At 47.5% G+C, this 144,179-nt stretch overlaps 1 protein-coding gene and 2 long non-coding RNA genes across 4 annotated transcripts; 1 reads left to right on the forward strand and 2 right to left on the reverse strand.

Moving 5' to 3' along the window:
- The first annotated feature begins 3,541 nt into the window (after positions 1–3,541).
- On the forward strand, positions 3,542–79,785 carry LOC144941132 (zinc finger protein GLIS3-like). Its single transcript, XM_078867658.1, has 11 exons — positions 3,542–3,595; positions 6,330–6,696; positions 41,739–41,955; positions 42,456–43,416; positions 49,266–49,427; positions 57,325–57,435; positions 59,892–60,033; positions 66,445–66,613; positions 67,460–67,782; positions 71,884–72,039; positions 74,953–79,785. Exons 2-11 carry the CDS (start codon positions 6,408–6,410, stop codon positions 75,093–75,095), a joined length of 2,673 nt encoding a protein of 890 aa, XP_078723784.1. The 5' UTR covers positions 3,542–3,595; positions 6,330–6,407; the 3' UTR covers positions 75,096–79,785.
- Positions 79,786–102,457: 22,672 nt separating this feature from the next.
- Positions 102,458–103,973, reverse strand: LOC144941243 (uncharacterized). Its single transcript, XR_013639234.1, has 3 exons — positions 103,848–103,973; positions 103,134–103,220; positions 102,458–102,867 (listed from the first exon to the last, which is right to left on the reverse strand). It is a non-coding gene; the product is annotated as an uncharacterized LOC144941243 (long non-coding RNA).
- Positions 103,974–105,120: 1,147 nt separating this feature from the next.
- Positions 105,121–112,147, reverse strand: LOC144941244 (uncharacterized). Of its 2 annotated transcripts, none has more exons than XR_013639236.1 (6): positions 112,127–112,147; positions 111,716–111,832; positions 110,881–110,934; positions 108,921–108,946; positions 107,537–107,653; positions 105,121–105,160 (listed from the first exon to the last, which is right to left on the reverse strand). It is a non-coding gene; the product is annotated as an uncharacterized LOC144941244 (long non-coding RNA). The 2 variants fall into 2 exon arrangements; XR_013639235.1 differs by lacking the exon at positions 105,121–105,160 and adding an exon at positions 105,735–105,942.
- Between the last annotated feature and the right edge of the window lie 32,032 nt (positions 112,148–144,179).

Genomic DNA, 144,179 nt, shown 5'->3' on the forward strand with positions numbered 1-144,179 from the left:
CCCGCAGGGGATTATTGTGTCCATCGTGCAGGGAGGAGCTGGGTGGGGAGGGTGGGGAGGGGCTGGGTGGGGAGGGATGGGCTGGGTGGGGAGGGGCTGGGTGGGGAAGGGCTGGGTGGGGAGGGGCTGGGTGGGGGGTGGGAGGGGTGGGGCTGGGTGGGGAGGGGCTGGTCACCCCGTGGTGCCCTTATAAAACTCAACGTTTAACCTACTCACGCCGGCTTGTGCCCGCCCTCACAGTCGGGCATATTTGCGGAATACACCACGCCGCCGTTGACCCTGGCCATTGACCGAGCAACCCAACGTTCCTAGCAGCTCCCTCCGCAGGACAATGTGTTTACACTCTCACGGGACAATCACCAATAGTCGTTTTGCTGCTCTCCTGATGTGCAATTGGGCAAGGGTGCCATCAGGGTTGATCACGTGATAATTCTGCCATCTAGCGACCGATCTGAAAAGCAGAGGGACAAGTACAGTACCTCGATTATTCCCCGTTCACTACGCAATTTTAATTTGTTTTAATGAACACCGCATTTATAAAGGTTACTAAAAATATAAAGTCTTCACTTATTGAAACAACCACGTATATACGTACCATTTATGTCTTAACAATGGCTCAACCAATGTGTCAATAAAACTGCCGTAAATATTTATTTTGAATAATAATAATAAGCGACTTTTCAGGCAATGACCCCTTTGATATCAGGGAGACGATCAGCTACCGTATCATGTTTCGTCTTTAGCGCAGCGCTGTTGGCGAATGCGCTTACCTTGCGTTATTAGTGTCTTGTGCACGAATGTCGGAGCGATAAGACGGGGGTGGGGGGGGTTGGTTTAATATTCATATTCTTTGGTTTTTTCGGTAAAGTCACGTAGGTAAAAAATTAAAATTAATAAAAGTAAAATAAAATAAAAATCACGACGTTTCGGAGGCAATACAAGCTTCCGTCTTCAGGTGGAACCGTCACAGCCACGACAGCTGTATCAAGTAAATGAGAGATTACAAGAGCTACCACTCCGTATATATAATGGTTGAAGAGGGGAAGGGCCAAGTACGGCACACTTTTTATTAATATGGTTGGTTTAACTTTATCAGTTGCAGGGGAGTGCGTGCGTGCCGATAGCACGGTGGCTGGAGCTGCGTTTGCAAAGTCTCGCGTCTGCGATTACAATTGAGCACGCGGCGAGAGCCAGAAGAGACGGAGACTTGTGTTGCCTCCGAAACGTCGTGATTTTTGTTTTTATTTTATTTTTTGTTTTTATTTTATTTTACTTTCTACGTGACTTTACCGAAAAAACCTAAGAAGAAGAAGAAGAGATGAGATGGAACGATTTCACCCGCGTCCATTAGTGATGGTAATAATGTTGATAATGTGACTTTGTTTAAACATATAAACACACACACTTATAAATATATGTATATATATCCCGGTCGTTAACCTTGCACAGTAAATAGACATTTAGGAAAATCACTTGGAATTCTATTGGAATGAGCGTTGCACGAGGATTTTAATTTGTTACGATTATGTAGGTGTTATTTTACAAGTATAGACCATTCATACTCACAATGGCAAATGCTCCAGTTGATTATTAATCGGTATACTGCAGCAGTCTCAAACCAGAAATGCCACGGACTAACATTAAGGGCCGACGGCTCTTCAGCTGGAAGAGAAAAACAATCCCAAAAGTCTCGTTTGGTTTTGCACAAAGATGTAACTTTCTGTGTGGGCCGTAGCTGACAGTGGTTCAAATTCAAACCTGTGAATACATATTCAAGCCATATAAGAATAGGTTTTAACCCTTTCTGGCAATAAAACAGTGGGTGTTAAGATGTTAATACACCAAGCTGAAACCTTTTGCAAGGAATTATGTCTGCAGTAACCACACATATACTTGTGGCGAACGTGCAAACAAAAACACATGCTCTGGTAGTATTTGTATTGTCTTTGGAACTCGTTGGGCCACACCAGAGACAGCTTTCTTTACCAGAGAATGACTATTTTTTTGCATGTTCACCACAAGTACGTGTGGTTGATGCAGACATGATTCCTTGCAAAAGGTTTCAGTTCGGTGTTTTAACACCTTAACACAACTGTTTTAGTGCCAGAAAGGGTAAAACCTCTTTTTATATTTTGATACTGGCAAGAAACGTCCCATGACCTGTTCATACCGTACATTCAAAGGCGATCACACGGTTTAAAACATGGGAGGCTTTCGCGACCAATATCATCCATAATACAGGTTTTTTGGGTTAGATCGCGTAAATATATAAATGTGTCGTTAAACCCGCCACCACCCGCCACCACCGACACAGCCAATTAGGAAGGTTTGTCACGTAAACAGAACGTGCCAATTCGTAACTAGTACAGCAACACGATATTGTAAAGGCGCTTTGAAATTTATATACAGTACTGTTAATGCGAGATAAGTAATTATAATTGTTACGTTTGTGTCAACATTATTTAAAGTGTTTGAGGTCTCCACGATGTACCGTTGATATATGTGCTCTGAAGAAGGACCATGTGCTTAAAACACCAGCCCGTTTTATCCAGCGTGATCCATTTATAGATACCCATTACTATAGCAGGGGGATTTGATGTAGAAAGCAACGTTTTATTTCAATGCCTCAATATGTCCCCCACCAATCTCAACATACGCGTTAGACATTTGACCATGTTCCTCTGCAAAATATGGACCCATCACTTTCACCGTATTCAAATATCTTTTGAGAGGGGGGGGGACATTTTATTTAGAATCAGTGGGGTATCTATGAATGGATCAACCCGCAACGCTGCTAGGGCTGGATTGGAGGATGGGTAATCGGCGTAAGGCACTACCACGAGAGTACACGGCGCGCCTCTACACAATCTGATTTATTGGAACACATTTATAGAAATATATTTATATTAAAGTCACAAAAAACGAGGCCAGAGTAAGGTGAGAATAACGCGACTTCGCCAAGCCTTTCGGACTATTTCGACTGAAGTTCACGGATCACCGACTCTGCAGATATTTATTTTTGCACAGCGACGTGAGTGACAAAAACGCGCCGAGCCCATTGCAATGCCACCACCACCACCACCACAGCTGTGCCCGGAGCAGCGACCGTCTGTCTGCTGCCGTGCAGCACCCCTCCCTCTCCGTGGGTCCGGCAGCTCCCGTTACCCCCCATCCCTCGTCTCTCGCTCTCTCTCTCTTGGCGGCACTAAGCCCGCCAAAGCACGGAGCGCCTCGCGTCCCCTCGCTCCGACCTCCCCTCCCTAGCGACCCCTCTCCCCGTCGGTGCAGATCGCCCTCCTCCCTCTCCTCCTCCTCCCCCTCATCCCCGCTCGCTCGCTCTCTCTCTCTCGCCGGAGCAACCAGCGAACACGGCTCCCCCCCTCCCCACCAACACCGCCTCCTCCCTCACCTCCCTCCCTCCCTCCCTCAAAGCTCTGCTCCCCAACCGTAAACTCCGGAGCCACATGCCACACTCCGCAGCGGCGGCAGCGGCTGTAGCGGCGTGCGTTGCAAGGCACGGCTCATCGGGGTTGCGAGGTCAGCCTCCGGCGAGACGGGAGCGCCGAGATTCGCCGATCTGAAGACCGACTCGCTGGTAGGTGTCGACTCATGACAAGCTTAGCCCTCCTCTGTCTGTCTGTCTGTCCGTTCAGTCAATGTGTCTGTCTGTCTGTACGTTCAGTCAATGTGTCTGTCTGTCCATCCGTGCGTTCATCTGGCAGCCTGCGTGCATCTTCGTCCTAGTTTCTACCTGTGTATATTATCCTGTTCGGTTATCCATCCGTCCGTCCATCTGCGTATGCGTCTGCCTACCCGTTCATACATCAGCCCGTCTGTCCGTCTATCTGTCCGCATGTCCATCTATCCCCCCGTCTCCCCGTCATGCCCGCTCGTCGCGATGCAGGCGCATCATCCCGCGTGTTACATTGCGTCGTTTCATTCCGTCCGATCCCCCCCCACCCCCCTTCCTTCAACACCGCGAAACGCGCCCCGTGTCATCATCTGACTCTTTGAGACGATGGGATATGGGGGCCGCTCTGGGCTGGATGTCTTTGCGCAGGAACGAGCCCCGGATTAACGTCGGGAGAAGTTCCAGGCAGGTGGCGTTAGCGTCGCCGTTACTTGTAGACGGACAACCTCTCACCTCGCTCGCGCACGAGAAATTGCACTCAATGCCTTATCTGTACGTTTGTTAAATCTGCTCATGACGATAGAGAGAAAAAAAACATTAATATCATCATTAACAACAACAGCATCATCATAACAGATGAATAGTGCAGTTCGGGAATCCGTAACAGCAACGTATAGAAGACGTGCACCTAAACATTCCGTCTAGGTGCATTCGTGCAGACAAAAACTAAAAAAAATAAGTCCTAAAGAAAATCTCGATTAAAAAGAAATTTCTTTAGAACCGCTTTTTTGTTGTGTTTAGTTTGTTGTCCTTCCCCGCGCCTCCGATTAGCGCGGTTGGCTACGTACGGTGCGAAAGAAGTTCAGTATAAAATCCACAGCAATGTTTCTTGCTGTGGATTTCACACCTGATGACGATTGCTTGTGTTGCAGTCGAAACGTCGTGATAATTTTTATTATTTTTATTATTTTATTATTTCCCTTCTACATGACTTTACCGAAAGAACCAAGAATATAAGTTCAGTATACATACGTACAAGTACTCTATATTGTGGTCCTCCTTGTCTCAGTTCACCGTCATAAAAAAAATCGCGAGACGTGATAGGCGACTGTGGGGCGTTGTGTGAATATCCGTTGACGCTAACTCAACTCGCTTCTTCTTGTCGCCTGCATCTCTTCTCCCCTGCTGTTTCCTCACGACCCCTCCACACATACCTACATACCCTACCTACCATACAAAGATAAAGATTACCCGTATAGCCTGAGCAGACTGTAGGGGCAAGTGCTATTTGCAAGCACCCACTAAGGCCGGCACAGCACACGAGGGGGTGGGTGGCCGACAACACGCCCAGCCGCCTTTGTCTCCCAGTGGCGATGTTTACACACCACACACTCATTTGAGGCTGAATCGACCTGGGGGAGGCCCAGGACCGGGTCAGATAATCGTCACTGGCATTGACCGTGAGCGGGAATTGAACTCGCGTCGCCGGGTTCATAGCGCAGCACGCTACCGCACCTACCCTACCTACCGAACCTACCTCGCATGCACCCTCACTTATTTGCTCAGCCGTGGCAGCTGATGAGTGTTAAAAATCACTAAACCTGTCTCTCCCTGTTATGAAATGACCAGTGGCATAAATGTTAACATCGGAGGCGTGACCACGGCTGCAAAGTCGTAACTTTTATTGTGCTCGTTAATGGATTTCGTGTTTCGTTATCCGCGCCTCCGATCATCGCGGTTGGCTACGTACGGTGCGAAAGAAACTCAACATACGTGCATGCGTAGCCGAGGCGGATACACGCCCGTGTGTGCACAAGTCGTAAACGTTGACGGAAGCAGAACAAACAACTAAACTATGTTAATTGAGCGACAAAATGCTACGTGGAAATTATACGATTTGACAAACCCCATGATGATGAGGATGATGCAGTGTCTATGCTTTACGAAAATACAATACTAAATGCATCGATGTACCGTCCGTTGTCAATCTACTGCTGGATGAATGTCTTCTTTGTAGTAGCACGGTATGACTCAGCTACGGAGCAGCCTGCATCGGGCTTGGACAGCTTTTTATCGGCTTTAGCGTCACACATTCACGGGAGTGGAATATCCTGGTTCACTGATGATGATGATGGTGATGCGGCTAGGATATGCGTGTTCACCACGAAACGATGTCGAACTTGTGAGTTTTCATTTCGCCATCAATGAAACCAATTAACCTGCAAACCGTATGTGCATCGTGACAAACAATGTTTTAATTGGTATCAAGAATGGTTTTCGTTGTACCCGTATACACGACTGTGTGTGTGATATGGCCCTTCATTAGGATATCTTTAGAATTCATACCATTCGCTCAGTCACCAAATATAAGGTGACATTGACGATTGTGATGATGATAACACCCATTACCATTGACGGTTACAGTGCATTTCGTGCATACACATTCAATGAAAAAAAACTTTCAGCTGAATAAAAAAAATATGCTTAACATCATAAATATGGCACCGATAAGAAAACACAACGATGACTCTGTCTCTGAGAATGATGACGGTGATAACGATTCGGACAGCACGATGGTAATGATCGTGATGATAGGGCGTTGGGTGTAAATTACACCCCACGGCCACGCATCACGCACACATCGCACCCCACCCCCATAGCAACCCCACCAATGTCTCGTGCTTCTTGTCCTCGGCAGGTCCTCCCTCCTCCGATCGCCACAACCGCCCCGTCCAACCCGCGCCGTCTCCCTCAATGAAGCCGTAGGCGCCCGGCAATGATGATGAAGAGAGCTCTGAGTGATGGCTTCGGCCGCGGCGCCCTGACGGGTACCCCAGCGGGGACCCCAGCGGGGACCCCAACGGGGACCCCAACGGGGACCCCAGCCGGGACGCTGAGCGCGGGGGGCGGCGTGGAGGCGCGGGTGCACCACGCGCAGCGACGCGAGTCGTGGTCCCAGTCCCCCGCGGAGGGGATGAGGCCCCCCCCGGGCTACGTCGTCCACAGGAGCCCCCAGGCCGGGAGAGTTCGAAAACCAGAGGAGGCGATGCACGGCTCATCGAAAGGTAGGAGGGAGGGAGGGGTGGTGGTGGTGGTGGTACATATTCACGGTGGCGAGATGTTAACTACCTTCCCTGGTATGCAAGAGGTCGTGGGTTCGATCCCGACCCTGACGCCTGCTGCTGTGTATTTTGGAGTGTCTCTCCCCGTGACCGCGTGGGTATTTCTCCGAGTTATCCGGCTTGTTCCTTCCACATTTAGAAGCAACATCGTTCGTTTAGAGTGTTGGGCTGCTATAGATTTACACGCGATGAGCTGCTTCGTTGAGTGATTATTTGTGGCCAGGTCGCTTCTGAAAAAAAGAGCGATAGAAGCTCAGCGGGCCTTACCTGGTAAAATAAAAACAGTTTAGGTTACTTGTATTCATTACGGTACTCAATGGGGGGCCCTACCCATGGTTCCATGTTAGCTGAATCGATTACCCAAAAATAGAATCCACGCCCGGTCGCACAGCATCTCGCTACGGCTGTGGCTGTTGTCACGTGCACCTCTGGAGCGGGCGTATCCTGACAACATCAACAACAACAGTTTAACACGGAGGCTTTCGCGACCAATATTATTCATAATAAACGTTTTTGGGTTAGATCGCGTTATTTATAAATGTGTTGTAACCATCCACCACCCGACACGGCCAATAAGTAAAAAAGTGTCACGTTGACAAAAGACAAATAGTTCACTACTTTAGCCCACCGGTGGGCTTGGTAGGCCGTGTCGGGTGGTGGAGGGTTACGACACATTTATAAATAACGCGATCTAACCCAAAACCCTTTATTATAAATCATCAACAACAACAATATCATCATCAGCCATGGTAAATCAACTGCGGGAAGAAGAAGACCTTTCCAAACCGCCTGCCATATCTCTCAATCCTACGGTATATTAAATACAACTTACGATGATTTTTCGGCGAGTGATAAAATCTCCCAGAATGTGCAATCATTCCGGTATTCTTACTCGTTTCAGTAATATTCCTATGAGACGTTAAACTCGTCCCAACAGCCATCTAAGCAAACCTCACATTCGTCAACGCCACATTGGCCTTAAAAGTAAAACAATATATAAATACTCGTTGCTTCTTTCGGTAAAGTCACGTAGATAGAAAAAATATATATAAATCGCCGACGTTCCTGGCTAGGACCCTTCTTCATAGCACCTCCGCTTAGCGCGGTTGGCTACGTACGGTGCGAAAGAAGTTCAACGTACATACATACATACACAGCAAATAAAGGTCTCCGCTGCCGTGTAGATGGATAATCGACAGCACCTTCAATAATCTTCCCCGCGCACGCATTTGTTTACAGACGACACGGCGCGTGCCGCGCGAGCCCTCGACGGCTGATTAAACAGAGCCATGCTGCGCAAAGCAAACGGAACGAGCCGCTTTCAAACTGCTCACGAGTGCGCGTTGTGTGCTCAGATAAAGATTAAAAAACAAAAATATATCTCCCCCCCCTCCGCCCCGCTTTTTGTTCTCCGGGAACACGGGCGGAGGTGAATGGGCTCAGGTGGTCCGATCTTAGCGATGGGGCGGGGGGGGCGGCTCCTCTCGTCGACTGGTGGAAGGGAATTAGAACATCCTCACTCGGTCAGCTGAACAAAATGCTTACACGAGCCGCGAAAACCACCTTCCACTCGTTATCATCAGAGCGGTGCCGTGTCGATCCGCGCGGGGCTGCGATACTCGAGGCGGCGCGCGCGTGTGTGTGTGTCTGTGTGCTCGCTAACAGCACTTGCCCCTACAGTCTGTTAAGGCTATACAGGGGATCTTTGTCTGTGTGTGTCTGGGAGCGATAGTGCAGCGGTTAGCGCGCTGCGCTATGAACCCGGCGACACGAGTTCGATTCCCACTCACGGCCAACACCAGTGACGATTATATGAACCGGTCCCGGGCCTCCCCTAGGTCGACTCAGCCTCAAATGAGTACCTGGTGCGGTATGTAAACATTGCCACTAGGGAGACAAAGGCGGTCGGGCGTGGTGCTGGCCACCCACCCCCTCGTGTATCGTTCCGGCCTTCATAGGTGCTCGCTAACAGCACTTGCCCCAACAGTCTGTTAAAGGCTATACGGGGGTTCTTTGTTCTTTGTGTGTGTGTCTGTGTGTGTGTCTGTGTGTGTGTCTGTGTGTGTGTCTGTGTGTGTCTGTGTGTGTCTGTGTGTGTCTGTGTGTGTCTGTGTGTGTCTGTGTGTGTCTGTGTGTGTCTGTGTGTGTCTGTGTGTGTCTTGTGGGGAGCGGTAGTGTAGCGGTTAGCGCGCTGCGCTATGAACCTGGCGACCTGGGTTCGATGTTCCATCTGTGCATTTCCGATTAGCACGGCTGGCTTACGTACGGTGCGAAAAAAGTTCAACGTATATACGTGCAACCCGTGTTTTTGTCTTCTTGTTGTTGCGATGTACTTGATTCACCTTGTGTGAATGCACCTTTATGTTTGCATCCTTGCCCCTAGTTGCAGCGTCTCGTGATGTATCGACTCTTTCGACACGCTGTATATACACCGACGGTATCGTAATTTGTATAGGATACGGTAGCTCAGGTTAAGACTCGGGGGGTCATATATTATTGGGAACTACTTAACTCTATGAGATCTCTTTTACCAGTGGCAAAATAGAGTAGTAGGTTTTTACCCTTTTAAACTGGTACAAAACTGACACCTTTATTCAAGGCATCAAGTTTGCAATAACCACAACACACCTTTATTCAAGGCATCAAGTTTGCAATAACCACAACACAATACTTGTGGTGTGTTGTGGTTATTGCAAACTTGATGCCGTCAGTTTTGTACCAGTTTAAAAGGGTAAAAACCTACTACCTACTTAACTGTTATCAGACTCGGCCAGGCTTTTAAGTCACATTATAGTATTTTTAAATGTAAGATAATGATGCAAAACACGGCGATTTGTGTTCAGAACGACTTGAAAATGCATCCATTAGCCCCGTGTACTCCACGAAACTCTGTAATGAAGAAATAATCTCCTGCAGAAGAAGTAGAAACCCAGTCGGCTGAAACGCGATTGTTCATACCTATCAGTGAAGGTTTAAAACAAACGCCTGTAATTATCTTTAATCAACCTTTTTGTATGGTTCAAGCTCACCGAATAGTATAACGTTGTTAATAATAGTCTACACGATTGTATTGAAACATGCGGGAAAGTGCGCACACAACATCCAGGCTAAGTGGAGGTGACATCACCACGGCGCTTGTGCCAGGCTAAGTGCACTTTAAGGCCACATGAAGTGCTGGCAGGTCACGGCACAGAACCAGATGCCATTGGTTGAATGTCTGAGATGACCGGCAGATGCACCACCTGTGCCTCCCTACGATGCCAACTTGCGGTGTTTTTAGCCGCCCGGCGCTCCGCTCGTTGTTACGAGCGTCGCTCCTTTGCCCTCCGTTGTTGTTGAAGGTGCGACTACCTCCCCAATGCCCAGCAGCAGCAACAGCGTTCTTTACGAGCCTCCTCCACAGTGAGGACACACACACACACGTCCCGCTACACGCGTTGCGAAGTGTGAAACGCTTGATACTGACATTAACATTCATCATACGGTGACGAGGCACATCTGATGCCTGCTCTCCGTGAGAACCCCTACGCAGTATTTAATGTCCTGTAATTGCGAGCAGACGTTACACAATTGTCTGCACTGATTATATCTCATTTCGTAACGTGTAATCGACAACTGACATTTCGATTTAAAGCTTTCGTGACTGCAGGGATTCATATTCTTGGTTCTTTCGGTAAAGTCACGTCGAAGGGAAATAATAAAATAAAAAGAGTTTTTATTGTTTTTATTTTTTTATTCCCTTCTACGTGGCTTTACCGAAAGAACCAAGAATATAGACATCTGACAGTGGAGGGGGGCGGGGATACTGACCATTATACTAACGAGGAGTGTGATAGACTTCGACAGTGATGCCTCTGAAGAGACCGCGAGCTGGTGTCAAAAAGTCGAAAATCACCGTGAATTCGCCCGCACTCGTTAAATGTCTGAAGCTCAGCAGGGATCTTCAGCCTGGTGAATGCTGCTCGGACGCACCGCTACCTTAGGGAGAGAGAAAAACACCACGTGCGTTGTTTTCTTAGGCTGTGAGGTGGCCACGTGATGGCAGTATAGCAATGGATTCAATCCATCTGTGCGGATATTTTCCTCGTATAGGTAGGTGGGGGCGGGAGTCAGGGGGGGGGGGGGTCCTTGTACATATTCCCGATTTTCCCCAACGTGCCATTGATGGAATCGGTGGAATAGGTACAAGAATTCCCAAGCAGGATCCTCCTGAAATACATGCCTTGAATAACAAAGCACATTATCACGATGGTGGTGATGATGATGATGATAACCCTGAATCTGAGCCCATAACCCTTAAGTACATCAAAGCGTGTCTCATTAAACATCAATGCCCCGTGGTCGTGGGGAACGAGGCACCAAACACTGCGCTTAAACCAACACGCGCCTGCGAGCAGCGTGACGCGCCGACTCGTATACCTGCATGCACCTGTCACCTATGTGTACATGTGTGTACCTGTGTGTACCTCTCACCTGTGTGTACATGTCACCTGTGTTTATTTGTAACCTGCGTGCGCCAGTCACCGGCGTATAATCGGTCAGCATCTGTCACCTGCGTTCAATTCTCTCCTGCGTGTACCTTTCTCCTGTGCATACCTGTCACCGTTGTATATGTACCTATCACCTGTGTGTGTACCTGTGTGGGTGTGTATGTATCTGTTATCCGTACGTGCATCCCCTATGCAATTTCAGCCACCTTCGTGAGTCGCGGTATGTGTGTACTCGTTGTGTACTCATGTTGGATGGATGTTGTGTGCCGCACAATCTGATAACTGTGTTAGATTCATACTGTACGCAGGAAAATAACCTTTATCGATTAATAAGCTCAATTAAATAAAATAATTCGCAGTCCTTTATCCATTGACTGCTGGATAAACGTCTCCCAAAGTCCATACTTCACCACCCTTGCCAATGCCGATTGGTGAAGGCGGACCCAGGACCGGCTCGGATATCCGCACCTCCGCTTGGCACGGTTGCATACGTACGGCGCGTAAGAAGTTCAACGTACACACGTACAGATATCGCTCGCCACTGATGGTAGCAGTGACTTGGAATTCAATTCCGGTCACACCAAGATCACGGCGTGACTGCTCCACGCACTCTACGCGATATGCGAAGGTTGACTGGCGTCACTCGTAGGCTCGGCTGAGCCTCATGCTCCTGGTTGCTTTGGGTCTCGTGCTTAACACGTAAACCGGTGTTCTTCATTGCAAGGCCAGCGAACCAATGGCTTTAGTGGGGCCTCCGACAATAGAACAACACGTGACACCCCCCCCCCCATCATAACCATCGTGCTGCTTTCAACCCCCCCAATGGTTTCGCAGTGTGTGGCGGCCTTCACACTAATGATGTCTTATCGGCGAAAGTGTCCTCCTCTGAAAATGTGTGAAGAACACTGACATACACAGTCGCCATCATCAGTGAACCGAGTCATTCACTTTTCCTGGAGTGTGACTTTAAAGCCAATAGAAAGTTGGTGATGCCAGTATTTGTGTGTGTACATATACACACGTGGGGAGCGGTCGTGTAGTAGTTAGCGCGCTGCGCTATGAACCGGGCGACCCCGAGTTCGATTCCCGTTCACGGTCAACACCAGTGACGATTATTTGAACCGATCCTGGGCCTCCCCTAGGTCGACTCAGCCTCGAATGAATACCGAGTGCGGTGTGTCGTAAACATCGCCACTAGGGAGACAAAGGCGGTCGGGCATGGTGCTCGCCACACACCCCCCCCCCCCCCTCGTGTGCCCTTTCGGCATTCATAGGTGCAACTCGCTAACAGCACTTGCCCTAACAGTCTGTGAAGGCTATATGGGAGATCTTTGTCTATATATATATAATCCGAATCTTTGTTTGTATTGCACCACTCATCCCCTGCGCGCGAATTTGTTTTTTAAACATTTGAACACTCGTGCGTTTTAACCACGGGCGTTTTTCAAGAGCCACTTCTCTCGCTGATCGTCGCTGTTATTTCTCTCTCTCTCTCCAAAAGAACGAGCCGTGACCCTTTAACAACTTCGCAGCCGCTGCAATAAATCCGTCGTACCTTCGTACAGCAGCGGCAGTGGCGGCAGTAACAACCCTGTGTGCCCGCACTCCCTCATTGGGGTTTTTCATCATCTCCGAATCTCGCTCGCTCTGACTCTCTCACGGCTCAGCAATGCACTAATGGGACATTCCTGAAATGTAAGTGACATTAACGTAGGGGCACCGTGTGCCCACTGTGCCAGGCGGAATGTCACTTTACTTGGTTAACAATTAACGCGCCCAATCAAATGAAAGTGCTGCGGTCCCTTCTAATCGCAAAATCAGAGCTCAGGGCGAAGGTGGCCGGGAGTGACTCTGGGGCGAGGGGGGTTAGCGCTGTGTAACAACAGCACAGAGCCAGCACTGATGAGAGCCCGAGTCAGAATCTGGGGTTTCAACCACCAGTGATTGAACCGAGTTCACAAGCGTCACGAGTTGATGGTGTCGGGCCCGTTCAACAATTACCGCACAAACAAAGCCATCGTTTTGAAAATAAATACAAATGTGTATCACCTAATTTGGCAAAAATTCCGGCTCTGGGAATTAATTCGCACGTATAATGGTTTAATGAATGTGCAACAAATACTTTTTAGTGCACCGCGTAATGCGAACGAGGAGGTCCACTCAGAGTGGCTCCAAGCGCAGGTCCATGACAACATTTTCGAGTGACGTTCTGACAAAAGTCGTTTCGCTTTTTGTTGTTGCTGCGAGAGAGTCCCGGATCGACGTGTGGGTATCGTAAACCGTGATGCTGGTGGCGCAATTGGAATGCAATGGGTAGAAGCAACGACACATTGTTTTTTTACAAAAAAAAACCCGTGAGTTCGAACCCAAAACCGCACTTCTCAGTAACCCACTTGAGCAGGTAAAACATTATTACATGTAACAATACGATAATAGGTTTTTCCCCTTTTCTTTCTGGCAAAAAAACAGGTGTTAAGATGTTAAAACACCAAACTGAAACCTTTTACAAGGAATCATGTCTGCATTAACCACAATGCTTGTTGTCAGAATGCAAACAAAAAACACACTGATAATATATGCATTGTCCTTGAAACTGATTGGTCCACACCAGAGACAGCTTTCTTTTGAGCCTCGTCTCAAACGGTGTTAGACCAGAGGACGCCAAAAGGCGTACATGATGTAATAATCGTTATACAAAAAAACAAGTACAGTCCTTTGACAATAGACTGCTGAATGAAAGGCCTCACATATCTGTGTTGATGATTCGGAGGGTTGTTTAACCATACCGCACCACGTTGGTCATTACGTGTAAGTGAAGGGGGGAGCGCATGGCCAGTTCAGCAATCACTCGCCACTGATGGCCGTTTGCATCAAATTCAGATCGGCGGGTTCATTGCGCACTGCGCTAACCACCACTCCGCAGCTCCACCCCCAGGCAGCACATTAGTGGCACGGTTTATTTGTATTCGTGAATTTACATGGTCAATAAAAAAAAATCATTACGCGATAAGCTACACAATTTAAAAGGCATCCGATGTGTTTTCAGTTTGTTCCGCGTGCTGTTGGCGTGTTGCCCGCCGTGTGGCTGGCTGCCGGCATTGCTGTTCAATCAAAGCGAGGGAGAAAGCCGCTCAATTCAGCTCCCGGAAAAGCCACCAGAACGTGGGGCGAAACGTCAGACATCACGCCGAACAGCACGCGGTTTAACCCGACAGCACATCGAAGGCCATTTCAATTGTGTAGCTCATCGCGTAATTCATTTTTATTCACCATATAAGTCGTGTGCTGCCTGGAGGTGGAGCGGTGGCGCAGCGGTTAGCGCAGTGTGCAGCCAACCCGCCCATCTAAATTTGATGCGAGCGGCCATCAGTGGCGAGTGATTGCTGAACTGGTCCTGTGCTCCCATACATCACAACACACACGAAAGAACAAGAAAACACGCGTGAGGCCACCATTATCCAATTGCGTGGCCCGTAGTCCGGTGAACGGGGCTCACGCGGGAGGGCATGGGCTCACGCGGGAGTGGATGTGCTCACGCGGGAGGACATGGGCTCACGCGGGAGTGGATGGGCTCACGCGGGAGTGGATGGGCTCACGCGGAAGTGGATGTGCTCACGCGGGAGTGGATGGTCTCACGCGGGAGTGGATGGGCTCACGCGGGAGTGGATGGGCTCACGCGGAAGGACATGGGCTCACGCGGGAGTGGATGGGCTCACGCGGGAGTGGATGGGCTCACGCGGAAGGACATGGGCTCACGCGGGAGTGGATGGGCTCACGCGGGAGTGGATGTGCTCACGCGTAACCCTGCCTCCGCCGATGTTCGTCACCCATTTGCTCCGCGATCCCAGAAGAATGTCGCTGACGAGCGGTCGCGGCCTCTGACGCGATGGCTGCTCCACGTGGTTAACGCCGCCACCTCCACGCGCACGCTCGTCCCCAGTGGGGGGGGGGGGCTAGAGGGGGGGGCTAGAGGGGAGGGGGTAGAGGGGGGGGCTAGAGGGGGGGTTAGAGGGGGGGCTAGAGGGGGGCTAGAGGGAGGGCTAGAGGGGGGACTAGAGGGGGGGGCTAGAGGGGGGGGGGCTAGGGGGGGGGGCTAGGGGGGGGCTAGAGGGGGGGCTAGAGGGGGGGGGCTAGAGGGGAGGCTAGAGGGGGAGTTAGAGGGGGAGTTAGAGGGGGGACTAGAGGGGGAGGCTAGAGGGGGGGCTAGGGGGGGGCTAGAGGGGGGGCTAGAGAGGGGGGCTAGAGAGGGGGGCTAGAGGGGGGGGGCTAGAGGGGGGGCTAGAGGGGGGCTAGAGGGGGGGGGCTAGAGGGGGGGCTAGAGGGGGGGCTAGAGGGGGGCTAGAGGGGGGGGGCTAGAGGGGGGGCTAGAGAGGGGGGCTAGAGGGGGGGGGCTAGAGGGGGGGCTAGAGGGGGGGCTAGAGGGGGGCTAGAGGGGGGGGGCTAGAGGGGGGGGGCTAGGGGGGGATACTTCAAGCGGCTGTGCTCTTGCTTCTTGCCCTCGTCGAATTCACGTCTACCCCCCCTCCTCCTCGTGCTGATGATGAGGATGTGCGAGCACACCTGCGCGTGATAATCCCTTCTAACAGATCATCATCATTATTGTTGTTGTTGTTTTTATGATTTTGCTGCGCTAGATTCCCACGTGATGATAAGCCACTTGGTTGAGCTATCATTTGTGATAGCCAGGTCGCTTCTGAAAAAGAAGCTAATAGCTCAGTCGGCTTGACCTGGTAAGATAACAAAAATATATAAATAGTTGACTTTAATTTGTTTCTTTTAAAGTGATTTGTTTACCTTTCCTATAGTTTGCACTCCAATCGTGTTGTTTGTTGTTGTAACGTTCTGACATGCCCCTACTGGACGCCTGTGGAAAAGAGCTTCATAGCTCATCGGATTCCTCCTGTGTACATAAATGTTCTGATTCTGAACGGGCAGTTCATGTAACGATGTCCCGATGCAGAGGTCCTTTGCAGGGCATGCTGCTCTAAGTAGGTACAGCATGGATTACCAGTATTAGCTGTCCGTGTGTAACATATACACTGTGATATGGAGTGTCTTGTTGATAAAGTTTTAGAACCATTATTGTTTTCTTTGAAGACAACCCATGCCAACTTGATTGCACCACATTCACAATCCACCTTTTATCCCCACATTGGTTGCAACAGGAACTTAATCATTCAAACAAAAAGTCCACTTAAGCCACCTACTCTCAACCCACGCCTTACTTCCTAACCACTGCCAGTATCTGCTCCGTCGTCATCATCATCAGCACCAGGAGTGTTCTTACATCATCATTATTATTTTATATAATACCCAGATTTACGTCTCCTCGTTATATGTCGTTTCGCACATACGTCGTCACTTTATTAACACCGCTACTCGATTTGCGTCGCCTCAACCCACAACGCTGTGCATGAACCACTTTGCGTCACGCACAAAGAAATGTACCCTACTGTATAGTACAATATTTTATGTGTGTACAGTATTCGTGATTGTTTCTACGTAGTGTACCGTATCTTATTGTACCTCGTATAATTTGTCTTCAAGTTTAGTGCTGTACGCTAGTGTTGAGTACAGTATTTTTTTAGTGATTTAATGTAGCGTTGTGGGTTCGTCGATGATGAAGATGGGCCCATTGACACAGCATCACCATCAACCTCCGTTGTCTTTATTTAGCTATCGCATACATGTCAACCCATAGGGTTATCCCGTATTCTTGTACAGGCTAATTGAGTTTTCACGTCCATACGGCTTACAGCCGTTGCAATACGGGCACCATTATTTTGTCTATTTGTTTGTGTTTCTCCCTTGTGATGGGTTTTTGTAGGAGGAACGTTGGGATTTATACGGGTACGGGGTGACCAATGAGGTGTGAATTGGTCTCTAATAAGGTCGGCACTGATGTATGCTATCGTGGGGAGGGTGGGGGAAATCGCTTTGATGAACGTCGTTTCGATATTTGCCGCCGCACCTTTCAGGAACGCATCCCCGGCGTAAACCGGGGTTTGACTGTACGAACATTTTTTTTATTATGATTGGAAAGGTTTAAGCAATTATTTACTTCGATCAAGTTCATATATATATGAGAGCGCTGCGTTGTGAGCGAAGTGGAGTGACTGCTGAGTGGCGACCGGGCGATGAGGAGGGGTCGCGTCCAGTTTGTTGTCCTTACCCCACACCTCCGATGAGCACGGTGGGCTACATACGGTGCGAAAGAAGTTCAACGTACTTAACGTGGAACGGGGATCATAGCTCAAAGGTGCAACTCGAGGGGTTTATTCGACGGCCAGGTCATATCAATCTCTCGCTTAGCAAAGGTGCATATTGCGGCGATATTTATACGGCACAAATTAAAACAATAAAAAAAATCTGTATGTTTATAGAAGTATTAGGTCAAATGTAAATACGTAAAGTGTCCAGGCATGCAGGGAGAGAGAGAGAAACGACTCGGTTTAATGTCTGGACAAGTTAGAGATGATTCATTTGATAATTTTCTTCCGTTAATTTGTATCGAACAAGATTTAAAGCTTTCGTGACTGCAGGGATTCATATTTTTGGTTATTTCGGTAAAGTCACGTAGAAGGAAAACAATAAAATAAAATATTGTTTAATATTTTGTTTTATATTTTTATTATTTTATTGCTTCCCTTCTACGTGACTTTACCGAAATAACCAAGAATAAGACAGCTTTCTATATATATATTTTTTAAATATACGTACAAAGTGTAAATAAAGTACAAACAAAAAGGCGTGGCGCGTCGTGCCATCGATCCACGGTTCCCAATGATGACGGGCCCACTTTGTTGAGCTATCATTACGTGTGGGCCAGGTCGCTTTTGAAAAATAAGTGAATATCTCAGTGGGCTTTGTCTGGTAGGATGGGCATGGTTTACTTTTATTTGTCTGCGTTTGGGTGATTTGTTTGTAACTTTCTTGTACTTTACACTCCTGTCGTGGTGTTTATGTATTGTTTGTTGTTGTAACGTTCTTACCCCGTGCCTCCACTGGACATCTGTGGACAAAGCGCTTTACAGCTCATCGGATTACCTGATTCTTCCGCGCACCGCTGCTCAGTTTGCTCCGCCCGTTGGATATCCGTGGCTCGCTCTCTACGTCTCTCTCGTTGCGAGCAAGCCGACGGAAGGTGCAACGCGAGCAGCCTCTTCACGCTTAGCAGTGGAGGCGCAAGAGAGTGAGAAAGAGAGAAAAGCGAATTTTAAAACGGCTCCAGAAAATATGTAATGAGAACGGAAAGGAGTTGGGGTGTGCCGTTAACGAGATCTCGTATAGCAAACAGACGGGCCCATGTGCGTCCTGCTGTCTGGCGTTGTTACACTCACACACACAAAGCCAAAGATCCCCCCTATTTACAAAACAGACTGTTAGGGCAAGTGCTGTTAGCGAGCAGCACCTATGAAGGCCGGCACTGTGGTACACGAGGGGGATGGTGGCCAACACCACGCCCGATGTTTGCACACCGCATCAGGTACTCATTTTGAGGCTGAGTCGACCTAGGGAAGGCCCAAGACCGGTTCAGATAATCGTCACCTGTGTTCGCCGTGGGCGGGAATCAATGCCGGGTTCGTAAGCGCAGCGCGCGAACGGCTACACGACCGCTCCCCACTCACACGCACTTACACACAGACACACAAACACACGTACACACACGTGCACAGCAAGACCTCTCCACCTGCTTTCAATCGGACCTCTGATCAATACCAGACAACCGGCCCCATCACACACTTGCATGCGTCACGCAACGGGTATTTGTATTTTTTTCTTGTTAAACACTCCACTTAAATAGCTCAATAAATGCAGTTCTTTTATTGTTTTCTATTATTTTTTTTACAAGGCACAATTACTACTCACGATATATCCAGGGATTGTTGAACCAGTGGGGGGGGGGGTGGTGGCTAGCTCTGCAGGGAGTCATCCTTTCAATTTCACGTGGCCGGCGGCGGTCGTGAGCAGGCGGGGTGGGGGGCAGGGGCTGCCTTTTTGGTTGGTTGTAAGTTGCGGGGCTTCGGGACTTTAGGACTTGGGGGGGGGGTGGTCGTGCGATGTAAAACGACGGCCGGCAGCCGTGGGTGCAGAGCCGTCCAGCTCGCAATGCTCCGACGCAACGGCGGCTCGGCAAACGCAGCCCATGAGCCGGGCCTGCCACGTGACCTTTGTTTAAAGAGGTGCGGGGGGGGCGAAGGGAGAGGAGGGTGCATACAAGAACTCAGGATGGGGCACGGACACAGTCAATGTTAAAACAAAAGTTTAAGTAAATATTAAACACGAGATTAAATGAGAAAGGGGTGCGATCGGTTTTCGTCCCGTCGTGCGTTCTGCACTGGCTCTCACCCGCAGTGTGAGCTCGAGTGAACGCTGCGGCCACCGCCGCTTAATTGTACACATTGCTGCATCAAACTGTGGGCGGGCTACTGCCTACGCTTGTAGGTCAACCTCCAACCTACGAGTGTATGCTGATTCACTTAACTGAATTCACACGCATGGGCATTTTTTATATATATAAGATCATGGGTGTTTGCTGAACTGGAACTCTGAATGAAAACCACCGCCGGTGACGACCATTGACTTACAATTTAGAGTTTTTAGCCCCATCCGCCCACCCACTTACCCACCCTACAAACCACCCACCCACCAAACCATCCATCCATCCACCCACCATCCACCCACTCACCCACCAAACCACCCAGCCACCCACTCAACCACCCACCCACCCAATCACCCACCAACCCAATCGCCCACCCAATCACCCACCCACCCACCCAATCACCCACCCACCCACCCAATCACCCACCCACCCAATCATCCACCCACCACTCTATGCTGTATTTACAACGCGCATTTCACTCGCACTGGGTTTCCAGCTTTTCCCTTTGCGCCAACAAACGCTCTTTACACGAGTGAAACTTAAAAGGTGTTAGGAAATGTATAATTAGAAAAAAACATAAATACATATATTTTATTGAAACTAATATGCCACTGGGAATGTGGAAACACACTTTGAATATTAATACAACTAATTACATAATTTTTGTCAATACACTTCTGGATGAAGGAAAAGGTAGAGAGGAATGCGGATGGGAAATAATCCGCGTAGACATTTCCAAACGTTCTCAATAACAAATCGCAGAGAGTTGATTTGACTTCCAACTCCGGTGCGTGCCGATTCCCGAAGATTATCACGCCCTGAACGCGTTCCGTTTGGCGGGCCACGTTCCCGCAAGGGGTAACGCTGCGAGCGCAACGTGGCGCAACTTCACACCTTCCGCTCAAATCATTTATCGGTCTCCAATCGCACTTCGTAAGCCACGACATCAAAGGCGCGGCGAGCCGTTGAAACGACTGCACTTTTCGCAGCCAAAAAAAGTATGCACCGCTTCAAATCACGAACAACAAATGACGTATTTTTAGTTCGAAATGTTGCAAATATTATTTGTATTAGCTCGCGCCCTTTCCAGCCAGATCGTTACACGCATTGCCGCACAGCCTTCACGTACAAAAACATGTTTTAGTTTTCTCTCTCTCTCTTCTGGTGCGCGTACAACACTCGGCGACTTTGTGCGTGGTGTGACGCGTGGTGGTGTGACGCGTGTTGTGACGCGTGGTGGTGTGACGCGCGTGGTGGTGTGACACGTGGTGTGACGCGTGGTGGTGTGACGCGTGGTGGTGTGACGCGTGGTGTGACGCGTGGTGTTGTGACGCGTGGTGGAGTGACACGTGTTGTGACGCGTGGCGGTGTGACGCGTGGCGGTGTGACGCGTGGCGGTGTGACGCGTGGCGGTGTGACGCGTGGCGGTGTGACGCGTGGCGGTGTGACGCGTGGCGGTGTGACGCGTGGCGGTGTGACGCGTGGCGGTGTGACGCGTGGCGGTGTGACGCGTGGCGGTGTGACGCGTGGCGGTGTGACGCGTGGCGGTGTGACGCGTGGCGGTGTGACGCGTGGCGGTGTGACGCGTGGCGGTGTGACGCGTGGCGGTGTGACGCGTGGCGGTGTGACGCGTGGCGGTGTGACGCGTGGCGGTGTGACGCGTGGCGGTGTGACGCGTGGCGGTGTGACGCGTGGCGGTGTGACGCGTGTTAACCCTGCGCGCAAATTGCCAGCGACAGGCCCCTGGCAGCGCCCACAATGTCTCGCTTCAGTTGTCGCCCACGGCGCTACCGTCGGGCAGCGCTGTCCTCAAATTTCGATTTTAACCCTTTCCGTGCCGTCGCACCGCCGCTCCAGGTCGCTCTGAGCCACTCCGCTCGGCTGCGCTCTGCCGTGGACCCCCCCCCCGTCGGCGATAAAGCCCGACCCCCCCTTGTGTGGGGACGGCGTCGCCCTCGTAGTCTCCGCGATCGGCAAAGAGCGTGCGGCTCTGTGTTAGAAAGCGATTCGCTCGTTAAAATAACAAAACACAATTTGTTTTTTCAAAGCAACGCTTGTCGGGGAGCTCGCGCAGGAGGAGACTGGCACGTGCTCCAGAGGCACCCAGGGGGAGAATCTCAATGTTGTTTTTAGTGTCACCAAATGTTTGTAGATAAATTAATATCGTCGAAAGTAGCATGATAATTAAAGCATTAAAAAGTCAACGACTATGACCAAATTTCCCCGGAAAGTCAGCAGGGGTTTGACCTGGATACAAAGACAAAGATCCCCCGTATAGCCTGAAAATACTGTTGAGGCAAGTGCTGCTAGCAAGCACCTATGAAGGCCGGAACGGTACACGAGGGGGTGCGTGGCCAGCACCACGCCCGACCGCCTTTATCTCCCCAGTGGCGATGTTTTTACACACCGCACCAGGTACTCATTTGAGGCTGAGTCGATCTAGGGAAGGCCCAGGACAGGTTCAGATAAGCGTCACTGGTGTTGGCCGTGAAAGAGAATCGAACTCGGGTTGCTGGGTTCGTAGCGCAGCGCACTAACCACTAGACCACCGCTCCCCACGACGACACACACACACACGTACGTACACACACGAAGCATCGCATTACATTCCCATACCCCGCCTGGCAAATCAGGTGGAGAGTTTGGCGCCGCGAGGAGGCGACGCAGTGCCAGCCGGTGCTTACACTGCCACTCTTTAGGGAAGTTAACGACCTCATTTCCATCGCAGTCAATTATTTGCAGGAGAACGCCGGCGTGATTTACGGCTGAAATCCTGCGGCTGCTACTTTGGCGGTGGTGCCGGGCAGCAGCCGCACGTGGCAGTGAGTGAGTGGCCACGGTGCCGGGCGGGCAGCAACAAAGCGTTGCATTGTGGGTCAATTGTAGGCAACGATGTTTTGAGCCAGCACTGCGTGGCGTCGATTTGAGAAGAATGTCACTCACGTTACAGGAGGCCGTGGGTTCGATCCCGACCCTGACGATGCTTTTATATTTGGAGTTCGCGTGTTCTCCCCGTGGTCGCGTGGATTTATCTCCGGGTCCTCCGGTTTTTTTTTCCCTCCACGTTTAGAATCAACGTGCGTTTAGAGTATTTGGTTGGTATAAATGTCCACATGATAGGTCACTTCGTTAAGCTATCATTTATGGCCAGGTCACTTCGGAAAGACAGCCTGCTAGCTCAGTGGGCCTTTCCTGGCAAAATAAAAATAGATTAATAGTTTAAAATAAAAGATTTAGTTTTCATAGTTTGCTTTTATCCTGGTTGGTTGCTTGGATAGGAGGAGGACTTACTTTTGCTGAAAGAGCACTTCTTCTTTTCTTTAAACGCAAGAAAAAAATACACCCAACGCTTAATTGTTTGCCAAATGCCTGCCAACCCATGCGCAAAATGCGCACGTGTGCAGGCCGGAGAAGCTGCGCGCACGTGAAACAGGCGTTTGCCGCGTGTCATTCTGCGTGTCAAAGCCCGCGTAACATGCACTAAGCAAACACAGCGTCATGAAACATGGGGGTTACGAAAAAGAGGAACCGCCTTCTCCACCACCACCACCACTTTAAATTAAGCCCCAAAGTTTGGCAAACGCAGAGTTGTGCCGAACGTCGAATAATCGCCGGGCAAAGAATCAGCGACGCCAGGCGCACACGCATTTAGAATAATATGCTCTCGACAAAGGGCTCATTGTACGAACTTAGTTGGATTCGGTTTTTTTTGCATTAATTCCAAAATAAGCTGGAAAGATTGAATGCAGAAGACATTTCAGGGAAAAGTATAACCACACCGCAGCAGCCAACAGTTGTCTTGACCAGAGGGGGTGACAGGCAGAAACACGTGGAAGCACCCACTGCTCGCCATATTTTTGTTTGGTCTTGTGATTGTGATGACATGCGTCAATAAGGACGTGTGTGTGTGTGTGTGCTTACAGCGAGGAGTGGCACTAGAGAGGTTAGCGTATTTTGGAACAGTCTCAGAGACTTGGGTTTGATTCCTCGCCATATAGCCTGTACATCATTGGCAGTCGTACTTGAATGTGTGCTGTATTGGGCTTGCTGGAAATCTGTGAAACATACTGGACATCTGTAGAAAAGAGCTTAATAGCTCATCGGATTTCCACCGGTATATTTAGAGATTCTGATTCCTTTAGGCTTATCGAACCTCAAATGGGTACCTGGTGCAGTTCATAAAAAAAACTATCTCGGTTTGGACATCGAGGCAAGCCGAGCGTGGCGCTGGCCACACTATCAACTTCCCCTCATGCTTCAGGTGGCCTTGGTCCATCTAACGAGACGATGCTGTCAGCAACAAGAAGGTTCGTCATCTGCCCATCCCCTCCACATCGCCGCGAGCGGTTGACAGAGACCACCTCCAGAGCTGCGTGTCCTGCCACACGACAAAGATGGCCTTAATTAGGTTGTCGCTAACATCACTTGCTCCTTTAGTCTTCAAGGCAGAAAATTTGAGATAAATTTTCTTGAATTGGAAATCGGTTCCCACACTTCAATGTCAGTCTAGGCGTGGGCACGTCTAACCGTCTTAAGTCTCGTCTACGTTACCAGCAAAGTGAAAGTTACATTTGTTTTAATATCTCAGTTAACATTTCAAACCTATTGAAAACGATTTACAATATATTATTGTTTTATTTATTTTGTATTCAGCCCATTCCTATCTTGACAAAGGTGCCCCAGACACAGCAACATTGCACTTTGGTGCCTGCATTAGAACGTGGGGCATTATAAAATTAAAGTTACTTGTTGATTAAAATAAAACCTATGATTTGGGATCGCCAACCACAGAGGAGCGCAGGACTGATGGAGAATAAGTGGAAACCGTGTGTGTTATAATGATACTTTCATTTTATACAACGTCAGTCATGCTAATAGCATCCCATAACGCTGTACGTGAATTATTTATAGCAGCACTAAATCCCATGTACAACTACTACCAAGCAAATGAAAGCCCCTACTACCAAGAAAATTTGTAAAAATGTATAAACAAATTCAAAAATTAGTACAAGAAAGAGGGCTATGTAGTGGGGGGGGGGGGGGTAAGGTTCAGGGGCCTAGGTAGGGGTGGTAGGTTTAGGGATATAGGGTTGAGGGGTACAGGTGGAGGGATACATTGTAGTTGGGGTACAGGTGGAGGGATTCAATGTGGTTGGGGTACAGGTGGAGGGTTACATTGTGGTTGGGGTACAGGTGGAGGGATTCAATGTGGTTGGGGTACAGGTGGAGGGTTACATTGTGGTTGGGGTACAGGTGGAGGGATTCAATGTGGTTGGGGTACAGGTGGAGGGTTACATTGTGGTTGGGGTACAAGTGGAGGGATTCAATGTAGTTGGGGTACAGGTGGAGGGTTACATTGTGGTTGGGGTACAGGTAGAGGGATTCAATGTGGTTGGGGTACAGGTGGAGGGATACATTGTGGTTGGGCTACAGGTGGAGGGATACAATGTGGTTGGGGTACAGGTGGAGGGTTACATTGTGGTTGGGGTACAGGTGGAGGGATACATTGTGGTTGAGGTACAGGTGGAGGGATACAATGTGGTTGGGGTACAGGTGGAGGGATTCAATGTGGTTGGGGTACAGGTGGAGGGATTCAATGTGGTTGGGGTACAGGTGGAGGGATACATTGTGGTTGGGGTACAGGTGGAGGGATACAATGTGGTTGGGGTACAGGTGGAGGGATTCAATGTGGTTGGGGTACAGGTGGAGGGTTACATTGTGGTTGAGGTACAGGTGGAGGGATACAATGTGGTTGGGGTACAGGTGGAGGGATACATTGTGGTTGGGCTACAGGTGGAGGGATACATTGTGGTTGGGGTACAGGTGGAGGGATACAATGTGGTTGGGGTACAGGTGGAGGGTTACATTGTGGTTGGGCTACAGCTGGAGGGATACATTGTGGTTGGGGTACAGGTGGAGGGATACATTGTGGTTGGGGTACAGGTGGAGGGTTACATTGTGGTTGGGCTACAGGTGGAGGGATACATTGTGGTTGGGGTACAGGTGGAGGGATACATTGTGGTTGGGGTACAGGTGGAGGGATACATTGTGGTTAGGGTACAGGTGGAGGGATACATTGTGATTGGGGTACAGGTGGAGGGATACATTGTGGTTGGGGTACAGGTGGAGGGATACAATGTAGTTGGGGTACAGGTGGAGGGATACATTGTGGTTGGGGTACAGGTGGAGGGATACATTGTGGTTGGGGTACAGGTGGAGGGATACATTGTAGTTGGGTACAAGTGGAGGGATACATTGTAGTTGGGGTACAGGTGGAGGGATACATTGTGGTTGGGGTACAGGTGGAGGGATACATTGTAGTTGGGGTACAGGTGGAGGGATACATTGTGGTTGGGGTACAGGTGGAGGGATACATTGTAGTTGGGGTACAGGTGGAGGGATACATTGTGGTTGGGGTTCAGGTGGAGGGATACATTGTAGTTGGGGTACAGGTGGAGGGATACATTGTGGTTGGGGTTCAGGTGGAGGGATACATTGTAGTTGGGGTACAGGTGGAGGGATACATTGTGGTTGGGGTTCAGGTGGAGGGATACATTGTAGTTGGGGTTCAGGTGGAGGGATACATTGTAGTTGGGGTTCAGGTGGAGGGATACAATGTAGTTGGGGTTCAGGTGGAGAGATACATTGTAGTTGGGGTTCAGGTGGAGGGATACATTGTAGTTGGGGTACAGGTGGAGGGATGCATTGTGGTTGGGGTACAGGTGGAGGGATACATTGTAGTTGGGGTACAGGTGGAGGGATACATTGTAGTTGGGGTTCAGGTGGAGGGATACATTGTAGTTGGGGTACAGGTGGAGGGATACAATGTAGTTGGGGTTCAGGTGGAGGGATACATTGTAGTTGGGGTACAGGTGGAGGGATACATGGTGGTTGGGCTACAGGTGGAGGGATACATTGTAGTTGGGCTACAGGTGGAGGGATACATTGTAGTCGGGGTACAGGTGGAGGGATACATTGTAGTTGGGCTACAGGTGGAGGGATACAATGTGGTTGGGCTACAGGTGGAGGGATACATTGTGGTTGGGGTACAGGTGGAGGGATACATTGTAGTTGGGGTACAGCTGGAGGGATACATGGTGGTTGGGCTACAGGTGGAGGGATACATTGTAGTTGGGCTACAGGTGGAGGGATACATTGTAGTTGGGGTACAGGTGGAGGGTTACATTGTAGTTGGGCTACAGGTGGAGGGATACATGGTGGTTGGGGTACAGGTGGAGGGATACATTGTAGTTGGGGTACAGCTGGAGGGATACATTGTGGTTGGGCTACAGGTGGAGGGATACATTGTAGTTGGGGTACAGGTGGAGGGTTACATTGTAGTTGGGCTACAGGTGGATGGATACATGGTGGTTGGGCTACAGGTGGAGGGATACATTGTAGTTGGGGTACAGGTGGAGGGATACATTGTAGTTGGGCTACAGGTGGAGGGATACATTGTGGTTGGGGTACAGGTGGAGGGATACATTGTAGTTGGGGTACAGCTGGAGGGATACATGGTGGTTGGGCTACAGGTGGAGGGATACATTGTAGTTGGGCTACAGGTGGAGGGATACATTGTAGTTGGGGTACAGGTGGAGGGTTACATTGTAGTTGGGCTACAGGTGGAGGGATACATTGTAGTTGGGCTACAGGTGGATGGATACATGGTGGTTGGGGTACAGGTGGAGGGATACATTGTAGTTGGGGTACAGGTGGAGGGATACATTGTAGTTGGGGTACAGGTGGAGGAATACGTGGTAATTGGGGTCCAACTGGAGAGGAGTTACAGGGTGGAGGGGTAGAGGCTGTAGGGGAAGGCACTGGAGAAGTACATCCGTGACAGCCACAGGCCGTCGTGGTTATGACTAGACGGGAGCTGGAGCTCTGCACTTCCCAACCATCTCGATTGAAAACTAATTTCTGTATCACTGCTTTTGTGCGTTTAGTTTGTTGTCCTTCCTCCGCGCCTCCGATTAGCGCGGTTGGCCATGTACGGGGTGCGAAAGACGTTACACGTGCACACGTACAAGGGGATGTGGCTGTCGGGGTTACAGGCCGTAGGGGTACGGCCAGAGCTGTGCAGGGTGGCAGGGGAGTGCTCGGTGCCTCTGCACGCGTGTGCCCTGAATGCAGAGACGCCTCTCCGAGCAGCTGTTACCATAGTGCTCTCTGCTGCCCTGAGAACATCGTCCGTGGCAGCGGAATGAAATAACGCGTCACTTAAACCGGCTGAATGGATCTGACAGAACCCTGCAGTTACAACGGCGGAGAAAGGAGAGACGTAATTAGGGTGAAGCTATTAGAACGTGAAATACAGTAGTGCGTTTTAAGCATATCCATCTTTTCAATCGCACTAAAAAAAGAGAGACAATCGCCAAAGTAGAATAATCAAATGCTGCCCTTCAAAGCGACTAATAATACTTAATTCGAGCATGTAAAGAAACGTGTTGTGTGCCACCGACTAATCCCTAAATGATTAACAAAACAACAACAACAAAAAAACATTTCGCCTCCGAATGACAAACCGTGAGTTGCGCTCACACGATTGTGCAAATTGTGGAGTTCTGTTTCATTAACCCGGCAACTTGTGGACCTCCTAGATGAGCTCGGACACGAGGCCTCTGCCACCACAGGCAGAGGCGAGTGGAGGGCCCAACCTCTCCGTGCCGTTCTCTCGAGCAGCCCGACACGGCGGCAAAAAATTTGGGTTCACGACGTAAATTTGTGTTGCTTTGCCACGTTTTCATTTGCTTGATGCAAGCGAATCCTCGACTTTTGGGGGCAAAAAAAAAAAAGAGTCAAAAGAAATATTTAATGTTTTGGGATCTCAGAGTGAATGCGGCCTTGTGTGCTGGAAAAAAACTCAACGTTATGTTCTTCCACAATTTTCGCGGTTGTTTACGCAAATGCGGTTTTGGACACGTTCCTAAAACACCGCGGAATCGTGTACAATACAAAATGCAAACCTCATATTCGTTAATCTGCCACTTATTTGAAATTAACATTTTCCAACGGCGTGTAAAATTTGCGCGACAGCGTTTGAAAAGGTGAGGGCCATTCGACGCGCCGTGACTTCCAAAGAGTATTAGCGCCACCGTCTCTGGTCCCCCATGGAAAATGCTTACAATTAATGGCTTTTCGCTGGCTGCTTAGAGAGCTGGACCGCCCGGGTCCCAACGGAGAGAAAACGTTCCTCGTTCTTTTTTTTCGCTTCAAACACTCGAGCTGAAAAGCTCTCAGGCCCAAGCACAGTGCCTTCCTTATTGCCCCAAAAAACGAGCGGCGAGCCAAACTCACAGCCGCAAATCATTCAGTGCTGCCAAAAATAAGCAAAGGTCATTTTTTCCCCCCACGCTCTTTTATTTAGTGGCTATATTACATATTATATATATATTCCTCGCGGAATGCCAGGTTGGTGGTAGACTGTGAAGAGGGGTGGTGGGGGGGGGAGCTAAGGATGCTGAACCTATTACCACTCCACGTTTTAAAGAAATCCCCTACTCCGTGACGAGGAAAGAGCATGCAAGAGCGCTGCGTTGGTTTTTCGCGGTTGTGCCGCCCGGCTCTTCCCGATGTGGGTTTTGGGATCGTGCCGCGTGTCGTTCGCAGCGATGTCCAGCGTTTCGCCCCGCGTGTCACACAGAGAGCCTCTTCATTTCTTCAAGTCCCCGCAGAAGCTCCCCGGCACGTGGTGGTGGGGGGGAGAGCGAAACGTCGAGCATCGTGCCCCGGCAACGCGCGGGAACAACTTGAAACCCCGTGGGAGAGAGGTCTAAGTAGAGTGAAGCGTTACATTAATGTCCTCCGTTTGTCCGAGGCGTTAGGGGGCTGGCACCGGCGTATGCGTGAAATCGCGAGCGAGGGTCACTTGCGCAATCGGCGTTTAACACCTCAGTGAGGCAGAGGAACCTGGAGCGGTGGCCCAGCGGGCGGGGGGGGGGTAGGAGGAGGAGGTGGGGTGGTGTCAGTTCCCTGTGGCTGCATCTGCTGTGGCCCAAGCCTCGGTGTGACGCGCAAGGCGATGGTGGAAGGACCGAGTCGGAGCTCCTCGATTCACTCGGGGAATATAATGACGTAGCCCATCGTCGTCTTCGTCACAAGGTTGATTATTTACGTAGCGCCGCACACGTGCGCGACGGCTTGAGAGGCCCTACACGTGATTGGACGTCGACATCGTCACACAGCGGTCAGAGGAACCCCCCCCCCCCCCCAAAAAAAATTAATCACGATAAGCGTCAACAAGGTGGGTTACCTAGCCTAGAGATAAATTCACTTAAGGCAGTGGTGCCACAGCATTCGCTTTCAATGAGTCTTCATCAAAACAACACAAAGTAAAAAAAACAGAGTGATAATTTGCTGAGCATTGAGGCAATGCTCATTCTCCTGTTCACAGCCCGATCAGTGAATATGCCCAGAATATTATCCACGTTTGGGGAACGTGTTAATGGTGATGGAGTTGATGTCTCTTTTCATTTATCCTCATTTGGTTGAGCTATTTATAATGTCATCAATTGCACCGCCACTCACTTGTGTGGTATAAAAACAGTTTAATCGAATCCATGAGGTTTCACCGTTGGCCTTTTCAGCATGACACACTTCCACACGGACGCGGTTCAATTGTCTGGTCGCTAATTGTGATTAATTTGACACCCTCGATCCATCCACTGCTCTACGAAGACCTTTCCATGCCGTGGTAGTCATCATATTTCTTAGTCCAGGACCGGTTCAGGTATCACTCGCCGCGAGATATCGAGCGCAGCGCGCCGCCGTTCCCCCCCCCCCCCCCCCCCGCGATTAAAGTATTACAACTTAACATGCCATTACTCAATTTATTTTTCTTTACTTTTTTTTTATACAAATTAAATATAACAAGGAGTAAGCAAAGAATACTCCATAATATGGAGCATTATGTATTAATGTAAAATAAAATATATGTAACGCGTTCGGCAATTTGACAGCTTCATTTAGTGGTGTAATTCGAGAAAGCCGCAAGGTTTTGTTTAAATCAGTTCACACGGCAGCACACGTGCGCACTTTGGAATACTTAACACACAGTGCGGTCACATACATTGCACAAGATTTATGGGCAGAAATACTCATAAATACATTGGCGTATGTAAACAAAGACAAATACCCCCTTACAGACTATTTGCTGTGTGCGAGCACCTATTAAGGGCTGCACTGCACTCTCGGGGTCGGTGTGGTCATACTCAAGCCTGGCCACCTTTGTCTTCCCAGTGCTGATTCTCTCACACACACAAACAACACACACTCGCACACATTCTTTTAATGCTGAACAAACGTAGATGGAGACTCCGCACCAATTCAGCAATCACTCACCAATGATTTCCCGCACCTCTGATTAATGTACCGCAGATTAGCACGGTCTGGCTACGTAGGGTGTGAAAGAAGTTCAACATACATCCAACCGTGACTGAGAATTAAACTCAGGTCGCGGAGATGGTTAAGCAGTTTACTCACCACTACATCACCACTGCGCGGCACAAACACGTATCGACACGATCACAAACGCACCGCGCACTCATGTCGCATCGACACGCGCACAACGAATACACGACATTTAATAATAAATGTATCGCCGGCGAAATGAATATATATCATCGCTGTAAAACTTCGAGACTCCCCTTGAGGCCCGGCGCATAAACAACCGAGTGAGAGGCCACAGAGGCGGCTCTGTTTATTTGTAATCCCCTCCGTGCACCGGTGGGCTAGTGGGGTGGTCAGGGGCAACAGGGAGCAACCGAACCTCGACATCTGCCTGGCACCCCCCCCCTACTCCTCACCGCGTTCCCACTCCCGTGACAGCCCCCTAACAGCCACGGCCACCACCACCACCAGCCAAACAGAGGGTGCCGTTTTGGTCAACGATCCTTGCCACAATCCGCTCCGGACGCTGTTTGCCTAATTAACCGCTAATTAGTGCCACCAATCCCATTAGGCCTAATGGTCCGTGGCTAATGAGAGCTAAGGGGGCGGGCAGTGTGGGGGTTTGAGAATGTTGAGACTTGCCGCTCGGAAAGAAAAAAAACCGCTGAACAAGTTCGAACCGAAAAGGGCCCCGCGGACTGTCGCGGCGGATGAGTGCGACGAGCGTGCGACAGGACGTCGGGGAGATGAACCCAAAAACAACAACAACAACATCAAGCACACCAACAACAAAACCGCGTGGACAAACCCGTGCCGGAAGCGTCAATGCGAGCAAGATGAACGGCCGCTCGGAGCGCGCTCCCTGTGCCCGAGCGAGCCCTGGCGTCCCTGCTGTGAGCTCGAACGAGACAGACGCCCGGAGAGGAGCCACAGCCAAAAGCCGTTTTACAAAACTATCGTTGCTCGTGGGCCCTCTCGAATGCGAGCACCAGCGTGCCACTCGTTGTAGTCTCAGCCAGTGGGAGGACTGCCGCTGAGTTTAACGTGGTCACAACAACAAGCAAATTCATATCCTTTAATTAAAAATAAATAAATGCGCCGTTAACACTCGTACCATTTTGTTTTTGGAAGCGAGCAACTGGTGCCTGCTCCGAGGGAACGCACAGACTGTTTGACTTTTTAAACAACTTGTTTTGCCGATTCCGATATTAAATACACAGTCACCAGCAAACACATAATCGCTATAAATCCACGCGCTGTGGCGCTAAATGCAGCGCGCACAACACGAAATAAAAGTCACGTGGTGGTGGTGGTCATTGCGCACGCCGCGGTGACGAGCGAGCGCTTCAGAGGGTGCCTTCCACGCTGGTGCAGAGGGCTTTTTCGGCTCCCCAGCGTTCGAAGAAGACGTGCACATCACCGACATAGGGAACGCACAGAGAGAGAGAGAGGAAAGTGCTGCGACTCGGAGTCCCCTTTGCTGTGTTCCAAGACTTTGCTGTTCTTCCTTTTTGCTTGGATCCAACCTTGGCGTGCGAGTTACAGACCATTGCATCAAGAATATGGAGATTTCTATTCGAGAAATCGGTATAAATGTTCGTTTATCTGCGTGTTCGCATCACCGTGCGGACATCCCTGTTTCTTACGTAAAGTATCTCTTTGTATTTACATATAGGCAGATATTTTTTAATGCACAAGAGGATGGATATTTTTGCGATGGACATATTTCTTACATTGGTGCAGAATTTCCTCATTCAATTCGAACCACGCGGCGTTTGTCTAAATGAGCACATTATTTTCAAATAGATAACGTCCACCTGAAGCCACTTCCGGAGAAAACCCGTGACAGCAGAAGTTATCCTCATTTCTAAGTTTATTTGTAGTATTATTTGTAACTTCTAGTTTTAAAGACATAATGGCAATCCTAATTTTCAAGAGGATGCTGTTACAATATTTGGACAATTCCTTGCATATTTGTATTGCTTAGTAAAAAATCACCGACGCGAAAAATAGGCAAACTTTCTGCTTGTAGGTTAGGACGATACTCGCTAGACTATCATATATATTAGGAAGATACTCGCTAGACTATCCTGTATGTTAGGAAGATACTCGCTAGACTATTTTGTAGGTTAGGAAGCAACTTTCTGTCCTGTGTTGTAGGCTAGGATGCAACTCGCTAGACGATCTTGTATATTAGGAAGATACTCGCTTTAGTGTCTTGTAGGTTAGGAAGCAACTTTCTATCCTGTGTTGTAGGCTAGGATGCGACTTGCTAGACGATCTCCTGCGAGCACGTTGTTGCCTTGTCGATGGAAGTCTCACGCACTTCGCGACTCCCGTCTCGGTGCGAACCACCGACCGTGCTGCACCTGCGCCGTATAAAAAAACAACAACACACCGGGCGCGTGTGCCGACATACGGAGCGTTTGTTATGTTAACAGACGTCAAGGGGCAGCGTTTACAACACCGCCCATAACGCCGGTGCCCCCCCCCCCCACCTCCTGAAAAGTTCCTGCCCGCGTAACAACGCCGCTTGTACAGCGGCCTCACGACGATTCAAACGCCAAACGACGGCGGCTCTTTCTTTAGTTTTACAACAACAACGACAACAACGACAACGACGACCTCATTTGCGTGTTACGGGGCGGACGCTGGGCGCGAGCGTGGGGGGGGGGCATCATCGGCACGGCGCTTTAGGCTCAAATCGTTACAAGAGCGATGAGTTGAAGGCGCTGACGTTTGCACGAATCCGCTAGCGAGGGGCACTGGTGTCGGTGTGTAACACCTGGGATCTCGGCGAGGCAGAGGGACTTGGAGTAGAGGCTCAGCTGGGATGGGGGGGGTACTGCGGGGGGGAGGCGTGGGATGAGAGGGGGAGGGGGAAGTCAGCGACCTCGTGGCTGCTTCTGCTGTGGCCCAAGCCTCGGGTGTGAACGGGGGGTGGCAAGATCGAGTTCCTCGATTCACTCGCTGGGGGGGGATGATTCCGTCGTCATCGCCATCGTCACCATCGATTATTGACGGAGCGCTGCACACCGGCGCGACAGGTTTCGGAGGCTCTAAAAACGTGATGTGACATTGAAATCGCCACACACGGGAAACAGGAACATCCAACAAGACAATCACGATAAGCTTTGGCGACAAAGAACACCTTGACCTAGATATGTTTCATTCAAGGCGGTGGTGCCACAGGTTTTGGCACTCGAAGAAATCTTTATCAATCACTGTGCAGTCGAAAGAAGTCCAGGTGAGATATTTGCACAAATGAGCGCTGGGAATGAAGCAGGAATGGCTGAACTGATTCCACTCCAAACTTGGGGTTGACCCTAAAATTTTGTCTCTCAATCGCCGCAGCTAGGATTACAATCCATCCCGTAGCAGCTGATCTCGCATGCCCAATGGTAACGAGCACCTGGCAGAAGCGCTCAGCACTACAACGACAACATAACCGTAGCTTGGACAAATCCACAGACCCCAATTATCTGAGATATACTTTGTTTTAATTCCGGCTAATTTAAGAAAAAAAATCCCTTTGCAATTGTTTTAATAATAATTCTGTCAAACGAAACCAAAAGTGACCACTGTAAATCTGCCTTCATTTAACTTTTGCCAGAGGCAAGCATAACTTCAAATTAGGGCCGTGAGCCGGTGGAGGGAGTTGAGGGGGCGAGCGAGCGCGCGCGTGCGTGCGTGCGTGCGCGTGCGTGCGTGCGTGCGTTCGTACGTGGGCAACAGGCGCGCTACACTTTGGCGCTGTGTTCACAATGAGACAGCGTCCGTTGCCGAGGTTTCACTGCGACTTTACCACCTCGCCAGTTGTTTCAGGTTCACTCATAAAGAGCGCGCTCCTTTCTTGCCGATGCTGCGGTGGCGAGATGTTATCTGCCTCGCCCGGAATACAGGAGGTCGTGGATTCAATCCCGACGCTGACGATGCCTGCTGCTGTATATTTCGTGTTTGCGTGTCTCTTCTCCCCCGTAGTCGTCACGCGAATCAACGTGCGTTTAGAGTGTTTGCCTGCGATACGTTTCCACATAAGCCACTTCGATGGGCTATCAATTGTGGCGAGAGCGCTTCTAAAAACGAGCTTATACAGCTCAGTGGGCCTTACCTGGTCAAATAAAAACACAGTTCACTTTGACATCGTTTCATTTCAACACGCACGCACCACAATATCTAGACCGCTGGGCGCACACACACCAGATTCCCGCAGCCCGATGCATTTTTTCGTTTCTCCCTTCGTTTTGTGAGTGGAAAAATCTCGCGCGCGCGCACACACACACGCGCACGCGCGCCCTGTTGGTTGCAAGCTATGGACGTACACACGCGATGTGTCTGGTAATTTGTTGTCGTGCTACCTCTGTGTTATACATCGCTCGCACCGTGCACCCCTGGGGAAAAGATCGGGGGTGGGTGGGTTGGTGGTGGGTGGTAAAGCGGTAAGGGATAAACTTAGTGGGGGGGGGGGGGGGAGGTTCCTCTGGGGCTGGAGAGGACCTCGGGGAAACGTTGAATGGAGAGAAATGTGGAAATATGAATTCATCGTTTTATTTCATTCATTTAGCGCATCAGCTCTCTGCATTAATATCACGATTACAATTCATGATGCGGATTCCAGCAATGAGGGTGATTTGTCGTCGTTATTATTATTATTCACTGGCCTATACCTTTGTATTTGTTCAGTCGGTAACTTCATTAAAACCACGTGAGACACACTCTCCTTTAAGGGAGACTTAGTTACAGTAAAACACATACGCTAACAGTTGAAACAAAATCACAAAACACTCAGAACAAACTGAAACATTTAAACGAATGTTTTTAGGTAACTTAAATTCCCATAAAATACATCTTAGCGGCATAGGGCAGAGTTCAAAAGCACTTAAAGTCAGTGACCTCGTAACTAACGCAACTGAAATTTTTAAATCACCGGGTAGGAATCCTTTTTGAAGGGAAGAGAGTTGATTAACTTAACCAGAATTGCTTCACTTACGATCTGGGAGACCGTGTCATTCTATACACAGTAATTTAGAAACCATAGATATGTTAACTATAGCTACCACTGCTGATAGTGCTGGCATGATGCACATACACCATACAATGTACTGCACAGGTTTTTTTTTAAAGGTCACTAATTTGAGATGACAAACAAAGACAAAGATCCTCCCGTGCATCCCGCAAAGACTGTACGAGCAAGTGCTGTTAGCGATCACCTATTAAGACCAGCGCGTCAAGTGAGAGGGTGTTGTGGCCAGAACCACGACTAACCGCATTTGTCTCCCCAGTGCTGATGTTTAAACACCGCACCGAGTACACACTTGAGGCCGAATCGACTTAGCGGAGACCCGTCATTACCAACGCAATCATCGCTTCCCATTGACATCGAGGCAATGGCACTAAAAGCTCCCTGCTTAAAGCGCGCAACAGCAGGGGCGGCTGCAACCCCCTCCCACTCACCTCTCCCTCCACCATCACAAAAAAACACATCTGGGGGGACAGCCGGGAATAAACACGGGACGACAGGATCACGATGCCACCATGGTGCTGTCGGGGTAACGCACGGGGGGAGGGGGGAGGGAGGAGGAGGAGAAGGAGGGGGGAACAACAACGGCAAGCGACACGAGGCTGCCGAGAAAACCCGGCCCAGAGCGGTGCTGCGGCGACGTTTGAATCCGTGGCCGCAGCAGGGAAAACTAAAAAAACGCAGCAGGATTTTTTTTGGTTGTTTTAAAAAAAAAATCCCAGCAGAAAAAAACACATCGAGCGTATTATTATTTATACGTTGCAGTTTACGTCACCCTGGTGCATCATAGATGCATTTCGCTAATTAGAAGTAATGACCGCATTAAGCACCGCGAGCTATAATAACCAGTGACAGCTGCTAATATCATGCCCTGGGCAAGAGGTATTATTAGGACACGGTTCCACCCTTCGCCAACGGAGGGCTTCCGGCAGGAACTAAATGGCGCACGAGGACAGGTTTGTGTTAACCTCCTTTCACCCAACGAAGCCTCGGCCGAAATCTCATTGTTATGGGCCAAGAGGGTCCTGCTGAGTGTTCGCAGGAAGGGGGGTGACGATCGCCGCGCGTGATCCAAATTGAGTAATCTGCGGTGCAATTTTAAAAATAAAACGAAGTTTGGCAAATTTGGACCATGACACCGGCACACAATGGACATTTGCTACAAATGACCTCACGGGATCTTTAAAACGTGCCCTGTGAAGCAGACGTCGAGAATTGTATTTTATACGATACACCTGCAGTGTTAATCAGGGCGGCGGCTGGGTGAGAGCCGTGAACCTCCGCAACAAGGAGGCCACTTGGAGCTCTTCCGCTTTTACATCTAAACTGAAAAACGAATTTGTTTAGAACTGCTTCTTGTGTTTAGTTTTGTTGTTCTAGCCCACCCGCCCGCACCTCCAAGTTGTACGGTTGGCCACGTACGGTGCGAAACAAGTTCAACGTACATACAAGGAGCATGACTGTTACTGTCGTGGTACAGGCTGTAGGGCTACGGCTAGAGCGATACAGGGTGGAGGGTAGTACTTGGTGACTCTGCACGCGTGTGCTCTGAATGTACGCACGTACGATAAGTGGCGAACGCACGCACACTGTGAGCCACCGCCCACAGTGTGCGTGTCTCGCGCTCTCGGCCAGGGCAACCGGCGTGGGTGCTGCTGGTGTGGGTGCTGCTGGTGTGTGTGCTGCTGGTGTGGGTGCTGCTGGTGTGAGTGCTGCTGGTGTGGGTGCTGCTGGTGTGGGTGCTGCTAGTGTTGGTGCAGCTGGTGTGGGTGCTGCTGGTGTGGCTGCAGCTGGTGTGGGTGCAGCTGGTGTGGGTGCTGCTGGTGTGGCTGCAGCTGGTGTGGGTGCTGCTGGTGTGGGTGCTGCTGGTGTGGCTGCAGCTGGTGTGTGTGCTGCTGGTGTGGGTGCTGCTAGTGTTGGTGCAGCTGGTGTGAGTGCTGCTGGTGTGGCTGCAGCTGGTGTGGGTGCTGTTAGTGTGGCTGCAGCTGGTGTGGCTGCAGCTGGTGTGGGTGCAGCTGGTGTGGGTGCTGCTGGTGTGGGTGCTGCTGGTGTGGCTGCAGCTGGTGTGGGTGCTGCTGGTGTGGGTGCTGCTGGTGTGGCTGCAGCTGGTGTGTGTGCTGCTGGTGTGGGTGCTGCTGGTGTGGGTGCTGCTGGTGTGGCTGCAGCTGGTGTGGGTGCAGCTGGTGTGGGTGCTGCTGGTGTGGGTGCTGCTGGTGTGGCTGCAGCTGTTGTGGGTGCTGCTGGTGTGGCTGCAGCTGGTGTGGGTGCTGCTGGTGTGGGTGCTGCTGGTGTGGCTGCAGCTGGTGTGTGTGCTGCTGGCGACGAGGAATGGGAGTGAGAGCAGTGCCCAGTGCACTCCGCTGACAATGGGCAACTGTCGTGGCGATCATCTCGCACACTCCGATGAACACGGTTGGCTACGTACTCTTAGTTCTTTCGGTAAAGTCACGTAGGTAAAAAATGAAATTAAAATTAATAAAATAAAACAATAAAATCACGACGTTTCGGAGGCAACAGAAGTCTCCGTCATCAGGTGGGACCGTCACAGCCAGATTTGCTGCATCAATTAATTTTCAAATCTAGAACGGTTGGCTACGTACGGTGCAAAAAGGAGTTCAGGTTCAGTTCAAGTTCAACCTTTTCCGGCATCTGCAATGCGAGAATATACACCCCCCCCCCCCCACACTCCCACCAAATACATTTTTGCATGTACGGGCCTTTGTGAGCTCTTAACGAACAGTACCATTTTGAAAATAAACTATTTATTATTAATCCACGCTCCGTTACAACGCTAACCTTCTACATGTGCGCCGTCTCTTGCAGCGCAGTATGTCAGCGTACGCGGACTTGCGAGGCGACGAGCTTGCGCAAAGACTGTTTTTTCTTTTTACGCGAGGTTTAGTTGAGCATCGCTGCGTGCCTCGTGTGCGGGCTTGCACCCCCCTTTCTAACCCCCCCCCCCCCCCACTGTGAATGATCGCGACACTTAATGAGCGTTCCTTTTGAGTATCCGGCGTCCGCGTAACATCGTAACGCGCGTTGTAAAAGGCGAGGTGGGTGGGGGGGGGAGAGTTTCTCGATCGCCCAGTGCTTTCTTTTTGGTGTGCTCGGAATCGGCCCTGCCCTGTTTCATTCTCTGCGGCCAAGATAACCCCCCCCCCCCTCACTTGTATTAAGACGTCATGTTGCTATCCACAAGTCGTTTGGCTTTTGTGGATATGGCCAGAGCCGGCATGGCAACGGTCGAATAATAATTATTTCTTACAACAACAACAACAACACATCGCAACGTTAAATTGTCTTTATTAAGCGAGAGCATCATTTCGTGCCTTGCCATGGGTGCATCTGTCGAACCGACAGTGTTGAGGAGTTCAGTCACCTCTGGCTCCTGTCAACGATGACGATGATGATGTAGGAAGAGGCGACGGCTGCATTTGCATTGATCGCCGAGTGGAAAATCAGGTGGAAAATGAGTTCATTGAAAACGCCAGTAAACATTAATGCAATTAAAAAAACACTATTCAGTGCATTTTTTACGTATTAAGCTTACATGTGTATGTATGGCGAACTTCTATCGTACCATGCATAGCCCACCGTGCTAATCAGAAGTGTGGGAAATCATTAAAGATGTGTCATTTTTCTTCTTGGTTCTTTCGGTAAAGTCACGTAGAAGGGAAGTAATAAAATAATAAAAATAAAACATAATAAAATAATATAATAATATTATATTTTTTTATTATTATTTTATTACTTCCCTTCTACGTGACTTTACCGAAAGGATCAAGAAGATGAATCCCTGCAGTCACGAAAGCTTTAAATCGAGATGTGTCATTTGTCTCGTGCGACACATCATTAATGTCACACTTATAGCGAACTTGAACCCGTACGCGCGCGAAGGTGGCCGCTCATTCCGCCTGCAGCAAGCACTTTCGCAAAAAACAGCGTGAACAAAAATGTGGTGGCAACAACAAGAACAACAACACCAACACAAAGACCGGAGCGTTCGGTAGACCCCAGCGTTCGTTAGCAGCACGGTGTTGTCGTGGGGAGGGGGGTGGGGGCAGCATTAGGGCAGAGCGCGTCGCAGGGGGCACAGAGCGTCACGCCTCGCCTCTCCTGGGGGGGTGGGGGGCCTCTGTCGAGATGGGGGGCCCCGAGGGCACGGTGTCAGTGCGGTGCCACCATGGAGCCGGCGGTTAGTGACGAGGCGCAGGCGACGACGAACGAAGCCGCTCCGAAGACACGGCGCGGATTGCGGATGAGGCTGCGAGGGAATGGATCGTGGCCGAGGCTGCACAAGGATGAGATAGAGCGATTAAATTAGTTCCACGTGCAGACTATGTATGGGATATTACATAAGAGGTGGTGCTCTTCATCCAGCGATGTCTTGACCATTGTTGATGGTGATCACGCAATACCACCAGCATGAATATTTCTGACGGGCATTTGTTGTTATTTTGTTGTACTGCATTTTTTTTTGGCATCCGAATCCCATTTGTGTGCCGATCGGAGTCGTATTATCATGGGACCCAGATTATGCCAGGAAAATCCCCTGCAAGATGACACCACTTAACCAACTTCAATGAAACAACAATTCACAAAATGACTCAATGTGGATTTAAAACACGTTTAAATGCAACTACAGCTCACGCCGCTGTATCTCTGCTATGCCTCCCTCGCCCATCACTCGGTGACACCGCCTCAACCAAAGAATATAAAGAGCTGTTTGCTGTGTGTCCATTTTCGTTTTTATACTTTTCACCATTTGAACCGGGGTCAAATGAATTGACAGAAAATGCAAATGTCACATTATGGGTGGGATCTTTTTGTCTTTTCCCCCAAAGTCACCGGCAAACAGAACGAGACCGCGAAACTCACTGCACACACACACACACACCAGCCCAGTTTTATCGCAGATGGTCATCTAGGGTTGAGCGTAGGATCACAGCGGCGCTGACTCAGCGCTCGAACGTGGCCATCGCGAGTCCCACGAACCACCCCTCCTCTGCGATCTATTTTAGTGCGAACTTCTTTGCATGCAAAAAAACCCTATTGGAGTCACTTCTCCCTTTCTGCAGAGTAAACACCGACTCGACTCAAGTAGAGTGCAGCAATTGTTGGCAAATTATGCCAACGGCACGTTTAATAAAAACTAATCTGCCCTTTGGATTAATTTTCTCGAAAATGGCACAAAGGGTGTGTTGGTCACGTTACGAACCATTGTTGGAATAACTTTCTTTTCACCCCTGTTGTTTTTTCCTGCTACCCCATCTTAACTACCGCACCTCATCCTTGCTGCCATCACCACAATCGCCACCACCTCCTCTTTCCACCATCACCACCACCACCGAACTCGCAATGTCACCACCACCTCCCAACGTCACCACCACCACCTTTCACCGTTACCACCACCACCACCATCCCACCGTCACCACCTCCCACCATCACCTTTACACCGTTACCACCACCACCACCATCCCACCATCCCACCGTCACCACCTCCCACCACCACCTATCACCGTTACCACCACCACCACCATCCCACCGTCACCACCTCCCACCATCACCTTTCACCATTACCACCACCACCACCATCCCACCATCCCACCGTCACCACCTCCCACCACCACCTTTCACCGTTACCACCACCACCATCATCCCACCGTCACCACCTCCCACCATCACCGCGCCCGCGCCTTCGCAGGAAGCAACGGCTACGCGCTGCAGTGCGTCGCGATTGCACGGCACCGCGCGGCAGCGGCGGCGGCGGCGGTGGTGGCGCAGGGACCCCCGGCCCCTCGCCGGCTCGAACCGACCGTGCACGCCGCACCGGGGGGGTACCCGGCCACAGACGCCGGCTGCCGCCCCCACTTCCTCGGAATGCACCAGGGGCCCCCCTCGGCGGTTCATCCCGACGCCAGGTGAGGCAACTGGCCACCACCGCATTCAGGGAAGGATGAGCTCGTGCGGAAGTGCGATGTCGCTGTCACTACGTGTGGGGCCTGTGGGAGTGCGAGATGCTCACGTGGACTGTGAGGGAGCGGCGGGGCAGTCTTTACCGCGCTGCACGATGGACTCGGTAGCCTGGAGTGTCACGTTTAGCCACAGCTGCCCATACCCCCTTTACCATACCGCAGTGGCTAGTGTGGTGAAGTATAGTGAACAAGCCTCCATGACTGATTGGATAGGGAAGCCTTCATTCAGCAGTGGATTGATAAATTACTGTAAATTATTTTTTTACGTGACATTCAAAATAAACCAGCTTGAATTCATCATGTTAAAAAAAATTACATTTATAGAAAAAATCGAATTAACCTGGCTTTACACGAACGGTTGATTTTAAATCGCACTAAACTTCCCTTCGAGCAACTCGCGGCGCTCAAATCGGCATTGTGTTTTTATCAACTCCTCTTCCGAACAGATCGCTTATTTCCCACGAGTCCACCGCGTCCATCGGGCCCGGCCTGGCCGACAGCCAAACCGCGGCTCTGAAGCAGGAGTGGCCACTGCCCGGCGGCTACGGCACCATCTCCCCGTCGCCCGCCGGCGCCTGCGACGGCAACCAGACGCACGGCCGCGGCAGCGAGCCGGCGCCCGCCCCTGGCGCCTGCCGCTACCCGTTCGGCGACCCGGCGACGGCGCGGGCCGGGCGCCTCGACCGGCACCGCAAGCGCGCGCCGCACTCCGCGCCGCACTCCGCGCCGCAAGCGTTCCCCGTCGACATGGACATCGACGCCGTCGTCCGCACCTCGCCCACGTCTCTCGCGGCGTACATCGGCGCCGGCGCCCGGGCCGCCCCCTCGTGCGTCTCGCTCCAGGCCGGCGTCTACGGGCAGCACCTGCGCGCCAGGGCGGGGGGCCCCTCGCCCCCCGGCGGCCAGTGCCACGCGGAGCTGGCCGGCCGCGCCGCCGATTGCTCGTCGCTCGACAACGAGCGCCACTACTCGTGGGAGGCTGCGGCGGCGCGGCGAGGGCGCTGCGCCACCTTCAAGCAGGAGCCGCTGAGCAACGGCTACCCGGACGCCTGCCCGCTCACGCCGCCGCCGCCGTACGGCGCTCACCGCGGTCCCGCCGGCGCTTGCGCTCGCGCCGGCGGAGGGGACCCGGAGGCCGGCGCCCCCGGGGCCGAGGCGGCGGCGCCGCTGGAGCCGGACGAGGTGGAGTTCCGCTGCCGGTGGATGGACTGCGCCGCGTCGCAGCACGAGCGGCGCGAGGAGCTGGTGCGGCACATCGAGAGGGCCCACGTGGACCAGCGCAAGGGCAGCGACGACTTCACCTGCTTCTGGACCGGCTGCCCCAGGCGCTACCGGCCGTTCAACGCGCGCTACAAGCTGCTCATACACATGCGCGTCCACTCGGGGGAGAAGCCCAACAAGTGCACGGTGGGTGGAGGTGTAGCGGCGGCACGTCGGGCCGTCAAATTCAAATCGATCGTTACGCTCGTGATGCGTGCACCAAATTGTCCATGTGAGAATAAATTGCTTTAGATGCATATACATGTTCAACCAAGAAATCTATATTAAAATCGCGCACTTCACATGAGTAAAGGCATCTCAGAGGGCTTTTGCATACCATTTAATTTACATGAATGTTGAGTCCAATCGGGTAACGTTGCCTCTGCAGCCGCAAGAGTCACTTCGGCGCACCGCGATGGTAAACATCACAAGCGATTCCATAATTGCTGCGCGACAATTCATCAACTCGTGAAGTTGGCGAGTCGTTAACGGCTTAGCGTTCATTTGCATCAAGGCAACAGGGCGGTCGTTCTTGATCTACAATTTACTGCAAAACCACGTAATGCGTGCTAGATTAGCCAATGGGTGTGGGGTGATGATGATGATAACAAAAAAACCGAGAAATACAAAGGAAACTCAAAACTTGGCCGGGTGTCCCTCTCACGTAAACCACTCACTCCTGAGCCAGGGGATTTGTTGAACGGCGTGGGAAACTAAACTTTTCGTTCTTTTATTTTACCAGGTAAGGCCCACTGAGCTATATAGCGATTTTTTCAGAAGCCGCCTGGCCACAAATAATAGCTCAACTCGGTGGCTTATCACGTGGAAATGTATATCAGCCAAATACTCTGAACGCACGGTGATTCTAAATATGGAAGACCCGGATAAAAATCCACGCAACTATCACGGGGAGAGAGGCATGCAAACTCCAAATATATAATGCATCGTCGGGGTCGGGATCGAACCTATGGATACCAGGTGAGGGAGTTCACGTCTCATCACCTTTGGCGGAGGGGGGAGGGAGAATGGAGCCCACTCTTTGATGGCAAACCTGAAAAACTGCCCACCCACGTGGCAGGCGATGTGCCTCGCTGTGCGAGTTGATTTCTGAGCGGCGTTAGCTGCTCTGTGGTCGTTGTGGAGTCAAGGGCAGGGGGGACTCCTCGCCCTGTGTCAAGCTGCTCCGGAGTTTTCACGTTTGATAATAATTCTCTTGGTTAAGATTAGTCTGAAAGCTCGCATTTCATGTGATGGGACGGAGAGGAAGATTCATTGTTTAAATCCATTGCCCTGTGAGGAGCATCTGGGCTCGCGTAGGTCAGCCTGCTTGCCTCCATTACGTCCCAAATCTCACTGGAACACTTGTGTGAAATATCATTATATTAAGTCCTCAAATCCCACCAACTGAGTTGACTTTGAACAAAGCAGTACTCATTTCATAAACGCCAAAGGGATGATTGGTTCATCACAACAATGAAAATGTGTTTTATTGGTTAGCTTTTATTTAATCTCACTTGCGTGTGTTTTTTTATTGTTCAATCTAAGCCCATAGTTATTGTTCTTGATACGAAAAATAATCAAACGTGGCAATGCAGCCGTGCGATTGTAAAACAATATGGAGCCATGAATGTGCTATTGTGCAGCGCAGACCGTTCTACCAGCTGACAAACGAGAATAACAAGTTGGAGCTATGACCTCGCAGAGCTTTAAAATGCTCCGCACATATCCAAATATGATGCTTGCCAATCTCCACGTTTTCACACGCGGGGGGGGGAAGCGCCGAAGAGGGGATTGTTGAATCGCTCAATGTGGTACTTTTTTAAAAATAATTTTTATTTTTCAGTTAAATTAATTGTCTGTCAAGCGTCTGTCCTTGGGGCCCTCTGTGTTAAATCTCTCGAGAGAGAGTGGACCCGCAGGATCCTAATCTTGGCCATCAGTGAGCGACTCTGTGCCCCCCACCGAATCCCCCACTGCCCCCCCCTCGCCCCCCTCCGCACAAAAATGTGACAGGACACATTCAGCCGAGACCCATGCAGTTTTGTGGCTTGCGCCGTTAAAGTCTGGCCGAACATAGATTTTTGTTTCTATGTACTCTATCAGAATTAAAGAAAAAAGAATTGCAGCCAATTTGTCAACCCAATACTGAATTAAAGCCCCCCCCCCCCCCATTTGCTGGTTGTGTGGTTATTCGACTAAAATCAGTTGGAATGAATCTCCAACCAAAACCAACCCCCTGGGCAAATGGCTGTGTGCATGAAAAAAAAGAATTACACTCCGACGTATATTATTTTTGTAAAATAAAACTCCAAGCTCACCGTGTTATGATCTTAAACTCTCTTCTCATATTGCGGGCAATTTGTTAAAGAGATTTTCTTCCAGAACGATGCACTGGAGGATTGCGTGGAAAGATTTTTTTTCATGGCTGCGTGGTATATATATATGCTTTTTTTAAAATAAATTAACTTATCGAGTGGCTTTAAAATAACTTTGAGCTTAAGTTGCGCAATGGTCATAAACATCTCTATTTCAAAGAGCGTGAGAATATAGTGGGTCATTAATATTTGGTATTTTTGGCTCCTCGTACCCTGCCGTACACGTGCTTTTGGACGCTTTGTTCATTTAAAGCGCTCGAACGCCCTCTCACATGTGGCAAATATTTTCTTTTTCTTTCTTACACACTTCATAACAGCCACTTGTAATTTAAAAATAAATGTTTTGTTTCAGGACCGATCTCGGTCAAAAACTTTGCACCGCTCGCACAACAGCTCCGCACTGCTTCGCGTGATTGTAAATCCAGAGCGTGACGGTGTACGCGCCTCGTGATTTGGGGTGTGGGTTGGGGTGGTAGTGGGGTGTGGGTTGGGGTGGATGTGGGTTGGAGTGGACGTGGGGTGTGGGTTGGGGTGGATGTGGGTGTGGGTTGGGGTGGACGTGGGGTGTAAGCTGGGGTGGATGTGGGTGTGGGTTGGGGTGGACGTGGGGTGTGGGTTGGGATGGACATGGGGTGTGGGTGGGGTGGTAGTGGGGTGTGGGTTGGGGTGGACGTGGGGTGTGGGTTGTGGTGGACGTGGGGTGTGGGTTGGGGTGGACAAGTGAAGGCTTCCCTCATTTCCTTGTGATATCAAGAAGCCAATGGAGCCATGGACTTTTCAATCTCGATTGAAAACTAATTTCTTTAGAACTGCTCTGTGTGTTTAGTTTGTTGTCCTTCACCCGCACCTCCGATTAACACTGTTAGCTACGTACGGTGCGAAATAATTTCGACATACATACATTCATCCTGCATTGGAACCATGCCCTGTGCACCCATGCCACATCATGAGTGTGCATTCACAAAAGCATGACAATTTGCAAGACTTCAGCAAGCAAAGGCAGAGTATCTCGTATCTACAATATAACAGAACTAAGTTGTTGCGGCGCCCCCCAAGAGACTGGTCAAGTAAATCCTTACGATCCACTCGCACAGCGTGCGGTGGGCCTTCATCCAGCAGTGGATTTAAGCACACACAAAAAAGCAGTACTAATGTAATAGACAGAGCAAGGCTCTGCCTCAAGGCAGCAGCGGACCGAGCACGGCTCTGCCTCACTCTCACTCAGCCGTCTCCTCACTCTCACTCACCCGTCTCTTGCTCGCGGTCACGTGACGCACTTCAACCAATCCGGGAGCGTACATGTTTGGGAGGGGCGCACCTCTGGTTGGCTGCTTGCTCGCAGTCACGTCATACACTTTAACCAATCCGTGCCGCGTTAATCACAGTCACAGAATGACAGAGCTGGGTGTTTATATATATATATGTATTATTACAAACTTGCAACTGATGCCACTGACATCAGTGGCGAGTGATATCGAGAACGGTCCTGGGCCTCCCCTGTTCACAAATCCTCACCGAGCAGCGGTAGTGAAGTATGGTGAATCAATGGCGCAGCGTGGAGAGAATACCGCGGTGTATAGCAGGTGAGATGACAATCTCACCTGCTATGCAGGAGTTCATCTTCTTGGTTCTTTCGGTAAAGTCACGTAGAAGGGAAATAATAAAATAATAAAAATAAAACAATAAAATTAAATTCCCACGACGTTTCGGCCACAACACAAGCAGCCGTCCTCAGGTGAAGAACAGAGCTGTCTGAAAAACAGCGTCGTAATGAACACTGCTGAGCTTGGCAGCATGTATTTAAGCTGGGTGGAAGGAGCAGAGTGCTTTGACAAAGGAGTTTACATATCAACAGAGGAAGTTACAGCAACAGAGGTTAGTGTAAATGCGATTGGTATTACCTTAGAGTCGCGGCATCTCTTCAGAAAGGTGAGAGACTCGATTAGCTGAGCTTTCTTATCCCGGACTTTGATGAAGGATCTCAAAGTTGTATGGAATCCCTCCCCATAGAGGCGGTTGAATTTCGATTTCAAGCTTTCGTGACTGCAGGGATTCATCTTCTTGGTTCTTTCGGTAAAGTCAAGTATAAGGGAAATAATAAAATAATGAAAATAAAACATAATAAAATTCTCGCGACGTTTCGGGCACAAATTCTCACGACGTTTCGGGCACAACGCAAGCAGCCGTCCTCAGGTGAAGAACAGAGCTGTCTGAAAAAACAGCGTCGTAATGAACACTGCTGAGCTTGGCAGCGTGTATTTATTTGGATGAGTAAAGCGTCTTTAATGCAACCATTGTCTCAAGATACTGCGCCTCGGGGAGTCGTGCACGTGAAAGGGGTTTAAGGAGAGGACAGGTGAAACTCAGCAAGGGCGAAATTTGCCTCTTTGAGAAAGCAAAGGCTCTCCATGACTTCACAGATAGACGGTGCAAGGAGGGTGGTTGTGTGAGAGGCACGGAGCGAAGGGGGTGAGGGGGGTGGACAAAGAATGGTGCCGTGCGGGTTCTGGTCTCTGAAGGCAATGTTTATGCCCGGGATTTCATCTTTCAAACACAGCAATGGCACCCCGTCTCATTTCCAAGTACACGATAGGATTTGCATTTAAGCCATAGGCTCGTTCACAAATGACATTTGTGTGCACATGTCGAATCATGTTGTCTTGCTTCTATTCCTCTGATGTGTATGGTTTTTTTTTTGTTACTTATTTTTGTCTCGTCAGACCGCACTTCCAAATATTTGCCGTAATTTAACGCGAATCATTTTAAGCTTGTTTTAACCTTGGTATCCCTTGAAAAAGTGGGCAGATCAGCTGTTTTTTTTATTACAGGATGTATTAGGGCCCGTTCGTAAATGACGTCACGCACCTAGGGGAGGGGGGGGGGTCAGACATTTGTGACGATGTGTGACGAGGGGGGGAGGTTTAAGAAATGTGACGTCACGTCAAATGCGCAACTTTAAATAAATATAGACAACACGTTTTACAACATCAGAGTGCAGCGCCACATTAAATACGCACTACAATGACAATAGTTTAAAGCGATTTGAAGCATGTTTCTTTTTGGGGGGGGGGGGGTAAGAGCTTTGTGACGTCATATTTGAGGGGGGGTCTGACTTTTTGTGACGCCGTGTGACGAAGAGGGGGGGAGGTTCAAAAATCGTCCAAAATCGCGTGACGTCATTTATGGACGGCCCCTTATTAGAATATTATTATGGGTGACTGGTAGTCACGACCACAACGAATTGGCTACTGGATGTGATGGGCCTGCTGGAGGTTTTTCTGGGTCATCAACCCATGATGATATTCATTCCTGGGTGCCCGTGTGCGTGTGTCAGTTCAAGGGAGCGGTCGTGTAGTGATTAGCCCACTGCACTCTTTTTTTCCCAGGCCCCCAAAAAAAATGGTTCCGACTCACGGTTAATATCGGTGATCTGAAAAAGCGTACCTGGTACGATGTATAAACATCAACCATGGGGAGCCAAAAGCAGCCTAGAATTGTTCTGGTCACTCAAAGCACTCGCCTGCCGTGTCATCCTCCATCTCGATGTTCGCGAACAGCACTTTGCTCCAACAGCCTGTTAAAGGCTTTACATGCGGGTGGTGTGGTCTGTGTCTTTGTCAGTTCGAGGGCTGCAGCAAAGCGTTCTCCCGGCTGGAGAACCTCAAGATCCACCTGCGGAGCCACACGGGCGAGCGGCCCTACCTGTGCCAGCAGCACGGCTGCCACAAGGCCTTCAGCAACTCCAGCGACCGCGCCAAGCACCAGCGCACGCACTTCGACACGGTGAGGCCGCCGCCTAGTCCCCGTTTAGCCACGACGTTCCTGCCGGCGGGCCCCCGGCGAGGCTGCCCCCCCGAGATGCTCGTCACGGTTTAAAGTCGTCTGTGACCTCGTGCTCGGCTCGCGATACAGGCACAGGGGCGCAAGGGGGTGAGCGGGCTAACCGAGTCGTGGTTGCCAGGGGAGCAGGCCGAGCCTGATGAGCAAGTTGACACCAGGGAGAGCGAACACACTCGCCGGGTCGAAGGGCGTGCTAGTGAGTTCAGTGGGCGTGTCTATGCGAAAGTGGGCGGGGCTGTTTAGTAGAGGGAGGGGCCTGCGAGCTCACCACACGTCTCCGGTTGAGCCTCCCAAAAAAGACGAGTTGAGCTTTCGCGTCACCGCCGCCGCTGTCGCCAGCTTCTCCACTCGCGCGAGGCGGTGGGGCCGCAGGTGCGACAGGTGGCTGGCGGTGCATGAGGGTTGCCCTCGCTATCACCTTCTACAGCGCAACCACCCCCACACGCACGCGCCGTGTGCGTGCAGGCTGCCAAAGTTTCGATTAACGCCACCACCACCATCTCCTCCAACCAGGCCCTCCCTCTCCCCCCACCGCTTTACTTTTTATTGGACATGTATGAGTAATATTACTACACGTGAAGGAAAAATAAACCAGACCTTTAATGCATCGCACGCGCGCAATGCATTCTTACGTTACGTTTCCCACAGCGAGGGCCTGTATTGAGTTGCAGGCTTATAGAGACCACCTGGATGACCTGGCCGTTGATTCTTGGAATGTGGCTCCTTTTAACCTGGAAGTTCTGTGTCTGTGAAGCATACGGTTCCATATCTGCCAACCCGTCTCTCCGCCTGTCCACCCGCGTTCATGTTTGTACCCTTTACTAGAAATGGGTAAAGGCGCTGCCCTGAAATATATATTTTTAGGTCACTGCTAGCGGACTAATTGTCGCGTGCCCGTTTAAATCGCTGGGTAGACAGAAGCGACGGGATGTAAGAACAAATTAGATGTGCGTGTGAAAGATGGTGAGCGAAGGACGAGGGGAATTATAATTATGATTTATGGTGAAACGGGGAAGTTAGATAGAGCAGGGAGTTGTGAAATATGAGTTAAGTAGTGACCCATTTCCTTGGCGGAGATGGACACAGGCGAAGCAGAAGAGGAAGTTCTCAAGTCGAGACGTGAGAAGAGGGATGGAGCCACGGGTGCAGAAAGCCAGAGGGAGGAAGGGAATGCCAGGCAGCAGAGAAGGAGCAACCCCAATGATCGTGCTCACTTCTTCTGCCCATTGTTTGTGTTTGAGTCGATGCAGTGCGTGTCCAAATAACACAATTACAGCCCATTTGTCAATCCACTGCTAGACGACGGTTCTCCCCATGCCAGGATGACAATGGGGGAGTTTGTTTGACCATACTTCACCACACTGGTCATTGCGGGTGAGTAAAAGAAGGGCACGGGGACAGTTCACAGATATCGAGACTCAGGTCGATTTGGCCATCTAAGGTCACCGGGTTCATCGTGCAGTGTGTGAATTTCACCACCACCACTGCACCACATTTGTGTCTATAATGTTAAGTTGTTTTTATCAGGCACAATATACAAAAATATTTCGTAAAGTGTAAGTTGGCTCGGGCAGATTTTCCCTTGGCTGATTATAGTACGATGACAAATTAGGTTACGGAGACATAAAACAGATGGTGAACATCGTACAACAATGTAAACAGTGAAGGGTGAATGTCAAACGCAAGTGCGAGCGAAGTGATACTAAATAATCGACAGCTCAGCATCGAACCGTGATTAAGATGGGAGATTACACCAGAGGTGGGACAAAGTCATTGTTATGCAAGTCCAAGTCGAGTCGCAAGTCATCAAATTCATGACTCGAGTCTGACTCGAGTCCAAGTCACATGACTCGAGTCCACATCTCATAGGTGGGACAAAGTCATTGTTATGCAAGTCCAAGTCGAGTCGCAAGTCATCAAATTCATGACTCGAGTCTGACTCGAGTCAAAGTCACATGACTCGAGTCCACATCTCATAGGTGGGACAAAGTCATTGTTATGCAAGTCCAAGTCGAGTCGCAAGTCATCAAATTCATGACTCGAGTCTGACTCGAGTCCAAGTCACATGACTCGAGTCCACATCTCATAGGTGGGACAAAGTCATTGTTATGCAAGTCCAAGTCGAGTCGCAAGTCATCAAATTCATGACTCGAGTCTGACTCGAGTCCAAGTCACATGACTCGAGTCCACATCTCATAGGTGGGACAAAGTCATTGTTATGCAAGTCCAAGTCGAGTCGCAAGTCATCAAATTCATGACTCGAGTCTGACTCGAGTCCAAGTCACATGACTCGAGTCCACATCTCATAGGTGGGACAAAGTCATTGTTATGCAAGTCCAAGTCGAGTCGCAAGTCATCAAATTCATGACTCGAGTCTGACTCGAGTCCAAGTCACATGACTCGAGTCCACATCTCATAGGTGGGACAAAGTCATTGTTATGCAAGTCCAAGTCGAGTCGCAAGTCATCAAATTCATGACTCGAGTCTGACTCGAGTCCAAGTCACATGACTCGAGTCCACATCTCATAGGTGGGACAAAGTCATTGTTATGCAAGTCCAAGTCGAGTCGCAAGTCATCAAATTCATGACTCGAGTCTGACTCGAGTCCAAGTCACATGACTCGAGTCCACATCTCATAGGTGGGACAAAGTCATTGTTATGCAAGTCCAAGTCGAGTCGCAAGTCATCAAATTCATGACTCGAGTCTGACTCGAGTCCAAGTCACATGACTCGAGTCCACATCTCATAGGTGGGACAAAGTCATTGTTATGCAAGTCCAAGTCGAGTCGCAAGTCATCAAATTCATGACTCGAGTCTGACTCGAGTCCAAGTCACATGACTCGAGTCCACATCTCATAGGTGGGACAAAGTCATTGTTATGCAAGTCCAAGTCGAGTCGCAAGTCATCAAATTCATGACTCGAGTCTGACTCGAGTCCAAGTCACATGACTCGAGTCCACACCTCTGGATTACACAGGCATCACGGGCGTTCTGCAAATCCACACTCACGACAGAGCCTGCGATCGCTTCTCTCCTGTAAAAGAAGATTGTGGAATGAAGAGAGTTGTTAATACATCAGAAGGGTGGTGTTGTTTTAACGATTTCTAATAGTCGTTAATTATTGTTTTAGACATTCGCGTCGGCGATTATCATTTACGCGATCGTACCGTCGTAATAAGTTCTCCGTTTCACTTTAAATACACAAACACAATATCCCGAGTTAAGGTTTGCCTAATTTCAGTTACGGGCTCTCAAAAAATGAACCTTTTAATAACAACGTAACAACAACGACACCCCCCCACCCCCCCGACTTGTCAGAAAAAAAGAGACTCGAAACTTGTCAAGGGCCATAATCTAAAACAAATATCTTAGGCACTCGCCTGACTAATTCATGTCACGGGCTCATTTTTCCAATCCATTTGTTCCAATCAATCACGGAGCAGTTGGTTTTAATAATACTAAAAAAAAACCGGGGTCAAGCAGGCACGAGCGTTTTAATTTCAGGAACTTAAGAAAAAATATAATCGCTTAACTAGATCATTACTTACGTACGTTGGAGTGCATTACTCACACGTTGCGTCAAAATGCGGCAAAGTACAACGTAGAATGTTAACTTCGCCTATGACTCTGAAACGAGAGCAAGCCGTCGTCTAACAACATTGGTGGGGAGGCGAAGAAAAACCCGCTGGCCTTCGTGAAATCCCTCCGCCGTTTAGCCGAGTAGCAAAAATAAAAGCGTAACCCGGTCGCATAGAGCTGCCAGGGTTTCGGAGATTTTAAAAATATTGACGGCAAAATATTTTTGTTACGATTTGCCATCGCCACCCGTAATCGAAACCGTGTGCACAGCTCTTCTCGAACGCTCGTTTCGAATTCATATTTACAGCAACCGAGCATTACGATGTCTCTCTCTCTCGCTCTCCCCTCTGCGTTTGGCTACCGTGCGACGGGCGTGTCCTCGCCGTCAGCCGGCGTGGCTGAAGAATAAACGAGTCGAACAGCTGATAAAACACGACGCTAATGAAAACAGTGCACACGAAATGAGACGTCTCTCAAACCGAGCAGAGGGGTGCGGTGGTCCGCACGGATCGACAATTCACAGGGGCAAAGACCGTGACTCACTAACTCAGTAACTGCCAGGTTGCTTTTCGAACAGCATTTTCACAGATGGATATTTGTTTGCTGCGGTGCATGTCAAGGGGTGGATGAGGTGGCAGAATGGTTAGCGCACTACTGTGCTATCAATCAATCAAGCCTTTATTTATATAGCACTACTTCGTGCAAAAGATGCAATTCAAAGTGCTGTACAGATAAAAGGAAACATTGTTAAATGACGAAAGTGCAAGACTAATTAAAGCAATTTCCATACAGAACAAAATTGCATTATAATGAATTGCTATCGAAAGCATATTTAAAAAATGACACTTTAAAGAATCTTAAGTAAAAGCAACTTTAAAAAGGTAAGTTTTTTAAGATTGAACTTGAAATTGCTTGATGATTGCGAAGCTCTCCGAGATCCCCTCGCAGGCTGCTCCACAGGCAAGGAGTGTCCACACTCAAGGCCGCCGTCTCCGTGAGATGTGGTCGCGACCCTTGCGACGACTAAAAGACCGGAACCAGAGGTTCTGAGGGATCTTGTTGGTTCATATATTAAAAGCATAGAAGACGTGTATGCTGGTGCCAAACCGTTCAACGGTTTAAAAACCAATGAAATAACTTTAAAATTAATTCTATGACTGACTGGCAGCCAGTGTACAGTTCACGAAGGTTCGATCACGGCCAAAGCTAACAGGAATGAATGATATCCGAACCTCCCCTGCCGCATCCCAGCTCACTCACCAACATGCCCCAACCAGCGTGAAGTGTGGTCAAACAACCCGCTATGACTGACTTATTGTGAGGAGGGCATCGACCAGCAGTGGATTGCCCCTTGCTGTGCCTTACCAGTCTCTGCTGACTCTGTCTTAACTCTACATTTCTCTTTGCTGCTTGTGCACAGCAAAGTGCCCTTCTCTCGAACTCAGGTACTGTCCTTCCTTTTCCTTCAAAAATCTCTCGGATTCCCTTCGCCGCTATTCCACCACCACTACCACCAACAGCTGCATCGCCACACACAACTCCCCGGCATCCATCCACCACCCCCAGCCCATTTTACAAACTCAAGCTATTTTTTTGACTTTTCGTTTTGACGTTTCGATATCGGTCCGGTGGGAGGGGAGGGGGGGCTTTTTTCACACCTGCCACGTGCGCGCGCGAAGGCGTGAGTACGTTGCACCGCCGCCGATCCACTCGCACCACGGCTCACGGCTTTGCAATTAAAAAGCCCCACGGTGGACGAGAAGAGGCGAGGTGCTGTCAGGGACCCACCACAGGAGGGTCCCTCCTTGGCTCCCTGCGGTCGGACTGCCCCTGCTCTCCTCTCACTCCCAGCTCCTGTTGCGGATCTGCGTGTCAGACTCGCGTGGTCCACCAACCCTCATTTCCCAAAGCAATGGGACCACCAACTGAATGTCCCCATTTTAAGCGTAGCTCAGGGCACTTAAAAGCCCGACGGAGGTTGATATTTGTTAACCACGTATTTTTGTTGTTGTCTTGCTTCGTGGCAATCTAAGATTCTACGGACTCCCCTGTGTTGGACATTTCCATCGGCCTCCCATCCCGTGCAGCCGAAACCCATCGCCAACATCGCATGCCCTTGCTTCACCGTTCCATCTCATCGCCTCCAATTCGGTTAACTCGTTCATCCCGTTCGTAGCGCAACCTCTTCCTCCTCACCAACACGAAATAAACTCTCGATCGGGATGTGCGAGTGCATTTCAAGTAAAGCGTGCGTGCGTGCGTGCGCGCGCGCGTGTGTGCGAGATTTCAAACAACCCGCGGCTTCAAAAAGATTTACAAATGAACAGCTGACGGCACAAAGAGGTGTAAGGGGAACTGTTATTTTATAGAGTCAATGAAAGCAAACCGAGCAAAAAGGCATTTTTTTTATTTGGTCATAAAACCCTCCAGGGTTTTTTTTGTTTGAAAATGCCAAGCGAGCTGTCTCTGCGTGTTCCTTTCTTTCACATTTAGAATGAGTAATCGCAGCACGTGTAAGGGTCTCCAATGTGTGGGGGGTTTTTTTTCTTTTTCGGGGCGCCTGGGAGACCTCCCTTTTCAGCTCGCGTTGCGAAGTGTCACCCATACCCGCACGGCCGCTTTTACAGCTGCGGGCCGTGAGGAACCTTCGTGAGGTCACGGCGCAGGGACACCCCGTGGAGTCCCACTTCGTGTAGAGGGGGTGGGTGATGAGCGGAGTGTCACAGGGACTGGTAGAGCTGGGGCAGGGGAGGGGTGCTGAGCGAGAACGTCGGCCGTGGTGAAGGAGAGCGACGGACGTTTGGACGATTCAGCCGCGGTGCTGCCGAGATGCTCTGCCCAAAGAACGCACCACTGGACGCGCCGAGCCTGATGTCAGCCGACAACATCCCAGCCGGTGGTCGGCTGACATGAGGCTCAGTACGTTGGGCGTTGTCCGCGGAGAAGAACGCCGCACCGCATCGCTCGGTTTAAGGCAGCGGCTCTTAACCTTGAGTGCAGCCTTGCACCCCTTTGGTTCTCAATCGTAAAAAAATATATAAAATGTTAATACATACATAGGGTTTGATGAAACTACGTAAATTGTACTTGCGTGTCTGTGATTAATTTGTGTTTTCGATTATTTACCTTCAAAAAAAAATCTGGACACGTCTCGCACCCCCAGAAGGGGCATTTCGGCACCCCCAGTGGGTGCATGCACCCGAGGTTAAGAACCACTGGTTTAAGCAGAGAGAAGTTTGACTTTTATGTGAGATGTTTCACGTTAGAATACAGTGGGGGCCGAAGCAGTCAATTGCTGGAAAAGAGAAAAAAGGATTAAAAAAAAACATTTGTCATTCGTTGAGCCGTAACATCCGCTCGCAGATGCGCGTGGCGACCATGACTGGTCAAATGAGGCCAACAGCCCCACTCCCACGCCGTCTCATCACACAAACACACACGGACAGACAACGAGACCACGGAGCTGTAGCTCCATCCCTAAGTTGATGGCAATGCTTAGTTTTGTTAATTGTCAGTTATCGCTTGCGAGGAATGCGTAAACTTGAATGGCAGGAACAATGGGAACACAAAGACAATCTATAGGTGGAAAAATGTAAGATTCTGCTAGGGGCATCATTAATGAGACACCGATGCCAAGTATCAATTTGTAACCTGCAGAGTAAGGGATCGTAATTGTGTTAGATAATAGCCCGCTGAAGGAGATATCAAAGAACCGCTTCTGAAATTCCTTCAAGGGATTGTTTTTCTCATCTACACACTAGGGGGCGCACTTTCCAAATGTTCCGCTACAAATCAATGCTTTGTTAGATGGCAGTCAAACCAACAAATATAATTCCCAGAAATGTAAAAATTTAACGATTTGAGACGTTTTTTGTACAGTAGTTGCAGTTAAGGAGACTTGCAAACCGCCAAATAAATGCATTTAGGATGCAGTGAATTTGTTTTAAGTTGAAATGATCTACCAGCAAAAATAGTTTCCAATTCCATTCATAATCATGACACTACTATAATAACAACAGTGCGTAAAGCACAGCACACAAGACCAGAAACAGCAGGAGTGGCCGTTCGAGCGAACCAATTGCGATTTAAAAACCGGAATTCAAAAAAAACATTCCAAACGATTCCGAATAGAGACTGCAGTCATTTGTATTTGAACCAACCCAAGATCATTGTCAACGCGTGCGCTCACGACAACACCAACGCAACAAAAGTATGGGCCGTGACTCGCGCGCTCACGAACGCATCTCTGTTGTCGCTGCAGAAACCGTACGCCTGCCAGATCCCTGGCTGCAGCAAGCGCTACACGGACCCCAGCTCCCTGCGCAAGCACGTCAAGGCGCACTCCGCCAAGGAGCATCACACCCACAAAAAGGTAGCACCGCCACCCGCCACGGCAGCCTTCCTTCCACCCTCTATACCAGGGGTCGGCAACCAAAATAACAAGAAGAGCCATTTCTTTCCAATTCGGTACAAAATTCAGTATTTCAAGAGCCGCAATGCATCTGAGTACATACTGTACATACGTACATATCGTCAAGAAGCAGCCCGTAAAGAGCCGCATGCGGCTCCGGAGCCGTAGGTTGCCGACCCCTGCTCTATACCGAGCACTCGCCCTGCACTTCCCCCCCCGTCCCTTGGTTTTACGTTCGTAAGCGTGTGCACGAAGCAGGAACGCGTTTACAGGCCACACCGTAAAGATAGGAATTTCAAATAAGCTACAACCGATGTCAGGTGCTTGGTGGCGGGGTGGGGGGGATATAGTCAGATTATTATGTGGCCTAACCAAAAAAATATATGTACTGTATTGTGAATCAGCCAGTCCCAGTGGTTTGTCTTCAACAAACGTTGCTGCAAAACGCTGGTTCAGAGGACTCATTGTTTTTATAGAATTTTAAGTTAATATTTATATAGGAAATCAAACGGACTCTTGCCCATTAATTGTGCAGCAGCACTAGAAAGGAAGACGAGAATATACCTTTGTCATATCTAGAGACAAATGAAACAAAATGTCAAGGATGAATATTGATTAACCAGTTTGAAAATAAATTGTCTCATATTTCCCCCCCCCCCAAAAAAAAGAATGCCATATTTTTTAAGAGGACGTTAATTAATGATTGATCATTGATTATGATGATGAGTCAGTCTTGCTCCATATTGACTGGCTGTCAAAAACCTGCCATCAAACCGACTCACGGGAACATTATTTAATATCCAGTGTCACATTGTGCACAAAAGCCCCTTTGAGAGTAATACCTGGAGACATTAATCTCCAAGTCCCACCGGCTACTGGATTAAACTGTATTTGAGGGATTAAACAATCCCATGTTTCCACTTATTAACTTCATGCAACTATAATTTGCTCAAGCAGCACACACAAAACACCCTTTGGGGAAGTTTAAATAGTATTTACCGCACACTGTGGGCAAAACTAAAACGAGTCTAATGATGCAATATTTCTCTTTCGGTTGAAATATTTTTCATATTTTCCTGGCTTGTGGATTCCAGCGCTGCCAGCCTTCAGTGACACATGCCAAGCTAGACACAGACCCAGAAGCTGCTGCTCATGAGCAAATGCTTCCTGCTTACGACCGTAAATCCCCCCTCACTCCCTCAATCAAAACTGCTGGCTTGCTCGCCGCTGCTAGGGAAACGAGAGGGGATTTCAGTGAAATCTCCGTTAAAAAAAAGGCACTTAAAGTAATGCGAAAACCGTTCGTCAGCCAACACAACTACCCCATTTTCCTCTCCGATCTGTTGCTCGGCACGATGTCCGACGTTTCACTCCATACGTTGGGGAGCTCTTTCAGTCGCCTCTCTTTCCTGAACACGCTTTTTTTCCACAATCCTTAAGTTCGAGATCCTGAAAAAGCTCCCCACAGCACGTGGAGCGGAAAAACGTCGGACACCGTGGCAAACAACACCACCAGACAAACACATCGAAGAGCTGTGCAGTACACAACCCCTGAAATCCTACGCGGTAGTGTTACCCCGTTTTGCGTAATTGCGATAGGCGCAGGTGCGTGCGCTTATTCACCCGTGAATGATACGATGCCCCCCCCCGCCCGCCCCCCTTCGCCGGTAACATCGCATCTCCATGGACAGCGAGAGCTCTCTGTGGACTAGGCTTTATTTAGTACGGACCTCGGTGCATTGACCACAGCGCGCACGTCTTTTGTTTCCAATACTGTAATTTCAACATGCTGCGTCACATGTACCGCGCTGCAACATTGCGGTACGGCCGGTGCCTCCCGAATGAACCCCTGTGAAATAGAATGCTCCCGCTACGTGATGGTGACCGGGCTGGCTTGCAAAGATAAATATCCCCTCTTGTGTATGGGATTCTGCGAGAGAAAAAAGCAAAAACTCTCGTTCAGAACTCGGCCAAACCATCCGACGTAGAACCCTCATGCAGGAGACTACGGAGACTTTTGGTGAGGCTTTAGCGGACAAATGAGGAGCATTGTTGCTCAGAGCACATGGCTACTACGATGGGACCTTCACACAGCGTCCACCCCATAATAGCAGCAGCATCAATTGGATTTTCAGAGCATAATGTGCCACTGCACGTGGAGATATTGGACGGAAAGAGTGGAAAAATATCACACCATTCAAACAAGAAAATATGTCCTCGTGTCGATGACGGAGCTAGGACAAGCCCAGGAAGAGACTCTGCCCCACCGACAGAACCGCAATCAGCCTACGATCCACCGATCGCTTCAGAACTGGGCAGTTAATCCAGGACTTGACCATAAAATCCATGACCCCCCCCCACCTCCCCTCCCTACCCCCTCACCGTTTCAACCGTTTCCCATCCCGCCCGGCTTCCAGCTGCGGTCTGTGCTGGGGGACGAGCAGGAACCGCTGGGCGAGTGTCTGTCCGCGCAGGGGCTGCACCTGGGCATGGCGACATCGTCGGAGCGCTACGACGGAAGAGGGGTGGCACCGGGCGACTCGCACCACCTCAACCAGGGTGAGCGGAGTTGCACGCTGGGCAGCGAACTACTTAATTTTTTTTTATCTTTCTCGAATGTGGAACTTTTTTATTTTATTCGTGGGCAGCTGTGTGCATACGAGGTTGGAGTTGCGTGTTGTTTTGGAAGGGATATCATCTCTCGAACCGCTTTCGCACCGTACCTAGCCAACCGTGCTAAACGTATGTGCGGGGAAAGGACAACAAACTAAACACAAAAATAAGTTCCAAAGAAATTAGTTTTCAATCTCGATTTAAAAGTGCATAGCCCCAGTGGCTTCCTTTTAACACATTTCCCATGATACGAGTAGAGCGTTTAAGATCATACCACGGGGGGGGGGGGTTATATTGTTTTTATTTCACTAAGCATATATAGGGGTGGAATTGTTTTCACTCCTTAGTGCCAGTGCAATGGTATGCGAACCGCATTACGAATCTGATGACCTGAGTTCGATACCTGGCCATGGAAATATCAGCGTTGAATGAGATCTGAACCGGTCCCGGATCCCCCAGCTCCCTTCACCATCCCACACTGGCCAACACAACAACAACAAACGCCATTCACCACGAAGCCATGGTGACGTCACCACGGCACTCGTGCCATGCTAGGTGCACTTTGAAGCCACGTGAAGTGTCGAAGGCCCGCTGGCAGGAGGTCATGGAACAGACCCAGCAGGTGCCATGGGTTGACTAACTGAGATGACCAGTCACGTGTGGTCAAACAATCTTTACGACTGACACAGAAATGGATTGCTACGGGGATGTAAAGTACACACGCCTGTTTGTGTGCCATTCGTACGGCGAATAATGTTCTGGGAATTTGATAGGATGAATAAATATGTACGTACACGCCAATCCAGTGCCCCCCCAAGTGAGTCATTAAAGTTAATTGGTCATACTTCACCACGCTGGCGAGTGCAGGCTGAAGGCTGGGAGCATAGATGTTGAGGCACATAACTGAGTGGTAAAGAGTTCTCATTGAGTCCACACCATTTGAATGGGTATATCAAATGTTAACCTTTCATACCTGAGTCTTTCGGAGAAAAAAAACAAAAATAACAACCTGAGCTCTAAACATAACCCTGGCACATCATAATCTGCACTCAATTATTTCAAAATGGGACGAGCCGTTAATTGCGCGATTATACCCAATTAGGTCTCAACGGAACAATTTACCACACCTCGATCATTAGCGAAATAGGCTTCATTTGGCCGTTTGTTATAATAAATTAAAAAACACGTGACCGATATTGTTGCAGCTCTTAAAGCGGTCAAAATAAATGTATAATCAAAGGTAGGAGGTGCCATTATGGTATCAGCCGTGAGGAGGGCAGCAGGGAGTATTGGTGATTTCCCAAATGTCCATGGTGATTTCCAAAACGTTTAAGGTTTTTCATCGGAGTCTGTGATGATTACCGATCAATCACCTGAGGCCCGGCTCGTGATAAATAACCCTCTTTGTTGCGTTTGTGTTCTACTGACATGAATGTGGGCTTTGACTTCACCACACCGGCCAAAAAATAAACACAAACAGTAAATTATAAAATACGCTCGCAGCACATGCGGTTACAATAACAAAAGGAGGAACCATATCGTAAAACAAACCATGACAATTCTCGTTGTGATACGGTTAGCGGCAGATACATTAATCATCAAGCAAAAACAGAGCTACATTTTTAAAGAAAAATCTGGCTCCTGATGAACTGCACTGGCACTGAAACCGAAGGCCATGGTGGCAGATTTACTGCCTGGCCTCAACCACCACAGACATTGAACTCATAACCTCATGAGCTGACAGGCAATTTATAAATAGTATTTGCCCTAGGCTGCGATTCTACCAATTTCTACTCAATTCTTTGCAGGTGCTACAAATGCAAAAGGCATTTTTGCAGTAAGAACGAATTCGATTCGACCATAAAACATAGACACAGATGCCTACGTACAAAATATTATTTTTCGACGCTTGCATCTAACAAAAAAAAAGCCGGGCAAGAGGTTGACCTTGCAAAAAAAGAGGTGATTGGGTGCGAATGCGTGCCTAAAGGGAGATATTCTTTCAGATGTCTGCGTCAAAAAGGAGACATTTCAGACAAAGGCTGCAAGGCAGAATTATTCTAAACGGTTCAGATGTCCACATGGCAGTTGCCGCGGCTGCCCCCTCAACCCCCTCCCACATTTTATTCATCTAGATCCGCACTCACTCCCAAAACTGTCCTCCCAAAAAAACTGCGTGTGAAACTGTAATCCTTTTGCAAATCGAGACTTATTTGTATTTATAAACATGTAATTTCAGCCATTCTCAATCCACCAACAGATGAAGGAAAGTCTCCCCCACACCATGTCGGTCATGGGTATCTCTTTTTAAACTATACTTTACCATGCTGGTTAGTTTGAGTTATTGAAGGGGTGAGGTGGGAGGGGCAGTATGGCCAGACCGGTTCTCATATCATTTGCCATGGCTGAAGATTCCAACTCAGGTCGCCGGGTTGAAAGCACAATACGCCAGAGGCAGATACAAAAACGTAGCTTGCTATCGCCTCCTCTCGGGTTCGGCAGTTGCAGCGTACTACCCATTGCACCTCCGCTTGTACCCGGACGCGGCGTATAACCTGTGTCATGGAGAGTTATCGGTGATCTTCACTCTGCCGTCGGAATAATTTCACAATGTCGTCGCCAGCCGTGGCCCATCATCGGAGATGAGCGCTGCCCAATAGCCGTTGAAAGGTGGTGACATTATTTGAGCTGTAAAATATGAGCAGTGCTCACATTAAAAAGGAACACTTCCAACAAGAGGGTTGTGGAATTACGAGGAGGAATGGGAAGGGAAGAGGCCAGATGGGCAGCAAGGCGAGATGGATGGGGGGCGAATTAGCAGAGCTGTTAAAAATGCGGCGCATGTGGTTAGAAACTTGAAAGTTAACCCAACCCAGATTCGCGTGGGAGAAATTGATCCCGTTCAACATGCGGACGACGAAGACGACGCAGCGAAATGTGCCCATGCCTCTACGCGCGCTGGGTAATATCCTGGTTTTAAAGTAACGTCAGCATGTTGCCAATTGCGTTGCTTTGCCATTTTATTTTTTTAAATCATGTTGTGTTGCATTTGTCCTTCCCCAGAGGTGCGCCTGTAACATCTATCTTTGTTTTGTTTAAGTTTATAAAGATGTTTTTTTGTGTGTGTTATGTACAGTATCTCTTCTGCACTCGCACCACAGTACGCTCCACTGTCTCCCCACTGGGAAATCACGAGTGCTCTGTTGTGTTTGAGTACGCCGTATACATCTTTTTTTCTATTTTTGTAACCGCAAGGACTGGGGGCATTAAAAATATAGAACATGTGTAGGTTGTGTCTCCCAAAAATGCGGTGTTTTTTTTTTACATGTAATGCACAAATGACAAGATGAATTGCAGCCCATCATTCCGCGGGTCAGAGGGCACGATAGCAAAGTCATGCTCTAAATAACACAGACGTCTTTACAGCCAGAACAATTGCCGTCAGCCGCGAGCTAGCAAACGTTTCAAATCAGTCTTCTTTTCTCGTCGAGAAAGTAAAACGTTGCATGCCAAGAGCATTTAATCAGTTTTCTCTCAAATATGCGTTGAAATATCATTTATACGACTTAACTAATGTATCATGGATGGGTTGGGTCAACGGAGAGCTGACGTCAAGACAAATGTGAGCCCATCACGCGTCTGGCTGGCTGGCTTGGCTGAGTGGCTGTTAAATTGTCAGGCTAGCAATATTAATAGCCGTGTTAATCATCACCGGTGTCAGTGCTCCGAGCAAGCAGTGTGGGCCAGTCTCGTTGGTTAAGACTTCGATTACAGTGACGTTGATTACTGCGATTGGGCTTGAAACGAATTCTCGACCGCACGGAAAGCGAAGCAGATGAGAGGCGGGTGCGAGGAGGAGGAGGAGACCAATGCAGTGTATCAGCCACCTCTCACTCATTACACGAATCATTGAATATCTGATGTTCTACACAATCATTATCAAGAGCCTTGGTGCCTTCCAATGCAATGCAGCTCTCCAATAAACCATCGGCATTTCTAAATTCATAAAAAACTTGGCTGTGTCGGCGTTCTCTGGTCAGACACTGGTCGTGAGACAAGGCCATAAAGTATGGCTGTCTCTGGCGTAGGCCAATCAGTTGCAAAGACAATGCCATATATTATACTAGCTTTACTACCTGGCTTCGCCCGGGACTTTGATTCACCACGCCCGGCCGCCTTTGTCTCCCCAGTGGCGATATTGACACACCACACCACTTACTCGTTTGATGCTGAGTCGACCTAGGGAAGGCCCAGGACCGGTTAAAATAATCGTCACCGGTGGTGGCCGTGAGCAGGAATGAAACTCGGGTCGCCGGGTTTGTAGCGCAGCGCGCTAACCGCTACGCTACAATGCGTTACGCTTCCACATGCGCGGGTCACATGACAGATGTGACGTCACAGCTCACTTGCCGTGCAAAAAATCTATGCATTATTGAGCTCCCCCCCCCCCCCCCCAAAAAAGTGTACTTTTATCATTTTTGCATGGTGTACAGTCTGGAAAGTACCCACATGGCAAACTTGCAGTTTGTTGCATGTCGGAAAGTACACTAAACATTTTGAACGGACACACATTCACAACTTTGCCTTTTATATATATGGAGATTATCAGAGCGTGTGTGTTTGCATGTTCACCACAAACACGTGGCGTTAATGCAGACTTGATTCCCTTGCAAGAGGTTTCTATTTGGTGTGTGAATATCTTAACACCTGTTTTTGTTTCCAGAAAGGATAAAAAGCTCTTCTTATTTGTTCATACTTTGATACTGGCAGAAAAGGTCCGATGATATAAGCGGTTTTTTTATTTTATTACAATTGTAAATGTGGCCAAGGCCTGGATCAATGAGCCTCAAGCAATAATAATAATGGGTACATCCCAGGAATCCTACGCATGCTTTAATCCGGCTGTTATTGCATTTACGGTGTATATGAACACGGTATGTGTGTGTGTGTGTGCAATACGGTATACGTGTGTGTGCAATAAAAGCAGGAATATCAATGAAAAGTAACAAAAGTAACTAACACTAATAAGAATCTGCCTGGATGTTTCAATGTCATAACGTCCCACATGTTGTTTTCCGTTCTTGGAAGGCAAAGTGCATTCACGTCTGGAATTAATCTCTTGACTACCTATTTCCAACAACAGCAGCATGGTTGGCCTACATGAATCAACAAACATTGTTTCAAAGCACACGAAAAAACACTTAAAGCCATCAGCGCGACGCGTCATACGATATCTTCCGTGGCACCGCAAAAGCCAAGACACTTGCCGAATTCACGAATTTGTCGTTGCAACAAAAAAAACCCTCCCCAAGTTGATCTCCACTCCACGGCCGTACTGGAGGTGAGCAGCAGCATTGGGTTGGCCACACTGAGGTGTACGTGGGTGGTTGGCCACACTGTGGGGCACGTGCGTGCGTGTGTTCTCCACCGCTTTCAGATGCGCTTCCGCGGCCGTCTGGAACGTTCTTCCTTCCGATATTAGGAAGCCACTGGAGCTGTGCACTTTCAAATTACTCAGATTGAGAACCCATGTGTTTAGAACAACTTTTTTGTATTTAGTGGTGTTGTCCTTCTCGCCGCACCTCCGATTAGCGCGGTCGGCTACGTACGGTGCGAAAGAAGTTCAACATACGGTCCATACAAGGGCGTACGCATTGTTCGAGCCACGGCTTGCTGATCCTTTGTGTGTGTGATGGCGTTGGGCAGAGAAATAGTTTACAACAAAAGCCCCCCGCCAGCATTCCCATTCGCCACGACACGCGCGGTGCTCACTGCCTCCACGTCGTCGCGAAAGAATGGTGGGGCGATGACGAGTGGTGGGTGTTGTGGTGGGGGCGGGGAATTAATTGCAGTCTTGCCGGGTTCACTCGCCGATGATCACCTCTGGTGGTTGAATCAGCCGAATCCACCGTTTTATTCGGAGTCACGTTAAAGCCAATTCAATCACGAACTGCTAAGTTTCAAGGGTGGCCTTGTGAAATGGCACATTTTATACTGGTATCGTACCGTTTATTTATCTAGGAGAGCATCACTGACTCTCATGACTCTTCTTCAAGAGGATCCTGCACTGGGATATTTGTCCGATTTCATTGTAATGAGCGTTTGGCTTTACGTGGCAATACAACTGTGATACCGTACCAAATATCCATGCATAATACCGTCCAGGGGCGGGGTTGTGGGGAGGGAGACACACTGAGGTCCACACAGATGGGTTCATGAATTGCTGTGCAGTACTGCCATCTCCCTCTAGAGCTCCCTCTAGTGGAGGCCCTTCCGCCAGCAGTGGCTTGAGCAAGCAATTGCAGGGCTGCACCTTTACCCATTGCCCTGCGCGTTGTCTGACCGCTCGTTTCCCAGGAATGTTTGTGTCCAACATGAGCTCGGCGGTCACGGTCACGGGCGTCCATTCCGGGACACAGCCTCCAGCAGCAGTGCAGCAGCAACAGCAGCACCACCACATGCAGCAGCAGCAGCAGCAGCACCCGCAGGTGTCGGCACTGCACCCTCGAGATGAGCGGAGAGACAGGTGAGGGACTGCGGGAGGGAATGTTCGGCATCATCGGAATCTTTATTTAGACTGGAGGAATCCGGATGAGCTATGAAGCAGCTACGAAACAGATGGTCCGGTATGGGCGGGTCAGCAAGTCGCAACGGCAAATATTAATGTCCAGCAGCACATTATGATATTGATTAGATTTAAAAAAATATTCTTTCGAATGTTTTTTTGTGTTTAGTTTTGTTGTCCTTCCCCCGCACCTCCAATTATCACGGTCGGCTACGTACGGCGCGAAAGAAGTTCAACATACTGTACATATACAACACGGGCCTCGATTTTTGAACACGCCTTGAGACATTAGTGGAAGGCGCCATACAAATAAATGTATATTTTTTATTATTGCCAAGAGGCCATGCAGGCCAGACCCAGTGTGGGCCGCGAGGGCAAGTGAGCCAGCCAATGACCCAATAATTAGACATTTGTTTTAGCAGAGGTCATTATAAACAATAACTAAAATAGGATTTGGATAGCATCACAATGCAACTGAATCTCAAGGTGCTGCGTGGTATAGTGTGACGTGTTTCATGGGGGGGGGGGTGAAATGGAGAAATATGTTATTTTAAATAAATATATTGCTTTAGATGAAGGATAAATGTCTTGACATTGGAATTGAGTCTCCAGTAGTGTCACTGGAAGTCACTGCACTGCTAAATCATGCTATAGATACCCCATAAACAGGCCAATTAAAGTGAAAGTTTGTCATTTTAACATACATCCATGAATATTCAACGCAGTAAATTGAGCGACATCACGTGCATCCTTTTTCCAAAATGTCGCATTCTTACACCGCCTTTCTCCGTGCCACCCTGCCGCCAGATTTGCCCCACCCACGCCGTCTCCCCACCACATCAGCCCCGGCCGGGTACCAGCCGCTCCCCCGCAGATGCACCGGCGAACGCCCCATCAGGGCTTGCAGCCTCAGCAGCAACAGCACCAGCACCAGCCCCTGCAGCACCACCAGCACCACCAGCAACAGCACCACCAGCAGCAGCAGCAGCAGCCTCATCACCTGCCGCCCCTCGGTTCGCCCGACTTTACGGGCATCTCGGCTGCAGGCCACACTCACAAGGGCTACGCCAACACGACGCCTCCGTGCCATCCGCCCAGCACCTCCTCACCGGTCACGTCCCACTTGCACGGTGCGCCCACGAGCGCTCGCTCGCTCTCTGGCTCGCTAGCTCGCTCCGCGCTCTCTCTCTCTCTCTCTGGCTCGCTCGCTCACTCCGCGCTCTCTCTCTGGCTCACTCGCTCACTCCGTGCTCTCTCTCTCTGGCTCACTCGCTCCGTGCTCTCTCTCTCTCTGGCTCACTCGCTCTGCTCTGCTCTCTCTCTGGCTCACTCGCTCCGTGCTCTCTCTCTCTCTGGCTCACTCGCTCCGTGCTCTCTCTCTCTCTGGCTCACTCGCTCTGCTCTGCTCTCTCTCTGGCTCACTCGCTCCGTGCTCTCTCTCTCTCTGGCTCACTCGCTCCGTGCTCTCTCTCTCTCTGACTCACTCGCTCCGTGCTCTCTCTCTCTCTGGCTCACTCGCTCACTCCGCGCTCTCTCTCTCTCTCTCTGGCTCGCTCACTCCGTGCTCTCTCTCTCTCTGACTCGCTCACTCCGCGCTCTCTCTCTCTCTCTCTGGCTCGCTCGCTCCGTGCTCTCTCTCTCTCTGGCTCACTCGCTCACTCCGCGCTCTCTCTCTCTCTCTCTGGCTCACTCGCTCTGCTCTGCTCTCTCTCTCTGGCTCACTCGCTCCGCGCTCTCTCTCTCTCTCTGGCGCGCGCTCGTTCAACGATTTCAAGTGCTGCCGTCGAGAGGACGGCGCGGAGTGGGGGTGGCGGGGGGTGGCTGCTGATAATTAAATAATAAACAAACTCGTTATGAGGGGGCCGAGGCCACCACTATTACCACCACCAGAGCATGGCGGCCAAACACGCAAAAGATATTGACAAGTGTAATTGTGATCAAACTAAATAGTTTTGGGCAACACGTTTTTGTTTGTTTGTTATCTTTGTTGCTTTGCACTGGGACCTGATGGCCAGACGAATCATTCTGCGAGACCGAGTCCTCAACGTGTGTGGAGGAGTCAATCAATCTTTATTTTTAAATCCTTTATATTAAGTTCGCTTGCTTGCTTGCGTGCTTGCGTGCTTGCTTGCTTGCGCGCTTACGACCGTGCAAATATTTCGGTAGTTTTTTAACCCACTTCCCGTGATCCAATCGAGCTGACATTTTCCACACAGACTCGTTGTGCGTGACAATTAATTTTCGTGAAAAAAAGTTTCCAAAATTTTACACTGTTTAGGGAAAAATTGTTTTAATATTTAATTACCAATTGCTTAATGCTGGAGACAATCATCTGACCCATAGGTGGCAGCCATCTCAAGCCAGAGGACGAGAGGACTCTAGCCGCCACGCATATAAAGGATTTAGAGTGAAAAACTTTGTTTTTACGGGTTAATTTTTTACGTTTCAATATCGCCCTCCGTAAAGTGGGCGTGAGTACACATTGCAGCGGGAACGGTACCGGTAGGGCACGGAGCAACAAGAATGACAAACGAAACCATCACGACCCCAGCGCCTAACAACGACCGGGCAGAGCAAAATTGCAACAGCGAGCTGAACGAATAGCATAAGAAAAGTAAGTGGTAGATAAAATAAACAATAAGTTAAGGCAACAGGAGTTGGTTGTTTTTCCCCTTCTCACAAGGAATCATTGAGTCAAGTTCATGGGAACAGTCACCATGAGAGCGGAGATAATAAAGCGATAGGGAGGTGAACAAGCGAAGCTATCCACTCGTCTTGTCACGGTGGACACAAAGTAAAAAAATCGTCGAGCGCCGTTCTCGCTGCCAACCCTTGGCACTGTCGCGTCACTCGAATGAAGCAACGACGAGCAATGACGATCGCTGAGACGACACCCTTGGACTTGTGCCCCGACTTCCATTAAAGCAGATCGCCGCCCCCAAGTCTTAGAAGCGCGATGTGATTCCCGGCTGAACGTTTCCTGCCCCGGCGCGTCACTCCCCTAACCCATCACCATCGCTCATCCCCAGCGCCCGAGTAGCGTCATCCGTAATCTGCGCGGGGCACTTCCCCGTGTCTCGCTCGCACGCTGCAAACGACGACGACGACGACGAGCCTGTAGCTGCGTTAAATAAATAACGTCCGATTTCAGCGAAAATTATTGCCAGGAGGGGCGTGATCATTTAACTTGCAGATTATTTCTAGACACGGGTGTTTATATATTACGTGATATACATTTTTTTTAATAGCATGTCTTCAAGCCAGGTTCCTTGATGTGGACGTCTTTTGCTATCGCCTCGGCCACTCTGGAGAGCGTTGGCGCCCACATGTGAACAACGTCAAGAAATATTGGCAAGCGGAGTTAATAAAATAATGAAAACAGGTTCCGTCAAGCTTGCAGGCGAAATGTATTTCGGCTGAGCGATAATATCTCAAGTCATGGGTCATGCACAATAAATTGATCAGTCAGCTCTGACAGCTCGAGCAAACTTAAAAAAGTTTTCTCTCTGCCACGGCCAAAAGACCGTGGCTGGATTTGTGTATCTGTGTGATTAAGACATAATTAAATTCCTGCACACTGCCCGAGACTTAAAGCCCACAGCAATTGCTTCATCGCTGACGTCAGTCAAGTCTGCAGTCGAAATATAATCTTTTAAAAAGCGTTTTAAAGGGCGCGCATGCGATTCGTGCCACGAACGATTCCAAGTGTCCCTGCGACAGCATTCCTGCGTGCGATCCGAGATGCCCTTGGCATGTTCCACGTTTAACTGCCAGCTTTGTTGTTGTTGCTGCTACTGCTGTTAAACGATGAAACACAATCGGCTTCACGTGGGACAATAAAAGTCGTAGCAGCACCTGTGATTCGCGCTCATTTACTAGCACGGTTATTCCACGGAGGAGGCGCATGTATTTTTTTAGACCGTCGTCACTGTGTGGGCCAGCGCTCAGTGGGTTCAGTAATATCAGAAGTTGAGCGCCGCATTATCGTCGCATCGCTCGCATGTTCGGTCGTCAAGTCTCCAATTAGGTCAGGATGAGTTTAGATAAATTACCCGACACACGGGGGGGGGGGGGGGGCGACAGCCAATTCGGTTGAAGGGATGTGTATGTATGTTGAACTTGTTTCGCACCGTACGTAGCCAGCCGTGCTAATCGGAGGTGCGGGGGGGGGAAGGACAACAAACTAAACGCAAAAAGCAGTTCTCAAGAAATGCATTTTCAATCGAGAGAAATTAGTTTTCAATCTAGGCTGTGTGTCATGCTTAACACTGCAATGGATACCGCCCATCGATATTTGACATACAACATCTTCTTACAGCGGTTTGGACAATTCGCTGCTGTAAAGACGGCCTCCCCATGCCGCCTTTGTCAAGAAGGTCGTGGAATTTGATGGCAGTGGCTTCTTGGTCAACATTTGCACCACGAGACGATGCACACGCAGCCCACGTGGCTTCTCTGGAGAAGTCATCTGGTGGCGCGCAGCACTGGTGCATCATCATTATCACCATCGTCGTAACAATCGATCACAATTCATCATCACTGCCCGTTGCCTTCAGCTTACAATATTCAACCCACCTGCGTGCATCACCTGAGACTGGAAAAAAACCCACGGCACGGTTTGTTGCTTCACCAACCTGGAGCTCTGAGAATCTACGGACCTTTGTCCCTGGCCGATATTTTTGTTTGCCTAAAACGTGTCCGTATTATAATTGGTTTTTTACCCTTCTATCTGGCAACACAACTGACACCTTTTTTTTTAAAAGGAGTCATGTTTGCATATACCACAATACCTGCAGTCATAATGCAAACAAAAAACATAACTCTGATAATGTATGCACTGTCCTTGAAGTTAATTGGTCCAGACCCGAGACAGCTTTCCTTAGAGCCTAGTCTCACATGGGTTGGGCCAGATGACGCCAAAAGACCAGATGGACCAATCATCTTCAAGGACAGTGCATAACATTATCAGAGTTATGTTTTTTGTTTGCATTATGACTGCAGGTATTGTGGTCTATGCAAACATGACTCCTTGTAAAAAAGGTGACAGTTTTGTTGCCAGATAGAAGGGTAAAAAAACAATTATCATATTTTTTACTGGCAAATGATGTTCCAAACGTGTCCGTATTGTTGCAATGGTTGGAGCCGCGTGTGTATGTGCCCGTGACCCCCGGTATAAAACACACACATATATATCTCGCTCTCTCTTCTTTGCTGCTGTTGTCTCCGTCCAGGTTACGGAGGCAACATCTACTCGATGTCGTCCACGCACGGCCTCGCCGAGTCGTTCCAACGCGTGAGCCCGTGCAGCCTCTCCTACGACGAGCTGCCACCCGGTGGCCTCGCGGGAGGGTTCGATGTCTTCCAGCGAACCCTGTCGGCCCACGCAGGTGACCCAGCTCGTGGCCCCGCGTGGAGCTTCGAATTGTCTCGCGAGAATCCACGCTCAGTTTGGGCACCATTTCTCCTGAATAGTGTTCTGGCTAAGTTGTTCATGTCATCTACATCAGCGTTGTAATCAGCAACAGGAGCCTGATTATTCTTTTTCTACCCATTGCTGGGTAGAGACCTCCCCAGAACCAATGACGAAAACTTTGTACTGGTAGGAACCGCCAGGTTACACCAGCCCACAGGGGATTATTGTGTCCGTCCGTCGTGCATCAAAAAATGGGAGGTGTGGGGCTGGGTGAAGAGGGAAGGGTGGGGAGGGGCTGGGTGGGGAGGGAGGGGCTGGGTGGGGAGGGGAGGGTGGGGAGGGGCTGGGTGGGGAGGGTGGGGCTGGGTGGGGGTGTGAGGGGTGGGGCTGGGTGGGGCGGGGCTGGTCACCCCGTGGTGCCCTTATAAAACTCAACGTTTAACCTTCTCACGCCGGCTTGTGCCCGCCCTCACAGTCGGGCATATTTGCGGAATACACCACGCCGCCATTGACCCTGGCCATTGACCGAGCAACCCAACGTTCCTACCGGCTCCCTCTGCAGGAATGTGTTTAATTTTGGGCTCTGAAATCTTAAATCTTGACTTAAAGCTTTCGTCACTGCAGGAATTCATATTATTTTGGGTCTTTCGGTAAAGTCACGTAGATGGTTCAAAGAAAACAAAACGTCGTAGTCTTATTTTATTTTCTTTGAACCATCTACGTGACGTGTCTCTGAAATCTTCGTTGCGGATTCACATCAATTTTGGAGGGTCCCAGTGACGAGCTTTCATTGCTTTGCGCGGCACTCTCAGCAGTATGTCCTCCTTCCCTTATATCGACTTTTGTTTTCTGTGGGAGGTCGTTCAATCTCCTCTGCTGTCCTTAGGTCTGGAACGGATTCCCCCCATCCATCCGTGCTGTCGACTCCCTGCTTAAGTCCAGGCTCATGACCTTCCCGTTTACTTTGGCTCACTGCTGACTGCCTCTCTCCATAAAATAAATATTCCCACCGTTTCTGTGCAGCGTCTTGGGCTGCCCATCGCATGTTCGGTGCTACACGAACCCACGTTTTATTGTATCGTGATCGTATCGCTCGCAACAAATTATCAGGCTGACATTCCTCGGCTGTGGCGTTATCAGGTATCGGCCGCAAAAAAGCAAAAATCGTGCACGAACGGAACGTATCAAAGATCTGCGCAGCTCAAGACCGAAATATTCCCACTCGCGGGGTAATTCTGAGAATAACAAAACCGTGAGCTAATAACCAATTACAGTGCCACTCCGAGAACCACCAAATCCACGCACGCCGTGAGAAAACTAATGCGGTCGCTGTGCGCGAGCCGGCTGGCCCCTGGCCTGCGCACACACACACACGCACACACACACGCACACACACGCACACACACACACGCACGCGCACACACACACACGCACACACGCGCACACACGCGCATACACGCGCACACACGCACGCACACACGCACACACACACGCACACGCGCACACACGAACACACACACGCACACACACACACACGCACACACACGCACGCACACACGCACGCACACACACACACGCGCACACGCACACACGCACACACGCACACACACATGCACGCACACACACGCACACACACACACGCGCACACCCACACACGCACACACACACACGCACACACGCACACACACGCGCACACACGCACGCACACACAAACACGCACACACAAACACGCACACACACGCACGAGCCGCCGGTGCCAGCACGGCCGCCCATTGCTGGGCTCGTCCCAGCTGCAGTCGGGGCTCGGGGCAAGTGGGAAACCTGGCACGGTGCCGGCCGTAATGCAGCGCAGCGAGTCCGACACGAACAATCCCTCCTCGCTCCACGGGTGCTGCTAGCCCAGTATGCAGGCGGGAGGAGGTGGAGGAGGGGGTGGCAGAGGGGTGGGGGAGGGATAAGGGGAGGGGAAGAGGGGGGTGGGAGGGGGAGGGAGCCGTCCAAGACAATAAACGTGGTGAATGGGAATCGCTTTAAAGGGTTCCCCGGCCGCCCGAGTGGATCTCGCTCAGCGCGCGCGGCCCGGAACAAGTTAACGCGACGACAGAAGGAAGGAGGAGGAGGAGTGAGAAGTGATCGTCCGCGGTGCTCGCAGCCGAGGCTTCGCGCTCACCGAACGGGTCTCACCTGCGGGGAGGGGTGGGTTTGAACTCACCTTGTTCTCATTACATCCCATCGGGGGGGGCTCCGGTCGGAGCGAAACACGGAGCCCCGTTCACGTGCATCCTTTTAGCGGCTACTTCCGCCGTTTGCGGGGTACCAGCCAGGGCCCCGAGCAAGACATCTGTTCGTCGGCGAGCGGGAGCCAAAAAGGGTTCGATCAGATGCAGATCCGACGGTCAATAAAGCGTAGCTTGAACGCCGCCGTAAATTGCCACGGTGCGAAATTTCGTCTGCTGCCGCGGTGCGATTTTGTGCAAGCGCTGCAGTTGAGCTTAATGGCAGCGGTAACCTGTAACCGGTTCCAGGGCCCTCTCCCCACTTCGACATTTCCAATGCCTTTCTGAATCCTGGCCTCTAAGATTAAGGGTGGAAATGTATTGCAATTTTTTTTTTACAGATCCTCTATGATTAGAGGCAGCCTCGGGCCATTTTGATGAACTGGAGAAGTCATCAACTTTAAATATAGCCCTGCCTATTACGAATAACACGCTAAAATATACACACCATCAACATGCTCGTCGAGTAGCCATGTCGCGGTTCCACGTACGTGGACGCGTGGTTTGTATGAACATTGCACACTGCTGGGTCATGTGATGAAACGTGTAAAGTTACCCGAGCGATCCCCGATAACCGCGCGCTCTGTATTCGTGCGTCGTGCATTCTGCAGGCTACGATCTCTCCTCTGGCATGGCAGGGGTCTTTGCCGAATCGGTGAGGTCAGGCGGGATGGACGAAATGTCGAGCTTCCTGCACATCACCGCCATGGATCGCTGTCCAAGCCAGATGTCCTCCATCTACACGGAGGGCTGATGTCCTCCATCTACACGGAGGGCTGATGTTCTCCATCTGCGCAATCCGCAGAGAGGAGACCACACCGCATTTGTCGCCGTCGCTGCGCCAGAAGAAAACAACCGCTGGGCCAAGAAGGCCCGCCATGCCCACGCGCCCCCCAAAGTTAAACAAAAGATTGCGTAGGAACGCACACACGCACACACGCACACACACGCACACACGTACGCACACACACACATGCGCACACACGAAGGAAACATCTCAGTAGAGAACGTGGACGGGACTTCACTATGAATTCCGACTGCGCGAGTGAGTTCTGTGAGTCAGCAGCCTGAATAGACGAGGGTGATGGGTAAGCCAAGGCACAAAAATATAAATCTTGTGGCGCTCACTGAGATGTGGGCACGGCACATTGGAGACGTCCGTGTCCTAATGCGACAGACCTTCAAGGGGTCCGACGTGCACAACAATTCCCAGGCACGTTTTTTTTGCAATGTGTCTCTCTGGTCTCCCTACATATATAAATATATTTTAAAAACCAATAATGTATAACTCACAATTTATGTGTTCCTGGACAATGCTATTGGACGATACAACACTTCTCTATGGCTCCCCAGTCGCCCCAACATTCAACAAAATAAAAGTAACGTAGAGTTCTCGGTCGGACAACTCTAAAATGCCTTCTGTAGTATTGAGCTCCCGGAGAGTACAAATATATATAAATATATATATATACACACAAAGGTTCTGTTGGCGTCTTCAGCCAGACGCGCAGTGGGTGGATTAGGTGAGGATTGCGCGCGCCCTACGATCTCCGGCGGCGGTTGTTCCCCTTGCAGCAGTCTGGCGCGACAACATCCCGCTACAATACTCGACCCATCCTGGGCGACGTGGGCGCACTCCGGCCGAACGGTTTGACTCCAATCCCGCGGCCCGAAAAACCATAGTGGCTGAGGTGGGGGCGCTGAGAGGTGGTGAGAGGTGGGAGCTGAGCGGTGGGTGTTGAGAAGTGGGTGGTGAGCAGTGAGAAGTGAGCGGTAAGAGGTGGGGGAGGGGTGGTGAGTGGTGAGCAGTGAAAGGTGGGTGGTGAGAGATGGAGGGGCGGTGAGGCAGTGAACGGGACATCTCATCCAGGACGTGTGGTTTATTACAGAATTTGACAGATGGACAGAGAGGTCCTTCCACACCGAGAGCTGGGAATAACAAGCTCAGATCACGGCCGCTACCCCGAGGGCTGACCACAGGTGCCGTGCCGAGACAACACCCCCCATCACCCCCCATCACCCCCCCAACCCACCAACCCCCTCTTTAGAACTGCCTCAACACGGGGCAGTGGGAATCAATGCACGCAATCGGCCCGCTGGGAGAGAGAGAGAGGGCGGCACCAGGCGATTTTTCTCAGATGGTTTCAATTGTTCACCACTTGTGTATTCAATTAAAGCTCATCCACTCTTGCCAGATCTTAATAAATGCACGAGGAGAACTCAATATTGCATTATGTATATTATACGCTTTTGAGGTTTTTGATGTAGATTGCGTAATGGTGCCTTAATTGCACTATACATTTCAGAATCAACATTGCAGTGTATAAATTATTATTATTATTTTAAACGTTTAGATGAATTCAAAACACAATTTATTGTAATGGCGACTTTTAAGCTGTCTTGCCAATGTAACTAAATGAAGCAATATACGTTGAGGCCTGGCGCGCACGTTAATCACATGATAGGGTGACATTTGGTAGACCCAATTTAAATGGCATCGAAGCCCTATTATTACGGACTCCAATCCCACTCACAACAAGGCTTTTTTATGCGTTGTAACAGTGGTCAAACACTGTTAAATAAGGGTTCTCTGTATGGAAACGCCGCCCAAGAAGCACAGTAATGATGGTAATAATAGCAATATTACAGGCTTTAGTCAACTACGTACTGTGCGAAAAATCTTCAACATATGTACGTACAAGCCACTGCTGGTTAGAGACCTCCACAGGCTGCCTCAGTCACGGGGATGTTTTGATTACGCTTCCCCACGCCGGTCAGTACAAAGGGCCGGCGAAGGGTTAGAGCCCAGGACCCGTCGAGATTTAGTGGTGGCCGTGATTCGAACGCCACGTGCCCGGTTCGTAGAGCGAAGCGTCAACCGCTGCACCGCCACTCCTCCCAGTAGCGAATGTAATCGATGCCACGTAACAAACAAACAAATTCACCGTTGAACGATACACAAACCTCGCACGGTACGACCCTAAGCACAGGCTGCACATTTCAGCCGAGTAAGGTGGGTTGCAACTGAACATGTTACGAAGAAACGTCAAGGTGCCTTTTCTGGTGTAATGGATATTTGGCGGTGTTCGTCTGAGTCAAAGGCGATAGTGGAACTCTGACATTCCTATTGCGGGAACGGTCTGATGTCCCTCGCAAAACCACTGCAAACTGGTACCTATGTTATCCGCCTGGATGGCATGGCAGGCCGAGTTGAAGGCTGACCAGGATCTAAACTCACGACCCTGATGGGTGCCACCATGCCAGTTTCCGGAAGGAAAAAAAAACGGTCTTTGTCTGAAATAGCGTAATGCATCAATCAGATCAAATAAATGCAGCTCCCTTCATGGTTATGTGAGCGCTGATGTGAAACCTTTCCGGGGTAGGTTCTAACAAGAACAATATATTCATATTTTAAAGTATGTATATTTAATTTATGTTTTTATAAAATTTTATATTTTGGATACATGCGTTAAGATTAAAACTTAATAAACTATACGACAATGCAATAGATTGTTTTTTTGGGTGGGTGCCTCTTTAAAAGCGTAAAAAGATCGTCACGTCTACCACATTGTTCAGTTCAGTCAATGCCAAGGCCTTTAAATGTAAAAAATATGTATACGCTTGTAAATGATCTATTATGTATTACCATTACATTTATATTGTTACTTACTGTAACGTTGTTATGATTTGCAATATATTCTGTCTGATGTTAGGAGGAATATTGTTTGTTGATGGATGCCCCAACATTTTTTTTAAATTGCTTGTTTCAAGAGTGGCACTGGCACACGAGATGCCGATGCCATTTCAGCTCGCCACGTGACAGCGAGCAGGGCTGAGGGCCCACGACGCCTGTTTCCAATTACAACAAAACGGCACTAAACGAAAGTTTGGAAATAAATAAATGCCACGTTACAACTTAACCCTTTCCCGCACCACACACACACACAGACAACTCCTTTAAAATGTCTCATTTGAATACCCACGTGTCTTATAATGAGCAATTGTGCCTTTTGGCATTCACTATTTATCTTTATTAGTTTTTTTAAGCCTGGTTGTTACAATGAAAGTGTATCGTATTTTTATACTGTTTATAAATTGAATCATTGTGATCCATAAAAAAAACAGACCCCGATTTTTTCACGTCAATGGCACTCTTTGTAAACTATTAGAAACAGCAGATGACTCTTTTTACCTTTTCCGCAAAAAAACAAAACCGAGACACAACCTGGTGCAGCGTTATAGGGTGTGTGTGTGTACCTGATGCGATGTGTAAACATCGCCACTAGGGAGACAAAGGCGGCCGGCCTTAATAGGTGCTCGCTAACAGCACTTGCCCCAACAGTCTGTGAAGGCTACACGGGGGCAATCTTTGTCTTTGTATAGCTAAACCGTTGTCCTGAGAAATGTGTTTAACCCCGCTCATTCATTTAGGCCGTTACAAGTCTCGTTAACATTTTAACGCTGTCCATATTTTATTCCTAGGTCGCAATGCTGTGGGTAAACGCACTTTAATTTGCATTCGTATTCCGATTGGTTTCTACTCCCTCATGAACAATGAACACGGGTTGCTTGGGTGGTACGGGATGGGGCTCTGTGCCTAGGGTCGCGCTCATTACACAAAAAGTGCTTGCCACAATTGACTCGCTGATCTCGTCAAAGGAGCACAAAACCATCACGCGAACTGCGGACATCCTCGTCGCGGCTTTCGGCTGAACCATCGAACAAAGACGGCGCTCACCGCATCGCGCGGCGCTTTCAGACGCGCTTCTGCGGCCGTCTGGAACGCTCTTCCTTCCCGATATTAGGAAGCTGCTGGGGCTATGCACTTTTAAATCACCTGGATTGACAAACTCATTTCTTTAGAACTGCATTTTGTGTTTGTCTTGTTGTCCTCCTCCCGTGCCTCCGATTAGCACGGTTGGCTACGTACGGTGCGAAAGAAGTTCAACACGCAGTACACATAAACACGCTGTGATGAACCCATTGGGAGAATCCCTTGCAGGAAACGACGCACACCACGGGTCGAGCCTCAACCGCGGTTACCGCTTGTCCCGCGCCCGGCGTTTCGAATGAACATGCACATTCCTCCAACGCGTGTCGATCCGTTTCTTGTATTTATATCGTGAACAAATTGGTTCTTTAAAAAAAAAAAACTTTTTTTTTGAAAGCCGTTTGCAATTTTTGTCTCACCGGGTATTCCGTGACTGTTTTCTTTTTGTAATTTACTGTAACTTGCTAATTGGAGTAACGTAACGTTTTGTATTTGCTTTTTATACGGTCATCATAGATGTTTAATGGTGAATTGTTCACGGCCAAAGGCTCCATAACAGCTGTTTTTAACAAGTCTTGTGTGTGTGTGTGTATGTGTGCGTAAACACGTGTGCCCCAGACATTTCTTTAAGTTGCACATTCAAATGTCAAAAAAATAAATAAAAGCTATCTTTAAAAGCTAACACGTGTGTGCGTCAGCCCCTTTATGCCGGATACTCCTAAACGCTCATACGCTGAAGCACGGCACTTGCCGACTAACCCACGCTTAGCGTTTGTCTTCAACATTTCTACGCAAAGCTTCCTTATTTGTAAGTTGCCATCGCCGTTGCGTGACTCCGTGAATTGGGGTTGAGCACGGTCATAGTTGGCGGATAGCTCAGATTGTTGGTCGTTAGAGCTGAGCTGTTCCTGTAAAATGTGGAACAGGTGGAGGGGGTGCACGAGACGCGCGCCGATGTCGTGATGGTGGGCCGCTCTGCTTACATCGGGCTGTTCTAATCTGTGCGCAGGTGAAACGTGATGCAGCAACCAGTCGCATGCCTAAGAATGAGTTATCTGATTCAAAGCAGCAATATACACGTATCAACATTCATTCTCTATCGACTGTTGGATGAAGGGCCTCTTGATCATCATCATCACCACAATTATCATAAGTTGTCTACCCACTGTTGGATGAAGGCCTCCCCGTGCCATCCCTCCTGGTCCTGCGGTGCCACAATCCGTCTCACTCCCATCGTCCTCTTGGGTGCTTTCTCTCTTTTCCTTTGGTTGCAATTTCATCCGTCTTGTCAATCAGCCATCACCCCCTCGAGCGATGCGTCCTAACCAAACCTCCTTACGTTTCTCAGCAGTCAATATGAATATATATATACACAATGACCTTTGAGATTCTACCGATTAAATAAAACCATTTTATCCAGCTAGGCATTCAAGCCAACGCCAGCTGCCCCGGGTCGTCCCGTGAGTGACCAACGCACCTACACCGAGGCACAGGATTTGGAAGAATTGACCACAGAAGCCCCTCCAAACACTCAGCATTGAACTTTGCCATAGGCGGGTGGCGACTGCCACTTCAGGGCAGGTGCGCGGTGCCCAGGCATCGCAGCACCAAATGCGACAACGATCCGACTAACGAGCTCGTGCGTTATTGGATGACGATGGACTGCCTAGGCAGTGGTCGATGTGAAGGGATTGGCCTGTGTGGGGACGAGGGGGGGGGGGAGTGCGGCCAGAGGTGGGGGCCACCAGAACGCAAGCCAATTTTTTTTCACAGTTATTGTGCTCGGCAATTTTTTTTTGCAATTCCCATTTTGCCTGCCAATTTTCGCGTTTTTAACAGCCCACTGGTCCAGAACAAAAGACAGTCCTTTGAGCCCAGCCACTCGCAAACAGAGCGCATTTGTCTGAGGGTGAAGCAAATAAGGACTTAACGCATTCTTCAGGACGGACTCATTATAAGCGTCGCCCGTTAAGCCAAAACAGGAATTTTCAGCATTCACGAGCGCGCTTTTAATCTTCCATATTACCTCTTTCACTGGCGGTGCATTACCAGGGTGCCCTCCTCGGGCCGTGCGTGTACGCCAGCCGGGAAATTTTGTGCGATCCCGGGTAGCTCGGTAATCGGCTGCGTGTGCTAAAATCTTTGCACACGAAACCCTGCGGGCATTAATTGCCTGACACCTTCGTGGTTATTTAAAGCCACTCCCGATCTAAATGCCTACGGCCCCGCATTGAACGTAAGCGTGCGTACCGATTGCATCTTGTCGTTATGCAGCGCGAATAGATGGATTGGAAACAATAGAATATAATACGATGGTCTTCACTTGTAGGAGTTTAATTAGGGCATTCAAGTTGGGAATGAATGATGGATGAATGGGTTGTCGGGTTGTACCGCGCGCTGGGTGCTACAGTCCCTGAAGAAGCTGGCAGCAGTGAGGCGAAACGTTGGACATCACCGAAGATGCTCCCAGCACGTTGGAGTGAAACGTCGCGCATACCGAAACACATTTTTTGGAGAGAGAGAAAAAAATGCAAAAACACATCGGAGAGCTATTCAGCAGAACAGAAAACACCGACGCAGTACTAAATCCAATACAAGATCTTGACAAATAAGTGTCTGGTGAATGCAACTCTCTGCTTCATGGGGCTACCCCGCGCTGTCAATTTTCGAGCTGACTATGATTTATCCAGGCGAGAAATCAGGAGACCAGGATGAGTCTCAGCAGTCAACATGCATATATACACAATAACTGTTTAAATTACACCGATTAATTTAAACCATTTTATCCAACTAGGCATTCGAGCCTACGCCAGCTGTTTATCCGATATGATAGAAAATCGAGTACCGTGTTCAGCTGCCAGGTAAGACGGCCCTGGCCACGCAGAAACAGGTGAACCGAGTGTCACGTTTAAGAGCACGTGTCAATTCACTTCGGCGCCTACCCATGACAGCCAACAGACGGACTCGATCATCATTCACAAGCGAAGCAATTGTGTGCATTCCGCACTTCCTCGAACAGCACGGTTGGCTACGTACGGTGCGAAAGAAGTTCAACGTACGTAAGTAAATACGAGCAGTCAGTTTTAATGGTTTGCACAATAACAGTGCTGGATTGGGCGGCGTAATTACTGCCCTGTCTCATTAGGAGAGCGAATCGGATTACGATGGCGACTTCATACCGTTGCCAATCACAAAAATCCACCGCGAACCACAAAACCGCATCTTAATCCACTTTTGTTCATTATAAGGTAGGCCCTAGATTGGTCATACGCTGTGAAATAACCTCACAATCATCAGCCGTGATCAATACACTGCTGGATGAAGACCTCCCCGAGCCACCGCCTTCTCTCTCAATCACTCGGAAGTAATAATGAATCCACCTCGCACCCGCGCATCAGCCGATTTCATCACAACCTCACCGACAACGCATTTAATGAAATCCAAACTGCAAGACCATGTACGAATGCGGTGTCATTGGGCTCCCTATGTCATCTTGCCGACGATGCTGGGCAGTGTTGGTGCTGGCGCTGGGCAAAAGCAATCTGAAGCAAAATCTTAGGGCCCTAAGCAACCAAATTCTTGCAACATATGGATGCACCGAATATCAGTTCGAATTCAGATCCTGATGAACACAAAAAGGCATGCAATATCGATGTAAAGCTTTCGTGACTGCAGGGATTCATCTTCTTGGTTCTTTCGGTAAAGTCACGTAGAATGGAAATAATAAAATAATAAAAATAAAACATAACAAAATAATTCTCACGACGTTTCGGCCACAACGCAAGCAGCCGTCCTCAGGCTGCTTGCGTTGTGGCCGAAACGTCGTGAGAATTATTTTATAATGTTTTATTTTTATTATTTTATTATTTCCATTCTACGTGACTTTACCGAAAGAACCAAGAAGATGCATGCAATATCGTCTGCATCTCTCATCCGACGACAACTGCCTCTTGTCCACGTATCTCTCATTTCACTACACATCTATATTTGTATTCTATCATCTTACCACACCTCCGTCGTGTGTCCACATTTCTCTCATCTCGCTACATCTCCATCTCTGAATATCTCTTTTGTCACCTCTCAAGGATTCATCTTCTTGGTTCTTTCGGTAAAGTCTGAAAGAACCAAGAAGATGAATCCCTGCAGTCACGAAAGCTTTAAATCGAAACCTTCTGCTTGTTTGTGTGCACCGTACGTTGAACTTCTTTCGCACCGTACGTAGCCAACCGTGATAATCGGAGATGCTTCGGGGCCCCCAAAATGTAAGCCAGCACCACCGCTGCGGCTGGGCGCACGGAAATGCTGTTGCTACGCAGCGCAGTGCGTGAACATTTACAATTCATCCCTCTCGCGGTGCTCTGTGTTTTTTTTTACAGGTGTAAGCGCCGTGGTTCCTCGGGGGACTTACAGTTATGTTGCCGAGGGTCGCGGGTGTGAAACGTGCAAGCTGGTAGTGATACAGTGTGAGTGATACTTATAATGCCTCGTACCTGTGCGCCGACTACAAATCGTACTCAGGGAGAGACAAATCGATGCTGCTCCGGTGATTAGTATGTACCCTACGTCAATTGGGTAAATATGAAAACGGTAGTTGTATTGTACTCTTGTTAAGAAGAAGAAAGGGGAAATTAGATGCTATTGGTTGTTTGGCCTTCCATATTTCTGATAGCCAACGATTTGAAACTTCGATGTTTTTGTTGCCCCCTTTTGATAAAAAATAAAATAATTATCTGCAACATATTGCGTACACAATGGACGCGCCAGTGCTGTGCCATTGTAATTTAATAATCGTACGATTTCGATTTAAAGCTTTCGTGACTGCAGGGATTCATCTTCTTGGTTCTTTCGGTAAAGTCACGTAGACGGGAAATAATAAAATAAAATAAAAACAAAAACATAATAAAATACAATTCTCACGACGTTTCGGCCACAACGCAAGCAGCCGTCCTCAGGTGAATGACAGGTCTGTCAGAAAGACAGCGTCTGAATGAACACCACCAAGCTTGGCTATCTCACCTGCTATGCAGGAGTTCATCTTCTTGGTTCTTTCGGTAAAGTCACGTAGAAGGGAAATAATAAAATAATACAAATTAAACATAATCAAATTAAATTCTCACGACGTGTCGGCCACAACACAAGCAGCCGTCCTCAGGTGAAGAGCAGGGCTGTCGGAAAGACTACGTGACTTTACCGAAAGAACTAAGAAGATGAATCGTACGATTGGCACGGTTGGCGACGTATGGTGCGACTAAAGTTGAACGTACATCCGTACATTCTTATATAACGAGTGCAAGAATTAGGAGGCGCACGTGCTTGCGTGTCGCGCGCGTGTGTGCGTGGCAGTGGTGTGGAAGTTCGCCAGAAACTCTGGCCGCTTGCAAATAACTTTTATATATTTTATTTTTATTTTCTGCTTATTAAACCTTGAGCCATTTATATGTAATGTAACACGACCTTTACCCCATTAATCACAGCTTTGTGCAGGGAATTTGTTCATACAAGTTCATATTAAAAATTTTGAGTCGGATTATTGTGTGAAAAAACATATCGTGTTTTGACTTTACTTTCAAAAATTCCTTTTGTTTCATTATTCTTACCCATCAATCATTCCAAAGGCCATTCACGGTGAAGTATAGCCACACCAGGAGGCTAATTGCCATTTCCTTTCTAATTTCCTTTTGTAATGGTGGGGCCTGTCTGTAAACTTCTGTTTTAATAAGTTCACATGATCTCCCCCTTGTATTTTCTCCATTGGAACCGAACCAGGTATCTTACCTATCAGTGTCACCTCCGTTGGTAACATTTTTATTGATCCATATGGGGATAATATTTGTCATAAAGATTGTGACTTATTCTCTTGAAGTACATTTTTAAGGTAGACCTTGATCTCAAAACTTGTAGCCCAAATAAAAAAATAAGTATAAAAACCAAATAAAATAATTGTTTTACTTAATTCATTTAAAATGGAAATGAGTTACCAAATCAAGATTTATATATATATTAACAAAGGTTTAAAACATAAAGCAATCTGAGAACATTGCTGTGCGAAGTGAACACATTTATTAAAAAATGCTAATCATACCAATGTACAATTCAGTACCAGTCAACAACAATTACCGTCATGCAATGCGCAAGGTAATAGCGCAGACCTGCAAGTGCTCACTCACGCCACTGTTGGAGGAAGGGCACTCCACTAGAGCGAGCTCTAGATAATAATAATAATAATATAATAGATGACACCCCTAGAGGTAAATGTAGGCTTACAATTAAACACGTTAACATTCATGCCGAGCAATGAGTAACCCAATTAAGAATTGGGATGGAATTTAAATTTTAATATAGAGCACAGTCAATAGTGTCATGCTGGGGGAGCATCATAATGATTAATCAAATGAAGGATATCGGATAATAATTCAATTGTATTGGTCATGTGAACAAATTAAAGCTCTGCCATCTCGGATTGTACCAACCAGTGGCTGATCCAAGGGGTATTTAATTTTAGTTACCAGAGAAAATACGTAGATATTATTTTAAATGCAGGGCCCTATTTTTTTTTAAAGCCTAGACGTTTCCGGAGCGCCCTCTTCCCATTGGCAGGACTCTAGATCCACCTCGAGTACTGTGTACCATCCTCTGCTGTGGCTCATGCACTCAGAAGTCTCAATTGGAAAAAAAAAACAAGGAATGAGCCCGTGTGCTCCCTAATGGGACTCTCGGCGGGTGTTCATTGAGAGTCTCTGACTGGCCAATTGATGGATCGTAAGAAGGAAGGACGTGGTGGTTGGTGGTGGTGGTCAGGTGTCTGGCCACAGAGGGAGAAGCTGACCACATATGTTGCTGCTGGCAGTGCTCGCCTCTAACGGAGGTCCAATTTTCACGGACGTCGTGCTTGTGTTGGCCAGGCAAATATTTGTTTTAATACGTGGGGGTTTTTTTCTTCTTTCTTTCAGACCACAGAACGCCAACTTGGCGAACAGCATGACCCACCTCCCTTTCATGTTTACGATGAGCAGCATGGCCCACTTTTTGTGTGTGCAGTGCCTTGAGACACAGTCACATTTAGACGCAATTATGAATCTAAATTGTATTGTACAGTGCCGCAAAAAATACGACGCGCAGACAGGGTGTAGGCGGCGTTCAGAACAACAGCATCGGATCGGGGGTCGTGAGCGGTGCGAGTCAGGAGCACGGCGAGCTGATGAGCGGGATGGGGGGGGGGAAGTGGGGACCGGCAGGGCGATGTCAGAGTCCCCCCTTGGCAACCGCCAAACGGCAAAGATGTCCCGACTAATGTCGTTATATTTTTATTCTAAAAATCTATTATTTTTTTGCCAGTGCTTTCCGTGACACTGCCATGCTGTATACACGGTGGTTTGGAAAAAAAAATCAAAGAATCTTCTCGACAATGGATTCTCTGTAGTACAGTATTTCAATATTTCTCGGCGATTAAAAATTTTGGAAATGATAAGACTTCTCCTAGGACTTATTTTGAAAGGATATTAAGTGGTTTAAAAAATACGGCACACAATACGGACGTGCATGAGTTCACAAATATGATTCAAAGGACAATTCTTGTTTGAAATCGGTAAAACATACAGATTTCGATTTAAAGCTTTCGTGACTGCAGGGATTCATCTTCTTGGTTCTTACGTGACTTTACCGAAAGAACCAAGAAGATGAAAGCATACAGAATTAGGCCCGCAATATATCTCTATCCAATGTTGTAAATTCAAATTTCACATATATATAACAAAATTCCCCCAGGATATTTTGATGGAAGAGGAGTATTCCCAAACGTCTGCACAGGAGAACAAATGGAAACGTCTCTTAGAAAAATGTTTCTTTCACGTCTTTAACGCAGCGTCACTTGCGAGAACGAACCTTTACGCTCCAAGAGATGAACTCAGTGCGTGCGTTTACATGCCACCAAAAAAAAACTTTTAAACATTAACATAGGAAAATGAGAATAAATGGTCAGCGTAAACCTTAACATTTCAGGATTGAAGGCTTCTTGGCAAAAGCCATATCCAAAAGCCTGCGACCAGAAACTTGTTTTTAGCCTTACAAATTGAGCAGATCTGAGTAAATACAGAACATTTTATGGTACAAAAAAATAGGCACGCACAGAGATATGAATCTAAGTGAACAAAAATGTGAATTACGTAATAGGTACACAGACCAAGTCATGCCCAAGAATTAAGAGCAAAAACAGAAATTCTAAAACAGAATATAAATGGAAATTGAAAGTGGATCCAACAAATCCATGTTCTGGCAGCTACAGTTGCATGCACTCATTGACTGGGCAGCGTTACACAAACCACACCTCGTTAGAATTAGCAGCGGTGTTTGAGCTACTCTGAACTTGTGTGCAAATGCAGCTCTTCATTACCACTACAGATTGTGCTGGCGTGGGCACTACAAAAATAATAATTGGAATTTACGTAGCGTCTAACACGAAAAAGGATCTCGAGATACCGCGCAGAGGAAAGCTTATAAACATAAACGGTACATTGGGACAAAATAAACAATGAAATTAAAACCAAAAACACGAGTGGTGCAGATTGAGCAGCGGCCTGACACGCTTGCGTATAAAGTCAATCAACACTAACGCGGGGAGACGGTGAATTGTACGGAACTGTCATGCGGAATGAACAAAAAAACTAAAATCGAGCTATAAAACCATCGCAAGAATGGGAGGAGTGATCACTGGAAATGTTTTTGGTTGTGCCCTATGAAAGATTCAAGTGCACAACGGTGAAACACATCACAATACATAATCGAGGTTTTTTGGGGTGAGATCGCGTAAATATAAATGCGTCGTCAAACTCGCCACCACCACCACCACCACCACGTCATAATGCCATACAGCGCGAGCGAACAAATGCAGGCAGTAGGGAGAGCGCAGAGGTGTGGACTCGAGTCATGTGACTTGGACTCGAGTCAGACTCGAGTCATGAATTTGATGACTTGCGACTCGACTTGGACTTGCATAACAATGACTTTGTCCCACCTATGAGATGTGGACTCGAGTCATGTGACTTGGACTCGAGTCAGACTCGAGTCATGAATTTGATGACTTGCGACTCGACTTGGACTTGCATAACAATGACTTTGTCCCACCTCTGGGAGAGCGTTCTTAGGAAGAGAGGGCAACAGACTCATCAGCGTTCACGTCCCCGTCCCCCGCATCAATACCCAGGCCGACCGCCACCCCGACCAGGGAAGCTAGTGATCCAACCAACGATTGGTGACCGAATCTATTTAAATTGAGCTCCAACTCTACGAATGCCGCTCTCAAACGCACGCGCGCCGCACACTCGTTGGATAGTGATCAGTCAGTAGCCGCAGCAGCGGCAGTGGCGGCGGAGAGAATGACGGTCTTAAGTGTGGACTTCAAGAGGTGGGGTTTGGACGTGGTGCCAGTTGCTGTCATGGGGGTCATGGCACCACTGGGGCTAACGATGTCGCCCTCGTCAGCAGCAGGTTTATTCTCTCGACGAGGACAGACTTTAGGCTTAATCCAAACGTAAACCGTATTCTCGAGATTATAAGACGCTTGGGAAAATAAGACGTTTCCAAAACTTGTGCCCGGCGTCAATAAAATGTTTAAAATATGGTCTCTCACAATACGTTACCAACGACTGCTTTCACACACGGCGGGGGGGAAGTGCGTGAATATCCTGAAAATATGCTACCAGCTGACCTTTAACTGTACATGTACCGTATTGTTTGCCAATCCACTGCCGGGCGAGGGCCTGCCCATGCCACGTGGATCACAGGGTTCATTTTACCATACTTCACCATGCTAATTAGTGCACGTTGGCATACATGTAGTATCAACGAAATACAGTACAGCAGAGTTTTTGCTCGAATTCCCTCTTCTCTTCACCACTTATCCCTAGAGCCTATAACAACGTGGTAAGCTTTAGTTGTCACCCATCCAAGCACTATCCAAGGCTCAACTCTGCTAAGCTCTTGAGATCCGGCAAAAATCAAGTGCAATCCGTGTGATTTGGTCACAGACTTAACTGACGCGTAAGGCTCCTTCTTCTAGAAGATAATACGTGTACAATTTTCCCTCGGCCCATTTTGCAATACCCTGGCGAGCTGAGGCAGTTGGTGATTGATTGGTCGGCTCCCTGCGGATGGGTGTGCGTCTGAATTTTTTTATTCGGGTGAGTGCGAGTACAAAACTCCTTCAAGATCTGCTCTTAACGACTGCTGGGATTTCTGAGAAATCTACCATTTGACAGACGGTCCGAGATTTTTTTTTGCTATTTTAAGAAAAGACTGCCCTTGATTTCCATAGGGCCTCAACAGCCTTAGAACCCCCAATTGGGGCACCCAAGACCAACAATCCTCTCTGCGCAAAACACGCAGGGACCTTTTAAATACCTGCGCATATTTTACATTTAACAAAACAGAAGTTCGCGTTTGATGTAAAAAAAAATCGATTATGTTAAAATGTTGCGCTTGAAAATGATTGGACTGTACATCGTTACGAAAGATGACAATGGTCACAAATAGTGACGACGACGACGATGATGATGACATCGCCAGATAGGAATGGAATGCATCTCAGAGGACGTCCAACGGGGAGATGGAGGAAGAGAGTCAGCTGGAGTGCAGGTTCTGTGTGGACTGTCGCGGGAGACGGCGGAGGCTTGGGGAGGCCCTCATACAACGGTGGATTAACTATGGCCAATTATGTTAATGAACAGGAGTCGGAAAATTTCGATTTCAAGCTTTCGTGACTGCAGGGATTCATCTTCTTGGTTCTTTCGGTAAAGTCACGTAGAATGGAAATAATAAAATAATAAAAATAAAACAATAAAATAATTCTCACGACGTTTCGGCCACAACGCAAGCAGCCGTCCTCAGGTGAAGAACAGGTATGTCGGAAAGACAGCGTCTGAATGATCTGTTCTTCACCTGAGGACGGCTGCTTGCGTTGTGGCCGAAACGTCTTGAGAATTATTTTATTATGTTTTATTTTTATTATTTTATTATTTCTATTCTGCGTGACTTTACCGAAAGAACCAAGAAGAGGAGTCGGAAACTTGCGGCTCCGAAGCCGCATGTGGCTCTTTAAGGAACTGCTTCGTGACACGTGATTTATTAAGGACCACCGTTTCGTATGAACGTGCATTGCGGCTCTTGAAATGTATTTTTTTTTTGCTGAATTCGAAAAAAAAATGGCTCTTCTTATTTTGGTCACCGACCCCTGTTAATGATGATGATGACGACGGTCATTCTAAAATGTCGCCAGGGCATCTTGTGAATCCATTCCGACTGTGGTGCAGTGCTTGCTTTGAGCCAGGGTGCTAGTTAACGGGCCTCGCAAATCGCGCGGTCCCCCCTTCGAAAGCGTCACCCCCCCCCCCCCGCACAACATCACTCGCCTTGGAATTAAGCTCCGTCTTGTCCCACTTTGTAGCTGCGACTCCTGTGAAAATGTGCGCTCTCTTTCAGCGCGGCGTAAGTGAGCCACACACGCGCGCAGGAACACACACACACACACAGGAGCGCCTGTTGCCAACGCCGTACAATGTTAATAAATCTGTAAAATAAAAAGTAAAAAATGTAAAATGCTCAAACAAGCGTCGTTCTGTTTGGAGACCTCCCGGGTGAATGTATGTGTTTAAAGCCACCGCCAACCTGCATGTGCGCTGCGCCAGTTAAGTTGGCAAGGGTGTGATTTTTTTGATATATATAATAAAAAATATTTTTAAAATATGAACTCCCCCCCCCACCCCAAAATTGTTTTTAAGTCATTTTTTTTATTTGGAAAATTGACGGGGCTCACACGTGGTCTTTAGCCAGCGTTGTGATTTGGGCTCACACTGGTGCTATTGCCTATGCAACAGGACTGAATTAAATGAGCAGACGGTCACTCAAATCGACATCTATAAAGAGTAGCGGCGGCGGGCAGGATGTTAAAATAACAATTTCATCCACATGTGGGGTACATGCAATAGGCGTATAGTTTTTTTTGTTCTTAGATTTTGCAGTTGAACCGCACCGATAAATAAAGAAAATGTTCTATTACACTAGCGCGTCTCTAAAAAAAGCAACATTATTCATCAGACACTTTTATGGCTTAATCAAAGGGCCCCGATTAACGCATTAAATGCAAAGGTCTGTTAGGGTTAGAGTCGGCGTTACGTTTGATAAATTGAGCGCGTTTTGGCTGAGCAAGTGCCCCTAAATTGCCAGCTCATAAATGTAGTTGTGTCATTTATCACGTCTGAACAGGAGTGCTGTTTTCTTGGATTTGTTCGGGGACTTATTTCAGTAGAATTCAACCTCCTGAGCAAACAATCGTAACGCTCTGCGTTCACAAACCTCATTTTTCTGCTAATCGCTGCCGTTTCTCCTGTATTCTCGAGTAAATTGCTGTCGATATATATCTAATTCATCACTTTTTATTTAAATAAATCTGTGAAATACACTGAAAATGCAAAGCGAGGATAATATTTTGAGTGCTAAAGCAAATAACACGCTTTGAAAGTGGAGACGTAAAAACTTTTAGAAATGTATCGTTGTTTTATGCAATAAGACGCATGCCTTCAAAGCTAATCAAACACAATACATTTTTCAGATTTACAGTCACAATCAATACGATTAATTTAATACGCTCTCCGAAGCGGTTTTGGATTGTACCGCATGTTTTTTTTTGGCTTAATATCTGGCGTTTCACTTCACGTGTTAGGAGCTTTGTTAGGAGCAGCTAACTCTCAATTATCCGCGGGCAGTTTATACACGTTGCAAAATAACCGCGCTCATCCGCGCCTTTGACATGCACTCTGGTTTAATCATCCTCGAGGATAAGTGGTTCAGTGTCCAAGTGACAGCAACGCCTCTATGATCAGGTACTAAGAATGGCCTTTATTTATGCAAGAAAGTCTCACTGAGTCTGAAGACTCGTTTGCAGGAAGGTTAATCCCATTTATTTGAGTTCATGGAAAACCCCCTGGATACCAGAGGATAACACACAAAGCTTTGCACAGAAGCCACTGAGTCAAGAATCCATTGCTGTGCTGCTATCTCTTGACCACTCCCCAACCCAAGGCTGCAACTCGTGATATTCCTCGGCAGTCTCCCTCTCACTCAGCAGGTTACAACCTGCTTGGCATTCCGATATCCATCAAAGGCAGGTGCATTCAGAATTACGTGGTGATGTGAATCCCGCCGCAACAGAGACACACAACCAAAGAGTCATTTCCAAAACGATTTTGTTGTCAATACCACGACTCCGTTGATCCCATCCTGGCCCGTTAAGCACCACGACAATCCTCGCTTCAATGCATGTTAACCTATGATAACTAAGGTCAAGGTTTAAGACAAGGCTCGGTTAAAAATCTGTTCGACGTCCTTAAGACTGAAGGCCAGGGCCAGTGCTAGCAGACACTTTCTCTGGGTGGGTGGGGGGCCCCAGCGTCTGTGGCCTCGAGAAAATGAATAATTTATCGGAGCCGTATTTCACTCCGTTCGAAATGATCGGTGATACTAAAAAACACGGCACGCTGTACTCTCCTCTTTTTTCTCTTCGCCGTCGTGTGAAAGGCATCATTATGGCCGTGCCAGAACAAATAAATACCGAGCGTGTGACCGAACGCGTGTAAAAATTCCACAGAGCGAGCCGTTCGCGCAGCGCGCAAAGTGTTTACGTCCCAGAGCCAGGGCTGCCCAGCTTTGTGGACTCAGAAGGCCACTTAAATAATTGGGAGCGTGCACAATGGCACGGTCAATGTGACGTACGCGCGCGCCTGCAGCCAATGGGGCATTTGTGGCTCACGCCTTGCGGAGCAAGAGAGGGGACAATTAAGCGTTGAGAATAACGATGCATCGGCGGACAGCAATAGACACGTCCACACTGCCCTGCATTCTTTGGCCATCAGTGCAGCTCGGCGTGCTCATTCAAATCCCAGAAATACAACTTTTATAGTTCAAGACGTTTTGGATCCACACACCGTGGGGCAATGGTTCGCACACTTGTTGGTCGCTGGTTCATTCCGCCCACGCGGCGATTGAAACAACGGGTGTAGAGTGTGGCTACTCTCACCTCTTCCAAGACGTTTGGTCAGCGTGGGAGGAGTAGGCCAAAAACATGAAAGAAGAGGCTCTCGATAGCGCTCCAATGGAGGCCCCTTCCGCCTGCAGTGGTGAGCGGAAGTAGTGCAGCCCTGCGCTTTTACATTTTATAGAGGGTCTGTTCAGGTAAATGTTACATAAAAAAAGTGTATTACTAGGGGGTTTGAAGCGAAGGTTGGGGGGGGGGTTATTGGGAAATGTTCTTAACTTTTTAGAAGCTGTGATGTTTGTCTACGCAGCTAGAAAGGGTGGGAGCAATGCCTAATTGCTTCAACTGCCTGGTCAAGATGGATAACTGTCTTTTCAACAACGTTGATTAATTTGATTTTAAATCCAACTTTTTTTTATCATTTACTTCAGAATCTATACTTTTTTATAATTATCTCTGGTTGCCAGGTCTATAGAGCAGTGTGCTAACCACTGTGCCACCACCATCCATTTCGTTTGGTATCGTATGCCATGGGTGAGCAGGGTGCCCGTGTTTGACGAGTCGCAAAAATCATGTTTTGGATGACTGGAGTGGTTCAGGAAATTCTGAGTTTGTCTAAATTTACTCTCTGTGCCTTTAAAGAAAACCGTTATTTCGTTTAATTAACCTTCTATTTTATGCGTGAATTTACTACAGTAGCGACTTAATATCAAATTATTTTACGTGCTGTCTTTGTGTTAAGCAAGCATCGAATATTACTTGAAAGACACAACGTTTATACAATGGTTAACTCCATACGTATTTTCCACTCAGTCATTCATCCTCATGGAATGGCTCAATGATATTCATGACCTTTACATGTGATACGAAATCATTGCTAAGCCTCAAGACCCTCTCTGAGGTTCCTGCATTTGGTATGTTTAGCCTATTCCATGCTGTGCACGAATCCGGAGTACCCGCAGAAAAATCCCAAACAAGCCGCTGCTAATACTCAACGTTCTGCCCAAATGGATTCTCAACAATTCACTTTCTGTACTGCCATCGGTTGACCACATTTTTTCACAAATCTTCCTTTGATCCACCAACCCTTGCGTTCAAAAGCGCTCGGTCGCAGGCGCGCAGTCGCATGGGCTTGAAGGGGGAAAACATATCCCTGTGCCACGGGTCCTTGTGTGAGTCCAACTCAAGCTGCAGGTGTCCCAAGAGACACCAACGACGGACTGTGAGAGACCAGAGCAGGAAAGTTTAAACCACCCCGCACGTACATAAAAATATAAGACAAAGATCCCCCGTGTAACCTCGCAAACTGTTGGGGCAAGTGCTGTTAGCAAGCACCTATCTATGAAGGCCGTCACGGAACAAGAGCGGGTGGGTGGGCCCAGCACCACGCCCGACCACCTCTGTCTCCCCAGTGGCAATGCTTACACATCCCACCCGGTTTTTGCCGTGAGCGGGAATCGAACCCGGGTTTCCGGGTTCGTAGCGTAGTGCGCTAACCACTACACTACCGCTCCCTTCCTCCACACACAAACACAAACACAGATGACATCAGAGCCAACCATATTCGTCAGGGAAATCGCGTTGTTGGCTGTAAGTGCGTGGTCTGCATTGACTCCTGCGAGGACATATAAACAATTTCCCGAAAAAATGCGTCATATGGATTGCGCAACGAGCTCTTCATGCGTCTGAAACAATCCCAGTAGTCACTACAGCTGAGTTCCATCAGTCACTGCAGCTGAGTTCCATCAGTCACTGTATCAGTCACTACAGCTGAGTTCCATCAGTCACTGCAGCTGAGTTCCATCAGTCACTGTATCAGTCACTACAGCTGTTTGCTGTGGTAGTTCCACCAGCAGTCACTCTCGAAGTACAACAGCAGTGCTCCTACAGTGCTCTCAAACTGCTCTTCCCCTGGGTTTGACACCGCATTGTACACAGGCTACTTCACTTCAGCCGGTGTCCTCAACGCACAATTCTCTCTAGATGGTCTCTTCCGAGGAGGTCCCTGATGGCCATGTTCAGCTCCCCCGCTCCATATCCCCCCCGTCCTTGGACTTTGCAACCAGCATCCCCATGTGCCCAGCAAGACACCTGAGCAACAGGTGATACGCGGGCAACAGGTGACCTGAGCAACAGGTGACCTGAGCAACAGGTGACACACGAGCAACAGGTCAGCTGATCAACAGGTCAGCTGATCAACAGGTAACACCTGATCAACAGGTCAGCTGATCAACAGGTCAGTCACCTGATCAACAGGTCAACTGAGCAACAGGTCAGCTGATCAACAGGTCACCTGATCAACAGGTCAGCTGAGCAACAGGTCAGCTGATCACAGGTCACCTGATCAACAGGTCAGCTGAGCAACAGGTCAGCTGATCAACAGGTCACCTGATCAACAGGTCAGCTGAGCAACAGGTCACCTGATCAACAGGTGACCTGATCAACAGGTAATACCTAATCAACAGGTGTCACCTGATCAACAGGTGACACACGGGCAGCAGGTGAGCGGTTTGAAACCTCTGAGCGGGAGAGTTCCATGTGAACACACGACGACACTTGCATTTTAAAGAAATTAATCAACAATTCGCGTCGTGAACTACATTGACGGCGTTTTTGTCGTTTTTGTCTGGAACGCCAACAAATCGATTTCAGTTGAGTCGGAACGAAACGCGAGGCTTGCAAATAGGTCGCCTGTGGAAAGGGGTGAGGCGAGTGGCAAATAGATGAGCGATGTGAGGGAAATCCAGCAGGGCTAGCCTCAGCAGCGAAGGCCTGAGACAGGGGAAGGAGACTCCAAGTCAGTGTCACACTGCGCTTTGTTATTCCAAATTAGCGGAGTTCAGCGTTTGCGATCGCGTCACTGGAGGCTTAAGTTCGAAACTCTTGAGCGAGATTGCCATCGTGCGTAGAAAGCCGAGCACTGCATCCACACGGACCTGCGATGAACGGTAAAGGGACCGTCCATAAATGACGTCACGCGATTTTGAACGATTTTGGACCCCCCCCCCCCCCATCGTCACACGGCGTCACAAAAAGTCAAACCCCCCCTCAAATATGACGTCACAAAGCTCTGCCCCCCCCCCCAAAAAAAAAAACATTCAAATCGCTTTAAACTATTGTCATTGTAGTGGGTAATTAATGTGGCGCTGCACTCTGATGTTGCAAGAGAAAACATTTATTACAGTCTGTTTCATTAAGTAGAACGTGTGGTCTATATTTAATTAAAGGTGCGCATTTTGATGTGACGTCACATTTCTTAACCCCCCCTCCTCGTCACACATCGTCACAAATGTCTGATACCCCCCCCCCCCCCCAGGTGCGTGACGTCATTTATGGATGGCCCCAAAGACGTTTGCCCTGAAATGTATGCCACTGCTGGCCAAAGGACCGGCCTACCCTAGGAGCCCCCCCCCCCCCTAGAGTGTACTTGGCCTACTCTTCTATATTTGTTGTCCTTCCCGCCCCGCACCTCGGATTAGCACGGTTGGCTGTGTACGGCGCGAAAGAAGTTCAACTTACATTTGCCAAACATCTTGGGAGGGGTCCCGGGTGGCCCACACTTTCGCCCACCGCACGCGGAACCCATGTCGCGACTGCTGGATAGATCAGCGGCCGTGGGGATTGAAGACAGTTGTCAATTATTTCAGCTGCCGCGTTGGGAAATCCAATCGAACCGGCGACCACTAAAGTCCATTATGCTGACCATTAACACCGTTAGAACCCCACTAACATTAGGGCTCTTTCACGCGATATAATTACAGTCCTAGATTTGAAGTAATTTTGCTGGAGCAGCCACCTGATGATGGAGGCTTGTGTTGCCTTCGAAACGTCGTGATTTGTTTCAATTTAGTTGTTTTAATTTTAATTTTATTTTGTTTTGTTTTTTACCTACGTGACTTTACCGAAAAAACCAAAGAGTAATTACAGTCCTGTATACATTTAATGATGACGATTATTGCAATACTGTATTAGTTTCCCTTACAGTTGTAAATGTATTTCACAGTTGTATTGTCCTACTTTTATATATTGATGTTGAGTACTTCGAGTACGAATAAATATGACCTACTTAAAAGGCATTCATCTGCAGGTCACCCAACACAACTGTTCCAATGAGTCTTCTAATCGCTTATCTTTGCAATCTGTACAGGAAACCACTGCTCTGGAAAACGTCTACACAGTAAGAGCTTATATTTCTTTACTTAAACCATTATTGTGAACTTTAAGTATCGTCATTTCACCAATATTTTGTCGGGAAATAAAATAATCGGGGGAAATAGTTATTAACCAGAAACAGTGATCACGATGTGACGATATTAAAAACAAATGCCATGCGATAATCCTCGATCTCTTTTGTACAAAATCGTAGTATCGCCACATCGCGGACAACCGAATATTTAATTATTATTTACTTACAACACAACTGAAGATTAACTCAAACAAACATTGAGTGCTAGTTTGAATATATTACGACCAATTTGCAAAATGAAAGATATGTTTATTGGTTTTCAGCTCGTATCAATGAAAAAATCGATTTTCATTATTTTAAGGCTACATATCGGTTTGAATCCAAATTACATAACAAAAACCGTGCAAACTGTAAACGGTATATAACCTAAGAAAATTATTAAACAACATATGCGTGAACATATTTAAGGGAACCAAATCACAAACTTGCCCCATTTCTCTAAATTATAATTTCCGCCTGCAGATTGTTCCACTACGCTATCTGGAAAAAGGAACAACTTTCATTTCACATCGGCTGCGTTTTCCATAGCAATGGGAGAAGCAACTCTTAATAAAGTGTTCATTTAAACAAGAACATTAAAGTAACAGGCCAAGGCATGCAAACGAATATTTGTAAAAAATATGTTTTACCACCGTGTACTGTATGTGTGGTGAATGCAGATTCGATGCCTTGTAATAGCTATCTATTTTATGTTGGAACATCTTAACACCAGTTTTATTACCAAAAAGCGTAAAACCTCTTCTTATTTTTTCATACTTTGATACTGGCAAAAAAGTCCCATGACATAGCTACCTACCCTGATCTATAAATGCTCTCATAGTGGCATTGTTGTATTGTTTGCCTTTTGGTGTTCTCTGGTCAGACACTGGTGGTGAGACTGGGCCATGAAGAAGGCTGTCTCTGGTGTAGGCTAATCAGTTTGAAAGACAATGCCCATATATAAACACATTCCTGCGGAGGGAGCTGGTAGGAACGTTGGGTTGCTCGGTCAATGGCCAGTGACAACGGCGGCGTGGTGTATTCCGCAAATATGGCCGACTGTGAGGGCGGGCACAAGCCGGCGTGAGTAGGTTAAACGTTGAGTTTTATAAGGGCACCACGGGGTGACCAGCCCCTCCCCACCCAGCCCCACCCTCCCCACCCAGCCCCTCCCCACCCTTCCCTTCCCACCCAGCCCCTCCCTCCCCACCCAGCCTCTACCTTCACGACGGACGGACACAATAATCCCCTGTGGGCTGGTGTAACCAGGAGGTTCCTACCAGTATTATCGGAGCATGTTTGTTTGCATGTTCACCACAAGTACGTGTGGTTAATGCAGACTTGATTCTTTGCAAAAGGTTTCTATTTGGTGTTTGAACATCTTAACACCTATATTTATGCCAGAAAGGATAGAGCCTTTATTTTATCATTCAAATTGTTTGATGTATTAAGCACGTTAAAATCAGCCACTACCTGCTGATGAAGCTCAAAACCTAACTCACTGCCTGCTGATTAAGCGTAAAACCGAACTCACTACCTGCTGATGAAACAAAAAAAACGTTTGAGTGAAACATCATCATGGCGAATTGATCTTACGAGAAGTCTTGAGCCGCCCGGTTGAGCTGGAGTGTTTATTGGTCACAATTTGACCAATACATTGGCAACTATAAACAGTATCATCATCTCACAAAAAAACACTATATTGGAGCAAGTGTGAGTTTGCTACTCTGTCCGTCCGGATTGCTTTTTAAAGCCATATTTTTTTTTAGCGCGTAACATTCGTGGAACATCACTTTTCAATTACGTATTAAATTTGTGTATTTTTTAAATGTCACTAAAAATGTTCAATTAAAGTTTGCTAAACATTACAACCGGTCGTCATTAGGAACAGGTTTACGAGTCAGATTTTCGATGCGCGTTTCTACGACCGTCCATTTAAGGCCACCAATGTTATAGAATTACAGCACAGAAACTTCATTTACGACCCATCGCCCATCAAGACTCTTGGCACATTTGCCGTGCAACGTGGTAGAAAGTGGAGTTTTAGTTTTCCTCACAAGGTCGAAGTCACTTAAGCAGAGGAAGGAAGAAGAAGAGATAAACCAAATGTTATTTTAAACACTGAAAAAAAAACATTGCTTTGTGTCAATTTCGGTATAAAAAATATGTCATGTTCCTGTACTGGACACTTCGAACTCTTGACCTATGGATGTCTACAGCACTCGGGGACTTTTAAAACATTGTTATAGCATTAAGAATGGCTAAAACGTCGTCCTTGAAATGAAACGGATATATTCTTTAATGCTATTGTCTATTAATGTCATAAGAGATGTTTCGATTTTACTCATTCTAACCCATGAAGGCTGTTGTGACCTTCCGTGAGAGGTTTCGTCATAGGTTCGAGTTGAAGCCACTAGGGCCCCTCCTAGTAGGGCTCTTCCCGCAGGACCATAGAGGGGTCTCGGCATCATCTCGTCTTTGCAAACGTGACAGGCGCTGTCGGGTGGTGGAGGGTTGATGACAATAATTTTGGCCTAAAACTACGACGTGGCCTTCACCCAAGTACACATCGATGGATCCGAAATAGCTCTGCTGGTGCGGCAAGTGAATAAAAAAATAAAACTAACATGTTTTTTTTTACCAGTTGAAGGCCCACTGAACGATACAGATATATATTTTTTCAAAAGTGACCTGGCCACAAATGACGACTCGACAAAGTGGCTTCGCGTGTGGAAATGTGTAGCAACCAAACACTCTGACCGCATGTTGATCCGAAATGTGGAGGGAAAACCCGCAGGACCCTGAGAAAAATACACGCGACCACGGGGAGCGAGATAGGCACGCAAACTCCAAATATATATAGCAGGCGTCAGGGGTCAGGGGTCGGGATCGAACCCACGACCTCCTGTATACCAGGCGAGGTAGTTAACATCTCCTAGTCACCGCGGCACCCTGCAGATCACGAAGGCACCCGCCCTGACCTGGTCCACCCAACAGTACAGCAGTACAGGATGAATAGGTTCACCACAGTGAATGGGGTAAAAGTGTGGGTACGTCCGCCTTTTCCATTACGTCCGGTTGGCGTGGAAGAGTAGGCCAAATACAAACCAAGCCTGTGTGGAGACCCTTCCGCTGACAGTGGCGTGAGCGAGCAATTGCAGGGCTGTACCGTTGATACCTTTCATTCTAATAACGTGTAACAGTCACGCCTATCACCGCGTGGTGATCTGCACGTTGTTCTTACACCGTACGGCCCTTGTCAATCCACTGCCACATGGAGGCATCCACAGGCCTTGCGAATCGTGATGGTTACTTGACCATACTTCACTGCAGTGGCCAACGAGGGTTGCTGAAGGTGACGGCACAGTACTGTCAAGTGCAATGGACTTGGTTTCACTGCCCTCTTCTGACGAGCAGCCCCGCAGCAGCCTACAGCATCTGTTCTCTACTATTCACGTTGCCCCATCCAAGCACTACACAGGCTCAGCCCCGCTTAGCTTCCCATATCTGACCGGATGAGAGACGGATTTCCGAGTGATTTGGTCATACGGGCAGCTTCACAGCAGGCGCAATCGTGTGATTGGATAGATTAAGTCACTTACTGCATCGGGTTCTTTTAAATTAAAACCCTATTACCTTCCTCCTATACATTGTTGCACGTTCTTTCGGAAGAAGGTATTAAAATGATTCGTCATATAATTATTATAATACATAGCTCAAATTCAAATGAAATCCTCTAAGCCTTTCAATTGCTAAAATAAGCTACGCATGATCGATTTTATCCCACCATTTATAAGTAATAGAAACTGTTAAACAATGCATCTACTGTAATGAGTGTATTCCCATCGCACATGTTCGTAAATGTAGACAATGACATGTGGATTCCAATCGGCACAGTTAATCCTCATACTTCTTGTTTTTTTATTTTACTTCTTGTTTGGAAATTTTAATAAAACACCCCAAGTGCATATTTCGCAATATCACTGAACAGTTTTTATTTCCTCTTCTCTTTTAGCACGCACACCAAACCGCATCAACAAAGAGGCAAATCGATTTTTTTTTTGCCAATGTTGTTAATTGTCAATATCATTGGGCTTTTTGAATTTCTTACAAAACTGCAACATCCTTTACAAGGGGTTTCAAGGACGCAGAGATGGAAAAATAAACTGAGGATTTTATTTACAGTATTCTATCAAATAAGGATTGAATTATTAAATATGTTTTTGACATTTCAAGTTAATATAAAGTTTTTAAAAAGTCATGAAATTGCGGGAAGAGTCACGGTTTGAGAACGGCTACCTCAACAGCCTAAAGTCTTTGGGACATTTTAGCTTTTTATCCCTGTTTAAATTCCCTTGCTACCCGAGTACGTGGTGAGTGTGGTTGGCCAGTGGAGTAGGCAGGGCCTGTAAGTTGTAGAAATATGGAGGTGGGGGCTGCCAGATCACTGATAAGAGTATCCGAGGAATTTGGTAGATTTACCCTGAAGGACACCTGCTATTATTCAACACCAGGCAATGTTAAACTTTTGACTTAATGCCTTATGGGTGGAGGTGCAAGTTAAATCATGAAAACCACCATTGAAAACACAATCTTAAAAAACACAACTGTTCAAAAACATATCTATAAAAGCTTTTTTACTTGCAAAAAAAGGCACTTTCATTAAAGTTTAAAATACTCATGGATAACCATGTTAGGTTAAATATTTTGGATTCAGAGTTAAGAGTGAAGCGACATTTTTATGAGCATTATTTTTTCAGTTATACTTCATATAAAACAAAAACAGATATTATGTTTTAATCATTCTCAAGACTCTTTGACCTGGGCCGTCTGATACAAGTTTAAGGCTTTGTTGAAGATGAAAAAGAGCAGATACATTAACGAGCACTCTAGTGACATCACTGCAGTGACATTAGAAAGTACTGGATAAATGCTGTCGTAATTTCACTACCATGTTCAGAGCTGCAAATTTTAAAGTATTTGAATAAAACTTTAAACTGGTATAGGACAGCCCCACACACACATTATTTGCAAAAAATGTTTTTTTTTAAAGGAAGCCAATATTTACAAAATATAGCAATACGTTTAAACCGTGAAAAACAGAACTTGCGAAACAATGTGTGGGCTGACCACAATGCATAGATAAACTACAGTACAGTTCTAAATTAAAACTTAAAATTAGAAATTCAAGCAATGTTATTCTACAAAAGAAAGAAATATAAACCAATTAACATACAAGTAAATCATTATGAAAATACGCTTCGTAAATGTAACAAATGGTTTGGGTTAAGATAAAAAAAAAATAACGGTACAATGCCATTGAGGACAAATAAGCAGTTTCTCAAAATTGCACCGTTTTTGCGGAGTTTTTGAAAACATGTCTATTTTTTTTTTGCAACCACGGTATAGAGGGCCTCAACTTCCTTGTTTGGTTTGGGCTTTAGTGCTGGCTTGCTTGTGTTGGGAGTTGAAAGAAGGCTGTACAAAACTTGGTTTTCTTCTGGCTTCTGGTACAAAGAGCAAAAAAAACACAGCTTACACTATTAATTAAATACGTGGCCAAAAATACTATGATTCACAAATTGCAACCTCAACTCTTACAGTAAATGGAGGATATCTCGACATTGATGCCAATACAGAGATCACAATGACATTTCTTTTTTGGAAATAACTATCCAAATTTCACATGCTTTTAAATTGCAGGTTTTGTTTAAAGACCTTTTAAAGGTCTGAATGTATATATTTATTGCTGTGTAGTATGTGTGGATATTACCGGTCTGTTAACGACTGCATTCGGATTCATGTTTCCAGCCACTGGAGCTTGCACCATGCTGTAAACGGCCTCATTTTTGTCAAGTTCCTTAAAATAACACACAATGATTACTAAGCACTTGTCATCTTTGCAAATGTTACAAAGTCAGGTAGCCATGTACTCTCAGAAGAAACACTGCAGAGATCCTCATGGCTTACACCAGCGGTGGCACTAGGCATAAGCCAGAGGTAGCGAATATTTTCCTTAAGGAAGGTGGAATATGGCTTTAAATCCCTTTGTGGGACCACATAGATATTTTGTCATAATCCAGTAATAAGGGCAAAAAATGTGTCCCAATTAAGTTTAAAGAGACCCTGACGTCATATATGTGACTGAGTGCATTAAAACCAGAAACGGTATTGCTAGGACATTAATATTTCCTGCTAGCACCCAATTATTGTGGCTAATATGCTTGCACTGATGTACATATATATAATTTGTGGGCCTTTTTTCAATGATGCGTCTCATGTGACCAGGGTCGTATGGCATGGCATGGCATTGGGGCCGGATTCTTCCCACAATCTGTAGGTTCCCATCCTCTGGCATAAGAAGATGGCTCTACTTTAATATCAACAAACACAACCGAATGCAACTAAATGTCGTGGACTTGAAGAGACCTTTTGAGGGCCAAGATGTATGCATTTGTTACTGTGTAGTTGTACGTGTGGGTATTACCGGTCTGTTAACGACTGCATTGGGATCACCACCGTCTCTCTTTGGTTTAGGTTTAAGCTTTGGCTTTATGTTGCCAGCTGCTGGAGCTTGCACCATGCTGTAAACAACCTCATTGTTGTCATGTTCCTGAAAATCATACACAAGGATTCCCACAATGTGTAGGTGGCACTGGCATAAAAGGATACCCCCTTACGTTAACATCAATTGTTCGGACTCACGGCAGGTGTTTTACTCCACGGCAGGAGTGGGGGTGTGAGTACACAGGAATTTCCTGTCTTGAGGTTGAGTTTGGTCACGTGAACAGCAAGTTACGATTTGAAAGTCTTTCAACCACGAGGCTGGCGTCCGCCATTACACAGAATTCAAAATGGCGGCACACATCGCGTCCCAGTGAAGACAACTGTAACTGTACATTGTGGCACTTGAAGAAGCATTGTCTGTAAGTTCGTTTATGTTCTTATAATATTGGGAATGCTGTTATAATGTTAGAATGACCGTAATAATGCTGTACATGCCTTTATAATGCTGTTAAATTGTTATGATAAAATGAGGCCTAGTTAACAACGAAGCCTGTAACTTGCCTTATTGTGAATGTTATTTGTAATTGAATAAGTCGAGTCAGATTCGTACCCATGTAACCACATTGCGATCTTGAGAGCAAGGATGACGAAATATCTCATCCACAATTCAGTGTTATGTTTAGTGCTGTACATTTAGGTTGTAGTATGATGAATACACGATGTGCCCTTAATTAACACAGTAGCTTATACTCTTGTATAGCTGTTCAGTACTAATGTGGGTGCCTGGTCCATCCAGGATCAACTGTTGAGTTTCAGGTTATCTAAGACAATGTTATGATGCTGTAGTGTTCATTCATTGTATTGATATTTCCAAGTATTAACAGATGCTGTATCTGTGCTGTGTTTTTCCATCAGTTTTACCTCGTTCAATTCAATAAATTACGTTTGGAGTCGGATGTTCACCCTGGCTTTGAAGGTTTATTTGATGCGAGGTTAACTACTCGGATAGCGGTGCAACGCAGCGCACAGCGAGGCCGAGACATCAACAAACAAATCTGAGTAAAATATCGCGTGCTTGAAAATCTCATATTTAGTTTAGAAACCCTTTTAAAAGCCGAGATATACAGTAAATGTTTAATACTCTGTAATTGCATGTGTGGGTATTACCGATCTGTTAACGACTGCATTGGGATCACCACCGTCTCTCTTTGGTTTAGGCTTTGGCTTTGGCTTCATGTTGCCAGCTGCTGGAACTTGCACCATGCTGTAAACAACCTCACTGTTGTCATGTTCCTGAAAATAATACACAAGGATTCCCACAATCTGTAGTTTCCGCACCACTGGCATAAGAGGTTACCCCCCTTGCATTAACATCAACAAATCTGAGTAAAATATTGCGTGCTTGAAAATCTCCTATTTAGTTGGGAGACCATTTTAAAGGCCGAGATATCTCCATATATATAAAGGGCAAAGTTGTATATGTGTGTCTGTTCAAAATGTTTAGCGTACTTTTCGACATGCAACAAACTGGAAATTTGCCATGTGGGTACTTTCCAGACTTACACCATGCAGAAATTATTTAAAAATACACTTTTGGGGGGGTGGGGGGGGCTCAATAATGCATATATTTTTTGCACGGAAAGTGAGCTGTGACGTCAAATCTGTCATGTGACCCGCGTATGTGGAAGCGTAACGCATTGTAGTGTTGTAGTATAGTAGTTAGCGCGCTGCGCTACGAACCCGGCGACCCGAGTTCGATTCCCGCTCACGGCCACCACCGGTGACGATTATTTGAACTGGTCCTGGGCCTCTCCTAGGTCGACTCAGCCTCAAACAAGTAACTGGTGTGGTGTGTGAACATCGCCACTAGGGAGACAAAGGTGAATCCAAGTGCCCGGTAGTAAAGCTAGTACAGTATATGTTTGCTACTCTGTAATTGCATGTGTGGGTATTACCGGTCTGTTAACGACTGCATTGGGATCACCACCGTCTCCCTTCGGCTTGACTTTGGGCTTCATGTTATCAGCTGCTGGGGTTTGCACCGCGCTGTAAACAACCTTATTGTTGTGCTGAACCTTAAAAGAATACACAAGGATTACTGAGCACTTGTCAACTACATGGGAGCTACAACGTTACAAAGCCAGATAGCCTTGCATTGTCACAAGGAACAATATTCAGAATATTTATACTGGAGAAGGAATCCGATGAGCTATGAAGCTCTTTTTCACATGTCCAGTCGGTGTAAGAACGTTACAACAACAAACAATACAACACCATTATAGGAGTGCACTGTACAAGAAAGGTAAATAATTCACCCAAACACATAAAAATACAACGAATCCATCTCCATCCTACCAGACAAAGTCCACTGAGGTATTAACTTATTGTTCAAGAGTGACCTGGCCACAAATGATAGCTCAACAAAGTGGCTTATCATTTGGACATTTATAGCAGCAAAATAATCTAAATAGTCAAAACGCATGATTCTAAACATGGAGGGAAAAACCGGAGGACCCGGAGAAAAAGACCTACGTGACCATGGGGAGAACGTGCAAACTCCAAATATACAGCAGGCATCAGGGTCGGAATCCTCATTGCTTATACCAGTGGTGGCACTTGGCATGAACTTAAGGTGAGGAACGTTTTCCTTACGTGTTGTTATCCAATACTAATGTGAAAAATAACGTGCTCGCTGACCGAGTGGAAAAGAGGCCCTTGCAGCGACAGATGTAACTTAGCATGTTAAAGTTAGAAAAGTTAAAGTTAGAAAACACAGTGTTGCCAGGACAATAATATTCGACCCCCTTAGTACCCGATTTGTGCAGCTTATATGCTCGCAGTTAGGGAAACAACGTTTGTGGGCCCCCTGTGGACACGGATCGTATGGAATTAAGTTGAGGACTGGATAAGGCCCACAATCGGTAGGTTCCCCATCACCGGCATTAGAAAAGTAAAAGCTTCGTGACCCCAATGAGCTCACACCACTACCAGCCTACACTCGCCCAATAAAATGGCCGTGGTGTCATACTCAAAATATTCTAGTAAGAGTACTGCATATATATTCACACAAAAAGTTAAATAGGTTTTGACCATGAATGAAAAATATAAATGGTGACTTTCCTTAAATGACTCGGACCTAGTAGTTTAAATAATAAAAACATCTCATCTCATGCTTGAGTTGTCAGGCAAAGAAAAAGTAATGCAGAATTACAAAGCAGAGCGTCATGCATAGTTATTTTGCAAAATATTTTCCTTAATGGTAAATGCACAAATGCACTTACAAATCCATCACAAGAAAGCATAAAGCACTTTAGTAGAAGACGTTTTATCATGATACTTTCACACAAGGGCCTATGTTTGGAGTCATTAAGATGACTAAAGCTGCTATGATTGTTGAACTTTGCATGGCATTACCGTGTAAGCTCTTTGCAATTGTGCTTCATGGCTCTCCGATGCATTTTTGTGTTGTGCCACGGTGTTATATGGCATGATGTCCGACGTTTCGCTCCACACGCTGGGAAATTCTTGCTGAAGAAGCTCCCAGCACACGGTGCGAAACATCGTACATCGTGCCGAACAACACCCAGAACAACCCAAATGCACACTGGAGAGCTAAAACACTTGCGCGTGTGTTTTACTGTTATTGTTTTAATCAGAATGCGCCATCACCTCTGCGTTTACAGATGCGTAAATGACTCCGACATTTTGATTATGTTGAAGTCGCGACCCACTGCTTGCCGGTGAAACCTCGATCTGGCTGTATACGAGCGCTTCCTCCTCAATGGCCTGATGAACACACAGATAACAAGAGCACTGAGCATTCATGGTGAAACCATTCCGTGTAGCGCTGAGACCACTTTCAGTGGATTAATAGACTAAAACATGAACAAATACTTTTTTGATGGTCGATTACTTTGGCGCCTGTAAAAAAAAAGGTTGCTGCGCCCCACATTGTGTCTCCCAAAGGCGGGAAAATCCCCCCTCCAAGCCGCGTTTATTGTGACGAGGTGTCTGACGATGCAGGTGACATCACAAAGCCCCGCTCCGTCACTTTCTGTCAAGCGGAAAATGTGGCAACAGAGGTCAAACCTTTTTTCGAGCAGTCAAACCTCTAGTACTTCTAATAAATATAAATGTGCACTTATTGAGTGCCTTTCGCAATGTCGCCTCGGTGTCGTGGTTCACAAGGACACGGATAATAACGAGAAGGCTTATCAATCAGTAGAGCAATCGATTACTTTAGGGATTAGATAGATCGGCTAATTCGGTGCCACTGTTATTGTGGGCATGAGAACAGTGGGCAGGTGGAGGGGGGGGGGGATTTCCCCCGACTTGTTAATTGGGGGCAAGCCATATGGTGTCATGGGCCTCTTCAGCAACTTGATATGGGCACTATGTACTGTATGTTTGTATGGATGTTGAACTCCTTTCGCACCGTAGATAGCCAACTGCTAATCGGAGGTGCCTATAGAACTTCAACCCACAACTGCATAATTATTCCTATTTATCAACGTCACATGTAGAGTACTTTAAATGTATGAATGCATTTATGTGAGTTTGCATTCACGTTAACCTTGTATGCCAAAGGCAGTATTTAGTGAAACATGACCAATGCATTGTTGAATTTATCGTTCAATATTCAGTTGGGTATTCAAATAACAGCAATACCGTGTTGGGGTGGAGTGGTGGTGCAGCCGTTCACATGTTGTGCTATAGCAACGCACCTTGAGAAGGATTGGTAAGGGGCACTTTATAAATTATAATTATTATTAACCTGGCGAATCAAGATTGAACGCAAGACACACATAACAACAGTGGTGAGGGATATCTGAACCAGTTCTGGCATCCGCCTTCAACAACCTACACTGATCAGCGTGATGAAGCGTGGTCAAACAACCCCCAAGGTGTAGGGAGGCATTCATCCAGCAGTGGATTTAAAATATGGCATAATTGTGATTACACCAAGTTGGACTTCCAAGTCATCCACAGCAGGCAAGACATATTACTTTGAAGAATAAACAGGGGAAAGTTGTTTCACATGTTGCAGAATTACCTGTCTGTTTTCATCCGTGGTTCTGTCTGTTAAGTACAAAAAGCCAATGATGTTAAACAAAATTAAATGATGAAGTTAAAATCTGATTTGAGTCAAGGATCCATTTGCAGTTTTAACAGATTTAGCTAATTTGGTTTAACCGAAGTTGAATTCATCATGTTTAATCATGTTTACTATTTTACGAAGTTTAATTCATTGGAAATGTTGAAAGCAATTTTTTAAAATTGACAAATACACAATTTGCTTAAACTTCTCAACGTCTGTGTGTGTGTGTTAAGGGTGTATTTGTAGTCCAACAACCTTATGACGACAGTACCCTGGTGACCTGTTTCATCTTTAGTATGAAAAAATAAGAACATGTTTTACCCTTTCTGGCAATAACACATCAGAGCGAGCATGTGTGTTTGCATTGTTCATCATAAGTACGTATAGCTAATACAGACTTTATTCCTTGCAGAAGGTATCTTATTTGGTCTTTGAACATCTTAACACCTTTTTTATTGCCATAAAGGGTAAACCTATTCTTATTTTTTCATAATTTGATACTGGCAAAAAGTTTCCCATGATGTAGTTTCCTCTTTTGCTTGCTCTCTGTGCCCATTTCCTGTACAGGCTGGTTTTACTCGTTAGCAGACTTCCACATACTGGTGAAAATTCCTCAACATTTTTGTCGAATGGAGGGAGACTTTCACGTGAATTAACAAGAAAATTACTGCATTGGCTGTGGTACACAATACCAAACATTTATATTCAAAAGCATTAATCTCTTAACACTGCCCTAAAGAGGGGGGAAATATATGTGCGTATTGTATGTGTATATATAATAGGCGACATTTCTGCAAATGTCGCTCCTTCATAGCAGAGACATACAGGGCAGCGTGATTGAGTGAATAATAGTTGGGGATTTAAATATATATCATTATCAGGACCTTTGAGAAATTAAATTTGTTAAATTTTTTTCTAGATGAACAGAAGTCTTAAATTGGTATATAGACGGTTACCCATTCCTGAATATTTAGTAACAAACGCTTCAGACGTAAAAATAATGACGAGTAAAAATCTCATTGTATGAAGAGTTATCAAAAAATTGTATTCTGGGTAGCCGTGATGTAGGGTTAAATGGGCTGCCCCGCCCTCTCACTAGGATAGCGGAAAACATCTGGACATTGCCAAGAACTAGCCTCCGTCATAAGCCCAAGCTAACCACGCCAGCTCTGAGCCAATTCGCAATTGCCAAATGAGTTGCTGCAAAATGGGTTCTTTTTGCCGAGAAATGTGGCTGTGTTTCTGCAAGAACCAGATGTTAGTCTGCCAAAAAGTGCCATAAATAGCGATGTAAATTGTGGGCCCTCTATCTTTCCATCCTTGATACATTTCCTTCTCTCCACCACAGCTGTGTGAGGACCTTGTCATCACTTTCCAAAATGACTGCATCTCACTGCAGCTAATGGATGAGCACCACTTGTGATTATTTAAATATAACGTGTAATTATTCCGTTTCCCTTTTCAGTATGAATTGTGGCAAACTTCCTTGTTGCAGCACACATGCAACCTTTCACATTGAGCTGTGTTATTTGCAATGGCTATATTTCTCCCATCCTGGTGCAGGACATTCCAACTTTTCGCAAGCACCACAGATGGGATGCGTACTGCAAAGCCATCAAATTTCTGGGAGGGTCAAATGGGTATAAATTGTGAGCTGACCGCCCCTCCCTCCATCAGTCCCCGCTCCGCGAGTGTCCTCATAGCTTGTTCTGACGTTGGCCCTGCCAACTGATCATAGGCCCTGCTGAAAACCCGCCCACCACTGAGGTTTCCCTGCCCATTGTCCGTATCACGAGTGAAGCACTACGCCAGAAAATATCAAACTGGGACAAAATCTCGATATCTGTAAATGCTATGGGACACCTGGACAGCCAAAACAGAGGTCACGAAAACCCCACACCATCACATGCCTTACCCCCTGCAGTCATTTCTTGAAGATTAACGGAGTTTCCTTGGCCATGTTGTGGACCTGTAACAGATGTTTAAGGTGTTTAAATTCCTGATGGGATCAGACTGTCGGGCATTCACAATATACAGGCTTGAGCAGAGGTGAGGCTAGTAATGCACCATGGGTATATCAAATAATGCCAAGCTATGCTAATACCTTTAATCTGAATGGGTTTCTAAAATTGTAACCTTGTGCAGTAAGTGAATGTGCTAATAAAAGCAACAAACATTCCATGAATGGCATAGATGTAAACACGTGATAAATTACTAATACACATGATGTATTGTGGACAATTTTCTCAAACGAATTATTTACGGTAATTTTAACATAGCCATAATTTAACTTGGAACATTGTGCAACAGCTTGTAATATAAGTGCAGTCTCCCAGGTTGAGCTGCAAAAATTGCTCACCTGAGAAATTTCACGTGGGTAATCATGATTTTACAACAAAACTGTATTTATTTACTTAAACCCTTTTCTCATCTCTTCGGTTCTTGCAGTATATATATATTTTATTTCGCACCAGTGCCAAAGGCATCTTCGTACGTGTCGATTACTGTTGGAGTGGTAATCATGAATTGCCCGATGATGTTGAATTGCCCGATGATGCTGGATGCAATTACCAGCGAAACGTCGTACTCAAAAATTGTAAATGTTGTGGTTTCACTCTTCAACACACCGGTGGGCTAAAGTAGTGAATGGTGGTTATACCAGAGTAAGAGCTACACAAGGTGTGGTGGGAAAATGGGGTTCAGTGTAAGGAATGCTGTTTGGTTGGAGAGAGTTGGGTGGTGCCAATGACCTGCATTGAGTTTCCTTCTTCTGTAGCCCACCACAGCAACAACAGCAGCTCCAGCAGCGAGCAGCACAGCCAGCACCACTCCAACAGCAATCGACACGTACGGAGATGCCCCTGGCACTAATGCGAAATAAAAATATATATACTGCAAGAACCGATTAGATGAGAAAAGGGTTTAAGTAAACAAATACAGTTTTGTTGAGAAAAAAAATTTAAGTAGTGTGGTGACATTTACTCAAATGTTTTTCACAGCTGTGTAGTATACAAGAGCTGTAGCTTTAAATTCACTTTCCTGATCTGCAAGTTAACATTGAAAGCAAGTGATGATCACTCAAAAAGTAGAGACATAATTTGGAACGTACAAAATAGTGTCAAGTGTTTTGATTTAGGTTATAGAAAAGGAAAGTATTGTACCTTGTGTAGTAAACAGTTCCGACATCAGACTCCCTGACCGATAATATCCTGTCAGCTGACAAGTGTAGACACCTGCAGAACTTTCATTCACCACTGAGATGGTCAGAGAGAAGTCGTCGTCGTCAAAAGCGGAGGACGAGATGTTTACGTGGGAGTTGAGGTGGGAACTGAATGCAGCGTGAGGTCCGGCTGGGTGAGCCGCGAGTATCGTACGGACTGTGCTGTCACCACGTGGCCTCCAGTACCAGGTGACCGAACGAGACTCAGTGGAGGAGCTCCTCCACTCAAACCCAGGGTCAGACTCGGTGCAGGGCAACGTGGCTCCTTGACCAATTTGAGCCGCGTAATTCCTGGTTGCGTTTTGCTCTGCACCTGCAGATCATGTTAAAACAATGGTTTCATTACCAAACAAACAAGTGCAGGATGTCACAATACAGCTACATACCTTGCACCTGAAGGTATAAGCATGGAAATTGTGTTAAGCTTACAAATTACTTTAGTCAATTTAACTTTACGTCCGATGTGTGTAGTGAGAGTCCCACACGATCCCTGGGACGGAGTAATCAAGCAGGCTGGAGTAAACACTCCACGCTCTGATTGGTGAGGGCACGGGGAGCAAGGGGATTGTCCGGAATGTTCAGAAAAGAAAATAACTGGAGGGTTGGGTGAGCGTCAGGTAAGATTGTTAGGCCAGGTGAGGGTAAGAGAGGTGACAATTGGTGGAGACGGAGTGCGACGAGGTGCGGAGCCAGGAAGAGGTTCAAAGAGGGAGTTGGGAGTTTGGAGTTCGGGGCATTGCGGGAGAGAGAGCGAGAAGGAAGATGTGGACCCGTGCCGTGAAATAAAGACCTTACCTTGTGGATAAAGAAAAGGGCCAGAGTCTTCTTTCATGTGTATTTCATTTTTAATTTAGAATGATTGCAATAACTGCAGTTTATATATAGGATGAAACATAACACACTTGATCAGAGTATTTATGTTCAGTATGTGATTGTAGTGTTTTTATGATGGAAGTATGGTGAGATGTGTACTTACCAATTTTCCGCACATTCAAATTGTACGCTACCTCTAAGATCTCTCCACTCTCCCCTTTCAGGAAACATTTCCACAACCCACTCTGAGCAGCCTTCACTTTCACCAACACGAGGCTGCTTTTATTGCTGATCTCAATCTCATTGTGAATCCATCTGACCATGTGTGCATAGGAGTCGTTAGAGAGCTGGCAGGTCAGACTGACGCTCTCTCCTTCTGCTACGGTGTCCGATGTGTTGGACAAAACTAAAGAACACGAAACAAAAATCAATATTTACGACTCATTGATTCAAAATCACAAGCCAAACTAGAGTACAAATCATTCTGAGGTTTGAGGTATGGCTTATCCCTGGTCACGTGGAATCCACAACTGTGATAAGATTTCAGGAGATCGGAGCCTGGAGTCCTCACAGCGCAGTTGAGATCATGGAATGCCTCCTGCACTGCTCCTCTACTCGTGATTACAGCAGCAGAGCACAGAGACTCCAGGGTGGGGATGGTGAAGAGGAGACCACGTGGCCACTGATCACGAGAAGCACTGGCCCAGGAATTGTCTAAACCCAAATCCCTCGACCTAAACCTGATTGTGAACGTGAACTCAGAGCAGGACTCTGAATGGCCAACGGCAGCAGCGCTACTCGTAATTCTCACGTGAACTCTTCATATGGCAACTTGAAAAAACTAAACCTGTTTAAATTAGCAAGAAATATTGTGTAAATATAAGTAATTACTCTATACATTATCTATTGCATGATATGTCTCTTCAATCATTTGGACTCCATTACTGTAATATAACAAGTGAAAGTAATACCAGTGCAACAACATTTTTAGTTCCGCAAGTAAAAAACACGGGAATATTTCCACGTGAATGTGGCTGTGACACGACCGTTTACATGATAAAACAATTAGGCTTTCATCTGCAAGGGCGATGGCATGATGGGCAATGAGAATCAGATGATGCGCATCCAATGCTGAATGCTACAGACATGACAGCTTGTATGTGCAGCAGCAGTAACAATCGTTCATGTGAACATAAACTCACTCTGGCATTTACGTCACAATCATGAACAATACTGTCCGACATTTCATTTTAATAAGATCCTGAAACGTGTTAATACGTAGAATATATAAATTTTCATTTTATATAATTTATATATATAAATTTATATATAAATATATATAAATTTTCATTTTTAATGAAAATTAAATATAAATAGAATATATACGTAGAACATATAAATTTATATATAAATATATATAAATATATAAATATATATAAATTTTCATTTTTAATGAAAATTAAATATAAATAGAATATATACGTAGAACATATACATTTTCATTTCATATAATTTACATAAATAAATGTATATCTAAATATATGTAAATATACGTTTTCATTTTTAATGAAAATGAAATATAATGAAAATGTATTAATTTTGAATGAAAATTTATATTCTATGACTTAATATTATCTTACCTTTGATTGTAATCAGTTCCATAGTGAGGGTGCCTGTCCTATAGTAGCCAGTAAACTCACATGTGTAAACCCCACCACGTGAAAATGTAACTTGCGACAATGTTAAAGGAAACTGATCTGTATAAGAAGACGATTGCGGTGGATCTTGTAGGTTCTGATCAGAACCCTGTGTTGTGCCATCATGCGATCTCCATTTCCAAGTGACAGCGCGTGACAGCTGTGAATGATCTTTCCACTTAAATCCAGGATCAGATTCATCACATGACAAAGTGACCTTCCCACCCTCGTGTATGAAATATTTCTTCACTGCGGGTGCCTGCCCATCATCACTTCCTATAAAACAAGCAGCAGTGAATTAACCAATGCACAGTAATTATCAAAACATATGCTAAATGTAAATATGTAATTGTACATATAACAATAAAATTATTTAAATTCAAAAAATAAAAAACACGTGAGTTAATAACAGTACATTTAAATGTATATAACAGTAGACTTACCAGTTGATGTAAACTCCAATGTGTACGAGGCAAAGTGACTGTTGTGCTGGTCATGTAGAACACATTTCCATTGTCCCTGTTGAGATCGTTTTACTTTGTTCAGTGTCAGCCGATTGCCTTGTGAAATGTAAGTGTCACCATGATACCAAACCAGACCTGTTCCATAGGCACTGTTTGAGATGTCACACGTCAATGTGACATTATCTCCTTCTGTCACAGAGCGAGATGGATTGGCTGAAACTAAAGAAAACAAAAGCAGTAAAACAAACTCAGACATCAGCAGTGACTCCGTGCTCAAGACTCCTCCACGACTCCTCTTGTGGACGAGACCACAGCAGCATCGCTCAGCGAGTCTGGGCGACTCCTAAACGGTCCCCGTTCACCACAGAGACCTGACGGGCTGTGTGACAGGGGGCGGTGTGAGGAGCCTACGTAGCACTGACAGTTCTGCAAGTAAACACGCAGTTTCACTAAAACAGTATCGCACGTGACAGGAGTCAATGTCAGGCGAGGTCCAGAAACAATAATTGCCATTCCATGAACAGTTCCGCAAGAAATCGCGTGGCTCCACTGGAACACGGGTGACGTCGCACGGGCACCGTGGCACTGACGTGGCACCACAGGTCGTGTGACGTCACCAGAGGGCACGGAGTGACAGGGAGAGTCAGGAGGGGCTCATCCAATGTCAGACATCTCCACCAGGGCAGGACCCAATGTGCAGCACCTCGGATTAGCAAGGTTGGCCACGTACGGTGCGAAAGAAGTTCAACATACATGCTGCATGACTACCGATAATACCCAATTAAACGTACTCATTCAACATGAAACATGTTTTACCTGAGCATTACTGAAAATTATTATTTTAATACCATGGTGTGTTATATGAAGGTGTCATTTATCTTGATATAGAAGTTGCACTATTGTATGAAGGTGTTTTAATGATATATAAACCAAAATCACATTACCTTTCATTGTGACCAGTTCCATAGTGAGGGTGCCTGTCCTATAGTAGCCAGTAAATTCACATGTGTAAACCCCACCACCTGTAAACTTAACGTTGGACATTGTTAAAGGAAACTGATCGTTATAAAAATCAGGTGATCGTGGCGTATATTGTATTTTCTGATCAGATCGCTTCGTTGTACCATGTGGTTTCCATTTCCAAGTGAGAGCGCGTGCCAGCTGTGAACGATCTCTCCACTCAAATCCAGGATCAGATTCATTACATGACAAAGTGACGTCCCCACCCTCGTGTATGACATATTTCTTCAATGCAAGTGCTTGCCCAACATCACCTATAAAATAAACAGCAGTAAATTAACCAATGCATAGTAATTATCAAAACATACACTAAATGTAAATATGTAATTGTTACATTTGACATTGAAATGAGCAGGTGCCTTTACATCCCAAACATCTACAAAAATATAACAAAACAGATACATTATTACACTTCAAACATTGAAATTACAGAAAAATACTTGACAATTTTAATACTTTTAGTTATTACACCTCCACAAGCGATGCATCACATACATCAGATTCATCACATTTATAATATACCGATTGCATTGGTAACATAAATTAAGCATATATTTAAAATATCACAGTGTGAAATTAAATTCACCGAGGGATTAATTTATTTTGAAACATTTCTGGGGCTGCCCAAACCCCTGGACCCCCCACCCCTTCCCCCAACTGATGGGGATAGCAAAAGGAAGAGAGGGGAAGGGATACATATTTTCCAGGGATCAACCCCAGACAGCTCCAGCTGAAATCAATCCCTGAATACACTTACTCCGTGATGAGACTGTCAAATGCTTAGAAGCAGAGGCTTGGTCAGTTTCGGTTTTTACACCACATGTCCATTCTCCCTCTTGACATCGTTTGACTTTGTGTAATGTCAGCACAGGATTGCCTGAGATCATCTCAATGCCACCGTGAGTCCAAACAATACTTTGTACATAGGCACTGTTTGAGATGTTACACGTCAATCTGACAGTCTCTCCTTCTTTCACAGAGCGAGATGGATTGGCTGAAACTAAAGAAAGCAAAACCAGTAAAACAAACTCAGACATCAGCAGTGACTCCGTGCTCCAGACTCCTCCACCACTCCTCTTGTGGACGAGACCACAGCAGCGACGCTCAGCGAGTCTGGGCGACTCCTAACCGGTCCCCGTTCACCACAGAACTCTGTCCATGTGAGTAGGATGGCTGCACTACACCACAGGCAGATTGTCATGGGCGATGGCTGTGGATGTGACGCGAGTGCGAGTGCCATGGGAAGCCTGGGTTGCCATCTCCATGGATCGTGGCACAATTGTCAGTCTTGTGAAATTCCTCAGACGTTCGCTTCCATCACGTTGGAAGAATTCATAATGGGCAGTAGCAACAGTATGTTTTATGCTTGACTAAACTCATTACAGACGTAAAAATTATTGCTTTCATAGTGTGGTTAAATACGTGGCGCACACGGTTGGCCGAGGGCAACCGAGGACAAACACGTGCGCGTGTGCAACATTAGGTCGCACGGGCAAACCGCCACCTAATTTGGAAGAGAAGTGGGTTGCAGACCAGGTCAGCCCGGGGCTGCACGCTGACACCAGAGGTGTTGCGAGGGAGACGTGCTATAAGGGGTGATTGATGGCCTGACAGGCGCCAACCTGTCAGGCCCTAAAGAGACACAAGGGAGGAGCTGGATAATTGGGAGGGAGATTTAAAGACGGGCGTGAGAGCGGAGCGGGAGTTCGTGTTGCTGGGGACGAGAGAGAGAAGACGTCTCGCTGCTGCCGCTCAAGCCGGGAACGGACCTCAACCCTCACGAGTCGCTGAGCGGGTGATGGTTGATCCCCCACCCGGGACGGACGAGTGAGTGGGTCTGAGGGAGCGTAGGCGAGGGCAGCGATGGAACGGAGGTGCTGTGTGAGAAGCTGTGTGCAAGTCTCTGTGTGAGCGGATCTGTGTGCAAGTCTCTGTGTGAGCAAATCTGTGTGCAAGTCTCTGTGTGAGCGCTGCTGTGTGCGAGAGCTACTGTGTGCAGGTTAGTGAGGTGTAACGTAGATAGGGGTGGGAATTGGTTAACAGAAGTGACCTATTGACAGTAATAGGAGTGCCTACAACTGGTGCGAAAATAGGCGAATAAAGTATAAGACCGGGAGCAACAGGAGAGCTTCACCATTCTTGCCCGATGAAGCTGGATGTAATTACCAACGAAACGTCGTACTCAAATTTTTAATGATGTTGAATCTCTCTTCAACACACCGGTGGGCTAAAGAAGTGAATTATTTTGTCCTTTGAAAAGCGTGACACGTTTTTTACTGTTTGGCCGTGTCGGGTGGTGGAAGGTTACGACACATTCATGAATAACGCGATCTGACCCAAAAACCTATATTATGTATAATCAGGTGACCTGTTACAACGTGTCAGTTTGAGTGATTTTACAAAACACTACACTTTTATATAATTTGTAGCAATTTACATTCATGGACTATTATTAAAACAATCGTACACAATGAATAATGAAATGCATTCCATTTTTATATGCTTGTGCAAAAAAATTAAATACAATTTACCTTGCATTGTGATAAGTTCGTTTGTTAAGCTGCTTGTTCTATAGAAGCCAAAAAAGTGGCAAATGTAGAGCCCAGCATCACTGTATTGCACTTTTGAGATTTCAATAGAGAAGTTGTCTTTATCAAAAGCAGGCTCCAATGCTGTTATTCTGGAACCCAGTAGTATAGTGGTATTTTTCAGTACATCTCCATTCTGTCGACCAGTTTTCTTTTGATACTGGACAATCGTTGCGCTGCCACTACCCTGCCTCTCCCAGATCAGAGCCAGGTCAGAGGAAGGGTGATCTTTCCATTTAAATTCTGGATCAGATTCAACGCATGGCAAAACGACCATCTGGCCCACAGAAACAAAATATTTTCTGGTAGCAGGTGCCTTGACATCACAAACATCTACAAAAATATAACAAAAGAGAGAAATTATTACACTTTAAAAAATTTAATTACTGAAAAATATTTGACAATTTTTATATTTTTAGTTATTACACCTCCACACGGGATGCATCACATACCTCATATTCATCACATTTATAATATACTGATTGCATTGGTAATACAAATTAAACATATATTTAAAAGATCACGTGTGAAATTAAATTCACCGAGGGTTTCATTTCTTTTGAAACATTTCTGGGGCTTCCCAAACCCCTGGACCCCCCCCACGCCTTCCCCCAACTGACGGGGACAGCAAAAGGTAGAGGGGGGATAAATATTTCCCAGGGATCAACCCCAGACAGCTCCAGCTGAAATAAATCCCTGAATACACTTACTCTGTGATGAGACTGTCAAATCCTTAGAAGCAGAGGCTTGGTCAGTTTGAGTTTTTACACCACATGTCCATGGTCCCTCTTGACATCTTTTGACTTTGTGTAATGTCAGCACAGAATTTCCATTGTTCATCGCAATGCCACCGTGAGTCCAAACAATACTTTGTACATAGGCACTGTTTGAGATGTTACAATTCAATGTGACAGTTGTTCCTTCTGTCACAGAGAGGGATGGGTTGGCTGAAACTAAAGAAAGCAAAAGCAGTAAAACAAAAGAGACATCAGCAGTGACTCCGTGCTCCAGACTCCTCCACTACTCCTCTTGTGGACGAGACCACAGCAGCGACGCTCAGCGAGTCTGGGCGACTCCTAACCGGTCCCCGTTCACCACAGAGACCTGACGGGCTGTGTGACAGGGGGCGGTGTGAGGGGCCTACGTAGCACTGACAGTTCTGCAAGTAAACACGCAGTTTCACTAAAACAGTATCGCACGTGACAGGAGTCAATGTCAGGCGAGGTCCAGAAACAATAATTGCCATTCCATGAACAGTTCCGCATGAAATCGCGTGGCTCCACTGGTACACGGGTGACATCGGACGGGCACCGTGGCACTGACGTGGCACCACAGGGCGTGTGACGTCACCAGAGGGCACGGAGTGACAGGGAGAGTCAGGAGGGGCTCATCCAATGTCAGACATCTCCACCAGGGCAGGACCCAATGTGCAGCACCTCGGATTAGCACGGTTGGCTACGTACGGTGCGAAAGAAGTTCAACATACATGCAGCAGAATTACTATCTATGATACCCATTTAAACGTACTCCTAAAACATGCAACAGGTTTTAACTGAACATTACTGGAAATATGTATTTTAATACCATGGGGATGTAATTTATCTTGATATAGAAGATGTACTATTGTATGAAAGTGTTTTTTTTTATGATATATAAACCAAAATCACATTACCTTTCATTGTGACCAGTTCCATTGTGAGGGTGCCTGTCCTATAGTAGCCAGTAAACTCACATGTGTAAACCCCACCACGTGAAAACGTAACTGTCGACAATGTTAAAGGAAACTGATCTTCATAATAAGACGATTGCGGTGGATCTTGTAGGTTCTGATCAGAACCCTGTGTTGTGCCATCATGCGATCTCCATTTCCAAGTGACAGCGCGTGACAGCTGTGAATGATCTTTCCACTTAAATCCAGGATCAGATTCATCACATGACAAAGTGACCTTCCCACCCTCGTGTATGAAATATTTCTTCACTGCGGGTGCCTGCCCATCATCACTTCCTATAAAACAAGCAGCAGTGAATTAACCAATGCACAGTAATTATCAAAACATATGCTAAATGTAAATATGTAATTGTACATTTAACATTAAAATTATTTAAATTCAAAAAATAAAAAAACGTGAGTTAATAACAGTACATTTAAATGTATATAACAGTAGACTTACCAGTTGATGTAAACTCCAATTTGTACGAGGCAAAGCGACTGTTGTGCTGCTTTTGTAGAAAACATTTCCATTCTCCCTGTTGAGATCGTTTTACTTTGTTCAGTGTCAGCCGATTGCCTTGTGAAATGTAAGTGTCACCATGATACCAAACCAGACCTGTTCCATAGGCACTGTTTGAGATGTCACACGTCAATGTGACATTATCTCCTTCTGTCACAGAGCGAGATGGGTTGGCTGAAACTAAAGAGAGCAAAAGCAGTAAAACAAACTCAGACATCAGCAGTGACTCCGTGCTCCAGACTCCTCCACGACTCCTCTTGTGGACAAGGCCACATCAGCGACGCTCAGCGAGTCTGGGCGACTCCTAACCGGTCCCCGTTCACCACAGAGCTCTGTCCATGTGAGTAGGATGGGTCTGCATCAGCAGGAGATTCTTCTGTTCACAGATGTGCCGTAAAACACGTGGCTGCACTACACCACAGGCAGAATGTCACGGGCGATGGCTGTGGATGTGACGCCAGTGCGAGTGCCATGGGAAGCCTGGGTTGCCATCTCCATGGATCGTGGTACAATCGTCAGTCTCGTGGGATTCCTCGGACGTGCGGTGCCATCACGTTGGAAGAATTCATAATGGGCAATAGCAGCAGTGTGTTTTATGCTTGACTAAACTCATTACAGCCATCAAAATTAATACTTTTATATAATTGGTAGCAGTTTACATTCATGGACTATTAATACAAAATCGTACACTATGAATAATGAAATGCATTCCACTTTTATATTTAAGTGCATATGCTTGTGCAAAAAAGTAAAATATAATTTACCTTGCATTGTGATAAGTTCTCGTGTTAAGCTGCTTGTTCTAAAGTAGCCAGCAAAGTGGCAAATGTAGAGCCCAGCATCACTGTATTGTGCGTTTGAGATTTGAATAGAGAAGCTGTCTTGATCAAAAGCAGACTTCAATGCTGTTATTCTGGAAACCAGTGCTATAGCGCTATTTTTCCTTACATCTCTAGTCCATTGACCAGTTTGCTTTTGATACTGGACAATCGTTGCGCTGCCACTACCCTGCCTCACCCATTTCCAGATCACAGCCCGGTCAGAGGAAGGGTGATCTTCCCATTTAAATTCTGGATCAGATTCAACGCATGGCAAAATGGCCGTCTGGCCCACAGAAACAAAATACTTTCTGGGAGCAGGTTCCTTTACTTCACAAACATCTACAAAAATATAAGAAAAGAGAGAAATTATTACACTTTAAACATTGAAATTACGGACAAATATTTGACAATTTTAATACTTTAAGTTATTACACCTCCACAGGGGATGTATCACATACATCATATTCATTACATTTAGAAGATACTAATTGCATTGGTAACGCAAATTAACCACATTGTTAACAGATCCCGGTGTGAAATTAAATTCACCGAGGGCTTAATTTATTTTGAAACATTTCTGGGGCTGCCCAAACCCCTGGACCCCCCCACCCCTTCCCCCAACTGATGGGGATAGCAAAAGGAAGAGAGGGGAAGGGATACATATTTTCCAGGGATCAACCCCAGACAGCTCCAGCTGAAATCAATCCCTGAATACACTTACTCTGTGATGAGACTTTCAAATCGAGAGAAGCAGAGGCTTGGTCAGTTTGGGTTTTTACACCACATGTCCATTCTCCCTCTTGACATCGTTTGACTTTGTGTAATGTCAGTACAGAATTGCCTTTGTTCATCTCAATGCCACCGTGAGTCCAAACTATATTTTGAACATAGGCACTGTTTGAGATGTTACACATCAATGTGACAGTCTCTCCTTCTGTCACAGAGAGGGATGGGTTGGCTGAAACTAAAGAAAGCAAAAGCAGTAAACAAACTCAGGACTCAGCAGTGACTCCGTGCTCCAGACGCCTCCACTACTCCTCTTGTGGACGAGACCACAGCAGCACCGCTCAGCGAGTCTGGGCGACTCCTAAACGGTCCCCGTTCACCACAGAGACCTGACGGGCTGTGTGACAGGGGGCGGTGTGAGGGGCCTACGTAGCACTGAGAGTTCTGCAAGTAAACACGCAGTTTCACTAAAACAGTATCGCCCGTGACAGGAGTCAATGTCAGGCGAGGTTCAGAAACATAAATTGCCATTCCATGAACAGTTCCGCATGAAATTGCGTGGCTCCACTGGAACACGGGTGACGTCGCACGGGCACCGTGGCACTGACGTGGCACCACAGGTCGTGTGACGTCACCAGAGGGCACGGAGTGACAGGGAGAGTCAGGAGGGGCTCATCCAATGTCAGACATCTCCACCAGGGCAGGACCCAATGTGCAGCACCTCCGATTAGCAAGGTTGGCTACGTACGGTGCGAAAGAAGTTCAACATACATGCAGCAGAATTACTATCTATGATACCCATTTAAACGTACTCCTAAAACATGCAACAGGTTTTAACTGAACATTACTGGAAATATGCGTATTTTAATACCATGGGGATGTAATTTATCTTGATATAGAAGATGCACTATTGTATGAAAGTGTTTTTTTTTATGATATATAAACCAAAATCACATTACCTTTCATTGTGACCAGTTCCATTGTGAGGGTGCCTGTCCTATAGTAGCCAGTAAACTCACATGTGTAAACCCCACCACGTGAAAACGTAACTTGCGACAATGTTAAAGGAAACTGATCTTCATAATAAAACGATCGCGGTGGATTTTGTAGGTTCTGATCATATTGCTTTATTGTGCCATCATGCGATTTCCAAGTGACAGCACGTAGCAGCTGTGAATGATCTTTCCACTGAAATCCAGGATCAGATTCATCACATGACAATGAGACCATCCCACCCTCGTGTATGAAATATTTCTTCACTGCAAGTGCTTGCCCAACATCACCTATAAAATAAACAGCAGAAAATTCACCAATGCATAGTAATTATCAAAACATACACTAAATGTAAAGATGTAATTGATACATTTGACATTAAAATGATTTAAATTCAAGAAATAACAAAACACGTGAGTTAATAACAGTACATTTAAATGTATATAACAGACTTACCAGTTGATGTAACCTCCAATGTGTACGAGGCAAAGGGACTGTTGTGCTGGTATTGTAAAACACATTTCCATTCTCCCTGTTGAGATCGTTTCACTTTGTACAGTGTCAGCACAGAATTGCCTGGGTTCATCTTAATACCACCGTGAGTCCAAACCAGACCTTTTCCATAGGCACTGTTTGAGATGTTACACGTCAATGTGACAGTCGCACCTTCTCTCACGACGCTGGATGGGTTGGCTGAAACTAAAGAAAGCAAAAGCAGTAAAACAAACTCAAGACTCAGCAGTGACTCCGTGCTCCAAACTCCTCCACGACTCCTCTTGTGGACGCGACCACAGCAGCGACGCTCAGCGAGTCTGGGCGACTCCTGACCGGTACCCGTTCACCACAGAGACCTGACGGGCTGTGTGACAGGGGGCGGTGTGAGGGGCCTGCATCAGTACCAACGTCTCCTGTTGCACTGACACTCCTGCAAGTAAACGCGCGGCTTCGCTAGGAGAGCGCCGAACAGGACTCCCGGTGCAATACCACCGTGTCGCAGTGCCACGGTGAGGCAAAGGACGTGAGGCAGCGAGGACAATCTACCGGTGGCATTGCAGAGGAAGGGCTCGTCACGTGCAGTACCAGCGCCACGCATCACCCTCGTGTCAACTCTTTGCAGCGTTTAAACCACAACTTGTTCTTCACGGATAAAATGTGATGAAATAATATCACGATAAAAAATGTACAAAAAATAATCATACATTTCACTTTGAAGTGTAGGAAGGGTGCTTGTGCAAAATAGTATAACACATTTCCTTACCTTCCATTGTGATAATTTCCATCCAACTTTCTGTTCCAAATTCCCTTTCAAGGCAACTGTAAAACCCAGCGTCACTGCGCTGTACATTTTTGATTCGGATAGAAGCCCTATGTTGATTATTATCTTCAGTGGCTGCTATCCTGGCCTCTCGTGAGTTTGTTAAATCGATCTCGGCTGCTCTACTGCCTTCACCACGCCGCCAGGTGATAGATGTGATATTGGGATTGTCGTGCTGTGTCCATCCTGGAGTGTTTCTGTCACACGTCAATGTGACTTCCTGTCTCACAGCAACAAAATACCTTCTGGGGGATGCCTGTAAATGAACACTCGCTTCAAAAGTGAAACGACAAAACGGCAAATTATAAATATTGAACACTCCGGTACGGTTTTTAAATGTACGGTGCGCAACAAGTTGAACGTACATACTGTACGTAAACACAGTGTGGTGTATAACAGCACGTGAATAATAACTCACTGATGTGGGACAAGATGCAGATGACAAGACTCATCCCCACCGCACGCCTCCCCTTCCCCGTGTCCATGGCTCAGAGCCACGGCGCCGTCTGCTCAGTTCTCAGCACGCACCACGTTTTATGTCGCTCCTGCAGCCGCCTTCAGTTGAAGTGTCGCGACATCCCACCCACAGCTCGCTGAGGTTTCACTTCCAACCACAGCTCCCACACCAAACCCCAGCCTCTCTCTAGAGCACTAATTCATCATCACACTTCCTTTTACTGTTTCAGCGCCAAATAAAAACAAAAACGTTACCACTGTTATCGTGCTCAAAAAGTAATTTATTTACCAAAATAAAATACGAATTCATAACTAACATTACCATGAACGTGCTTGGGTATAGAAGAGTCGCCTGACGCCATTTGGAACGTGCGTGTTCAATTCGCGTCCGTGCACGTCAAGTCTGGTGGTGTGCGTCCATGCGCCATCCGGCTCCCTGGCCATGAAGTCGGAGGCCCTGCCTGGACGCGGCTCGCTGCTGTTTGACCCAAGGCTCAGCAGTGCCGCAGGGCCCCATCAGCGTGCAGCGAGATGGGACATTTGTCCAGGCTCCAGAACGCCAGAGGCCCAATAAATATAACAAACAAAATCTGTATTCAGAAATATGACTTCATTAATATTCTATAATTGTTTAAACAAGAATAACATGGCCAATACTAGCTTAATTAAGTGTCATTTCTTACGTTGTTATAATGTCAGAAAGGGGGGGGGTATTTTCTGATCCGGTGTCCCGGGGGTAAAGACGTCTAAACCCGGCCCTTCTCCCTGCTCACACGGTCACTGTTGCTACTACCAGACCCTCTGTGCGTGCTCTCCATTTGAGTCAGAACAGGGAAAACGTGAATGGTTCGCTGGTAAACAGCACTACAGGCAGATGGAGCAAGCTCCATAACTTCCCTTGCACAGCCAATAGATTATAAATGCTTGTCATTTGTTTTTTTTAAGTACTGCAACGCAGAATTACAACTTGCTTTACAGCATCAAGTTGAACAATATAACCGAAAAATATATACAGATTTCGTTTTTTATCAAATACCATGACCGTCCGTTGTTTCACAAGGTAAAAACCCAGACAATTCGTTTCTGTTACAACTGCTGCATTTATAGAGGTAGACTTCTATTCAGAAAGACCGTAATAACAGCTGGCAATCACGACTGATGAGCATTTAAAAAGCCACGCGTTTCGTTTTCGCGTCTTCATATTTGAAGCCCAAGCCAGAATGATTCCTCATTAAATCGCATTCCGTGTGAACAGCACAGCACACTTTGTTACTTCTGCTTTTGAACACAACTGAAAGAGTACGAACCTTCAGCGATTATTACAATACACCGAATGTTAAATATGCATAGAACCATCTTAATACTGGATTGTTGATAACTCAAAACGTGAATTTAAATCAAGTAAATAACATCGAACTAAACAATGTTACATGGAAATACTCAGCTCCAGAAAAGTAACTGCACAGCATTTGGAAAATGTGCATCGCTCATTCATACAGGTCGAGGAGTCTCAAAAATTGACTTCTCAGCCCGTGCAGCATTTGCCTCCTTGGTCATGAGGTCCGAGCCCGTCTCTGGACGCTGTTTGCTGCTGTTTGACCCAAGGCTCAGGTGATGCTGCTCCCCGTTGGATCCATTCAATAGCAGCAGCCACCACAGAGCCAACTGTGAGACACTGGGGTGGATTTCTCACTTCAACAACAAGATTATTACTCGTGGATACTTACAATTACGTGTTAATTACTCAATATTGTCAACTGCCGTTATGTGGTGTAAAATTCAATCCCACGTGTTACGATAAAGGGACAAGTATCGCATCACATTGACAGGTGAATGTTTACTTTTAGACCATATGTTACACTTCTGTAATGATGAGGCATGGCCCATTTGATGGTTTCTACCAAAATTAAAGATGAACACTTTCATCGCAGCCATCTCTGCTTTACGTTGTCAGGCTGGGTACTTGCGTATGAAGTGGTCATTTCACAATGTCAACTTTAATTTTCATAAAAATATCACGAACAGAAATGGGCAGGGTAATTACTTCCCTTCCCTTGTGTTTCCCCCTGGTGCTGCACATACGTCCCATGCAGCCTTATCTTACACACAACAGGCAGTCACTATTCTACTTGCATAGCAAAAACCTTGAAGAATATTTCATCATTATAGTGTGGTTGATGCATACACGAGACTGAGGGTATTAGTATAAAACAAATATTAATTTGCTATGCACGAACATTTTGCATGCAAACATATTAACGTTACGGTCAAACGCGACTCTACTCAGCAGAAGGTTTCCAAGCAGTCAGTATGGTGCCACTCCTGCCACTAACGACAAGCAGGAGTCGCAAGTTCAATAACTTGTCTTGCAACATTTTGAAAATTATTGTACGGTATATATGGCTTTTTAAGGTACAGCAGAATGAAAAGCGACTTTTTAGCAGTATCAAACAATAATTCTACGGCTATAAAACTACAAAATAATCGTGAGCAGGCACAGATGTGTCATGGTGAAGGAGGCAACTTCGTAGGGTGGAAAATTTTGACGTAAGAAACCAGGACCATCTTAAGTGAAAAGGTATTTAGAACGACAAAAATGCGTGCTGGCCTTGTGGGAAACATTCATTTCGATGTTCCGAAGTGGCCCTGATGTAGATATTGCCTTTGGCAGAGACACCATGGCGGCTGATGCTGCACCTGCACGCGTCACCTGTAAGTGGGCTAAGCGATTGTGGTTTTGTTATCCCCCCCCCGCCACCACTTCACATCAAGAGCCACGAGCAAGCCACTGCCTTTGAAACACCCTTTGGCCTCCACGAACAACTTGTGTGCTCAACGAAAACTAAAGCTGGGTCCGGAAGAAGCAGCCGAGATCCCCTGGAGATGCGAGCGACGGACGCCGTTCCCGAGGGCCACCGCTGGGGCTGGGAGGCCCAGACGGCGCCTCACTCACGGGCACGAGTGGCCAGGGCCCCCTAGCGGACACAATGAGGCACAGCGTGCGGTACAAACACAACTATGAGACCGCGTTCGACTTTGTCATTGCTTTGGCCTTACCAAGTGAATTACAGTCAACTGAGTTGTAAACATAAATAAACATAGACGTAATTTCAACCGAGAAGATGGATACAAATTGAGCAATCATTGGAAGGATGTTCTTAACCAGGTAAAACCTTAACTGCCTTATGGTGTTGTCTTCATCTCTGCATCTCCATTTTGTCTGCTCGTCCTCTAAACGCTGTCTTTAAAGTTGAATTGTTTGCATCGTATGGCTTAAACTCTGCGAGTTGTATTAATTTCATAGAACAATAAAAATAACCCCAGAAACATATACTGTACTCACAAGGCCTGTGCCGTCCTCGCATCACACGTTAAGATTGTCATAATCGTCTGCAACAAACGGAATAAGAGTTTACATTCCAGCATCAACAACGTATTAATGACCAAAGTACACGATAAAAAATAGTTGAACAGCACAAGCAAATAAACTCCAACGGAGTGGATGGATTAAATCAGTGGACGTGTCCCTTTGTCTCTCAATAAGTTAAGCAACATTGCAGCGCCTGCCGCTGGCGATGTTGTGGTCGATGGCCAAAGTGAAGTGGGGCCACGTGGCGCTCTCTGCAGGTCGTCTCGTGCGCCCTCTACCTTCTGCCTCCTTCCGCTGCAGCTTGAGGGCTTGGTAGTGGCCTTCGCGCTCCTGCCGGGGGGCATCTGCCAGCAAGTTGTTGACATTGTCATTCATACCATTGGAACCTCCTTTGCCAGTAGCAAAATATGATGATTGGTTTTTTAGCCCCCTTTTATCTGGCCAGATAAAAGGGGGGTAAAAAAAACAATTGCCAGATAAAAGAGTAAAAAAACTATTTATCGTTGTAATTTATGTCGTAATTTATACGTTGTAATTTAAACGTAATTTATAGGTCGTAATTTCGACGTCGTAATGTATACGTTGCAATTAATACATTGTAATTAATACGTTGTAATTCATAAGCGCCATCTGACTTCAGTTGACGATCGCAAGCGTCACGTGACAGCAGACATCCTCGTCGTCACAAAGTGCGTGACATAGCGACGCGTGAACAAGTGACAGCTACTACCATTGTTGGTCACCGATGGCGATTCCAGCACTTCGGAGTCGCTTCCTCGCTGTGGATCAGGACCTGTCGTGAAACAAAAACTTCACTGTGGACTTCACGGCGATGCCACTCCTCTCGACCCATTAGCGAATGTGAGGAGGCGAAGGCATCAATGGTCACAACGCGTGTTCTTGTTTTGGCTCTGTTTGCCTGCACTACAGTAGCCTGTGCTTCACTGTCAACTTCATGAACTGTTTATTCAATGTAGTTATCAGGAAATCTTCAAATAACATGGGTATGATTTCATTGAATCTGACGTTTAAACAAAACTGTGAACCTGTAATGGTACAAAGCGTATAGATCAAAGGATATTGAAGTTGTTATGCTATTAATGTATCCTGGGAAGCCAGAGTCTCGAGAATATGTTTCAAGTGCGTCCTGCAAAGGGATGTCTGGCCACTGTGAAGTAAGTGCGTTTTGCATATGGGTAGAAAATAGTGCCGCATAAATGCGGAAACTTACCATCCCTCATCATCGATTGCAAGTTCAATCCTTGATAAGCACTGTCTTGCTCTGGCTGAGACTCTGCTAAGAATATGAAATAGTGTTTTTAATTGAATCGAAATAAAACCAAGAGTTAACATCTTTGTCTCGCATAGAGTTAGCCAAACTGAACGAGTGTTATTTCCACAAAAAATATATATACTTGTCAAAACAAAAGGTGTGGTTTACCTCTTTGAACACACAGACCACATGCTATTAAAACTGTGGTGGTCAGCACACACTACTGAATTTCTTTTGAATACCAAACGTTTAATTTGATTCTGGAACGCATTTTAAATATTACGTTTTCTTTCATTGCCCACAACTCTTAAAAAGTTTACCAACATTTACACATAGACGGTGTACACGGGTCTCAATGGCAGATTCTCAAGTGGCTCTCGGCTGGGTCATAATTAACGAGAGCTGTTTCCCCTGCTCGGAGGAGGCATGGCTGGCAGTGGCGTGTGAATGGTCTCACACCTGCACGAGTGTTGCTGTGTGTAGCACACAAGGCTGACAGCCACACATAGAGAAACCGCAGCAATGCCGACATCAACAGCGATCCCAGCCAAGGGGTAACCCCCTCCTCCATTAATGAAATGACATGCGGTTGTAGTGACCCTTAAGGGAGCTACGCAACGTGTGTTGGGTGAACGGGGTTCAGTGTGAGGAATGCTGTTTGGTTGTAGAGTGGTGGGGGTGGTGCCAATGACCTGCATTGAGCTTCCTTCTTCTGTAGCCCACCACAGCAACAACAGCAGCTCCAGCAGCGAGCAGCACAGCCAGCACCACTCCAACAGCCACCGACACGTACGGAGATGCCCCTGGAACTGTTGTGAAATACAAAATAATGCATGAACTAAAGAGACGATAAAATAATTTAAGATATTTCATAAACACATTTTATATTTTCATAGATTGAAAGGAGTGCAGTAACATGCATTTCACAGCCGTATACTTTGACGTAACAAAAGCTTCAGATTAAAATTTACTTTCCAGATCTGCAATGTAACATTGAAAGCCAGTGATTATATCGTAAAAGCGGGAGACGTAATTTAGATAATAAAAAAAAGAGCAATGTGTTTGTTTTCCATGACAAAAATGGGAAGTCTTGTACCTTGTGACGTAATCAACTCCATTTCCAACCGCCATGATCGGAAATATCCTTCAACCTGACAAGTGTAAACCCCCCCTGCATCATCATTCACCACTGAGATGGTCAGAGAGAAGTCGTCGTCGTCAAAAGCGGAGGACGAGATGTTTACGTTGGAGTTGAGGTGGGAACTGAATGCAGCGTGAGGTCCGGCTGGGTGAGCCGCGAGTATCGTACGGACTGTGCTGTCACCACGTGGCCTCCAGTACCAGGTGACCGAACGAGACTCATTGGAGGAGCTCCTCCACACAAACCCAGGGTCAGACTCGTTTCAGGGCAACGTGATTCCTTCACCAATTTGAGACGCGTAATTCCTGGTTGCCTGATGCTCTGAGTCTGCAAATAGTGTAAAAACAATAGTTTAATAGTTTAATCGACAACCAAACAAATACAGGATGCCACAATACAGATACATATGATAATTGGAGTTTTTTACCCTTTTATCTGGCAACAAAACTGACACCTTTTTTTTACAAGGAGTCATGTTTGCATAGACCACAATACCTGCAGTCGTAATGCAAAAAAAAACATAACTCTAATAATGTATACACTGTCCTTGAAGTTGATTTGTCCACACCCGAGACAGCTTTTCCTAGAGCCTAGTCTCACATGGTGTTGGACCAAATAACGCTAAAAGGCGCACAGATACATATCTTACAGCTGCAGGTATAAGCATGGACATTGTGTCAAGCTCACCAATTCCTTTAATCAATGTAAGTGTTTTTTAATACACGCAAGATGTAACTTAATTCATGTACTTGATCAAAGTATTTATTCTCACTATGTGCTTTTATAATGTAACTGAAGTAACGTGAGATGTGTATTTACCATTTTTCAGCACGTTCACATTGTACGCTACCTCTGAGATCTCTCCACTCTCCCTTTTCACGGCACACTTCAACAACCCACTGTGAGCAGCGTTCACTTTCACCAACACGATGCTGCTTTGATGGCTGATCTCAATCCCATTGTGAATCCATCTGACCATGTGTGCATAGGAGTCGTTAGAGAGCTGGCAGGTCAGACTGATGCTCTCTCCTTCTGCTACGGTGTCGGATGTGTTGGACAAAACTAAAGAACACGAAACAAAAATCAATATTTACGACTCATTGATTCAAAATCACAAGCCAAACTAGAATACAAATCGTTCTGAGGTTTGAGGTATGGCTTATCCCTGGTCACGTGGAATCCACAACTGTGATAAGATTCCAGGAGATCGGAGCCTGGAGTCCTCACAGCGCAGTTGAGATCATGGAATGCCTCCTGCACTGCTCCTCTACTCGTGATTACAGCAGCAGAGCACAGAGACTCCAGGGTGGGGATGGTGAAGGGGTGAAGAGGAGACCACGTGGCCACTGATCACGAGAAGCACTGGCCCAGGAATTGTCTAAACCCAAATCCCTCGACCTAAACCTGATTGTGAACGTGAACTCAGAGCAGGACTCTGAATGGCCAACAGCAGCAGCGCTACTCGTAATTCTCACTTGAACTCTTCATATGGCAACTTGAAAAAAACTAAACCTGTTTAAATTAGCAAGAAATATTGCGTAAATATAAGTAAGTACGCTATACATTAACTATTGTATATGTCTCTTCAATAATTTGGACAACATTACTGTAATAAAACAAGTGAAAGTAATACCAGTGCAACAACATTTTTAGTTCCGCAAGTAAAAAACACGGGAATATTCCCGCGTAAATGTGGCTGTGACACGACCGTTTACATGATAAAACACTTAGGCTTTCATCTGCAAGGGCGATGGCATGATGGGCAAAGAGAATCAGATAATGCGCATCCAATACTGAATGTAACAGCAATGACAGCTTGTATGTGCAGCAGAAGTAACAATCGTTCATGTGAACATAAACTCATTCTGGCATTTACGTTACAATCATTTCTAAGTTCACTAGGTTTGTTTTCTACCTGATGACAATTGCTTGTGTTGCAATCGAAATGTCGTATTATATTATCTTTCGACGTGACTTTACCGAAAGGAGCAAATAATAATTGGTAGCAGTATACATTCATGGACTATTAATAAAGCAATTGCACACAATGAATAATGAAATGCATTCGACTTTAATATTTAAGTGAATATGCTTGTACAAAACAGTAAAATATAATTTACCTTGCATTGTGATCAGTTCTCTTGTTAAGCTGCTTGTTCTAAAGTAGCCAGCAAAGTGGCAAATGTAGAGCCCAGCATCACTGTGTTGCACTTTTGAGATTCCAATAGAGAAGTTGTCTTTATCAAAAGCAGACTTCAATGCTGTTATTCTAGCGGTATTTTTCGATACATCTCCATTCCATTGACCAGTTTGCTTTTGATACTGGACAATCGTTGCGCTGCCACTACCCTGCCTCTCCCATCTCCAGGTCAGAGCCCGGTCAGAGGAAGGGTGATCTTCCCATTTAAATTCTGGATCAGATTCAACGCATGGCAAAATGGCCGTCTGGCCCACAGAAACAAAATACTTTCTGGGAGCAGGTGCCTTTACTTCACAAACATCTACAAAAATATAAAACCGAGAAATTATTACACTTTAAACATTGAAATTACGGACAAATATTTGACAATTTTAATGATACTTTAAGTTATTACACCTCCACAGGGGATGATCACATACATCATATTCATCACATTTAGAAGATACTGATTGCATTGGTAACGCAAATTAACCACATTGTTAACAGATCCCGGTGTGAAATTAAATTCACCGAGGGCTTAATTTATTTTGAAACATTTCTGGGGCTGCCCAAACCCCTGGACCCCCCCACCCCTTCCCCCAACTAACGGGGATAGAACAAGGTAGATAGGGGAAGGGATACATATTTTCCAGGGATCAACCCCAGACAGCTCCAGCTGAAATCAATCCCTGAATACACTTACTCTGTGATGAGACTTTCAAATCGAGAGAAGCAGAGGCTTGGTCAGTTTGGGTTTTTACACCACATGTCCATTCTCCCTCTTGACATCGTTTGACTTTGTGTAATGTCAGTACAGAATTGCCTTTGTTCATCTCAATGCCACCGTGAGTCCAAACTATATTTTGAACATAGGCACTGTTTGAGATGTTACACATCAATGTGACAGTCTCTCCTTCTGTCACAGAGCGGGATGGGTTGGCTGAAACTAAAGAAAGCAAAAGCAGTAAAACAAACTCAGGACTCAGCAGTGACTCCGTGCTCCAGACGCCTCCACTACTCCTCTTGTGGACGAGACCACAGCAGCGACGCTCAGCGACTCTGGCCGACTCCTAAACGGTCCCCGTTCACCACAGAGACCTCACGGGCTGTGTGACAGGGGGCGGTGTGAGGGGCCTACGTAGCACTGAGAGTTCTGCAAGTAAACACGCAGTTTCACTAAAACAGTATCGCCCGTGGCAGGAGTCAATGTCAGGCGAGGTTCAGAAACATAAATTGCCATTCCATGAACAGTTCCGCATGAAATCGCGTGGCTCCACTGGAACACGGGTGACATCGCACGGGCACCGTGGCACTGACGTGGCACCACAGGTCGTGTGACGTCACCAGAGGGCACGGAGTGACGGAGAGTCAGGAGGGGCTCATCCAATGTCAGACATCTCCACCAGGGCAGGACCCAATGTGCAGCACCTCCGATTAGCAAGGTTGGCTACGTACGGTGCGAAAGAAGTTCAACATACATGCTGCATGACTACCTATGATACCCATTGAAGTGTACTCCAAAAATGCTACAGGTTTTGCGTGAGCATTACTGAAACTTATTTGAATACCATGGAATGTGATATGAAGGTGTCATTTATCTTATATAGAAATTTGTACTATTGTATGAAAGTATTTGAATTATTTACACAAAAATCGCCTTACCTTTTATTGTGACCAGTTCCATAGTGAGGGTGCCTGTCCTATAGTAGCCAGTAAACTCACATGTGTAAACCCCACCACCTGTAAACTTAACGTTGGACATTGTTAAAGGAAACTGATCGTTATCAAAATCACGTGATCGTGGCGTATATTGTATTGTCTGATCAGATCCCTTCGTTGTACCACGTGGTTTCCATTTCCAAGTGACAGCGCGTTGCAGCTGTGAACCATCTTTCCACTCAAATCCATAATCAGATTCATCACATGACAAAGAAACCTCCCCACCCTCGTGTATGAAATATTTCTTCATTGCGGGTGCCTGCCCAACATCACTTCCTAAAAAATAAACAGCAGTAAATTAACCAATGCACAATCATTATCAAACATATACTAAATGTAAATATGTATTTGTTACATTTGACATTAAAATGTTTTAAATTCAACATCAACCCACACATATTAGTTAATAACAGTACATTTTAATGAATATAACAGTAGACTTACCAGTTGATGTAAACTCCAATGTGTACGAGGCAAAGTGACTGTTGTGCTGGTCATGTAGAACACATTTCCATTGTCCCTGTTGAGATCGTTTTACTTTGTTCAGTGTCAGCCGATTGCCTTGTGAAATGTAAGTGTCACCATGATACCAAACCAGACCTGTTCCATAGGCACTGTTTGAGATGTCACACGTCAATGTGACATTATCTCCTTCTGTCACAGAGCGAGATGGATTGGCTGAAACTAAAGAGAGCAAAAGCAGTAAAACAAACTCAGACATCAGCAGTGACTCCGTGCTCCAGACTTCTCCACTACTCCTCTTGTGGACAAGGCCACATCAGCGACGCTCAGCGAGTCTGGGCGACTCCTAAACTGTCCCCGTTCACCACAGAGCTCTGTCCATGTGAGTAGGATGGGTCTGCATCAGCAGGAGATTCTTCTGTTCACAGATGTGCGTAAAACACGTGGCTGCACTACACCACAGGCAGAATGTCACGGGCGATGGCTGTGGATGTGACGCCAGTGCGAGTGCCATGGGAAGCCTGGGTTGCCATCTCCATGGATCGTGGTACAATCGTCAGTCTCGTGGGATTCCTCGGACGTGCGGTGCCATCACGTTGGAAGAATTCATAATGGGCAATAGCAGCAGTGTGTTTTATGCTTGACTAAACTCATTACAGCCATCAAAATTAATACTTTTATATAATTGGTAGCAGTTTACATTCATGGACTATTAATACAAAATCGTACACTATGAATAATGAAATGCATTCCACTTTTATATTTAAGTGCATATGCTTGTGCAAAAAAGTAAAATATAATTTACCTTGCATTGTGATAAGTTCTCGTGTTAAGCTGCTTGTTCTAAAGTAGCCAGCAAAGTGGCAAATGTAGAGCCCAGCATCACTGTATTGTGCGTTTGAGATTTGAATAGAGAAGCTGTCTTGATCAAAAGCAGACTTCAATGCTGTTATTCTGGAAACCAGTGCTATAGCGGTATTTTTCCTTACATCTCTAGTCCATTGACCAGTTTGCTTTTGATACTGGACAATCGTTGCGCTGCCACTACCCTGCCTCACCCATTTCCAGATCACAGCCCGGTCAGAGGAAGGGTGATCTTCCCATTTAAATTCTGGATCAGATTCAACGCATGGCAAAATGGCCGTCTGGCCCACAGAAACAAAATACTTTCTGGGAGCAGGTTCCTTTACTTCACAAACATCTACAAAAATATAAAACCGAGAAATTATTACACTTTAAACATTGAAATTACGGACAAATATTTGACAATTTTAATGATACTTTAAGTTATTACACCTCCACAGGGGATGTATCACATACATCATATTCATTACATTTAGAAGATACTAATTGCATTGGTAACGCAAATTAACCACATTGTTAACAGATCCCGGTGTGAAATTAAATTCACCGAGGGCTTAATTTATTTTGAAACATTTCTGGGGCTGCCCAAACCCCTGGACCCCCCCACCCCTTCCCCCAACTGACGGGGATAGCAAAAGGTAGAGAGGGGAAGGGATAAATATTTTCCAGGGATCAACCCCAGACAGCTCCAGCTAAAATCAATCCCTGAATACACTTACTCAGTGATGAGACTTTCAAATCGAGAGAAGCAGAGGCTTGGTCAGTTTGGGTTTTTACACCACATGTCCATTCTCCCTCTTGACATCGTTTGACTTTGTGTAATGTCAGTACAGAATTGCCTTTGTTCATCTCAATGCCACCGTGAGTCCAAACAATACTTAGAACATAGGCACTGTTTGAGATGTTACACATCAATGTGACAGTCTCTCCTTCTGTCACAGAGCGGAGTGGGTTGGCTGAAACTAAAGAAAACAAAACCAGTAAAACAAACTCAGACATCAGCAGTGACTCCGTGCTCAAGACTCCTCCACTACTCCTCTTGTGGACGAGACCACAGCAGCGACGCTCAGCGAGTCTGGGCGACACTTGACCGGTCCCCGTTCACCACAGAGACCTGACGGGCTGTGTGATAGGAGTCGGTGTGAGGAGCCTACGTAGCACTGACAGTTCTGCAAGTAAACACGCAGTTTCACTAAAACAGTATCGCCCGTGACAGGAGTCAATGTCAGGCGAGGTTCAGAAACATAAATTGCCATTCCATGAACAGTTCCGCATGAAATCGCGTGGCTCCACTGGAACACGGGTGACGTCGCACGGGCACCGTGGCACTGACGTGGCACCACAGGTCGTGTGACGTCACCAGAGGGCACGGAGTGACAGGGAGAGTCAGGAGGGGCTCATCCAATGTCAGATATCTCCACCAGGGCAGGACCCAATGTGCAGCACCTCCGATTAGCAAGGTTGGCTACGTACGGTGCGAAAGAAGTTCAACATACATGCTGCATGACTACCTATGATACCCATTGAAGTGTACTCCAAAAATGCTACAGGTGAAGTATTGGAAAATGACGGCAGGAAACTCCTTGACGGGAACACACTTCTTTTATTAAATCTTGACTTGTAACGATACAACGCGTGGCCTCTCTTCTTCACAATGCGGTCACCATACAACGGTACAACTCGTGCCCTCTTCTCTCCGCCCTACGCTTCTCTTGACTCTCTTAGATTCTGTGCTGCTGGCTCTCTGTGCCTCGTGTAGACTCCGCGCCTCGGCTACACTCTTCTCTCGTCTCGTGTAGACTCCGCGCCTCTGCTACACTCTCCACTCGCCTCGTGTAGACTTTGCATCTCTCTCTGGCTACACCGTATGCATACTCGGCTCGTGTAGACCTTTCTCTCTCTCTGGCTACACCGTATGCATACTCGGCTCGTGTAGACCTTTCTCTCTCTCTGGCTACACACTATACATCGCTCAGCTCGTGTAGACCTTTCTCTCTCTCTGGCTACACACTATACATTACTCAGCTCGTGTAGACCGTTCTCTCTCTCTGGCTACACACTATACATTACTCAGCTCGTGTAGACCGTTCTCTCTCTCTGGCTACACACCTATACCTTACTCTCCTCTACTCTCCATTACTCTCCTTTACTCTCCTCTCCGGGCTCTATCTCTGCACCTTCGTCTTCATTCTTAGATGGTTCCACTTCTGCCCCCCTACTCCTCTGTGCATCACCTTATATATCTCTTCTTCCCGGGAGACGGAGCGGATGCGGACCTCAACGTCGGCACCGCTCCTCAGTTACCCAATCACCACGCGCTATCTCTACGATCCGTTTCCGCCCAGCGCGTGTTTCCACTCCCCGACCAATCACACCACGCTGCCACCCGATCACTCCCTCTCAGCGCGTCACCGGCACACAGCCAATCAGCAGCACTACCCCCACCCGCGCACTGACGCCTGCTCCTCCCCGTCAGCGCGCGTCACCACACACACACCCGTACATACGCGCTGGCACACGACGTATACACCCAGCGCGTATCACCACTACATCACCCCCTCCCACATAGCTCGCAGCCGGCCCGGCTGCTAACAACAACCAACCGCAACGATAAGACGACAACCAACAAAAAAAAACCCGTAACCCCCCCAGTGTGCCCCGTAACATAACAACAACAACAACAAGAATAACTATGTACAGATTGACAATGAACACGAAAAGTCAACAATAACACGATACAAGCAAATTCCAAAAACGAACGCGCCCCACGTCCCTGCGACTACACGCAGTGACGAGGCGCTCCAACTGCCCCGACTCCTCACAAGGCAGGTCATGCAAAGTAGCACGACCTGGCGCGAGTCCGTCTGGCTGGTCCGTCGTATGGGGCGGGACACTGACGACCGTCCGGCGGTTCCGGCTGCTCCAGACGGCGCGGAACGGGCCTGAAAGGGCCGGCCCCGCCGCGGAGATCCGGCCGCCGGTGATCGGCAGCTGTCAGTTCCGAGACACCTGGGAGCAGATCAGGCGAAAATACGTGTGGATCAGGCAGAGACATTTCCCCCTCTGGGTCGCCGGTCACGTCACACGCCCGGCCATCACGACACAAGGGGAGGCCATATGGAGGCGAGAACGGTTTCAGTCGGGAGGGGTGAACGTACCAACGGCGCTTTCCCCACTTTATCTGAACGCACTGGGGCCGTGCAACGCGCACGACCTCCACGGGTCCCCTCCACGGTCTCAACAATTTAGGCGACGTAGCCAAGGGTGCCTGAGGGCAATGCAGCCAGGCCCTGTCACCTGGTTTCCATTCGTGCATGGACACCTTCCGTGCCCGCAACCGTTCATTAGCAATTTGGCGAGCCCGCGAATTAAGCCGTGCGGCCTCCCTCGCCTCTGTCAGCTTGTGAATATTAAACTTAATATGTTCTGCCAAATTAGAATTAGTTCGTGGAGCGGACAGGCCAAGTTGCGTTTCCATTGGCGGGTCAGCTTCCCGACCGTACATCAAATAGAATGGGGAAAATCCCGTAGCTGCATGGGGGGCCATTCTATACGCGGCAAGGACTCCCGGGACCTGCAGGTCCCAATCTACATGTGCCTCGCACACCTGCTGGCACAGCATGGAAGTCAAAGTTTTGTGGAGTCTCTCCACCATCCCGTCTGTCTGCGGGTGGTACGGGGAGGTGCGCACCTTCTTGGTACCCAACAGATCGCACACCTCTTGCAACAATTTACTAGAAAAATTTTTACCTTGGTCGGTCAGCAGGCGTTCGGGAGCCCCCTTGTCCAGGACATAGCCCTGGACGAAGGCATCCGTCACAGCCGCTGCCGACTGGTTAGCGAGAGGCCACGCCATAGGCCATCGGGTAAAGTATTCGACCCCCACTAACAAATATTTATTCCCTCTCGGCGTGACTGGGAAGGGCCCCAAAATACCGAGTGCAACGAGCTCGTTGGTACGCGAGACCTGAATAGATTGCAGCGGTGGATTAGCTGCCACGGGCGGTGGTTTACGCCTGGCGCACTCAACGCACCCCTTCAGAATATTTACCACATCACTTCCCATTCCCGGCCAGTAATAGTCACGCTGAAGCAGGGCAAGCGTCTTGTTAACTCCCAAGTGCAAGAGGCGTTCGTGTGCCGCCAAGACAACCCTCCCCCTCACAGCGGAAGGCACCACGAGTGCGTTCCGCCGGGACAAACTGTCCCATCTCAATAACATGCCCTGCTCAAGTACATAGGAGCCGGTACGCTCCTGGTCCCCCTCGGGACCCCCAACCTTGCGGCGCAATGCTAGCAGCGAGCTGTCCGCCATCTGGAGGCGGCCCCATTCGCTGAGCGACAACGAGAGCAGCGAGTCCCGACCCTGAGAGGCAGTGGAATCATCCACGATCGGTGCGCCCGCTGTCGCAGCCAGTGCCCCCATCTCCCCCGCAAGCGTCGGTTTACAGCGCGCCGATCCCGACAAACACGCGCATTCATCACAAGGCAACAACCGCGACAAGCAATCGGCATTTGTGTGTCGCAACCCCTTACGGTACGTAGTCGTAAACTGATAGTCCTGGAGGACTTCCAACCAACGCGACAACTGGCCCGAGGGCTGGGCGACCCTCAATGAATACTGTAGCGCCGCGTGGTCCGTTCGGACCGTAAAGTGACGACCATAGAGATATGGCCTAAACTGCTGCACAAAAAAGACAATGGCAAGCAGCTCGCGACGGGTGACGCAGTAGCGCTGCTCCGCCGGAGACAACACCCTACTACCGTAGGCGACAACTCTTTCGACACCCCCAACGACTTGGGATAGCACCCCCCCAATGCCCGTGTTGCTAGCATCCGTGTCCAGCAAAAAGGGACTGGCAAAATCGGGATAACACAAGGGTGGGGCACCCACCAAGGCGTCCCGGAGGGAGCGAAACGCGGCCTCCTCCTCCGGTCCCCATTTGAACTTCACTCCCTTCGCCGTTAGAGCGTGCAAGGGTTTTGCAATAGTGGCGAAGTGCTCAACGAACCGCCGATAATAAGAAGCAAACCCGATGAAACTACGCACGTCGGAAACGGACGTAGGTGTCGGCCACGAACCGACACAATCCGTCTTCGCGGGATCGGTGGAGATCCCCGAAGAATCGACAATGTGACCCAAGTATCTAACCGACCTACGAAGGAGGTGACATTTGGCCGGTTTAAATTTCAACTTAGCCGATCGCATTCGCAAGAACACCCCTCTCAATCGCTGGAGGTGTTCTTCAAACGTTTTACTGAAAACAATGACATCGTCCATATAAATCAAGCATGTATCCCACTGCAAGCCCGACAAAACCAGCTCCATAAGTCGCTGAAACGTCGCTGGAGAGGAGTGAAGTCCCATGGGTAACCGGTTAAACTGGAACAGCCCCCCTGGAGTCCGAAATGCTGTCTTAGGTTTCGACTCTTCGTCGAGCGGCAACTGCCAAAACCCCGATAACAAATCAAGAGTCGAAAAATATCGCGCACCAGACAATGCATCGAGGGACTCATCCATCCTGGGGAGCGGATACGCGTCAGCCACAGAGATCTTATTCAGGCGACGGAAATCAACGCAGAATCGCAGGGACCCGTCCTGCTTCTTAACCAGCACAATAGGCGCTCCCCACGGGCTAGAGGAGGGCGAAATAATATCGGCTTCTAGCATTTCGTTAACAGCCGACTGAACATGTTCCTTCTCCACGGGACTCAGTCGGAAGGGATTTAGCTTGACCGGCGCCGCATCGCCCGTTTCAATGTGATGGTGCAACAAATCCGTGCACCCAATGTCATACTTATGTTTACTGAATACATCAGAGAATTCAATGAGCAACTCGCGCAGCGCACCCAACTGCGCCGCCGACAAATCGTCCGAGGCGGCGCATAGCGAATGGACCCACTCAAGGTCTTCCCTTGGCTCAACGTTCCGCGCGGGGCTCGAGCCCACCTGCGCAACCAACCCATCATCCACAGGGACCCGCGCCGCGTGAGCCAGCACGGTGCCCTGCGGAATGACAGCTGGTCGCGACCCCGCGTTCAAAACCATCACAAACGGATCCCTGTCAGCCCGCACCAAAGTGTGAGCCACCGATAAATCAAGACCCCCGACAGCCTTGTTAGAAGGACCCAAAAGCATACTTTGTCCCGAAGCCTCCCTCACCCATGGTTTCCGCAACCGGAGGGGAATCAACATCTGTGAACCCGGGGGCACTTGCACGGTCTGCGTCGCCACCGCTTGTATCGTAGCGCACGCCGTCCGAATGTCAGTAGGGCCCGTCAAAAATGAAATCCGGCGACCCGATGGCAGTTCAATGCATCGTTGATCGATAAGAATTTTAATAGGCATTTTAGCCAAAAAATCAGTGCCCAAAAGACACGGAACTGCCAAAGAAGACGAAACGAAAACGGGTCCCGACAATTTGATATCTCCAATGCAAATGGACGCCCTAACCTGACCGATAATGCCCAACGATCCCCCATTAGCGGCGTAAAATGGCACATCCACCGGAAGCAGCGGACGACATTGGACTGGAAGAATATTATAAATGAGGTCCGATATAATAGTTGCCGATGCCCCCGTGTCCACTAACACCCTAATCTCAACCCCATCAATAGATCCCGTAACAATGGACGAACCCGCCGAAGCAGCCACAATTCTATGCCCCAATTCCGCCCATTCAATGTCTCCCTGGTCCCGGCCGAACCCCCCTCGCCGAACCGAATCCCCGAACCTTAACCGGCCCTCCTCCGCCGCAACGCGGCGTCCCATGTGTGCCGAATAAACAGGCCGAGCGTGTGAGGTGCCGCGACTTGCCGGGGATTGTAGAGATGACTTGGGCTCTCGGTCGTCGTCCAGCCGAGCTCCCATGGCGCGCTGCCGCGGAGCGCGGCACCCGGACGCCACGTGGCCCCGGAGGCCGCAGTTATAGCACGTGACGAGGGTCGGAGTAGATCTTGGTTGCTCCGACTTTCGGCCCGATCGCAGAGGCGACCGGGCCCCCGGCCTCCAGTCCCCTGGTCGTCCCGTGGCGAACGCCTCCTCTCGTGGGCTGACGACTTGGGGTTCGGTGACCACCGAACCCGGGGCTGCGACGACAGCAGCGTTGCAACCAACGCCTTGTTTCCGTTGTAGGGCCTCGTGCGCTTGAATACTCGTGGCGACTCTCAAAGAAGAAATATCAATCTCGTCAGCTGTGTTGATAGGGACCCCCAGGTCCTGCGCCAACTTAAGCAGCTGCTCCAAAACCATCGCGTCTTGGCCCTCCTCGTCCATCCGAGGGAACGCAGCATCAGCAAGAGCCAGCAACGCCGTGCGATAGGCCAGCGCGGTCTCCGTGGCCGCTTTCCGTCTTGCGTAGAAATGATGGCGGCACGCCGAGGGAGGTCCGTAGACCCTGGCCAACAAACCCAGCGCATCCTTCAGCGTGGAGCGGTCCGACTTCCGTGCAGCCCTGAAGGCCGCGAGCGCATCGTCGTCCAGCATGGCGGGCAACGCCCGCAGCGCCGTAGCATCGGACCACGCTGACATCTCTTGATGCGCCAAAAACCTTCGCTGAAATTGGCCCCAGTCTCCGCCTTCCGCCTTGAAGGCTGACAACGTGGGCAGGCGCTGCTGAAAAATGAAGTCATCCGCCTCGTGGTTCCTCTCCGCCTCTCCGTCGGTGTGTAAGATGGCGGCTCCAGCAGCAGACGTAAAATGGCGGACCCCCTCGCGCGCTGATGACGTCGATGCGCGCGCTTGGGAACCCACCACCACGTGGCGCTCGCCGTTCCCGCCAAAAGTAGGCCCAGGCGCAATGGCGGGAATCCCCCATTCGTTTTGGCGGGAATCTGCGGGGCGACCTTGTAAAATGTCCCCC

Source organism: Lampetra fluviatilis, chromosome 24 (assembly GCF_964198595.1).
Source record: "Lampetra fluviatilis chromosome 24, kcLamFluv1.1, whole genome shotgun sequence".
Taxonomy (NCBI): Eukaryota; Metazoa; Chordata; class Hyperoartia; order Petromyzontiformes; family Petromyzontidae; genus Lampetra; species Lampetra fluviatilis.

Bases quoted from the DNA above. Each gene is read 5' to 3' on its own strand.
- LOC144941132 (XM_078867658.1), top strand. From the start codon at position 6,408: ATGATGATGAAGAGAGCTCTGAGTGATGGCTTCGGCCGCGGCGCCCTG. The intron at 43,417-49,265 runs GTGGGTGGAGGT...TGTCTTTGTCAG, and splicing joins AGAAGCCCAACAAGTGCACG to TTCGAGGGCTGCAGCAAAGC. The intron at 72,040-74,952 runs GTGACCCAGCTC...TGCATTCTGCAG, and splicing joins AACCCTGTCGGCCCACGCAG to GCTACGATCTCTCCTCTGGC.